General features: G+C 43.9%; 3 protein-coding genes across 13 annotated transcripts; 1 reads left to right on the plus strand and 2 right to left on the minus strand.

Annotated features, from left to right (window-relative positions):
• Positions 1-345: 345 nt before the first annotated feature.
• tutl (immunoglobulin superfamily member turtle) lies at positions 346-42,396 on the minus strand. 11 transcript variants are annotated; one of them, XM_017081649.4, is made up of 13 exons: positions 42,293-42,396; positions 40,569-40,863; positions 29,471-29,898; positions 24,820-24,941; positions 20,579-20,861; positions 19,255-19,496; positions 18,678-18,752; positions 16,459-16,729; positions 15,463-16,326; positions 15,046-15,129; positions 9,248-9,661; positions 5,429-5,543; positions 346-4,717 (listed from the first exon to the last, which is right to left on the minus strand). In XM_017081649.4, the coding sequence occupies exons 3-13, from the start codon at positions 29,835-29,837 to the stop codon at positions 2,956-2,958; spliced, it is 4,599 nt and encodes a 1,532-aa protein (XP_016937138.2). In that variant the 5' UTR covers positions 29,838-29,898; positions 40,569-40,863; positions 42,293-42,396; the 3' UTR covers positions 346-2,955. The 11 variants fall into 11 exon arrangements, 8 of the variants coding, with proteins under 8 accessions (XP_016937138.2, XP_016937146.2, XP_070855666.1 ...); XM_017081657.4 differs by lacking the exon at positions 42,293-42,396 and adding an exon at positions 41,197-41,348; XM_070999566.1 differs by lacking the exons at positions 15,046-15,129; positions 18,678-18,752 and adding exons at positions 5,191-5,261; positions 11,879-11,962 and having other exon boundaries at positions 4,546-4,717.
• A 3,803-nt stretch (positions 42,397-46,199) lies between these two features.
• Positions 46,200-48,338, plus strand: Art2 (Arginine methyltransferase 2). The gene is made up of 3 exons (XM_017074991.4): positions 46,200-46,980; positions 47,039-47,268; positions 47,701-48,338. The coding sequence occupies exons 1-3, from the start codon at positions 46,768-46,770 to the stop codon at positions 48,335-48,337; spliced, it is 1,080 nt and encodes a 359-aa protein (XP_016930480.2). The 5' UTR covers positions 46,200-46,767; the 3' UTR covers position 48,338.
• A 21,562-nt stretch (positions 48,339-69,900) lies between these two features.
• LOC108011570 (uncharacterized) lies at positions 69,901-70,769 on the minus strand. Its single transcript, XM_017076743.4, has 2 exons — positions 70,191-70,769; positions 69,901-70,133 (listed from the first exon to the last, which is right to left on the minus strand). The coding sequence occupies exons 1-2, from the start codon at positions 70,703-70,705 to the stop codon at positions 70,040-70,042; spliced, it is 609 nt and encodes a 202-aa protein (XP_016932232.2). The 5' UTR covers positions 70,706-70,769; the 3' UTR covers positions 69,901-70,039.
• Between the last annotated feature and the right edge of the window lie 30,214 nt (positions 70,770-100,983).

A 100,983-nucleotide genomic window follows, 5' to 3' on the forward strand; every position in this document is an offset into this window, starting at 1 on the left:
ATAATTAGGCGATCGCCAAAGTGTTGCAGATAGCATTTGGCCCCAAGAGTGAACTCTCCCAGCAATAAAAGATTAAGCCATGATTCCCATTTATGGGAATTCATTCATTGAAAAACTGTGTCAATCGTTCCTGCCAGTCGGATATATCCAGTGTGCATCCGCGAGTTATTTATACGGAATTTTTGTGAATTTCATTACCTTAATTGCCCCAATGCCAGGCAGTCATCTTCAGGTTGGCCACGGTGGCGTATGAGTGATATTTTGTGTGGAAGCAAAGGGGCATCAATTAAGGCCAACTTCCGGGATATTCCAGATGGAATGGGCAGTGAAAACACAGGTTTACGGTTTATTTGATCAATTTCAAGTTTTGTATTTTTATTTGTTTTTTGTTTGGTTTTTTGTTTGTTTGTTTTTTTTGCTTTGTTTTGTAAGTTTTATTTGTTTAAAAATTTTGTTCATTTTGCTAATTTCTCTTTATAATTGTGTGTCTGTATTAATTACAATATATTTCGTTCTAAACTGATTTATCCTTGTACGATTTATATATGCTGAATTGGAATTGCAGTGGGGAAAGTGGAAAGTGGAAAGTCTGGAAAGTGAAAGTGTGTTGGCGGGCAGGGGGAAGTGAGGCGAAAGTTGGTAAGTAATGTGTTCCGGGGAAATGTTGGCGAAATGGTCGTCGAAGTGGAAGGAGGTGCAAAAGAATATAGATTCCCTTTCTTATATTTCTTATTTTGTTTTCCTTTGATAGTTCCTATTTTTGTTCATTTCATTTGAGTCGAGTCGAGTTGAGTCGAAAAGTTAACTGGCGCACCTTGTCCAAAAATCAAAGTGGCAGACTAAAGCGTTAGATTTACTTAACTTAGATTTAATGTATTCCTCTTACTTAATGTACATGCCGTGTAATCCAGTATCTATATCCATATATACGTGCCGCATGTACATAATACACGCACTCGTACTCGTTCGTATAAATAATCATATATGTATCTATTTGCCTTAAAGTCCTGCGCCTAACGTCTCTCGGCTCCGTGGCTCAATTAAAATTCAATTTATGCTGTCATTTTGCAATTATTCGTTTGCGCTTTTCTCACTTCGTTCGCTTTCCGTTAATGCTCAGTTAATTAATTAATTTATTTCGTTCTAGTTAAACGTTTAATGTGTGTGTGTTCTCAGTGTGGGCGTGTTAGAGTGTGGGTGTCCTAGGCATTACAAAAATCAACTTATTTACTTGAATACCCTCAACATTTACAAAATACTTGCAACACAACTCGAGTTTTCCTCCCATCCCAGAACTTCTATGCTAGTTTATCATATCTCAATTTAAATACGACTTTCTCTGCGGCCTAAGAATGCAACAAGCGCGGAGCTGTAAGACCTACTCCTTGGGATAATCCCATCTGATCTGGATAGGTCTTAGAGGTCGCGCTTGAAGAACTTGAAGAACTGACAGACGGACAGACGGGCTCATATTGTTAGGGGGAAAATCAGAGGTCGGAAAAAGTGGGGCTTGCAAACAGATTCGTTTGCAGTTGAAGGCCAAAAGAAATGCTTGAGATCATTAGTCGGTTGATTCGTAGTTGATTTCTTGATTTGTTTCGCGCTCCAACCGTCCCCTGAATAGTGTTATCGTAATCGTTATTATCGGTATCGTTATCGTATTATGTTTGTATATGCTCTGTAATTTACACAAGTTATACACACTCGCGGTCTTCTCGCTTCTCTCGCTCTGGCAGTGTTTTGGCGTCAAGTTGTGTCAAACCATCATTCCGTACAATTTGATCTTTAGACATGTTTATCGTTTATCGTTAATTGTTAATCGTTAATCAATATCCGTTTATCGTTAACAATACTTAAAAAACAGAAACGCCTCGTCTCGTTAAACTAAGCTGCATCCGGGGAGCTGTCTTTACACAACTGACCTATAACCTAAGACCAAATACCATCGCCCTGGGGATCCCGGGAAACTATCATATGGGGGTCCTTCTTCTAGCTTTCTCACTGGGCTCTGATCTTAACCGGAAAGAATAGTCTCTTTGGGTTTCCTTTCCTTTCTTGGATTGATTCTTTGTGTTTTGCTTTTACTTTTGGGTTAATAAATATTTGTTCGAGTTAATTATCGTGTGTAGGTCAACAGTAAACATATATGCAGCAGTTATATTTCATTTCATTTAATTTTCGTTAAACTGTTTTGGTTTTTACTTCGATTTCTTTTTTTTGTTTTTTGCTTTGTAGGTTTCTTGTCGTTAAATAATTTAATTATGAAACAATTTCTCTATATGTGGTTTTAATTACTTTTAGCGCTTTTATTTTGAGTCGTCGCCTCTTCGTTCTCCACTTCTGCTCTCTAGTTGTTAACAACTAAATGCTTAACAGCTAGCATATTCCGTATTAATTTAGTTTAGTTGTAAGGTAACATAATTTAGGCTTACGCTTGTGGATTGTTAATTAATGTTTAATGCTCAATGTTTAACATATCTCGATCTGTGTTACGTTAAGTATCAATATCTAATACACTCGTAAATAATAGTTAATTGTAATTGTAATTTGTGTTTGCTTCATTTACTTGCGTTAAATGTCAATTTTACGTTTATCGATTTCTGTAATAATATGTTGCTATAATTGCTATAGTTGTTAAATATTATACTTAAACTTCTGGGGGCCCTCCCCCGAATATATGTACACAGCTTTCATCTCTTTTTAAATCTACTAATTGTTTCTGGCTTCTAAGTGTTTTGTTTTTGCTTTGCTTTTGCTTTTCTGGGTGTGAGTTTGCAGGGGGCCAAACTTTTAAAGTTCATCTCTGAATTGCGGGGGCCTGATCCAATATCATATCGCGTCTGATTGCTGTCCAACTTTGTCGGTCTATCTATCATCTGTGAATCTGGCTCTTTGTGGGAGTGGTTTTGGGCTGGCAAGTGGGTGTGGCGGGGCTCAATTAAATGCTTCATTGGCTCAGCAAACGCTCTCCATTTGCTGCATCGCTTGGCGTTTGCGGTAGGCATAGAACTCCTCCCTCATGGCCTGCAGTCTGACCTCCACGTTGTCGTAGCGGGGCAGGTGAATCGGTAGAGATCGTGGCTTCCTGCTGCCTCCCAGTCCTCCTCCCAGTCCCCCACTGTAGGGGGCATGGCTGTGCAGCAGACTCCCGCTCAGGGGACCCAGTGTGTGGTGGTGATAGGGATGCGTATCTATGTGCAGGTTGAGATCTTCGCGCAGCATGCTGGATGCACTGGGTGTGGGCGTGGCCGGATCGAACTCGTAGTGCCCATCCACACTGCCCACGTCCACGGGACAGGGGGCCTTCGGGAGGTTACTATCCGTGGCCGCGTTCAGTCTTGAGATCATCTCCAGCCAGTGGGCCATCGTATAGGGCGGCGTGGTGGCTCTGGGATACGAGTAGGAACCGTGCGGCGTCTGTCCCTGGGCCTGCTGACCTCCAAAGTAACCCGAATGCTTGGGTGGCGACGGAGGTGCTCTATAGGGCGGTAGTAACCTCCATTCACTGGTGCTCCCCGGGTGGTTTGAGGTGTTCTTCGAACCAAACCCACTCGAACTGGAGCGGGATTCTGGGGAGGCCTCCAGGCCCCCGGGATTCATGGAGTTGCGCAGGTTGAGATTCAGTTGGGGCAAAGGCGACAGCATCTCGTGCTGCTGCTGACGGCTGCTGAAGAGCCTGGAGTGATGACGTGGATACCAACGGGTTCTTGGGCGATAGCTGGCCTGCGATTGGTAGTAACTCCTCCACGAGGGAGGCGATGGCAGCTGGAGCGGCACGAAGTGATCCTCCAGGGGATGTTGTTTCTGCTGCTGCTGCCGACGAGTCTCCTCCTGAATGGTTCTCAACGAGGGCAGCTCCTGGGAGTAGTATCTATATCTACTGCTTAGGTTATGGGAAGATCTCTCAGCGGAATTCGGGGGATACACGGTGCTCAGGTCGCTGAAATGCGTGGGATAGGCTCCACTACCACCGCTGGTGAGCAAGAGTTGCTGATGATGGGGCTGCAATTGCTGGGGCGAACTGGAGAATATCCTGGAGATCCTCGAGGGGGTATAGAGCTGCTGCTGCTGCTGCTGGCTGAGACTGCCACTGATCGTGTTAATATGCAGAGGCCTACTTCTGTCCGCATTTCCATACAAATTATTGCTGCTCGTGTAGGGACGCAGGACATTCTGATAGCGGGCTCCACTCACCGCCTCATCGAAGTAGGACTGCGGATTGGGAACCGAAGCCTGCTTGCCCCCGATCTTCAGCAGGCCCTGGAGGAAGCCCCGGGCCGAATCCGCCGCCGACTGGAGACTCAGCTGACTGGAGGAGGCCACCAGGGGACGTCGCCAGGAAGCCCGAGCCGTGATGAAGTTCCGCCGCGACAGGAATCCCCCATCATCGCTGGAGGATTTCTGGGAGACGTTGCTGTTGCGCCGTTCAAAGAGCCCACCGCCACCATCCACCACATCCACATTGGCCGATTCCAGGGTTTGTTGCGAGTATCCCAGTTTCGAGACCCCCTCCACATCCAGCACAAAGCGTCCGTCGAGGCTTCGTTGGATGCGGCTTACGGAACGCCTCCTTCCTCCTCCGCCCTCCTCATCGCCATCCTCGAGGTTCGGAGAACTGTAGATGGAGTGGCAGTTGGTGCAGCGATCAGGTGGCCAGATCCAGTGGAGGATGGCAATGAGAATGGCGGTTAGACTTGATATTCGGGTTTGTTTGTACCTGTACGGGGGAGAAGAAGAAGTGTTAGTAAGGGCGGTATATAAAAGTTAAACAAATAATCAAAAACGCAATGAAAAGAAAAAAGATATTTGAAAATTGAAGGAAATAAATAGAAACGAGAAAGTTGGGCTTGCTCAAGAAGTTTCAAGTATCCAAAAACAATGCCAGAAAGTATGCTACGATAAACGATTTTTTCCTAAAGCATACTTTTAGACACCTTCTAAGCTGTTTCAAGCTTTTGTTGTTATTTTTATATAGCAACCAAGTTAAAAGAACATTGACTTTCCCAACCCTTCTTTCTTTCTCGTTATTTAAATATTTTCGAACGAGGAATTAAGGGAACCCCTTAATTAAGGGAACCCCTTAGTTCCCCTCATGCAAAACTAAACACAAGGGAATAACCAAGAAATCACTTAACTGAAGCCAACTCAACTAAAGAAAACTTTGATTAAGTTTGAGAAAAGTTTGCTTACGATTTTGATTATGACAGGATGGACCTGGAACTATAAAAACGCTTTCATAATCACGGTAATGTTCAGTATTGCTATGGAGCGAGAGTAGATCGGTGGAACGTGCATGGCGGATGCCAATCAGAGTGAAATGGGTAGACAGATAGATGACAAGATACAGATTCAGATAAGGTTTGCAGTTGGACGAATTTGGGGGAGAATTTAGAGTCAGATTAGAGATGCCACCTAAGGGGATACTCACTTTTTTAAAGGCACTTGACCAGAGGAAATTGAGCCCGTACTCCGATTGTGCAAATGATGATTATTGGCGGCAATGTTACGAGCGTCCGTTATCCTGCAAGCTACCATGTTGAACTCTGCAAACGTATAATTTCTAAAATTAATTTGGCGTGCAGCGTGAGCCGTCCTATCCGGTAAATAAAATACCCGTACACCGTACGTATAGCTACCAAGCACACACACTCTATATATACACACACGACGGTCACGGATATATGTCTATGCATATGCATATCTACTACGGTGCTCTCTACATATAGACGTATATAAATGCGATTACACTCTTTCGAAATTCTGCTTAAATCAGGGACAACCTGGCATAACGCGGCTGTTTGTTGATTTTGGTTGAGACCGGGTTGAAATTGAGGTCCTTGGCACAGAGAGAAAGGGGTTTTAAATGGTTGTCTTTGGGTTTTGGACTTAACATTGGAGAAATATCATTATTATACAACGGGATTTTGAAATCTTTTAAAAATCTGTCTAAAAGTAGGCAATGAAATATATCGGTTTTCCTCGTTGCACACTTTTAGACACCTTATTAAGGGATTTGAATTTTAATTAAGTTATATGACCATTAAAAATTGTATACAAATTAACTTAAATCGGAATCTTTCTCGCTGTGCACCTGCCCACGTTGATTATGCCAATTTGCATGCCAGCATCGCCAGATTACACACTAATGTTGTTTCAGTTGTCGTCGCTAATAAGTTTAGATTGTTTAAATTTTAGCAGTAACTAGGCTATTACTAAAGGACACTAAACAGTCGCCAGTTAGCAGATAACAGTTGCCATTTACCAGTTAGCAGTTAGATGACTACGACTAAACTATGTTGTTAGTTGGTTTCAGTTTTAGTTTCAGTTGATTGGGTTGCAATTACATGTTGGGGGCAGAAGGAGCAATGCCAATTAGTGATTCGGAGTTTGGGTAATTGAACGGCGGCTACGGGTTCGAGGAATAACAATGCCAACATAATCGAAACTTAATGCTCCTCCGGCCAGTTGACGGTTGTCGATGACAAACTATTTGGGGACACCCACATATATACGGCTATATGCGAAAACCTGCTATATACCATATAGCATATACACTCCGAGGTGCATATATACACAGCCGTGTGCTCTTCGCAGTATTTTATTTAGGATCTGGCTTCGAATGGTTGGAAAAAACAATGACACGTGAAATGGCTTTTAAATGGTCAAGTTACGAATTGTGCCAACGGAAAAGAGAGAGACTGAGAGATAAGAACTGAAGTTTAATGCAATCGAGAACCAAATATTGCTGATTATATGGGGATTATGGGGGATGCAAAAACACAAAAACTGAGGAGAAGCGACAAAAACTTGTGATTCACACACAAAAAACGAAAAGTGTCTGAGAAGTATTGTTTTTGTTTCGTTTGGCAGTGCTTGTGTGTTGGTTTTTGGGTAATTATGAAATCTGTGGAATGTGTGGGGTGCTTGAGATGTATATTCGGCAGTATCTGAGCGATCTGCCCGAGAAGAGAGGCACTGACAACTTGTGACCGACGGATTGCGGACTGTAAGTGGAATGCAGATGCTTAATCGATGGTTGTGGTGATGTCAGTGTTGGTTAGTTGGTTGTTGGTTCTTGATAGGTTGGTTCTGGTTGGTGGGGTGGTGGGAACTCGTCTGAAAATAACCTTTAGTTGTCAGTACTCAGGATCTGTGGCACACGACATCGACTTAAAATGATTGCAAAAACTTACCCTTGCTTGCATCGATGTTGGGGTTTTAGGGGGTCTTACTATAGCATTACTCATATTTTGCGTTGATCGGTCGCTCCGCCCTTTGACTGCCCAACTCGGACTTCAAAAGATATAATAGATATGGTGTAGGGTAAGGAAATACCCGTTTGAAGTCCACGAGGTTGGGCGGACAGGGGCGGAGGACCCCAGACATAACGAATCTATTGACGACGCGATCATTTTATGCTTTGGATTCGGTATTGGTCTTGTTTTCTAGATGCGAGTGCTCTATCGACATGGTTTGGGGGCCTCTTTTACCATCTTTGTGCGTGAATTGTTTACAAAAAACGTCTGCCCAGTATTGCGCTATATAAATGGTCATTCGCCATGTATATAGATATGGTTTCCTCTCTGCAAATATCTCTTCAAATACCTTTATCTGTCATGAACTCAGCCCTGGGCAGAAACAACGACGATTTGGCCAAGAACATGATTGTCAATGGTTCGGAGATAAAGGTATTTCTATCATCATCAGCGTTATCAGCTTGTCACATTTATATCATTAGCGGTTTTACGTTAATCTATCGTAATGTGCTTACCACAGCAAAAAAAAAAGTAGTTACGGAAAAAATGTAGAACAATGTGTTCGGTATTGAATATACGTACATATGTACATCATATTTCGCAAGTTAATGGGCTGCATTGATTTAAAAAATTCGCAATTTCCCTGCTCTTTGTTATTTTTTTTTCTGTGTCGTGTAAGTGTGTGGGGGAGGGGGGTCTCGGAAAGAATACATAAATAATTGATTTAAACAACGCAACATTAATTAATCCACTTAAAATACAGTTTAAAGCAAAAACCATAACAAAAGGCAGAGACAGAGGTTCGAAATGGTCGGTTTCGGTCCGGGTTTTGATTCGATTGCATTAAAGCCAGCGGGCGTCAAATAATGGATGTCCTGGAAGTCCTGGTTGGGGTTCTGGTATGGGTCCTCTGGCCCTGGCATTTCAATTTCCGCTCAACTTTGGCCGGGTTTTCATACTGCTTTCGAAAGGAGTTCCCCCGCAAATGGAGCTTAATCGATTGCTTAACTAAAGTGGCAACAACTAGTAATATGTTCATGCGTTGAATTCGAAAACAAACAGGCTGCAAAGCGCTATGAAGCCAGATTGAGTTTACACAAAAAAGATATATATGTAGGCCCAATGATACGAACAGAAGGCTTAAGTAATGGAATGCAAACAAAAACTGATAATTTCAGAGGTCTGATGGCCGATTTTCAACTTAGATCTTTGGGAGTCACTTTTGTCTACGGAAATGGATTGGGGTGGACCAGGGGCGGGGACGAGCAGGGGACAAGGGGGTTCTTAGGCCCAGAAAAGAAGAAATCAGAACTCAGGGCTAACGAAATCATGAACCAAAAAGAAGGATAACCAAATAAGGAAAAGCAAACCGAAATCCAATTAGTATGTAAATATATATACAGAGATTTTTCAGCAACTTTTGCCGAATTGTAACTCAATTTTACTTGCACAACTACAACGAAAAAGTACAAATCATACAAAATCTCAGACAGGCATAATTTATGGAGAATTTCATATCAAACGCCTCGACGGCTCAGAAATTTTGTAAAATATTTTACTTTCAGCAAACAGACAGTTTCAAATGCAAATTCCAATGTGCTGTTGTTGTCGAACAAACCAATATTTTAAGCTCGAATGCCAAAGGAGGAAAACTTGAACTCATAAAAGCACGGCAAGTAATGGTTATCGGTAATCAGTTCGAAGTTATCGATAATTGGGTGGCCTGCGCCGTCGGAAACTTGAAATGTATTTAATTAATAGTACGTTAGGTAGTTAGTTAGCTGGGGGTTAGTTATAATTACAATTATAATGGTTTTGGGTTCGCCAACAACAAGAACATCGTCATCGATTATTACGATTACTGTTTGTGATCGATCGTTATCGTTATCGGTACATCTATATCGTTAGCATTATCATTAGCATTAGCATTTTTAGTGATTGTCATCAAAAACCATTTCAAGTGTGTGTGTTAGCTTTAGCCTCAGTGTTACCTTTTTCCTGTTTTCGTCGTTTACGTTTATTGCAAATTTTTACGGCACAAACCGATAAAATGATCGCAACAATAAAAAACAGGATGCCCCCAACGACGCCGGCGGTAATCGCCTTGTGCTTGACACGTGCCGGCACAGGGAACTTCACCTCGTCGCTGGACTCGTAGGACTTCTCCGAGTTGGCCAGCACCCGGAAGTAGTAGGTCCTGCCGCCCACCAGGTTCTTCACCAGATACTGGGTCTCCTCCGGCCGGATTTGTCCCCGGTTGAGGGTCTTCCACTGGGCGTCCGTCCGGTACTTGATGGTGTAGAACTTGACGATGTGGGCCCGCTCCAGCGGCGACTGCCACGTGATGAGGAACCCGTTCGACACCTCCGTCACGGAAACGTTCCTCGGGGGTCCGGGCTTGGGACCTGTGTACATTTGGGGTGGGGGAGGGAAGGTAGAGCAAAAACGATCCATTAGTATGTACAGTGTACACGGAAAATGGGTAAAATGGGGTGGGAGCCCTGCTTTTTGTCCTGCCTTGTTTTCCAGTCAGCAATTTAAAGCCATTTCAATTGCCAACAACGTACAAAGGTGAAATCCGACATCGAAATATGCATACATTGAAAACATTTGAGGGGAGTTGTATTGTTAAGTATTATAAATAAATCATTAAATTCCTCTTCAGGGTCTCTTTGTTTATATCACTTAATGGGTTACAAACAGTCAACCTTCGTATTTAACCTTTTTATTTTTCCCCTTTCTAAAGCTAACTATTTTCAGTGTATGCTGCCTAAATCGCTTGCATTATTTATTTTGATTTATTTGCTTTTCATTTTATGCTTTGTTTATTTGCGCGAGGGATTTTCTACTTAGCCTCCCCCAATTTCTATAGAACAAATGGTCCTACTTTAAATTTGATTATATTTACCAATGAAAGGTTTTAACCATATATATCTAGCTATTTTAAATAAGAACTATGTATGTGCTATTTTCCAGTGTAAGCTTCGCCCTTATTTGCTTTAGATTTTACTTATTTCATTTTTTCGCAACGCTTAAAAGCTTTATGAAAATTCCATTTGGCTTTTTGCAACTCTTTGCAACCTTTTCCTTTTTTGCACCATGCATTTATTCATGACAACGAGTCCTGGCTGTGGGGGAATTGACAAAAACACATTTTAATTAGCATACACACATAAAACTTTCCATTTTCGTATTTCGTATATCGCATTTGAATACTTGGGGGCCCTCAAACTTCCTTCCGTTTGAGTTTGCAAATGGATGGGGCGGCGCAAAAAAATTACCAAAGGATTCTCCTGAGTGTATGGAAACGAATTATAGGCATAGATAACCTGAATTCTTGGTACGCTTGTCAGGACCTCCTGATTGGAGAACTCGTGCTCGTGCTCGATGCAATTAACTGCCGGTCTCCATGGGATATTCGGCATTCTGTATTCTGTATTCTGGAGGACTCGGCTTGTCGCACATGCAAATGCAAATTAAAACTGCTTGGAGAAATACACAATGTGTCATGTAAATGGGGCCCAATTCGTAGCTCCCAATGGCGCTTATGAAATTTTGAACAGCATAAAACGATGTATGGTCATGGTGCGGAGTTCGGATGAGCTGACGGTGCAAAAGCGGGGATATGGGGTTTACTTTTCGGAGTGGGAAATGGGGGTTCCCCACGTGCGGCAATAAGTGCAAGCCATTTATTATGACGATGGAGATGGCGCTAACGAAAAATGCCACGCTCATTATGTATGTATGTATGTTAATTAAAAATGCTTTTAAAGAGCCCTCGCGGGATTTGGAAAGCGCATACTCTCCGTACTCGCATATATCAAAAGTTGATTATGCGAATGGGGCAGAAATGAGCAGCGAACAGCGAGCAGTAGTAGCAACCCTTTAATTCTCGGAACGCATAAAAAATGTGCGCAGATTTGACATAACATAAACGAGACAAGTGACAAACATAAAAAGCAAAATGGCCCGGGAAAAGCGGCTGGGAAAAGCGGCCTAAATGAGATGGGTAGACACAGACGGACGGACTGTAAAAATGTCAAGGGTAGTAGGGTCGGCGGAAGGGTACAAAAAGGCACGAGGCACCGTCGCACGGTTAAATGTTATTTATGACTGCAGCACTGGGGATTCGGGCAGGGTTTTCGGGGCGGGTTCAGGGTGACCCGCAGTAAATCTGCAGTTTGCTTGCAGGAATTACTAGCTGTTTCACAAGACAGAGACATTACTTAAGCGCCACTTGCAAGTGGAAAAAAATATGAGGGAAAATAATACAAGGCAGGACTTATATAGGTTGTTCAGTTAAGTTGTAGGCGTTTAAATGTGTAAAAGTGTAAGCAGTATCCGCAATGGTATCTACTGGTGTACTTGTGCGGAAATAATAACAAGTAGTAATGTCAACTTGGTCGTAAAATAGTAAGATTTGTCTCAACAGTCGGTTTTAGGTCCCAGGTAATGGCAAAAAGTCCCTTTAATACTCAAGAATTCGCGAGAATTTAAAAGTCAACATTTTTCCCTTTTCAACTGAAGAATTCGCGTTTTACCGCCAACTTACAACTTTAACACATTTCAACTTAACTGAACACCCTAACATGGTATTATGTAGAGATGTTTGATACGAGTACCTTTGACTCTCAATTTAGGCGGCGAGTAAACTAGCTTGCCGTGCGAGTCGGTGTGAAAGTAAATGTCAAAATAGGCTAAGAGGTCTGCAAATAAATCAGAAACACAAGAGCACAAAACACAAAATTCAAATCAAATCAAGTCGAGTAAATAATTAAAACTAAAGTGTGCAAAGGGGGGAGGTGCATGTTTGGAAAATTGAAAGAAAGTGCAGTCCAAGTACCGAATAGTGTGCTAACTACGGGGTCACCGTTCTCAAAGGTCAGAGAGAGGAACTCAATCGCTCGCATCGAGTCCTCGATAAGTTTACCTTGATCGAATGCAAATTCTGCTGCCCCAAGAACTGGAAAACCCGCACGGCAACAAAGACCGAGCTGTAATTATGACAGTGAAATGCATTGAATATTCATAAGTGCACATGTGTGGGCTTTCGTTTATAATCAGCCTTGACACGCATTTAGATTTCACTCCTTCCTCTGGTGGGCATGCCAAGTGGTTGGATACTGGGTTGATCAGGCAGATTAGGCACTGGCCCAGAAATCAATGGTCTGAATGTGTCGGAAAGTGAAAATTTTATTTATCTTAAGTCCTTATAAAAACTATTTGGTTTGGTTTGACAGTGGAATCACTGGGGCTTAGATATGAATTTTAAAGGTTCCTAAAAGTATGCAGTGAAAAAATAAGTGTCGGTTTTTGGTTGAAGCTTTAGGACTTCCGAATAACAAATTATAATGTTGCATACTTTTAGGCACCCTTATAAATCTAAAAAAACCCCTGACTAATTCGGGGACTCTCGCTGTTATAAAACGTTTTCTATTCTTTGATAAATACTAATATTTACTATTTGTGTTTTTTTAATGGTGGTAACCCTATACCGTTATGAAAGCTATTGACTAAGGTCGGCTCTTCTTTGTCGTGACTTAGTTTAAGCTAACGTAAATGCTGAGTGTAGGGTAACCCCAGTTCGTTCCCCAGTTATTTAATTTCACGAATGTCAGGGCAGAAATGCTGCAAATGTTGAAGGAGCTCGCTGCCTGCTGCTCGCATTGTTATTATTAATTTTTAAGCGCTGCGCCGTATGGTTAAAACAGCAGGGAAAGCAGCACGCACCGCTCTGCACCACCCTGCACCACCCATTTCATTTCAGTGGGTGTCGGGTGGTTGGGTGGTTCAGTGTGAGCAAATGCCAGCGTCAGCGGGTCTACATGGCGGATGAAAATTGCTCGGCATAAACAAATGTGGCACGGACGTTCACACACACAGATGCAGAAGTGGGCGGTGGGTGGTGGGGCAGTGGCAAATGGTTTACCGTTGATGTTTTATGCAGGACTTAAAACAAAAAATGGAAATATTATAAGGAAAATAAAGCAGCGACCAAGGAGCACAAACGAAAATAAAAGCCAAAGGAAATACAATTTCTGCGAGGCGTTTGCTTTAGCTGCTGTTGTTGTTTTAGTTACTGTTCTTGTTCTTGTTGTTGCTGTTGTTGTTTTCTGGGCTGCTGAGGATGAAATGTGTCGGTGGGCGGTGGGCGGTGGGTGGTCTACAGTGGGTGGTGTCTGTGGGTGGATGGGCGGTAGATGGTTCTGGTGTTGGTAGGTGTTTCGTTACAAGCGCCAAAAAAGGTACACACGTACACGAAATCCAGGGTTGCATTACACAACACGGCGCACATTTGCCGCCAGAGTTGCCGCCTTTTTGTTTTTCGTCGTCCTTGTTGCTGTTTTTGTTGTTGTTATTTGATATTTTGTAGCGTTTTTCCTCATTTTTCGAAACCTACGCGTGCGCCAACACGTATACGCACTGTAATACACGCACACACACACACAGACTAAATTAAATACGCTAAATGGGGGAAAACATTTATTTGTGTGTGTGTTTTGACAGGGGTGGGGGTGGGGGTGGGGGTGTACATACACATACAAAACCAGAGAGTGGGGGAGGGGGGGGTTAACTACACAACAAAGGAGCAAAAGAGACAGAGAGCAGGGATAAAATTAACTATTATCGCAAAGCGGTTGGAAAAACACGCGGCAACGTCGACAAAGGCATTCAAATTGCCGCACCTACGGAAAAGTCGTGGGGGGCGGAAGGATCTAGACGGGGGCGTGGCAGGGGCGCCCTTGGTAAATGTGCCTCGGCATTTGGTAATATGGCTGTTTAAATTACGGAGTGAGCATGGGCGTTGTCATATCGACCGCATACACAACCTGCAAGACACGGCGGCCCAGTTGTAAAAACAGTTCAATTAATTTAAATAATTAAATGCGGGGCCCAAACTGTTTTAATTACGCACACACGCGAGCGGAGATCAGGATAGTCCTGTGTGCGTGAGAGCCACAAATGTAATATTCGCAGGACCAGAAGCCCCGGCACATGTGGCAAATTATGCCCCGTGGGAAACGGCGGGAATTTGGGGCGTGTTCTTTGGCAGCCAATAAATGGGTAGCCCTGTATAATTGGTTTGAATATTTAATTGTTGCTTTTTTCGAAGCTGGCCCCAAAAGCCGAAATGAATATTGAATTCATTGGGGAGAGGAGTGGGATATTGCTCTGCGGTCGCCGCAAGTGGGGAAAGTAAGGGGAAGTGCCCATCAGTCGGTTGGGAAATTGATTGAACTCTCCAAGATTTTGGTGAAATATTGAAAAACAAATGTGGGTATTTACAGTTTTGGTACGGGTAGCATTCAAGCCTCATGCATATTAGGGTTGGGAACGGAGAAACTATCATATTTATAAGGAGGGGAAATGGTTTCTACAAGCTCTAGCCTCATAAAAAAATCATAATCCTACATAATCACATCAGAACATAATTGTGGGCCAACTAGCTATCTAACTTTTCTTGTTGGATCTAGTTATTTAAAGAGAAGACAACAACAGGAGCTACACAATCATGCATTATAATATATATTTGATTTTGGTTTTCAAAAAAAAGGAACTCATTATTTTTTACCCCCTTTAAGGATTGTTTAATTTTGGTGTATATACATCACTCAGTGAAACGAATGCTGGCGCAACAACTATAATCCCTTGGAACCACTTTTAAACTAGAGGGATTTTATCCTTGTACGTCGGTGGCTGCGATTGCTGATCCGGTCATTTCCGATTCTTATATACAACTACGCATTCTAGGGATTTGTTTTTTATTTTGTTGGGTATTTTCTCTTACCAGCTTCGTCTGGCATTAGCTGAAAGAATGAGTCGGGCGGTTGTGTTGCAGCCTTGACATTACGTGGCGCTGCCGGAGCGTCTTCTATTGAACCCGAATTTTCCGTGGTTCCCAGGAAAAATTCGTGGTCGCGGTTTGGCATTTGACAGTTTGCATTTGATTGCGCGCATGATTAGTATGAGAAAGTTAGAGATCGAGTAGCGGTTTTGTTTTTCGATGAGGAGGTCGGTGAGGAAAAGAGAAGAAAACGAGAGAAAAACAAGAGCGTTATGTTAGAGCCAATCCAGATTCAGTTTGTGCAGTTTTCATGAGATTATGTGCAGGATATGCCGGGATATGCGACTGCAGCAAGAACCCAAAAACGGAAGGAGCAAAGCGAACGAAAGAGAGAGGTACGAAAGGATCCAGAGGACTTACCCAGGGTGCGCACGGTCATCACTTTGCTCATCATCCCGTCGCCGAGGACATTCCTGCCCACCACCTGGAACTCGTAGGTGGTTCCGGAGGCCAGACCATTGATGGTCACCTGTGTGCTGCCCGAGGGCGTTACGGAGATGGTCTGCCAGTCGTTGACCCCCGCCTCCCGGAACCAGATGGTATAGTCCTGCTTGTACTCCGATCCCCCGCTATATCCCGGCAGCCATTGCAGCGTTATCGAGGACTCGGTGGCCTTGCCGGTGATGTTGTAGGGGGCATGGGGCTGGGTGCCCTCGATCACGAGCTGGGTCACGGCCATCAGAGTGGCCACCTCGTTGGACACCACACACTGGTAGTAGCCGAAGTCCTCCCTCCGCAGGTTCTCTATGGTGATGTTGCCCCCCGAGATCTTAATGCGGTTGCGCTGCGACTCAGCCAGCTGCTCGCCCTCCTGGCGCTGCCACTTGATGGTGGGTCTCTCGGTGCCCTCCGCCTCCAGGGCATCGCAGTGCATCTCCACGCTGTCGCCCACCTTCCGCTGGTAGAGCGTCTCCGGCTCCACCGTGAAGGCGGGTGGCTTCCTGACCAGCACGTCCATGATCCCGGAGGCACCAGCCGTTCCCAACGCATTGTACGGCGTGCAGGAGTACTGGCCCTGGTGCTCCTCATTCACCCGCGTGAACAGCAGCGATCCGTTGGCCATCACCACGATGTCCTTCATCTGGTAGGGCTCCAGCAGGCGCTTGTCCTTCGTCCAGGTGACGTACTGCAGCTGGGGGCTCGACTTGATGTAGCACTGGACCACGCCGGCCAGCCGGAACGGCAGGTACTGCACCGTGGGCGTGAAGGTGACCTTGGCGGGATCTGGAAAGGAAGGGGCGGATATCGATAGATATATGTTAGATTAGTAGTTTAGAAAGTAGCTAACTCGTTTTTTCCAAACTAAATGAATACAATGATTGAATCTCATTTGTTAAACTATATTCCAATACTCACATTCGACGCTGAGGTAGGCGGAGGCGCTCTGCGGATCGCCGATGCCGTTGGTCACCTCGCAGAGGTACTGGCCCGAGTCGTCCGGCTTGATGGGGTTGATGATGAGCGAGCCGTCCTTGCGGATGGTGACCCGGGTCTCCAGGGAGGCCACCTCCCGCACGGGGGATCCCTCGCGGTACCAGCGCACCGTGACATTCCCGGGCATGGCCTTAGCCTCGCAGGAGAATATCACTTTTTCGCCCTCGTTCTTCGTTTGGTTGGTCGGGGGCACCTGTGTTTTTGGAATGCGAAAAGATACTTTCAGAACAGGTAGTTCCAAACACGGGTAACGAACTGCAAACTTATGATGGCTGACTGTTGACTGTTGACTAATTCAAATCATGAGAAAGAACCACCCCTGGTCGTCCGCTGCCTTTTGGAGCCTGGAGCTTGACAGCTAATTTTTGGCTGTCGCCGTCATCGATATCCTTTGTGTGCACTCGCTCCCGAGAAATAACATTTTGTGCTGTCACAGCTATGAAATGCTCCCCCCGAAACTGCCTGATATCCCCTCCTCTGCCATTGACAACTTGTCAGTCAAATGTCAGGAGCCAAACATTACGGACCGAACCCCTTTCGTCCTTTTCGTCCTTGCCGTAATTGCATGAGTGCATTCTGTGGAGCTTGGCTTATTTAATGGGCACATTTGCCGCCGCTTTGCCTTCGGGCAATTTGCTGGCAGACTGTTTCATTTGAATTTAGTTATGGCCAAAATTGATGTGGGTTGCTTTTGCTTTGGCCGCTACTGTTGCTGCTCGAAATGGCCTCGTAAATTGAATTGGCTCGATCTGGCTTCGATTTCCCTTGGGGTCATCCATAAAATGTCCACTTTGCCTGTGGCCAGATAAATGTTATTGCAATATTTATGCGCAGATTGCTGCAAAACGGTTGAGCAGTAATTGAAGCACGAGGTATGTGCAATTGCCCAGCCCACTGCTGCCTGCTTTTCTTGGCTGGCCTGAAAAGCCAGCAAAAGGTCAAAGTTCAAGCCAAGTTCCAAGACGCCAACCGCTTTGTGCATGCAAGGCGGAAAAGGAAAGCCCTAAGCCAGCAAGGATAGACCAAAAAGGCAATATTGCTTGTAAGATACAGTGAGGAAAATGGATCTTGCTTATGTAAATCACATTTTAAAAAGTCCAGAAAATCCAAGAAAAAGCACTTACTTGTATTTTCAATATTTCTTAAAACTTAACACAACTACCTATTCTTGGTTATTTCATAACTAAGTGAACTGAGTTGCTTTACCTTATATGAATCTATTATGATTATGGATTATATTCAGAGAAAAATTCAGAATAATGTTAGATAAACAATTAAACTATTTATTTTGAAATTATTATGAAGGCCAATCCAATATTTATTATATAATTATTTTATGACTATCACATTTTTCTCGCTGTGCAGGCTTAGTCGCACCCCCATCTGCCTGCCTCCCCTGCTGCAGTTGCAGTTGCTAACTGTAAATAACCGAAATGCAAATGCATTAGCGGGCGCGCACAAAAGTATGCTATACAGACGACGACGACGGCCATGTTCCACCCACACATGCACGAAGGTTTCCCGGAACGGGGTGGAAAGTGGGCTGTAAAGTGGGTGGGGGTGTTGGTGGGTCTGGGTGGGTGTGGGCCATGTGAGCATGCTTGTATGCAGGTTGTAAATAGGGGGATCTGCCTGAGACTAGGCGAATGACCATGTCAAGTGTACCGAGTGCTCCTCCTTCCGCTGGTTGTTCTGTTCAGTTTCTGTTTAGCTGTTTTATGGGGGGGAAGGTGGGGTACTAGGGGGTCTGCCCTTTCTGGCATGTAAATACGGGCCGGATGGAGGCCACACGGAGGCACAAAAAGTTTCACGCTTGTTACGGTTTTTTCCTCGTTTTTGGGGGCTGCTGCTTTCTCAACCCCGCTCTGAATCGAAATCGGAATCTGGAATCTGGACATGGTCTGGTCTGGTGAATTCTGAAGCCGCTTTACCGGCTGCTCTTCAAATCCTAAAGCCCAAAGTTCAGAGCCCAGAGCATTCAGAGTGATTGGGTCTGTTCTGTGAATGGGAATTTGGCGGTGGCCAGCTTTGGGCTCAGTTAATGGAAAAGCGTTGAACAGATTATGCAGTATGCGGAATGTAGAAATCCAGAATGCAAAATGCAAGGAGCGATTTTCATTTGAGTTCACTTCAGGACTTACACGTATGGTCAGCCTCTCATTGACGGCATTCGACTTGGACTTGGTGCGAGTGTGTTTGTCGGGCGCCGCCTTATCCTACGATTATTTTGGGGATTGGTTTTTGGGGGGATTCGTTTTGACGTGGGGGTAGAGAATAAAACTACACATTAGTACCTGCTGCGAGCCCTGGGTTATTGTCGCCAATGCTTTTCAACCCCCGCCCAAAACTCCCGAGTCAATCCTCTTCCCCTAGCTTGCTTCGGTTGTGTTTACTATCAGGGGTGTCACAGAAATCTCTGGTGAATTTCGGGACTGTTGGTTTGAAAAGTAACCGAAAACGTCGATGTCCCAGAATTTGAAAATCTATCATGAATTTGTCTGAAAGTATGCAACAAAATATTTTCCATTTTCACTGCATACTTTTGGACACTTTAATAAAAGATTTGAAATCTCTTGTTATTGCCTTATTAATTTAATTGGAATTTATAAATTTTTTAGAGACACTGAGCCTTTCCCGGCTGGACTTCAGTTAGGAAGAGACCTCTGGGACACCCCCTGTTTTATCTCAAAATTAAGTGATTTGTATTTAGGTTTTTACCATGATTACAGCGCCGCCCGCGATTATAACACGGGCCGTATGGGAGACTTGTCCCTCACCATTGCGTGCAATGCAAGTGTACTCTCCGATGTCCTCGTGCCGAATGGTGGAGATCCGCAGCTCGGTGCCGTCGTTGAAGATGCCCACCGTGGGCGAGGGATCGACGGGATTGGCATCCTTGTACCAGAGTATTTCCGGCGTGGGCGTGCCATCTGCCTGGCAATTGAGTATAATTGAATCACCTGCAAGGAAATGTGGTGCCATCGCCACAACGAAATGAGAATGAGAACGGGAGCGAGAGCGAGAGCGAGGAATTAATAAGGTAAGTGGTGGCAATTGTTACGCTTTTTGGTTTCAAGGAGGACGAGGAGGACCCACAAGCCGCCTCCTTCCGGCTCGGCTGTCCTTTGTCTATTGTCCTTCGTCCTGCCACCATTTGCGGCAGACAATGGAAACGGGCCGGCTCTTTGTTGCAGTTCCCTACTCGCCTCACTGGCCCCGTTGTCTTCGGCTTTCAGTTTACAGTATACAGTTTTCAGGACCAGAATCAGAATTGTTTGTCTGATTTATGCGCTGCAGCGCCATTTTCGCTCAACGCATTTCCGGCCCCTCGAAAAGCGCCCTTTGTTTCGCCGCCTGCCACTTGGACTTGTAAACATTTTAACTTTGATTAAGCGGCGGAAATTTGATTTGATACGATTGCGAGGGCATAAAGAGCTTATCGATTTTCGTGGGCCAACCTCTTACGCTTTTCGGAATCGGAAGATGACAAATGGGCGGCCATAACTCGTTTCAGAAGGATGGTGGCACTTTTTACGACTCCTGGGAGTACAAGTTCTCAAGGTGACAAACTCATTCGGGCGCTGCAACAAATGGCCGCCCATTTGACACACTCGAAAGTGGGCCAAAGGCGTGCGGGGGTCGCACTCCACTTAATTCTGCGAGATGACAGCCCCCAAATAAGTTGGCCAGCCGAATATGCGCTTATTTATGGCCTTGCTATTTATCAGGGCGCAAAGCGGCTGGTTTTGAGCACACGGCAGAGATGGTAGCCAAAATCGATATAACGACGTAATACCGATATTCAAATAGATCGAAATATCTACCATTTTTATTATATAATAATAAATAATACATTTGATATCGGAAAAAGTAATGGGTATATCAAATATATATATATATATTCATATATAACACTACAAATAACTCAGCATTTACTACAAACTTTTAAAATTTGTTCGATATTGCATCGATAAATTATGTTTCGATATATCGATAAAATCGATAATTAGTTTTTCCTCAGAACTACACAATTTGTACTCACCTAAATTAACGTATATAATATCCTCTGGCGTAACACTAAAGCGCGGCGGTGCATGTACGTCTAAGTGGAACCATGTACCGTTCTTATGCTGCTTGGGGTCCCGGTTGAGGAAGACGACCTTGCACTCGTACCATCCCTGGTCCGATTCGCGGATGTTGGTCAGGTTGAGCGAGGCGGAGCCGAAGGGCGAGTCCTGCGACACGCGGGACACGCGTCCCTTGTAGCCCTCCTCGATGTGCTCCGGATAGCTCTCATACCAGATGTAGATGGGCAGATCGGAGCCCTTGATAAAGGAGGACATAATCGCACATTAGTTTATCGATAGGTCAGCGGGCAAGGGATCAGGGTTGATTCTTGATTGGTCTGTCTGGAATGCGTTATATGCATGGAATATGTGCCATGGCATTTGTACATACGACAAACGAGAGTCTGGTTTCTGGTACGCTTCAACTGGAAACAGGTACACAGGTACATTTACAGGTACAGACAGTATTTAACCTAGGGTTATGATTCGGTTTATGAGTCGCGAGTTTTTTGGGGATATGTACACATACAGAAAATAGTGTGTGCTAGGCGCTAGTCACATGCAAACTTCTACAATACATTTAACGCTTAAGTCTACGGTGTGTGCGGCATGCAGGTGCAAATGGGGATTAAAGCTAATCGGAAATTCTCGAAAGTTTCCCGCTGAGACAACGCAAACAACTAACAACTGTCGCAAATAAATTGAGTTGCGACATAGCTACACATACACAAGGCTGCGGGGGACATAACTGCGTTTTCCGTCTGTGTAAAAGTAAAATCTACAAACAGTCAAAACAAAAACTCATCACGTTAACGTGGAGAAATTGCGCTGCCGCATGGTAAACATGCCAGCCAACAAACAAGCGCTCTCGCAGATACACAAACTACCAGATATATACACAGACATGGTCACACATTTTCACTGTCAACACGAACTCCCCAGATCCTGGGCTCACCACTTGCTCCTCCGTCCTTTTGCATGCTCATCAACAGCCGGAGGAAAAGCGGGTGGAAATGGGCATCCCCCAGCCCTATCCCCACCCCCATACACATAGTATTTTTGTTCTGTGCCAGGGACACGCTGGCAACAATAAATCATGTGAGTGTGGCACAGCAACTAAAACGAGTAAAACAACTAAAACGACGAGGGCCAAAGAGATACATTTGAAATTCTAGCTTGTGCAGATAAAAAATGTGCATGTGAAATATAAATTTCGAGGCAGGCAACAAAAATTGGGGTTAACCTGCACTCGCCCTCAAAAGCTCAACCCATCCATGTGCAGCCCGGGCCTTTGTTTATTTTATTCACAGGACCGCCTCCCCGAAACGCATTGAACCGAGTGCATTTTCGATTCGAATTCTCTCGCATGACCAACAGGACCTGGACCCGGCCAGGCATTAGCACCCTATCTCTCCAGAAAGTACTAAATGCCAGTGCCCATGGATGGCGGCGTAATTGCGTATACGTTAATAATTGGTAAGCAAATTGCTCATACGCCACGTTATCCCGGGCCGGGCTAATCGATTTATTTCCCTAATTAGACGGGGGAGATGGACGGAGATGGGCCCTGTGTATGTGTCGCTTATTAAAACTTATAGACGTTTTAATAATTTCCTCGGCTGACGTATGAGATAACTTGCCCTGGCAGCTCGGCCTAGTGAAAGGGGGGCGAAAAGGTCACAGGACACACAGGCAGACAGGCAGACAGCCAAGGACCCGGGCCAAAATTAATATTCGCACTCGCAGAAGCGTCATAAGTTGGCTTGGCAAACATTTTTCCGCTTAATTTATTCAGTAGCAATTAATTTAGATTGCAACTAAGGCAACGCCAGACCCCCGTCCTCCTGGGCTTTCGCTTTCTCTTTAAAGGGCAGGCAGAAAGTAGGCAGCCTTTAATGAAATTCTTTCGCATTTACGGGCCAGTAATGTATGTAATTACGGGGCCAAGGCAGGGGAAATGCGAGTGAGAGAAATACGAGCGCATAAATTAAAAGCTAAAGCCATGTTAATCCCTTTAATTCGGCCATTTACCGACGTTTCCCCCTGCGGTGTGCGTATTTTTATCGCGACAAAACATAAACATACTTTTTGCAGTGCTTATAACTTTTGTTTGGCATTAAAATTGCTTGTAAAACTTTTAAGTTGGCTCGAAAAAACAGGAGGCAGGAGACGTTATCTGCCCAGCACAACACACATATATGCGCATAACTTTGGCTGCATTTCGCTAAGCGAAGGACAGTCGTGACTTTGACGCCCACGACGCCTTCGTCCTTTTTATCCTGGCTGCCATCGCTGGCATTTCCCACTTTATTATCCCTGCGGTTTTCCTTGGTTTTTGCCATCGAGCTGCAGCACAGGGCTTCGGCCCCCAAGAAAGTTGGCTTAGGCGTGCTGGAAATTATGGAAAGTAAGCTGTTTGAGGTCGTGGTTCAGTTTGAAGTCGCTGAGCTGAGGTTGCCCACGTTAGTTGGCTTCATCAAACTTTGCGGCAGAGTATATACACAGCTAGAAAATATCAGTTTGATACTCACAAGTTTAAGCGAAATAAAAAAAATGTTTAATAATGTTAAATTGATAGTGAAAAACGTAATTTCTTAGGGAGTTTCATCAGAACGACTAAAGTTAAGGGCCAGGTTAAATAGTTTGCTACACACTAAACATGCTGAAGAGGCTGGGAAAATAATTGGATTACATTACAAAAACGCCAAATGAAAAAGATGAGTGGAGAAAAAGACGTGACTGGGTGACTGGGCGGTGCTCTATATGCAATGGGTGTTTCGTTGCGCCTTTGCTTATTTGATTGGAATTAAATTTGCTTATCCTACGGGAATGTGCAGTGGCAGTTGAAAATGCCAAAAATATGCCACTTGAGTTTGCCCTGCCATCAATCGATGGTCCGAGTGGCAGAGCTGAAAAGTTTGCGCAGCCATCCTCATGGAATTCCAAACGAATCTTTGCTCTGTTTATCTGCGGCTCAACTTTGCCAAACATTAGCATATTTCTGCCAACTCCGACTGCCACTATGGGTGGTTGGGTGGGTTTTGGGTGGCTTTCGGGTGGTTTTCGGGTGGTTTCGGGTGGTGCAGGCGGCATGAAAGAGTTTTCGAACACTCGCAACTAAAGTCTTGGCAATGTGACTAATTTGTTTTCAATATTTTTGCTCGACTATGAATGGTTGTGGCTAATTGTTTGGGATTTGCATGGTTGAGGATTAAACGGGAGTGGAAACTGTTTTCATTTTCATTTGGTTTTGCAGTGAGCAGTGAGCAGCTAAGCTAGATTTTTGTGTATGCTGTCGATTGCGAACGAATTTCGATTTGATTTGATTTGCAAATGGAATTTCATTTTCGATTTCTTTTATTGGTGGAATGTGAATTTTCGACTGCTTTCTTCTCTTTCGCTCTCTTTGGTCCGGGTGCTGTGAAGCCCGTTCCTTCAATTGACAAATAATTTGATTAATTTAATCTTTCGTGTTTTCGAATGCCGCAAAAATAATTCGATTCAAAGTGTCGAATATTGGGTGTGTTTCGTGTGTGTGTTGTGTGTTCTGTGTGGCTTGTCTTGTGAGCTGCGAACTTAAAGGAGGCGCAAAGAATCCGATCCCAAAACCGATCAGAAGCGGCCGCTGGAAGCCGAAAGCCTGCCTATTTCAAATGCTGTGTAGGCTGGTGATTTGGGGGCAGGTCGGGGTATCGGTATCGGGATAGTCCCCCGATTTCAGGCCGGAGGATATAGGTTGATGGCTGAATGAGAACCAAGGCGAACTGAAACCAAACTGAGGAAATCAAGTACTCAAATTACCAATGTGGAAACACATAAACACATACATCTCAAGCTATAACTTATGGTTATCTGTATCGCATGGACATCAATAAACAACACGGGCATTGGCAAAGTTCGGTTATCGGATCAACTGGTTTAGGTTTAAGTTAATTTGGTTGCTGCTTTGTAAGCTTTAAGGCACGGTTAATAAACTCAAAAGGTAATCGAACTCAGGCTGAGTAACTGATTTCAGGGGACAAGGCTCAATAAGATGGTATTGTACGTATTAGTTGAGAAAAAACACTGAATAGGTTGGTAGTTCTTTATTCGTTTACTGCGTGGTCTGTCTGTTCTGACTGACTGTTTCTTACTTTTTCTTGCTTTGTTTTTGCGTATCGGAACAACAATGTAAAAAAGAGAGTTTAGAGAAGAAATGTTAACTGTGATATCGTACCGTTTCGCTCACCTTCTTGTCCCACTGCAGGACATATGGCACGGGGTGGTCGTTGGGGAACTCCACATGGCAGTTGAAGATGACGCCCTCGCCGAGGATGGCCGTGATGTGCACGGCGTCTTCTGCAAAAAGGATGAGAGAAAGGATATCAGCTGTATACATGACTTGTTACACACCGGCCAACGGGAACTCCCACCGCAGCCAGGATTCCCCAACGTGATGCGCCCATAATACGGCCAATTCCGCAGCCGCAGTCCCGTCCTCGTTATTGCTTTCTATTTAGACGTGACATTCAGCACGATTTACGTGGCCCAGGACGAATGTCCAGCCCTCCCATCCCATCCTGCTCCATCCCAGTCCCGTCCGCTGACAGAAAGAATGGGAAAACCATCGTGCCAGGGGTTACTTTTAAATGGATTTGTTGATGGCTATGTCGGTCACATGTCAAGTGCTGGTCATTGACTGATGTTTTGGCCCCGCCATCCCTCCCAGGGGACCAATAGCTGACCCGGCATCCATTTTGGTTTGGAAATCAGTTATCCCATTGAAAGTCGGTGATTGTGAATGTGTGTGGTCCTGAAACTATGGCAGAATATGCAGAGGAATGCACTCGGGAACCACTTGGAAAAAAATTTGTGCTATAACCTAAATTGGCCAAAGCTATTCTATACTATAGATTATAAGGAGCGGAAATAAAAGTTAACTTTTATCTAACTTAACTGAGTGTTTGTTTGCAAAGGTTTTCACAACGGGTACCCAAAACTGAACTTCTAGATTTCATAACTTAAGTTATTGTACTCTGATTTTGAAGTCTGATACCTTCATGAGTTTGTGCTTGAATTCTCTAATATTCCAATTAAAATTTTTCATTGGGGAGAGGGTCAAAATTTTAACCCATTTTCATGTTCGATTTTTCCGTAATTCCAATGGCTGTCAATATGGGAGCCCAAAACTGAATCTCAAGATTTCATAATTTTGGTAACTGGATTCCGATTTAGAAGTGGCATACCTCTTTGAGTTTGTGGGGAAATTCTCTAAAAATCTACGTTAATATTATTCTCCAAAGAAAGGGTCAGAAATTTAACCCATTTTCATGTTCGATTTTTCCGTAATTCCAATGGATTTCAGTATGGACGCCCAAAATTGTACTTCAAGATTTCATAACTTTGGTAATTGAATACCGATTTTAATGTGTGATACCTCTACTAGTTCATGATTGAATTCCCTAATATTCTACATTCAAATTTTGTCCTTAAAAAATGGTCAAGATCTTAACCAATTTTCATGTTAGATTTTGTTTCGTGTTTCTGATGACTGATTTTTTTTTACTTAGATATGGACAGTAAGAAAATTATGATGCCGATAGTTCCTCTATCATCTTAGCTAAAAGGTACTGCCTTAAATTATAGTGATCCAAGCTGCCTAGATAGGGACAGTAGGAAATGGATGTGACTAGTCGTTTCAAGGTAAACAAAATCCAATGTATCTCCACTACTCTCAACTCGTAATCATTAGATCTATTTATTTAAAACATTATGCTGGAATGCAGGGCATGGTTTTTTTCTGTGCATGTTGGTTGACCTCTTGAATAAAAGTTATTGACCACACGCACACACAGAGTGAGAAATCAGAGGGACAGAGCTCTCTGGCTGACGAAAAGTTGCTTTCCAGCATTTCAACCGAATGTCCCTCCCTTGACAACTAGTCGTGACATTTCATTAGCGTTTGTCACCTGTCTGTGGCCAAGAGTGGGTGCCACGATGAGGACGAGGATGCCAGGATGGACTGCGGTGGGCACTTGACAGGCGCTGATTAGGCTCCTTGTTCCTGCCTTTGACGGACGCTTCATTTCTGTGCTGTGGCGACTGCCCCGAGGTGCGAATGTGCTGGGCATTATTTATGTATGCACCGCCCCCAAACTGGCACCCTTCACCGCCAGGGGGCGCTCCATGAGCTTTTCTGAGCCGTTGACATGGTCAACCAAGCTGAAAATTTCGTTTACAATTGGAGCAGAGCTCAAAGCTCGGCAAGCGGCAACGGAAATGCAAATGAATTGTCGGAAACAGCAGGACAACAACAGTAAACTGGAGACCAATCCAATAAGGGAGCATATCCTGTTACACACATGTGTGCGACTGTGCGAGTGTGTGTGTCTGTGGGGGGGTTGATGCTCTATGCCACTTGAAGATGGCGATGGAGCCTGTGCAGCTGCTGCCGAGAGCTCGGAATCTCTGGCCCTGGCATGATGACCCTAAACTTGTTAACAAACAACTTCTGACCTGTCTGCACATGCCACATCCCCCCTCCTCTACCATTGTATCCAGATCCAACTGTATCTGTGTTGGTAATAGGGTTAAGCAAACTACCAATGTCCGAAGGCAATTGTTCGGGCTGGCCAACCACTTTTGATTGGGGCGTTGTCCGGCAAAAAAAATCAACTTAATGCGTTTTGCATTAATTCCCGTTCCAGTTCTCACTGGAGATGGGAAAAGGCCTGTCAAGGACTTGGGCTCCGGCTACATGACGTCTTTGTTAACCTCCTCTCCATCAGACACTCGACCAGTCAGTCACTCAGTCATCCACTGACTCACTCGCTAGCTCGCTTTATGCACTCCTCGCTTGTTGACTTTGGCATTTGCATAAATTTATGTTAACTTGGCCGGCTTTGGCAGACTATTTGCATCGCCACTCAGCCTCCGCTGGCTGCTCCCGAAAAAAAATACAGAAAACAACATCAGGAGCGACACAAAAACAATGACGACAACGACTTTGATGGGGTTGGCAATGGTGATTATGCTGAGAAGCATGCACTGGGAGAAAGGAATCTACAATTGTGCTAACTTACATTGGAAAGGAAAAGCAATTACTCAGCTGTTCAGTCAATAGAAACCACTTTCTTAACCATCTAGGAAATTTTCTGAAAATAAATTTTTACTTATTGGACTAATATGGGATAGTACAGCCCTAAGAACCTTTTGAAATACCACACTACTTCCAAAATCACTTCAAATACTTCAAGATGTCTTGAACTACTTGCTTTGGCACTGTGCACACTATCCGAATGTTAAGCAAGTGTCATAAGATCATATATTCATACAGTATACAGTATAGTAAATTTCCTAAAGTGATGGCAACCTTTAGTATGTAGTATGTAAGTATGTTTCTTATGGTGATTAGACCCCAAGCAAATTCAAACTATGTAGTTGTAATATCTTAACTTTTTCTCTCGGTGCACAGTCAAGGCACTTGTTCGTCTATTGCCCTTTGATAATGTTGCAGACATGTCGCCGAGAGCCAAGTGAAGTACTCGAGGGTAGCAGGAAGTCAGGAAGTTGGGAAGCCAGGATGCCAAAGTACCCGCGTGTGTTTCGCCTCTGTCGCGCCTTTTGATGGCGTTAACATGCAAAAGTGGTTTCATTATTCCATTTAGAATGTCCTTCAGCCAAAGGCAGACGTTTTCGCTACTCAGGGCCCCTTCCACTTGCTAACCAACCTGCCACCCACCCACCGCCACTTGACACGAGTTCCTGGCTTGAGTTATTCAGCGAGGCGCACTTTGTTTTCATTGATTAAAGCCAAGTCGAGTTGCCTTCGAGGAACTTATTTCGGCATTCCCCATCTAGCCATCAGCCATCAGCCACGCCCCTTCCTCCGCATAGCCTTCAACTTGACGTTGACCTTTCGACCGTGCTGCAAAGTGGCCATTGCGCTGTCATGGCGAAGGAATCTCAAGCGGTTTTTCCAATTTTCGGCTAAATTAAATTGAATTAATTCACTCAACGAGCGAGGAACGAAGAACGCCACGGTACATTGAGCGGAGCCAGTGGCAACTTTTAATGTCCTTCAGAGGGACGGGGAAGACTACCCGGAAATAAGACGGAAAATGCGAGTGAAGGTCAGGTCATTGAATTTAGTGGCAGGCTGAAGTTCACGAAAGGTTCTTTGGTAGGCAGTTAACCTCACAACTTTCAAATGCATGAATTGAGTGAAATAGAGATGAATTAAATACCCCAAAAATATAATCAAACTACTGATAAATCAAAGTGGAGTTTTTATGGTAGGATTAGAGAACATCGAATTTAATTTGACTTAAAAATCTAAAAACAGAAACCGAATTTCCATTTCGAAAAATAAAACAAACTACTATACTAAAAAAGCCAAAAATTGTGCAAAATAAAATCTAAGCCTGCCTAAAACCTTTGAAATTCAGAACCATCGTTACCACTTCAACAAATTCGATCACACATTCCAAAAAATCACCATTTTCGGGGCCACCCATTGTAATCACCGAGAGATTCGCCGGGAACGAATAAATCAAAAGGCCTAAATAAAAGCTCTACTCTCTCTTTTTTGGCCAGCGGTTCACTCGGTGCTGCGCCCAACTGTCAACTAATTGCCAAATGTAATCAGCTTTGGCCGCACGTAAGCCGCTTATTGTGCGCCATTACATTTTCCCGAGCACAGGGCACCGAGCACCGAGTACTGAGTACTGAATAAAAATCAAGTTCCACACATGCGCTCTTTTCTGAGTTCAGCTGGCGAAAAGAGCAAAGAAACGGGCGCTTATCAAATTTTCAAAATGAAATTTTGGCCGCGAATAGTCGAGGCTTTCAGGCGATTTAATTAAGCAACTTGATTGCACTGCACTCACCTGGAATGTTGTGCGCCTGGGCATTTTTCGCTAGAAGGGCCAGCAACGAGACCAGTACGAGCTGGAGCACCTGTATCGTAGGCGTTGACCCTTGACCTTTCCAGAGGGGAATCCAGATGGAGCTGCCTTCTGCCCTTCGCCGGCTTCGTCTTCTCCTCGTCGTTTTCACTGTGAAAGCTGCCGTCTTCGCCGGCGATGCCGTCAGCGTTTTAGTAGCGGGAATCGTCGTTGGACTCCTGGAAGGGATCTCCAGGGACTGCTGATCCAGCTGCTGATCCTGCTCCTCCGATTGCTGGGTGCTGTTGTGCTGGGTGGTGCTCAATGCCCGACACCATCGATGAGACCCAAGGTCCGCGCACACGCCCATGCCTCTGTTCCCATAGTTCGACGTCGCCCTAACGTATCCTTCTCACCGGCAGTGGCGTCATCTGGAAAAAAGGAAGAAGGGGTACATTCTGTCAGAGCTATGCATCGGCATTGTTGCGAGTGAATTGCGGTAAATGTTGCCATCAATGAACGCCTTGCACCTGGCTGCACTTGATGAAGCTGTCACGTCCCTCAGCCGTCATCCATCACAGCCGTCAGTGTCAGACGTCAAGTGTCACCGGAGATCCTCCCCAGCCACCTCCAAAGCCACCGACTTCCATCCCCCATCCCCAGTGGTTAGACTACCTCCTGTGGGTCAACCCAGCCCATCTTCAAGTGCAGCTTGTCAAATATTTACTTGTTATTCAACCCAAAAACCTATGTTTGATCCCAAAAACTGTTTAAACTTTCAATGAACTTTTCTAATTTTCCTCTTAATGCGAGAAGTTTTTGGAAGGTTTAAGACAACTTTCGGTAATGATTTGAAACCAACTCTAGGAACTAGAATTTTTGCAAAAACATTTCATTTAACCACGAGATATTACAAAGTGTTGAAAGTTAATATAAGTCTAACTATTTCCACCACACACCCCTAACATATCTTGGTTGAACATCAAGGACACCGCTCCAAAAACCTTGTGCCATATTACAAAAAGTTATTTCCCCAGACAGGTAGACCTTATCGAGCATCTTGGACAACCTAAGCGCCGTTGACAAATTAATAAACAAAAGTTTTCCATTTCAACACTCCGTGGGCGCACACACACGTCCGTGAAATTAAGCAGCTAATATGTTGTAGCTACAACTGATAAGGACACCACTTAGCAGATTGAGATGGGGGTGCAGGCCCAGCCCCTGACAAAGGAGCGGCCTAGAAACTTGCGAGGCTCCTATACAAATAGAGCAAACTTTTCCCCCAATAAAACTTTGCGTTTTAATGTAAAACTCGTGTTGGGTGTCGAAGACTGGTGGCGAACGGGGAGGGGGATAGGCCTTTGTTTGATAGTTTTTCCACCCGGCACTTTATCTAAGGATCGTGATCGGGGCCCGTTTTGGGGACCGCTGCAGTTAATTGAAATGGCATCCGAGCGTGTTTTATGAGTCGCCCACAAAAGTATGCAGAATTCAAAAAAGGTGAGGGAAATTCCCCGTCATTCTCAGTCGAGTACCAAGCCAGAAATGTGTTTTTAATTAAATTATTTGGAATGCTTTAAGCGGAATTCGCTCAATTTGTACGAAATGAAACTCTCGGGGTCCCATCTTCCGGGATTTTTCTCCGCCATTACATGGCCACGTAAATATAAGCAGCTGCCGTAAAACTCCCCCTTTCACCCAGGGAAAACACAAAAAGCCACAGAAACACAGAAACAGCCACCCACACAGACATTTTAAATTGCAGGCAAAGCATTTTTGTAACGATTTTCATTCCTGGAAAGGAAAGCGGGGGATTCCGGGAGGAAGGAGGGTGAAAAGCCTTTGCTTTCCTTATTCAATGTTGTCACTGCAATTAAGTAACTCGAGCAAAGCTTCCCTCAGGATGTTTTTGTGTGTGTGGGGGGATGGATGGAAAGTTTCGTGGCTGACAGAGCTGTATAAACGTCATTAGTGCCATTTTAATGCATAACTTAATACATCCGGTGAGAACAGTGTAGTACACAGCATACACCCACACACACGCAGGGTCCTTGTGCGTTGAATTTAATCCTTTCTGGCATGACATGTAAAATTTTAATAACGTCAAGGTTTGTGGAGCGTTATTAAAACTTTTTGCGCTGCCAGCGCCATTATGACAAGTTTATTAAAACGAAATTTATTTATAGAGCGCACTCGAATCCCTCAGCGCTACTGGGCTCGTCCTGTGGCTCCTCGGAACTCCAACTGCTCCGCATCCTGCTGCTCCTCCTGCTCCTTCACAACCACATCAAAACTAAAAGCCAGGCAACAAGCAAGCAGCAAAAATCGCATTAAGTGTGCGGTGCCTGTTCGTCCTGCTCCCCAAAAAAAGAAAAAGGGAAAAGGATGCACGGCACAGTCACTGGCACAGCCGAAATAGAACAATAGCCGGAAAAATGATTTCCCTTATGGCTGAATTTTCATTACCGAAATGCCCGCCATGGCGTATGATTTCATTTGTAAATCAGCTCAAGTTGAGCTGTGGGGACAGCCGGCATACCAGCCATACCAAACAATGACAAATCAGCAAACGAATTGCATTTGCTGATATCCCAGGACCAAAAGGACGAAAAGGATGAGCTCGGTGACGAGGGGACAGGAGGACAGGGGGACAGCCCATCGTGCACTAAATCAGTTGATTGGTTCGCCCCGCCCCCATTTTTGTTTCGGCTGTTGTGCTGGCTGGTGTGCCATGAGACCCATAACTGAATTGTCGGCCACGTCGTTGTCATTAAAATGTGTGTGCGCCAGTTTGGGCCCTTTCCCACGGCCCAGCATTCGTCACGGGGCCCGCTGCACATTTCCATACACTCGGAAACGGATTTTCGATCTCACCCAAGCCAAAAATTGCGTAACAGATACGCAACTCAAATATTATGACGACTGGAATATTGAAGAGTAAGGAAAAGCATGTCCAACTTCCACATTAGTTCAAAACGTAACCTACCTACCTACATTATAATCATAGCTCATAAGAAAACAACTAGAAGTCGTATATCTTTATCAACTTAAGGGTATAATGACATAAGAAAAATCTCTACATACTGAAATCTCTGAATGTTTGATATCTCATAAGGTATCTTGTATACATTTTTTCGGCCAGTGTATGAGTCCCTGAGTCCTCGCACGGCGGCCATTTTATTTTCGGCCCGTGCGGTGGCAGCACTTTATGGCATCCGCTTCCGCCGCTGTTTGCTGGTGCTTTTTGGTTGGCTGCACACACGGCGCAGGATTCAGGATTCAGGATGCGGGATTCGGGACTCCGCCGTAAACACAGCCACCGCATCTCCGAAGCGGATCTTCCGTCCACGGACGACGGCTACTTGGCGCTCATTTGCATTACGTTCTGGGGATTGCTGATGATGGATGGGACGGAGATGGGATGGGAAAGGGGATGGGTCCAGGTTGGTAGCAGGCACTTTTAATTAAAAACCCTCGCTGGCCAACCGAAACTGGAAGCCGCAAATTATTTTCACTTGGCTCACACATGGCCAGCACCTCTAACCCCGGACTCAGCCACAGCCCCTTTGGTTTCAGAAACTAATTAAGCATGTTGTGCGCAACAACTTGGGAACAGAACAGAACAGAACAGGACGGGACGGGAACCAGACTACAGCTCATTGCACTCCAATAAAGGCGAGTGCCTACTCCCCGGACTTGGGTCTGAGGACTCCGAACTGCGGACCACGGACTACGGACTACGGACTTCTTCACGGACTTGTCGCTGCCACACCCCAAGACATTTCGACAGGCCCTCGAGTTTTCGTTTTTCGCCCCAAGTGTTGTGTATGTATCCTGCCCTGGGTGTGTGCCCTTTGGCGCAAAACAGCAAATTTTACAACTTTTGCACACTGTGCGGTGGAAACTGCCAAGAAAAGGGCCATTTCATATGCGAGTTTGGCACTCCTACAGGGAAAAAAATATTAGGAAGAATGGAAACAATCATACAAATACTAAAAAAAATATTAATTTTAAGCCCCTTATAATGGTGTCTAAAAGTATGCAACCATATAGTTTTAGCCCGGAATTCCACTTATAAAAAAACAAATTTAAAAAAAAATGTGTTAAGGTGTCTAAAAGTATGCAACAAAATATTTTAAAACTAGAAATTCGGGTACTGCATACTTTTAGACACGAATTTAAGAAATTTCAACAATTTTAATTCGCTGTGTAGGTTGCCAAGCTCCGACGAGTGTTTAGAATGTGTACCCCGCCCGTTTAACTGCTGTTGCTTCGTTTTTAGTATCACTCATACGCCGCGTAGTACGCCTTGAAACTTTAATGAAATGGAACGCCCCGTTGCTTGTTTGGCTTACATTTGGGGAATGAGCCCGTGCCCGTAGGCCATCCGTCCGTAAGCTTGTTAGCGAGGCAGAAAAACCCAGAGAGGCTCTATATCTAGGGCAAAACGACAGAACAATGGAACCAAACCAGTTGCAATTCCCGAGCAGCTTTCCATTGACAATCCCCGGCCATTTGGAGCAGACATTATGTGGGAGCCACTGCCATTCGATTATCCTGCCTTCTTTTTTTGCCAGGTATCCAGCATCCTTGGCCCTACTTTTCAGTGGCCAGCTAATTCCAGTTAGCGAGATAGGGCCATAAAAAGAACTGCTATCACTTAATCTAATGAGTTTTACCTTCCCACCGCGGGCAATTAGACCAAGAATAGCCATAAAAGTTTGAAACATAACAGCCGGCGCAGGCAAAGTCAATATATCATTAGGCACTTTGGCCCGGCTGCTAAATGATCTAAAAAAGAAGCAAAAATGCGCCCAAATAGACTGTGGCCAAGTTTTTGGGCAGTCTCGGTGGGCAGCATGCAAAATGCCCCGGCCATTGTACAATTTTAATTGCTCTAAAACGCTGTAATACAACACGAACCACAAATAAATAAAATTTGCTGACATCAACAGGATGTTTGTGGGTTCCTGCCAGCCCCTAAGAGGGGGCGGGATCCCGGACAGGACTGCCTGGGACGGGACAGACAGGACCTGGACAAAGGAGGAGGCCACTAATGGTCCCGGGCCTTTGAAATCTAATTTCAAACGACTCCGGCACACGATGAAAACGGGCAGGAAATGAGGCGACGTGTGTATCGTTTATACTTTTTAACATTTAGTTTTCACTTTCTTATCGCTGGCCCATTACGCAACAGATTTTCATTCACAGCAATCGGCCTTTGTAACCGCGATTCCGTAATGGATTGTTTCGCTCGTGAGGCTTACTTATTGGTCATTGTACTTGGTCATGTGACTCGGCACTTTTCCGCTCATTCGCTCTACAGTTTCCAGAAATTATCCAAGATGGGCGTGGCTCTTGGCGCGGCTGGGATGAAAACTTTGCGCTTTGAAGCAATTAAATTCTTAATAATATTTCGGAAAGTGCAGAAAACTTTGCGCTCTGTTTCTGTGGCAAAAAGAACCACCGCCGCCGTCCAACTTTTTCTTAGAAAAGATATTCGGCGGAGTAAAAGTGCAAAATTATTCTGGAAACTAAAAAGAGGGCGGGAGGTCAGCTGGGTGCAAAAGGAGGAGGGGCGCGGACAAAGGATGGCAAACTTTTATGCTTCATGCTTAATTGCGGCATTTCGATTAAGCAAAATTAATAATAAAAGTTTGTGTTATTATTTATGCAGTCGGAGAGAATGGACGAGTGGAATATCAAAGGCGCAAAGAACAGCGGCGGCGGAAGTGAAAATTTAGCAAACTTTTCCATCTTTTCGCCGTCTTCTTCTGTGCGCTGTCTTCTGGCCTCCCATAAATCCTGTAAAGTGTCTGAAAAAAGAACTTTTCCACCGCAATTCGACTAATAACTGCAGACATGCGTGCAGCAGAATTTTCTTTGACTTTGAGCCCCTCTGGAAACCTGATTACTGTCCCGGAATCTCCTCCACTTCTCCATCACTATTATGTAAAGTTTGTGTGTCTCATTTAACTTTTTAAAACTTGTTGAAACTAAAGCTCTCACACTAACTAAAGGGGACTTTAGTCTTCGGCTTCAGCTTCAGCTCCGGCTTCTCTGCTCGAGACTTTTCGGACCCACTGTGAAAGGAAGTTGGATGGGCTCCTCCTCCTCGACGATGTGCCAGTATATCAGACATCCTGCGCACAGCGAAACAGAACGGAATGAAGAAAAATAAATAAATGTAATGGCAACGCTAATGAACGGCCAACCCCCGTCGAATTTCCCGACTTTCCTCCGCTTTTCCGAGCCCCAAACAGGCGGACATGACCATAAACTTTGCTGCCGTTGCCTCGGCATAAAGTTGATTTCGAGTTCGAGTTCGGCGGAGAAAAAAAGCCAACGGGATTCGGGCAAAAAAGTTTAGCACTCGACGCCCCCGACTTGGCCAGAGGATCCCGGGATCCTGAATCCTGAATCCGGCCACCCTGTTTACGCACGTCTTTTGGTCGCTGCATCAAATGAAATGCTGCGAGTTGAATAGCACAAGATGGAGATGGAGACGAACAGGGGCGGCGGGGAGACGGGGGCAAATCATGACTGAAGTGCAAAACTTTTCCCATTATGCAATAAATAAATTTCCATGCTTTAAAGTGGCAATCGCAGGGGGGGAGGGGGTGGAGCTGCGATGTGGCAGCGACAAACGTAATTACGTATACGCCATGGAGCACGTCGTACACTCGATAGCTGGCTGGGCACCTTGTAATGGGCATATCAGCGCAGTTCAAACAGCTCCAAATTGAATAAGTAAACAACAACGCCCCGGAGCCAGAGGACCTCCATTCCTGGCCAGATGCAGATGTTTGTTTAGTACAGAGAGCGAAATCGGGGGACCCAAGGTCCAAATAAACGGTTATACAAGTTAATAATATTAAATATGGATAGGGGGAACCGATATTTATAGAACATTATTAGATACTGAAACTCTAGAAATTAAAAAATTCTAATATTTACATATATTATTTTTTAAAACAGAGTAAAATACATATTTTCTATCTAATGCTTTGGTAATTAAAAATAAAATAAATATTGTCAATTTAAAATCTTCATGTTTCCCAGGGAAAAGGAATATAATTACTTTGAAACACAAGATAAAAGAGGTTCTAAAATTTAAAACGCATTTAATTTAATTTATTTGGTTTTAATCAAAAGAACATGGAGGTACTCGAACGCAAATCGTATATCAAGCAGCACTCCCGAATACTTTAAATATAAAATGAGAAATTAGAGACGCTTCGTCCTTGGATATTTGCCTCTCTGGCTTTGGTAACACAAACCCTGGGTATTTGAATAAAATATTCAATTTCTTTGCACCGTGCAGGCCCTTATTTTTTAAAACTCAAACATTTTTCAGCCAGCTCAGGGCAACAAGAGCTCGGGACCTTGTCGGGATATTGATTTTCCGGGCTAAGCTGCGTCTTATGGCGAAGGACCCAGCGTTTTGACGAGTCCATTGAACTATTTGCCGCTGTGGCCTGAATGTCCTTATTAAAAGCAGGGCCTCCTGCTGCCGCCTGTCGATATCTGAAAACTAATAAAAAGGGTTCGTGCAGCGGCAACACTTTGGCAACTTTTTCGTTCGCCGGCCAAATTGATACTCGAGTATTGGTCAAAAGGAGCGGAGGGAAACAAGATTTCTGATTGCGCTTTAATGGGGCCTAATGGCCGGCGACAAGTGTGGCAAATTACTTTAATGGTCGCTACGAAATAATGAACACCCATTCCTGGTCCTGGGAAAAATATTTAGGGCTACAGTCCACAGCCTGTGGGTTTCTTCGAATCGGTTAACCACTTTATGACCGCCCAATTTCGCTACATTTTATTCAAATGCAGAACTTTAAGTTGCAGTATGGAAATATTTTAATTTCTCCGGCTTTGCACTTAAACTTTCAGCTTCTTTCCGCCTGGCAATTCCATTCCACAACCCCCGTTTTCTGGGCCAGAAGTTTGGCCCTAAGAAAACAAAAAGCAGCCCGCATAGTTATTAAAAGAGAAGTAACAACGAGACAAAAAAGGGGGAATGCAAGTTGTCTCTGCCAGAGTTTTTCTTCTTTTTATCTGGGAAGAGGGCTTCCCATATAGCAACCAGTACTTATTTTTTATCGCAGGCGAAAAAATGCAAACAATTTTCAACTTCAACTGCAAACTTGCTGCCTCTCAGCCATCTCGACTCCGGAATTTTTAGCCAGCAAGTTGAAAATGCATTCGTGCACGGAGCTGAGACCTTAAAGCGATTCGATCCGACTCGATTCGAGTCAGGTCGTGCTGACTTTTTGGAATATTCGGATATTTCATGCATTTAAATGGAAACGCAAATTCGCATTGTTTTTTCATCCCTTTCAATTTGAATTATTTTTTGCAGAGCCATCCAATTGCAGGAGAAATGCCACGACTCGAGTTGCACTGCCCAACCCGAAGAGCTGTAAAAATAAATCAACAACTGGGTCAATTTTAACGCTTCACTGCCAATGGAGTGTAAAAACCCAACAAAAACAGAAAAACAAGAGCCAAGAACAAAGCGTCACCAGGATGTGGGTGAGTGGTGCCGAGAGGTGCGATGAGTTTGAGTTCGAGTGGTGCACCTTCTGGCGAAGCCCTGCATGTGGTGCCACCACCTTTCCAAACCGAATCATACCATTCCCGCCCAACTCCACCTGAGCGTGATGTGTGGGAATGTTTGAGAGTTGGTTTCCCTGCACCGAAAAAAAGTAACTGTATTCTGCGAAATATCAACATCAATTTGATATTATCATATCCAAAGGCCTTCCAACAACCGTACCGTTAAAAAATGTTAAATTGATAATGAAAAAGGCAATTGTTTCATATGCATATAAAACTTTGCCCATTGTCCAATGATGTTGGTAATGCCTGATTGGTAGTATATATATCTCAAAATGCTATATTATATCTACACACCCACTTTTCTCTCTGTGATACTACCTGTCCTCTGCTGTTGCCATTGCCCCGTCGATCGTCGACTGCAAATTGCATGCTGTGTTTCCATCTGACGTCAATACAGGAACAAACGGCTGCTGCAGGAAATTCTGTGTATCTATCGCGGCAAAAGAAAAACAAGTTCGAGTCGGGCTCTCTTATACGACCAGAAGACCTGAAGACCTGAAGTCCAATGATGTACATAACCCGTATGTACAACTCAACTCCAAGTGTAAGCCGATCTCGAGACCCCAAGTCCCCTTAAGTTCCCCCATCCCCCGACCATCATGCCGAACCCAAACTTCTACGCCTTCATCTCGGACTTGTGTTTTGGGCTCGAGTTTCGCTCGGTCCCATTATGTGCGCCAGTTTTTTGGGCGCCAACTCTGGAGTTGTCCGATCGAGAGAGTGTGGAGTGTGTATACCCAAACACAAGCCGCTGATAAAGTTCTCAGGCCTCGCAGTCTCAGCTTTTGGGGTCCACTCTAGTTCACATTGTTGGATAATCTGACTCGGACCCCGAAGCTCAGAAATTCCAGCGAAGAAACGAAAACACGAAAACTCTAAGCAGACTCACTGACTGACTGACCACAGCTTCCGTTCCCCGCATCGCTTTTGTTTTGAATTAGGTGCTTTATTTTCGTACCGAATCGGGGGGTACACTTTCTTATAGGAAGTATTTGGGGAACCAAAGAAAAACTGAAGTTTGTTATTGATGAAAATAAAATGATACGCCGAATGATTGATAGAATTGAAAGCCGTAGGTTAGAATAAAACACCCTTATATTTATAGCACATTAATCCCTTAAAAAAAGGTAGATTTGTAAAATTTTAATCGGTTTAAATCATTATTTAAATATTAACATACAAAAGTATTAGCATTGAGCAGCATTTACAGGCATTGTTTATAGAAAACGAACCATCAAATGCTTAGATCATAAAAAAAGTATCTCTTTTCGAAATGTAAATTTGGTTATGGCTAGTAATACATCATTTATCCAAACATTTGGCTTGGTTCGAGGTGTGGATGCAATCTATACCGACCCGCAGAGTATCAAGATCTTCGATCCCCGAAGCGGTGGCCCCAATTTCATGTTTATGTTTACACATATTGCGCGTCAGTTTTCGACTGCATTCGTGTAAGAGCATAGTTATCGTTATCGCTATCGTTAAGCGAGGTCGTAACTCGTTTGAATAGGTTACGAAGTGACCTTAGTCGGCAGTCACGCAAGCACCCACTTACAGCCGTTACATGTAAATATCTCCCATGTACTACCATAATGGTAAATCGATCCGGCGATGATTGCTGGCATTTCAGGGACTTGAAGACGGACAGAAGCCCAAATATATATTTTTTGGGGCTGGGTAATCCTTTCTCCAACAGAGTGGGCGCACAACAACTGCTTCATTTATCAATATTAACAGCTTAGGGAGGGGAAATTCGAATAGACGATTGCCAAGAGGCGAGTGATGTGAAGTGAAGCGCAAAAACGCAGTTGGCAAACCATGGATCCGTATCCGGATCCCTCTATGGGAATTGCAATTTCCTGGCCCCCGAACCACTAATAACCCTTTGTCTTTATCTTTCGCTCTGTATCTGTCTCTGTATCTGTATCTGTATCTGTCTTTGTCGTCATCGGTTACACATGTTTGCTGCTTCGTTATTTCAAACTGCAGATGGTCAATCTGCCCTGAAAGTCTGAGGAAGATACAAAGCCGCAAAACCAATCAAACCCCTGCCGAACTGCAGTCCCTCGCAAAAGCGATCCCTCCAATTCCCTCCTAGCATTGGCCGCTTGTTTTCTGTTTTCAGTTTTCTGGCCCAGTTCAGTTCAGTTCAGTCTGGTTGTTTGTTTTTCCAGCGAGAGTGTTTTTTCTGGCCTTTCAGTTATTTCGTAATTGAATTGGGCCGTAATGCTCGCACTCGCACTTATTTACACTTGCCAGTGTAAATGAAAATTTCATAAATTTTAATTAAATTCTAGCCTGCGGACTTTGGAGTATTTGATTGTTCGGTTCGATGTGTGTGCAAATTGTGTTAGGTTTTCCCTCGTCAGCTGCAGTTGAGTGCTGTACTTGTTTTAGTTTTCCCCGAGGAGCAATAGTAATTTTAGCCCGTTCCGTTTCGGAATATCGATGTTTGCCCAGATGGGTGACTCACCTCACTTGCGCAATCATTATACGACGTGCCCAGATCCGATTCTATAGTTCTGTTCCGGGGGAAATCCAAGTCCTGGAGGGAGTCCTCAAATCCCCGGGTGACCAGCGGAATTGATTGCTCAAGTCGTAAAATCCGGGAGTTGTTTGTTGTTTGCCTTTCTTTTTCGGCGTTTATTGGGCGCGTTTTACACTTTGTTTACAGGATAATCGCATACTTTATGACACTTTCGACTTCGAGTACACTGGGCGTATGCGTTTTGACGAAGGAATTTGAAACCGTTGACTTTACCGTGGGGCTGCACAAAGGATTTTTATGTTATTCCTATTTGATTGAGGGAAATGGATGGATGGATGGGGCGAAATCATAAGACATAAGGCGTAAAATGAATGGCGAACGTATAAAAACACACAGACGCGGCTTTTATGCCTTTATGCACAACAAATAAAATCAATACGGCGTAAAAATGGGAATATTGTATGGGTATTTCGCCTTTGATGTGGTAATTGTCGCGTCTGGTCAACAACAAAAGGAGGTCCTTTGGCATTCATGATTTCACTGGCACACACACACACTCCGAAGCACGTGACTCATGGATATGGATGTGGATCGAAAGGGGGTTGCTTCTCACATTATATAATTGTCACTTGACGAGGAGCGGCTTTATAAGCATCCTTCTACTGTTTTTCCCTTTTTTGGGGGCTAAAATCACAGGTCGAATCGGAAAACGGAAACTGAAGCTCACAGCTGTGCGTCGCCGCCACACCAATTGCCACCTATTTTTGAAAACTCCGACTGACGGGTCTGTCGAACAGCGAGCTGGAAAATCGCGGCGGCTGCACAGGCCGAAAAACAGAAACAGAGAGAACCAGTTTTCCAAGGCAGCAGGGAAAAACTGCTCAACTGCTCAGCGGGAAAATAAGGGGTTTAATTTTTGGCAATTTTCAGAAAGGTAAGGTTAAGCTGGCCTTTAAAAATAACTACTAAAAAACGAATGAGTCCTAATTTTACAAAGATGTTTAGCAATACATTATTTTCATGTAAAGAATACTATCGATGATCTTTTTTTAGTTAAATAACGTATGGCAACTAAACATTATGAACTATTAAAATATTATTTTTAAAAAATCTGAATTTTTTTTTTATTTCCTCAATTAAAGGACACCTTTTTCCCCCTCTATAAGCAAACAGCTGATGCGTAACCTTTATCTTCTTGGCTAAAATTCCCCAATAACGGGAACTGCTCACTTGCGCAACTGTCCTGGCCCAAAAAACCCCCTCCTTGAGAACTTCCAGGCAGTACAAGTTTATAGAACCACTCTTATAACTCTCTGCCTCTCTCTTTGCGATCCTTTGGGAAACTGGAATTTTTCTTGCAGCGCTGTTTTTCTTTGCCTTTTCTGTTTTTTTCCCATTTTCAAGTTTTGCACCCGCGCGGGTGTGGTCCTGTTTTTCCGATTCTGAAAAGTGCCGAAAACGCGAGCGAATTTCCACTTTTACACACTCACACACACGCATACACGCACAAAAGGGAGAGCGTTTTCCCACCCCTTTTTCCGGGTGGTGATTTAGATTTTTGACGTTCCGCTTGATTGCCGCCCGCCTTTCGCTTTGTTTTTCTTTTTTCACTCATGATTTTCCATCAATTTTCGTATCCATAATTTGTACAATTTTCCTAGCCACACACACACTCTCGGGAAAAGAGGCTAGAGCGAGACAGCACTTACGGCCACAAAACGCTGCGATAGAAATGGGATTTTGAATTGCTTTGGATTGGATTGGAAATCGGTTTTCATCCGCGTTCACGTACGCCGTGGTGGAACAACAATTGAGTACTGAATCTGCGTCAGGAGTGCTCTATTTGCCACTCGAAAAGAGACGGCATTTGCTTTGCAGCCGCGGCGGAGAAAGAGAGGACTGCTCTGGAGAGAAAGAGAGAGCATGTGCGCAGCATATTCTCTTATATTCTCTGATGCTGTCCAAGTCGGTCTCGGGTTTACACTCGTCTTCGGCTAGGGTTCGGGCTTGGGTTCGGGCCGAGGGAGTAGCACAGTGTAGTGCCAGCGAACCTGTCCTAACCCTTTGACATGGCTTTCCGCCGACCACAGAGAACCCGAGAACTCAGGGGAGTGCACAGGAAGAAATAGACCAAACAGTAGTTCTACTTACCCAGTCCTGGAACTATTTCTAGGAATTAGCGCTAAGAACACCTTTATTTATAACCATCATAAGCTCTACATCAGCAATATTCGGAACTACAAAAGATTTTTTTTTTTTATTTGCAGAGTTATCCTTACCATAACCAAACATTTTTAAGAACCATTAGAAAATCTGCCTCAAAAATCAAATGGTCAAGGAAATTTAGGGTTAGGATTAGGAGTCACTTATAACTAGGCTTACACTTTGTATATGGCTTAACGAAAGTATTAAATTTGATATAGTTAAACAACCTATATCAACTTATGACCAACTCTATTTTTCTCCGTGTGGGAAGCCCTGTTCTTCTCGACTTCATTGAATAATTATCTCGAGTTTACCTGTTCTCGGCTGTCGGCGGGCCCTTCGATGTGACTGTGACCCAAAAACCAGTTTCTCCGCAAAACTCCCAACCCGTTTGGCGCTCAGAAAACGAGGAAAGCGCCTGCGCAGCCCGCTCAAAGGCCGAAAAAGTGAAGCCATGTGGAAATGTGTTAAGTGCCAAACACCCAAAACATTTCTGTTTGAGTGGCCATAGAACCGTAACTTCTGCCATGGGACAGATAATTGGATAATTTGAGCGAACCCCCCGCTTAAATGGCTTTTTAATTATGCCCAAGAATGCGGTACATCATCTCTGGTGATCTATGGTCGCTACCTGCACTCGGGATCTGTGCATCATGATGGTCCATTTGCATCGTCACTTTTGGCCAGTCATAAAGTTCCCACGGCTCGAAGGCGAGCCTGACCTACGTTGTAATGCTTTAATTAGCCAACATCTGCTGTTTGTGGCCGAGAAAACCCAGTTTCCCCAAAAAATTTCCCTTGCAGACGGAGAGGCCAACTTCGCTACTGGAAGGTGGAAGTCAAAGCGCCTGCGCCAAAATCTGCAAATAAGAGAGTCCTAGAGAGAGACGCCCTCAATATGCTGTATTACCACCCAGTCCAAAACCAACCACCTTACCACCCGCCCAACGACTTTGCCAAAATGTTTCGTTTTCGCTGAATTTCACTTGGTTCACAGGCGAGAATCCTTCGAAGGACCTCCTCCCGGTGCACTGGCACATTTACCTTATATATAGTATGTTGACTTAGGCACCCCTGATTTATGCATTATATTAGCGTTGATTTTTAGCTGCAATAAATCCGCAAATGCTCGGGGGCTACATGCCATAACATAAGTCCCTGCATGCCATCCCGTAATCATAATTCACTCGGCCCGTTAATAGGTGGATACGTATGGGATAATAGCGCCGGTCGCCCGCCCTCTTAAATGCAGTCCAAGTCACTAATTTCTGGCTTCAGACAGGTGAATGCCTCCCAGAGTGTTTTATTCGTCTGCAAGTCGACGCTTCACGGCTGTCAAGTGCGATTCCCTGAATGGCTGAGGGCCTCAGCCTTAGACTGCCATATGTTGCCCCGCAGTCGATTCTACCTGGAATCGAGCAGCTGTCACAACTCATTCGACTAATTGCCAATTTCATAATCACCCCGAATCCCGATTTGTTTGAGCTCAGCCAGGAAGTGTCGAGATTATCGTGTTTGAGTGGGACAACTCAGGGGCAGTTGGCAACTATTAATGACCGCACGTAGTGGGAGTCCGGTTCTGGTCCTCCAGAGAGTTACGGTGAATATGCTGGGAGTGGCCAAGAAAGGTGTGGTCTTAAGCAATGAAAAAGGACTGGATAAATAAAAAAGTAAATGGTTATTAAGCCGTACCCAATAATTATCATAAGAGGTATCTACTTATGATACTTTATTCCAAATTCACCTTGAACTATCTCACGTTTTCTTAAAATCGGATGATATCCTAAATGTTAAAAAATGGAGAATTATGTTATATAATATCTTGAATTGAACAATATATGAAGTAACAATATATGAAGTAGCAAGTGTTATCATATGGAATCCCCATTTTCTCTGGTTCTTTATTCCGATTTACATAAAATCTTAAAAAGAATGTTCACAATAATTATTATGAGAAGTAAAATAAGTAGTATTCCATATTTACAGCGTACTATCTTACCTTTTAATAAAATCGTATGATATTTTTAATGTTATGCCTTGGCATCCCCATTTTCTTGTGGTTCCTTCCACCCCCTGCATAAGCAAGGACATAGAGGGCCTTGAAATATTGCCCCTGATCCCAGTAGCAGCTCCCCAGTGGCTGGGCTCCCCTTGAATCTCATAATTTGCCCGGCTCGTGTCGCTGCAAGGTGTTCATGTGGCCATAAAAACAATAAAATATTTAACACAAATTTTAACTTAATGCTCGAGTCGTAAAAATGTATGAGTGTAAAAATGCTTACCTATGGGCTTGCCGGGGGCGGAAGGAGTGGTGGGGGTGGGTCCGTCCCAATGCCGCCTCATTAAACCAGAAATTACACAAAGGATAACGCGCAGCTTGACGGCGATGCCCGCAAAGTGTTTGTGTTTGTATTTGTCTCCTGTGTGTGTGTGTGTGTGCTTGATCCGCCCACTCACTGCCACCCACCACCCACCACCCCATCACCCTTTTGGCTCTCGGCGGCATACAAATAAAAAATTATCGCCCGAGTCCAGGACGAGAAAGTCCTGCGTTGCCATTATATTTTATTTTTACAATTTTTCGTCACTTTTGATGCCGACCAGAGGCTGGCTTTTATTTCTCTGCTTGCCAGCTTCCATATTCCTCACCCGATTTAGGTCCTTGCACGGAAAAAAATATACCACAGGTAGGGATAAATCTCACAGGTAAAAAAACAAGATATATTTTTAATAGGTGTACAATGTCAAAAACATATGTAAGCCATGGGCAACCAAAAAACAAGTGGTTTTAGCAACTAATTGGGATCACTTGAGGCGAAAACATTTCTTAGGGTAAACATATAATACGTAAAAAATATTTAAAAACTTATTTGGGTCTGGAAACTTATCTATTTTCCGAACTGAACTCTATAGAATATTCCCTTTTACATATCACTTGAAATACAATTTTCTTTCCCAGCACTCCAAAGTTCCACTGGGTTCCCTTCCTATACATCGTATCACACCATATTATATACATTTTTCTGACTGTGCACCCTTCCCCGGACCATCCTGCCTCATCATTGTCTTTTGACGCTGCGAGCGTTTATCGTTCGTCGGGGGAGTGGGTGTGTATAGTATCTTCGGCTTCCTGTTCGAGCTCGGGATGCTTCCTGCTTACTTCTACTTCTCTTATGTGTGTATTTTTTACCGACGCTGATTTTTATTCCTCTGCAGGATGTGATATTTCATTCAGGGCCGCTAACAGAGCAGCTAAATGCCGGTCCCCTGTCCGCAGTCCCCCGTCCCCTGTCCGCAGTCCCCTGGATATGAACCAGATAATAATTTCTCATCTTTATGATGTTTTCACGCTCTGCTGTGCCCTGCTTAAGTCAAGAATCCAGCGATTGTTGCTGCTGAAGGCGAAAAAAATAAGACACAAAAATACAGGGGGAATGGCAGGGCATCTTTCACTTTTCACTTTCTCGCTGCCATTCCCGTTCCCACAATCGAATTGGGAATGTCCGGAAGCAGTGTGGCCATAATTGCGAGCCCGACTAGACGAAGACATTGTTTTCTGGGGATTCGGAGATGGGATGGGTTGGATGGAATGACGACGTCTTCGGCGGAGTGAATGATATCCCTCGTCCGGCGGCTTCCTCCACCAAACTTGTTTGCTGCCCCAGCTCGTCATCGTGGTCCTTTGTCCCGCATCCGTGAAGCGGTGGTAGTAGGTCAGCGGAGCTGGCTGGGATGTAATAATGAAATTTATGTCTGCATAACGCTGATTTATGTACGCTAATGAGCTTTTTAATTAGTTAATGCACGTGCGGGGTGCGGCGGGCGGTAATTTAAGGAATTAATTATGAAAAACTAGCCAGGCCAAATAAGCCATTTTGCCTTTTCTCTCATAATCAAGTCAGATCTTAGACATCCATATACCTGTGGGATTTCCGTATTGAAATTTTGAGCATTTGCAAAGAATATCGTCTACAAAAACATGTTTAACAACTTGGAGCAGGAGGATTTGAAGTCCGATGCTGATCGCCATCTTGAGTTGGCCCTCAAGCGAATCGAGGAGCGCCGCCAGCAGGAGACAATGTATTTCAATATTTACAGCCGCATCGAGGTGCACGAGTGGCTGCTAAAGGATTCTGTGCGAGTGAAGGCATTTCGTGACGCTATCCTTTACAACGGGTCCTTCAAAAACAAGGTGGGTAGAGTGGTCATCGGTATAAAGAGCTCCTATAAGGTATCTTCCAAATCCAAAGACTGTCTTGGACGTGGGCTGCGGCATGGGCATCCTTTCGATTTTTGCCGCCAAGGCGGGGGCCAAAAAGGTCCTGGCTGTGGATGCGGCCAGCATCACGGACTATGCCCATCGTATAGTCCACGATAATGGATTCGGCAATGTTATAACTGTGATAAGGGGAAAAGTGGAGGACATTGAACTGCCCGCTGACATCGATAAGGTGGACATTATTGTATGCGATTGGATGGGGTGAGTTGAATATTCAACACTTGTATTATGAAAATCCAATCATAATAACCATCATATCAATATATATCATACTTATATTTTTATTTACTCCGATACCAACAATTTCAAGATTAAATAAAAATACACAAGGGATTTTATTTCACCATTAAATAATGTTAAGTGGATATTGAAATTTTGGTTTCTCTTGAACGTTTTCTTTTTTAAATTACCCTAATCCTAGAAAGCAAAATTTATTGATATACCCCAAAAAATGTTCGCGCTGAATCTGAGAAATTTGGAGTCAAAAAAACCCTTTTCATATTATATCATTTTTTACCGGTGTAATTTTTTTGTGCACCAAGCTCATGTCTAAATTGCCTTGGCTCCCTGAGTAATTTTCGCAGAGTTATTTCCACCACCGATAACCCTTAACCCAAAACCATTTCGCCACAGCTCCTGCCTGTTTTCCGAGAATATGCTGGACTCGCTGATTTTCGCGCGGGACAAGTGGCTGTCCGCCGGTGGGCACATCTTTCCGGACACGGCGCAGCTCTATGTGGCGGCCATCCAGGGGCAGGACCAGGATCTCGGCTTCTGGCACGACGTGCACGGCTTCGACCTGTCGGCCATCCGGCGCAGGTGCGAGTCCCTGGCGGTGGTGGAGCCCGTGACCGGCGGCCAAATGATGAGCCAGGTGTGCCTGGTCAAGTCGCTGGACCTCTACAAGGAGCAGCGCCAGTCCGCCGACTTTCGATCCTTCTACGAGCTGAAGGTCACTCGGGACGGCTGGGTGCACGCCCTGGTGGCCTACTTCGATGTGGGATTCAGCAAAACTCCGCAAGGGATCGCCTTCAGCACGTCGCCCTGTGCCCCGTGGACCCACTGGAACCAGACGGTCTTCTATCTGGAGACCCCGCTCCCCGTGAAGGCGGGGGAGCTAATCAAGGGCGTGTTCGGCATGAAAGCCAGCGAGGATAGTATCTTCGACCTGGAGGTCGACATCTATGTGGACTTCGAGGGCAGCCAGAAGTCGGTCACCAGCCAGCAAGCCTTCGTGTTCTCCAGCTCCCTGGCTGTGGATGGGGTCTAGGGAGCAGGAATACGCCATACAAAATATCATCCGATCACAATAAAATGAACGACCAGTAAAATAAAGCAAAAGCCAGCCACATTGCCTGTGTGCAGTATCTATATGATTTTATTGTATGAAGGCATACATAAAAACATCTCTATGCTAGCATTCAGTCGCAAACATGTGCAAAGGATTCAGATAAGGTCCTCGGCCTCAGCAACTTGGGCTCACCCTGAATCCAGAAAAATATCAAGTCAGCCTTTGAAATTATAATTACAATAATAGAAATAAAATGAAATATTACGGCACCTAAAAATATCTAGTCCACCTTAATAAAACAGTGCAGATTTGAATTCAATTAATAATGAGACTAAAAGTATCCAACAATATTTGTTGACCAACGGTAGGTCGTCGGACCCACGTTATTTTCCATTGCATACCTTTAGACACCTTACCATAATACCGTAACATCATAATTTAATCAAAAAAGGACCACTTGAGCATACAAAGTTGTAATTTAGTACGCAACATTCTAAAAGGGTATCCCAAAAGTTGGAAACACACCGACATCTAGCTTGTTTTCCATGCACACCTAGTGCACACAGTTTGGTAAATGGTGTAAATAAGTGCAGCGCCAGCATTTAATTATTTAAAACAATTTTCCGATGTGTGCAGCTTTGTGTGTGCGATGTGGGCGAATCTAGTGCACGTTGCTTTTAATTTATGCGCCATGTTTTTATTTTCATATATATGGTATGTATATTTTTTTTGTGCTGGCTACCGTTTTTCATTTTTTCACCGCTGCTTATTTATGCCGGTCAGTAGTTGGAGCCATAAACTAGCGCATTAAGCGAATGCATAATATTGTTTGCCATAACAGTTGACAAAATATTTCGGTTAAATATCGCAGGTCCTGTGGCGCGAAAAACGGGCTTTAAGTCCTGGCAAAGCGGGGCCGAAGCGAAGATTCACTCTGGATCACTCCGCGCGGACTTTTCAATCACATTATAAGCTGTTTGGCTTTTGCCTTTGCTTTGGCCCAGTTCCCCACATTTCTCTCGCAAATTGGCCCGCCGAGAAGGGCTCCTCCTGCGAACCTGCAAACCGTTGACGGTTATGCAAATGTTAGGTAAATGCGCATAATAATAATTTCAAATAAATTTAATGTTCTCCGCACACACACACTGGCAGGGCCAAAGTTTGCTTAGCACAAGGTATCCATCCGTGTCTGTGCGTCCTCGGCCTCGTCCTTGTGGGCGTAAGTGTGTGTGCCTGTGTGCGTGTGTGTTTGAAAATGGCGAACGAAACCGTTAGACATGCGGCGCCATCGCCAAAGCTTAACTGTGTGTGTGTGTGTGTGCGCGTGTGTGAGTGGGAGCCACTGTGCATGTGGGTTTGTTTGCATAATGTGCAACATTTTATGTTTTTATTACAGCCCAACGCCAGACAGTGACTGCTAGGCGTGTCTAATGGCTCTGTGGATACACTGAGAAAATATTAGACAGCTTTGTTTACACTGAGGTGTATACTGTTCGTGTATCGGCAGAGGGTCGGAAGAGAAAAGAAACATTTTTAACTGCCTTGGGAAAGCAACTCCTTGGACAACTCTTTGTACACCGAACTGTATACTGTTCGTATGGCGGCAGAAAGTCGGAAGCGGAAGAATCTTTTTAGCGGCTGTACAAAAGTAGGTAATGATTTTTAATAACGTTTTCTGAAAACTCCCTTTCTTCCAGTGCAGGAGCTTAGGCTTTTTGCCTCTTTACTTTTTGCTCTACCCCTTTTGGCTTTTGCCTTTCTACCTTTTACCTGGGCGCTGCAGAAATGATGTGCGGACTATTTGCGCCATAAATATAATAGTTCTAATTTCGTACTAATGCATAGTAATCCGAAAGCTCAGTCGACTCGGTTCGGGGTCACCAAAGGATGGGAGGGTGCTGGAGTGTTGATTTATCGCGGTGGCCAAGAAAAACAAGCCAACTGCAGGCTGGCAAACAAATCATTCGGGAAAGGATACAAAGGCGGAGGACAATGGTCCGTCAGGATGGCCAGGATCAGGATGCGAGCGCGGACTTGGAAGGCTGGATGGCTGGCTGGCGATGACAATTGGCAGCTCCAGCGGAGTGCAGACGCCGCTCCGATAAAATAATAAACGGGAGTGGGAAAACTGGAAAACTGGAGGACATGCAAAGCGGCTGCACGAAATTTACGACCGCTGGGCGGAAGTGGTAGAACCGGAAGCGGAAGCGGCAGTGCATTGACCACACATCCTACTCGCAGGACTCTCCCTCCATCTCTCTGTCTTTCCCTACGAACTGCCAAAAATTCCCAGCGACATTGAGCTTTTGCTGCCCTGATTTAGTGGCATATAATGAGCTGCATGCAGCATAAATCATGCAGCATTAACAGCTGCTTGGCCACATCAAATCCGAGTTAAGTTCTCCGCGCCGCCGCGGGCAGCGGAGTGGAAACCGGAAGTCGGTCCGTATCCGCATCCGCATCCGGAGCCGGCGGCGAAACAAAGCTCGAGCTTTGGGGGCCATAAAACAAATCGCTTTGGAATTGCAGTTTAAATATTTCTGCACAATTTTTCACTGGCCGTAGCTAGAAAGTAGCAGTCTCCCACACACACCAACTCAAATCCAAGCTCACATGTTGTGCAGCCCTTGCATTATTTAACTTTTGCCAGCAAAAGAGAGGAATGGATGATGCTGGAATAATTTGCAGTTTGCAAACCGAAAATTTATGACTTTGGCAGTTGATTTCTTAGCCGTTTGAGTGATTGCACTGGGAGTCCTTCGAAGTCCTTGGAGTCCTTGGTGCTCTGGTAACCACTGCTCCCATTCGTATCTTCTGTGTACTCTGCAATATCTTCGCTTTGTGCAAACGCATTCGGCAGGAAAATTGCTTCCTTTGGCTCTCAATGGATCTGGATCTGAATGTGTGACCCCTGACCTGGCCCAGCAGGTCCTTTTACGTATGCCAAATACTTCCGACCACTCTGCTGATGACTTCGATTTGCTTTGCACTTCTCGTGCCAATGTGTGCGAAATTAATTATACGAATTGCCATTTAAAGTAACTCGAGTGTTGAAAACTAATTAATTTGTTGGCTCGGCTACACAAAGTCTGCCAGGATTACAGTCGCCCTTGAAGTGGATACATCTGAAACTTCCACTTTAGCAACTCGCTTTTGGGGAAAGTAGGGTTGTGCGGCCTGGATAAATCATTCGCAGGAAATGCCTTAATAGATGACAAAGAAAACTTTCACTCCCCTTTGAAGTCGCCGCCGTGGAAAGGAGGCCCATCTTTACATGCTGCCACAAAAAATATATGCAGGCAGGCAGGCAGCCATGGCATTTAACGAGTTTCCCTTTGGTCCTGGCCCAGGACTCGTTGTGTGCTCCTGTTGTCGCTCGTAAATGCTCCGCAGAAGCCTTTGAATTGAACAATTTAAGGTCCTTTCTCGGCTCTGTGGCTGTGTGGCTGTGCGGCTGTATGGCTGTATGCCTGTTATGCGGTGGCCATTATAGCTGCCGCAGTGCCTTTCGAATGGGAAAGGTCCTTTGTTGTGTTATTTTTTAGCGCTCCGGGTTATGAAAACTAAAACATGCATACATACCATATAGAATATACTACATACTATACGGGGCAGCACTTTGCGGTAAACTACACACTTGGCACTTGACACCTGCAAAGGCAGCGTAGACAGTAGACACGACACGCATACGCCACGTTGTCCCCAAATTGCCCTAAAAGCGTAAAACAGCTAAAAACATCTAGTAGCGACAGCTCGCAGCGCCCAGGAAGTCTCAGATGCGTCTTCCCCCAGCTCCTGGTCCCCCTTTTGGACCCAGTTTTCCATTTTCCCGTGCCGTGGCCCATTGTTTATTAGCACTGCTGGCTTTTCCCTAACCAACCAGCCAGCCAAAGGCACAAAGCAAACAATTTCAGTGTGTTGTTTGTGGGCTGCTTCCATTGTGCCGCTGCTGTAAATACACGGAGAAAAATATAACCATATAGGATTTGATAAATATACAAATGTATCAAAATAGTAAAGGTGTGTAAAAGTATGCAGTGAAAATCAAAAAGTTGTCTAGCGGAATGGGTCTTAAAAAATATTGTTGCATACTCTTTGGCACTTTTAGAAGTGATTTCAATTCTTTAGTCAGTTTTTATAGTTATTTTAAATTAAAAGTTATTTTAAATTTAAATAGATTTTTTTCTATCAGTGTTCTTCTGCCGTGCTCCGAGCTCCATTCTGCATGCGGCTGTTGTCGCCTTTAGGTCACCGTGTCAGCTCCGCTGCAGCACCAGCAGAATAGAACAGAGCCAGAGCCTCGAGGCCCGGTCCTCTGGCCAAGCGGACGGCCTTAACCCGGCTATCCCACTCCCAGATCCACTCCCAGATCCCTGGCCTGACCTGACCTAACCTGACCCAGCAATCTGCAGCGCGATTCCTACTTGGGCATGGGCTCGCTCGTGTGCCTCAGATACTGTACTTTTTATTACGCCGCTGCTACTGCTGCGGATTTTGGTGCAACGAAAACGGGCAATTAAGGCAGTTGACAATTAATGTTGGGTGCCTTTTATTTTGCCTCTTTGCATGCGGCATTTTGTATTGAAGGGGTGTAAACCACTTTCCTCTGAAAATAAATAGTCAAAAAATAGATTCAAAATAAATATTTTGGTTTCTGAATGCCGTGTTCGGTTATTATTTATCATCTGTTAGAGAAAGTTAACATGAAGTAAGACAAATGCTTTTCAATGTGAAGAATATTTTAGTAACGACTTATTTGGCTTGCAACATAATATTAAGTAACCTAACTTACAAAAGTTAACTTGACATTGAGAAATCGGTCCTCTATAAAATACAAGCTTGACAGAAAATCCTTGGGAATTCAATTCAACTTATAAGTTCTCTAGTATTTCCTTTAATTGTCCAACTTCCTGACCTAATATACCTTCCTGTGAAAAGCAAAGCTCTGGAGTATGCCGGAAATGGCTTTCCACTTTTAATTGAAGTGAGAAACTCAGTTGGTCCTTGCTCCATACACCGTCTCCAATATGCAAACAATGTATTCATAACGAGCGTCCAAGCACAACAGGTCAACGCAAATAGTTAAGGTAAACACGCCAGGGGGACTCAAATATGTAGTTCAACAAAAAACTAAAATCAATATGCCAAGCTGGCGGCAATGGAGCAGCTCTAACTGTGGGGGGTAAAGCCCCATAGCCTCTATGTAAACCACCCACTGGCCATTTGTGGCATCTGGCCGTCCGATGTGCCTTTGTGGATTTTTTCCCCGATACTGCCGTTGGATACTTTCTTGCGGTGCGCCGTTAACTGATATGTCCATTGACATCCAGGATGACTGGGGCCCTTTGCCATTCACTTGACTCGGAAGGCCATAACTGAATCGCATCGTCAGTGGCTCCTCTTTTGCAGATTCTTCTACACTTAAAAAAATGTATATCCTTTGATTTTGGTAAACAAAAAGTCACAAATAATTATTGTGGGCTTATAAAAAGTTTGGAACTCCGATATATTGTTGCATACTTTTTGACAGCTTTTAAAAATTTCTTAATTTGTTTACATCATAAATAAAAACTCTAAAAATGACTATTTTTTTAAGAAATAAATAAAAAGTCCTTGAATTAAAATAAGTTCTACAGTACAATTATTTCTTAAAGACAGTGTTGTCTTCTTGAACAAGATTCATTTTTAGGAGTGTGGGCCACCTTAAGTCGGTCTACGTTATTGCCTTTGAGGAAAGCTGACAGTTCTTTAAGCCGCTTGACGGTGCGGTTTTTCAGGCAGTGCTACAATCGCATTAATGGCCGGGAAATCCATTGAGTTCATGGAATATTCCTGCGAACGTCTCTGGCAGTCACTTTGGTCCTTTGAATTGCAGACGAGCCGAGAACAGCGGTCGAAGTGTGCGAACTCACGGATCTAATCTTGATTTGGTGTGGCCAGTAGCCGGCCCCTTCTTTTGCATGACGTCCCTTCAGTTGTTTGACAATTTATGTTATTAGGACATATCAATACTGGGCTCCGTAGTCAAAGGATGTTTTTGCGGTTGCTGTGGTCCCCACTTCATAGAGCAGCGCACTCGTAATTTAATGAGTGGTTGAGTTTAATCCACTTACATGCTTTATTGTGGTCGTTTCAACATGACGAAATGGATGGATGGATGGATGGATGGATGGATTGTGGAATGGCTGGCTGTCTGGAATGCCCACCCCGACTGTCTGGATGCAATTGATTGCGTTGCGGTTCGCAAATCTAAAAACAAATGCCGTCACTACATTTGATCTTTTTGTGCAGGTTCATCGGTCGGGCATTAGAGCAGAATTATGCATTTGATTTGTGTAATTTTGTGGTAAATATATTTCTGCAACTATGCCAAACGCGGTCAATTTACGTAGCTGTTGGAGTTAATGAACTGTCGATGCTACGGCTAAATTGAAATTGCCATTTCCGATGGAAGGGAATGGGATCGAGGCCGCTGGCAGGCAATAAAGAGCAGTGAAAATTGGAAAATTCGAGGCCCCCGTATTTTGACAAAGACATAAAACCTGCGGCCAGAAAAGGGAGCATCTGGCGGAGGAGAACCACTTAAGAGCCACGCCGCCGAAGCCAAAAGCCGCAGGAAAATTAATTAAACTTTGCTTTGGCTGGCGGCGCCGCGAAGGAAATTACCCATAGGCTGCCACACCACCTACTTCACTTCTTACTCACTCCTTACTTACAGTAGTCGAGCAGCCGAAATGCATTTACCGCCTGGAACTCTGAAATGCAACACCCGCAAAGAGCAGATACACGGATACCAAAGTTCAGTATCAAGTTTACATTTTTACAAATTAGGTAAGACTGCCCAAAAAAGCAGTACATGAAATATTTGAGAATAGATCAATATTAGTACAACTAATATATTATTTGTAATATTATTTTCAAAGTAAAATTAAAAAAGAAACATGATAACAATCTTATTATTATGGTATTTTTTAATGGTACTTAATACCTGTCAATCAAATTAATCAAAAGTGGTGTTCAAATTTAAATTCTGATATTTCATCTACAGTATTATAAAACACAGTAAAATGTATATAAATATAAATAATATTTATCTCTCTGTAGACAGTCAGGAACGTTAATGAAGTTACGTGGCATCGTTGCGGCGGAGAGGAGAAGCAATATCTTGAGGAACGGGTCCTGGAGCGACAAGCACTTAGCAGAGGTTCGGCTGAAATACGAAACTATTTGGGCTCATCGAAGCTCATTTCTGGTTAGCCGTGGAAGGCGGCAGATAGCGCGAATATGTATATGCGGCAGCAAATTAAGCATTTCCAAGAGTGCGGTTCGGAGTGGCAAGGTATGCTATGGTACAAGATGCGGTACGCTCGGCACATCAATGTGTGCGTAACCCACATTTCGGGAGGAGGCGGAAAGGACTCTTTTTGTGGCTATAGCTGAAAAGTTTTGGAAAACTCTAGCTGCAAAAGTTTACGATGTGGGCTAGAGTTCACTTGGGAAAAAAGAGTAGTAAATATACTCATAGGCACACCTTGTATCCATTAAATTAAAGTTTTTGTTTTTAAGTTTCGGATTTTATACACTTAAACAAGTCGATTATTCCAAAGAACTTCCTGAATGGATTTCTTTATTGCAATTTCTCAAATTTCTCACTGGTGCACCTACGAATAATAAATTTATCTCTAGTACCTTCTAGTTTGAGTGCAAAGTATTTGTGTTCTCTGGATTTCTGCAGATAGTTCTGCGCGGCTGCTACAACCAGATATGCCCAAACATTGTGTCTGAGCCATTGTTGGGAGAGTTTCCTCAGCACATCAGTCACGTTTTAGAGGGAAATTTCGACTTTCGCGGAGCTGCCGAAGTTTAGCTATTAAAAAATCACGACTTACGGCTGCCAGACTTCCAGCTTTCATAATCCGCTTAAGTGTTGCAGGCCCGGCGGTGGTGAGGCTACGAGGTTGTGAGGTTCTCGCCTATGTTAATTGAGCAAACATCAAAGGATGCCCAAGTTTTGCTGGCGGCCCCCAAATTGAGATTCATGCCGACAGTGGTGCCGGGAATTTGCATAAGTTCGTTAGGCGTTTTCGAGGCCCCACAGCTGATTAGGAGGGTACCTGATTCTCGCAGAAACTTATGAATGTTTCAGTGCAATACAAAGTCTTGTTTTAAACCCCCTATGTGTGCATGTGAGGGGCATCCCCTTTGCCCGCATTTGCAAGTGTTTGCACTATCGAGCCAATAACTCATGTGTACGCTGCCGGCAAACCGAGGATTTTGCAAGGATCCAGACTCACAGACACAGACTCACTGGGAGAAAGCCGAACGTTGAAGTGACAGCGCCGCTTTCATGGCCCCAATATGGCAAAGTGCAAAAAAACTAACGCCCAGCAGTAAAGGAAATCGTTGGCATTAATCTCTCAATAAATCAATCGCCGGGGAATGGGGGCAAAGTGTCATTTGTGGGTGGTGGGTACCGGCATTTCTGAATAGTTGAGCATCGAGAGGGATCAGTAGTAATCGTTTTTTATACGTTATTCGGTTAATTGTACTGTATTCAAAACTTAAAGCTTGTTGCACTAGTAATACATAAAAAGAAAGTTGAAATTTTCGTTCCACAGTAAAGTCTATTTAAAAAGTGTCTTAAAGTATGCAACGTTATAATTGAGCCTTCGATTTCCCTCTTATTTTAATATTGCAGCCTACTTTTAAGTGCTATGCCAATATACTTACCCGAAATATGATACATTTTTGACTAGGGTACCCAGGCAGATCTGTTATTATAGGTTAACTAATAACGAATCATTGTACCTAAATGCTACAATAACTTATTATTAAAATTAAAGTCGGAATGGAAACAGCACAAGCAGAGCAGCCAGGACTTACAGAAAAGGTATTATTTTGAGCCCGAAGCACCTGAATTATTAACCGCAAAAAGGTTAATAAATACATACTTCATTGAAAATCCACGGGCAAGTATTTCCAGAGATGAAGCGCCTTTTTCCATGGCAACGATTTCTTGCGCGTTGCTCGTGCGGAGCGCCGAGAAGTATGCAATGCTTATTTTCATTTTTGATTATTCCGCCGCTGATTGCGCGAACGTCGCACTTGCCATTCGTCTTTGTCAGCAGCTGGGGAAAAAAGGATGTGGGGGAGGACCCTCCTCCTCCTCCTCCTGTCAGCAGTTGCTATCTGTGGGAAAAAGAAGAGCCAGAACGCCCCGGTGATGCCAACAAATTGCAAGGCGGGGCAGGTGGTGTCCTGGTCCTCGAAAACATATTGATCACAAAAGCTCGTGTCATAACGACAAGGGAATGCGGCCAGGTGCTGATTGCATTCGCATGCCAAAATCGAAGAGGAGCAGAGGCTCCGTTATGCTCCAGATACGCTCCAGATTCCAGCTGGTGACCCCGACCCGGGTTCATTTGTCACTGCAGCAGCAACGGCAGCAGTAGCAGCGGCGTCAGTTGCCCGGGAATCTTTAGATTCGGAATTACTTTCGCCCTGCGCCAGCGAGCCAACTTTCACAGCTCAACACTTTTTGCCAATGAAAGCCAAAAGGGGCAGGGAGAAAGCAGCAGCAGAATGTTTGCGGCCCAGATAAGCCAGCCAGCAAAAAATGGCAACTTTTAATTCAATTCCGGGCGCTGCTTTCTGGGCTTTCTGGGCATAGGCGAATAAAAATGCCTTTGTGCAAGTTTCCAATTGTGTTAGAGTGCGTTGGTGCTTGGTCTTCCTGCCCCACTTCCATTTCATTTCGTTTTTTTCGGTTGCCACAATTTGATACAAATAATTCTATTATGGAGTCCGAGCGTAAACCCACACGTATCTGCCAAGGAAGAGCCAAGACAGACACCAGAAGCGCAAAACTTAACGAAATTGAAATGGAAAATAAAAGGAAAATATCTCAGTTTCCTGCGAGAGAATAATTTGGCCTTCATAGGGCAGGTAAGAAAATACCCTTGCTGGGAAATATAACTCATATTTTGGAGGCCACAAAAAGTGGCAAAAGAAACGTGTACTTATCATAAAATAAATAATATTAAAATAAATATTTATGGTGGCTATTGGTTCTGTTCCAATTGAAATCAGGAAGTAAATGCATACTTCAAACTCTGATTTTCCATGATTTATGGAACCCCTGTTCTCCAGCAGGGTATCAACGAGAGGAAATCAAGCAATGAAATCAGCAAAGTTGCAGACAGTCAGCTGGGTTGGCCCCAGTGCAGAATGGCAACAAAGTAGCGCCAGCAACCAAACAATCAAACGAAATCATAAAGCAGGCGAGTGGGTGTACGAAAGATGAAGGACGAAGGACGAAGGTCCTTGCGAGGAACACCAAAACTGGACAAGTGTGGATGGCACAAGGATCAAAACGACGGACAATGGGAAACTGGGCAGCGTAGCCATGGAGTCGGGAAATCGCTGCGATTCTTTAAAGGACCTCCGCTGTTGTGCTGAATAATCAAAGAATCACTCCGGGCGTCCTTCGATTCCGCCCACGATTTACGATTGCCGCCGTAGTCCTAGTCCCTCGCACATTTATCAAAAACACTTTCACTTGGCGCAAATTCGCACATTTATCTTATGCAAGCCAGAAGAAACAGCGAACGAGAAGCAATTCTATTACAGCTGCTGGCATGGATTTCGAATTCCATGGCCCTGGCACACAAAGTGTCCACGGACACGGCAGCCGGACTCTTTTGGGCAGTTTGCCACTTGCACCCGTGGCACAGGATCCAAAGGACCACCACCCACTGAATATACTATTTCATTTGCATTTCGTATAAGTCACATGGCTACGTGACCCACATGCACAAGACTCCCGGCTCTCGGTTCGAGTTTTTGCCAATAACAGAGTACAAACGAGTTCAGACGAAGAAGGCTGCCCGGGATGGGTATGGGTATGGGGATGGAAAGTAGGGGAGTCTAGGAGTCTGGGAGTCTGGGAGCCTGGGGTCTTGGGCACGAGGGCTATTGTGCAAAGACAAGCACAAATTTGTATAAATTTTCAATAAATTACATCAAATCAAGCTGCAAGCACTTGAAAACTACCAGACACGTGTTACTGGAAGGGCCACATTTCGAGGGGCAGGCGACTCTGTGTGCGGAACGAGATTAGACTTACTTACCCGGCACCCTGCACCCTGAAAGAAAAAGTCTTGGGTGCGAAAAACATTTAAGATCCATCGAAGGAGTCCCAAGATATTTTTTTAAAAATTACTTAATAAATAAGATAACTTCTAAATTTTCTAAAGACTTATATTATTCTATTCCGTCATTGAAATTATATGCAAAGTATATGTCGTATGAGATCTATGATATTAAATTTAAAAAGTATAAAAAGGGTATTTAAAGGGGTACAATACATATTTTTATACATTACCATATAACGTAACACCATTAAGCTGTTTTAACTCGAAATCATTGAGTAACAGTTCAAAAGTCAGAAGGTTAGGACACAACACCCTGTACGATTTTTCGGTGTATTCACCACATCACATAACCCCACCCCAAAAGGTCACGCCCACCCACTCAGAAAGAAGTGGAGTGTATTAAAAATGTGCCAATGTGCACGGAGCGAAGCACTTTGGTTGCAAATTTGTTTGCCGGGCCTTCTTGGCAAGGGCAGAATTTGCGAGAACGTTATGCATATGAGCTGCCTGGATGGACTGGCAAAAAGGGTTGCTTTCGGCCATGTAAGAGGCGGGCGGAATAGCCGGCTTAGGCCTGTCCAACTCGATCGACAGATAGTGCACGTATCCATGTACCCACGTATCCTGGTCCTGGCATTGCCAATGCCATTGCTGTTGCTCCTTCGATTTGCAGTCGAGAACCCAGTCAATGTATCTCAATTGCCATGTGGCGGGGGCTCGGGATCTGGCTCTCATCTGGACTCGAAAGCCACGCCGTTTGACAAAGATTAATTCTAGTGTAGCACTCTCGAATGATGGCCTGCAGGAGGGGCTTCGTGGCGATACCCTCTCCACTTCCACTTCCACTTCCACATCCACTGAGCAGCTGACCCCTGACCCCTGACCCGCAGAAACACATCAGCTCCAGCCAACGACACACAGCCACACAAAGCGTAACGACAAAAACATCATCAGCAGTCAGGAGAAAAGCGAGTCGAGTCGAGTCAAAAAAAAGAAAAGGAAAAACGTCGAAAAAAGCAAGGGAAAACCGCTCAGTATCTGTGTGTGAAATTTGGCACTGAAACCGTGTTGCACTGGAAAAATTTAAATTAGACCGCCATAAAACGAAATGTACGGGTCATGTTGTATAAGAACTCGATATGGTGTTGCTAATGCTCGGGCTGGAATTTTAAAACGGCCTTCAAAGGAAGTGAAAAGCCATGGAATGTCGTCTTTGAAGCTATGTAAGTGTGTTCTCTTTGTTGTGTTTTATTCAAATGGAAAAAAGATTTTGAACAGGCTGTTGTGAATTTCGCAATGGTAGACAGTATAAAGCACTGAGAGTTGTTATATAAAGTATTTTAGAGCTCTAAGATTATTTTTTTAAAACTATAACAAAAAAGAATAGCTTAAATGAGGCTTTTTAAATTTTTACAAAATATTTATGATATGGTTTATTTCTTACACAGAAATCATGAAAGGTTACATAACATTGAAATTTTTCGGTATTTATAATGACTCTAAATATTCTGTAGCATACTTTTTATTATTAGAGGTTTAAAAAGTATCTTTTGTTACTTGTTAGGACTCTAAAGCCCACTTTAAGACACCCTTTTAATGATTTGACTTTCTCCCAACATGTATTTAATTATATAATTTTAATATTTTGCTCAGTGTGGTGTAGCGCTCTCCGGGTCCTGACAGCCATAACAATCTGCAGTTTTTTGCCGCTGATTCTTCGCACTGGCCTTCCGAAAGAGGGAGAGTGAAAAGGAGGACCGTGTGCGGTCGACATCAGCGAAAGACAAACTCAAAACTTATTTACACTGAGGCAGCCATACGGACACGTACACACACTCATATAGAGCTCCTTCCATTTACAATGCATTTTGGCATGACCGCAGCATAAAAATTTGTAAAGAGCCCCTCGACGAGGCTCCCAAAACCTGGAGCCCGAAAACCATCCTCCTTTACCTCCCAGAAAACAAAACTAGGAATAGTTGCTGGCCAGCAGGAGCAACAAAAGCAGCAGAGGCAAATGCGCAAAAAACGCAAAGGGGAAATGAATAAAAGGCCGGAAGCAATATGCATTTCCGCTGCCAGAAAAATGTAAGCACTTTCCACTTGCCAGCAGAACGAAAGGGGGAGGGGGTTGGAAAACAGTGTGAACTGGGAGCAGTGAAAAGTGCAACTGGAAAAACTCAACCGGCTGACTTGGCAGAAGCGGGAGAAACCAGGAGCTGCAGCCCCATGTTTATGAATGACTGTGTGTGCTGCTTTCCCTTTTGCTTTCTCCGCTTTTCCCTCCCTGGGCAAGGATTTTCCCAGCCACTCTCTAATATACTAAACCGGTAAATATAACCAAAAAACTGTTTTAAATTTTTGAATCCTCCGCTGCAAGGAGCGCCTGGCAATGTGTCAAGCATCCGAAAGGACCAGCAGACTACCAGTCTACACAGAAAAATATTGCTATGTGATATCTATAAGGAAATGGTGGTTAAGATATCAAAATTTCAATTTCATATGTCAAAGATATTAAAGGAGTAGAAAGTACCATAGAAATCACATTGGTTTTAAAATCACTTTCAAAGGTGCCTAAAAGTATACAACAAAATATTTTTAATACGCACTCTTTAGTATTTTCATGGTATATTATTGAAATTCAATTAAATTCTGATATTTTTAGAGAGCAACCGAAATAATTATTATCTTTTTTATGATTCCCATCCATCAAAACGCTATGAACTAGCATTTTTTATCCGTGCAGCAGAGCTCAAGCCATTTTCGGGTGGCTTTTAACTTTATTAAAATAGATGAAAGTGGGCAGAGCCGGCTGAGCTGGCTGGAGGAGCACTTTGCCAGAATTGTTAATACAAAAAGTGGGGGATCGGGATCTCGTGGAGACGGCGACGCCAGTGCAACAAAAGATTTACAGCGTCCACAATGGGAGCGAGCAAATGGTCGTTGTGTAGTGCAGTTGACACACAAATGAATCAATCGGAATTTGAGATTCCGATTCGGGCCGAAAGCGGGTCAAAATGCGGAGAAGGAACGCCCAAATTGAAAACTTGCTGAACGACTGGCTCCCCAGGCAAAGTCGTCGGTTTCGGCCTGCTCCACTTTCAGCGTCTCGAAATTGAATTATTAATTCTGAAATAATGCTCGAATAAAAGTCGATAAGCCAAGAAGTGAAATGGCAGCTAAGCTACACGAAATGGCGAGCACACAGGACTCCTTTCGGCTCCTTTCTCTCGAGGAGAAGGAGCCAAGCATCCTGGGCAAGGCGATACCTAAGAGCATGTCGATATTAGGCAAGATAAATTGAAAACGAATGGCGAAGTGGGTTGGTGGCTAGGGAGCTAGAGGAGTCAGTCGAAAATTGCCGCATAGAAATAAACATCAGCCAACATTTAACGCAGGATATAGACCACGGCTACGGTTACGGTTTCGGGTCCAAGTCGAAGTCAAAGTCGATGTCGATGGCGATGGCATTAAGTCAGTGGAAAGCAGTGGCGAAGCCATCGGGTGGATTGAATGAAGCGGAAACGGAAAGCAAGCTAATGAATGAAGCACAACGAACCAAATGAATGGCAGGGTCCCGAGTTTGAGTCTGGGTTTTGGGCTTGGGGCCACAGGACTACAGGACTACACGCTTCGCTGGATTCGGTGGAATGGCTTGCTGCGGTTTGGCTGCTCTCATAAAACGACCTTCACAGCTTATACACAAATGAATATTTGTATTTTGGCAACGACACCAACAACGAGCTGAAGACAATGGCAATTTTCGCCTTAGACTCTGGCAAGCCTACACTTCTCAAAAGATAAAACTTAATATTATAATAATAAAAAAATCTAAAATTATATTCTTTACAGAAATATATTGAATTGGCTATTTATTTTAACAATAATAAAATCTTAAAAATAAAATACACGTTTATATAATTTAAAACTTCTTGAGGTAGTAAATGAGGGGAATCGAGAAATTGCAATATTCAATATCAATTTAACACTTTTACGTAGACTCTATGATTTTTGGGTTCAGTTTTCTCCTGGTGTAAAATAACAGAAGGAATGAGGCTTTGGAGATGCTGGGCCGGCACACAATTGCCACGTTTTCCGGCTTTGTGCGGGTTTGTTTTTGACTGGACCGAGCCATCACCATCGAGCATCGACCATCTACCATCGAGCACCGCCTACCCACGTCACACTTCAGATAAGAGCCTTTGCATATTAGCCCCGCTTTTGGGGCCGAAACGAGACCAGTTGCCAGTTGGATACCCGACAGGATATCTGGCAGGATATCGTTCATTAGAGCACTAGAAGTTGGGCGGGCGAGGCAAATGAACTGTTACCGTTCCGTCGCCCCATCAGGATGCCGATTCATTTGTTTAACAACGCCGCCCCCTGAAAAGTGGCCCAGAGATCAAACACAAATCACTCGCTGAGTAATCGCCGCGACAGTAATGAAAATGACTTCCATTCCACTCAGACCTCGACCTCCGAAAGTTTTACATTTAACTTTGTAAGTTTGTTGTGGTTGCTGAACCAAACCCATGGCCATACCCCTCCGATTTTCCTACTAGAACAAATAACGGGCCCGGGGCAATTTTTTGATTTTTGGCTTCTGATTTTGTATGATTTTGGCCTTTGTGATGATGGGGGAACCAGGCAAATAAATTTCATTGGACTCCTCTGCGTAGGCCCAATTAAATTTCAGCCGGGCATGGGAGCTGAGAGAAAGTTTCCAGAGGAACTTTTGTGTAATGAAAACAAATTATGCTTAATAGAAAGTTGCTGGATTGGAAATGGTTTTCGGTTTGAATTTAGTTCACAATGAGGGATTGGCAGGCTTTGGGAGCGGATTAGCGAGGTTGCCGGCCCATAAAATTAAACAGAGCCTCTCATCATCTGCTGAGGGAAATTCCCTAATTTAAGAACTTCCTTCTGGAGTCTCAAGAATAAGAATTCTCCTGCTTCCTTATCGAGGGATCGCTGGTGGGACATTTGCCTTTATTGACTCCATATTTCTTTATTTTGCGACTGCGTTGCACTTTACGGCTGCCGGCGGGCAGAGCGGACGGGTTTTATACGATTTTCTTGTCATTCGGCCTGGTTTATGTCCTCCTCGCATGCACGCCAGTGCTTCCCATTTCCCGGCCGTACGTGTGTTTGCTTTATGGGGGAAAGCACAATCATGCATATTTCCCAGGCCTCCAATGTACATATTTTGGTCGAGTTTACGCACTTTATTAACATATACTCAGGCCAAAAGGACGATTTCGAGTCGTCGTCGTGCCAAGGATGTGGCACATAAAAAATGAATCTGCTGGTCGTGCGCTGCTCGGAATTTAATATAAAAGGCACAATGATAATATTATAAAATGCTTAAACAGAATATTGAAATGAGCTCAAGGAAACGATTCACTTTATTGCGAATTTCCCAGCTTACGAGAAGAGCGGGTTGGCAGATGAAGCTCCATTCAATCATGTTCGTCTGTCTTAAATTTATAGTACAATTGACTCATGAAGGTCAGTCTTAGAGACAAAGAGCCCCACTCAAGTTCCCCGAGACATTCTGATCCATCTCGTCAGATGAAGAGGCTTAAAGAGACTCAAAATACTAGCTGGACTTTAATTAACTGCAGGCGCCATAAAGAGAAGAAAATAAATTTTGCAGTTTAATTAAAATTTCAGAGGAAAGACCAAGATATCTGCCCAGTTGTTTGGCGCTGATCAAATGCACAAAGCAAACAAACCTTGGAGTAAACAACCAACAAGCATGGAGAAATAACTGGGCGATGGCATCGATGATTTTCTGCCGAACAGAGGGCCACGCAAAGTGTCAATAACAATTTACACTTGAGACGATATCTCAATATTGTTGCACGCCAGCAACAGGACAACAAAAGCAATCAAGCGGACGGGATGGTGGGATTTCGAGAGCAACAGGACAACGGGACAACAGGACACAATGCCGCTGAAGGATGGGGTGCGGGCTCAGCTAGTTTGTTTATTTAGCCGGCGACACGCAGCAGCACCCCCAAGTGACCAGGAACACCACGGAGTCATCTGTCGCCGGCCAGTCAGCTCCATGTCCACTTCGATCCTATCATTCTCAAGAAAGGCCTCGAAATCGAGGTAAACAACATGGTATCACCCACCAAACAGCAGAGATTAGCATCGGTAATATGAAAAAGAGGAAAACTTATCACAGATTTAAAACCCAAACTTTTGAGGGTAACCCTTATTCAAATCAGGTTCTGATTGGTCATGTATTTATTATATTCTGGGTCACCTTTTTGATTTCTTTTCTCTTTTTAGGTTATCAACAATTGCAACAATGCAATTTATTATATCATTATACAACACAAATTTAAGGGTGCGTCACTTTAAAAACGAGATGCGATAAGTCAAGATACAGGTTCTGGAAATGGAGTTCTTACTTCCTTTTCCTACGTTCTCAAATCAAATACTTACTCTTTCAAGCCATTTTGCTGTTTGATCTAATAATTAGTGTGTGGACAAAACAGCACTTCACTATAAAGATTTTATTTCTGCAACAATGATTACACTGTCTGAAAAAAGTACAGAGTTTCGGTAGAAGAGGAGACAACTTTTAAGGCAAGTCAAATAGGACTCGAAAGACAGTGCAACAAGATTTTAGCACTCAAGGGTGGGAACACGCCCCATATGAACTCGACTCGAGCAAATAGCGCGTTTCGCTGGGGATAAGGATGATTGTGGATTGTAAGTCCTGCTCAATGAGCAGTGCTCATTCGCTGGGCAAACACGATTCCTTTCATTCCTGCTAAGCTTTAAGTGGACACATACACGTTCGCCCAAAATAAACACGCCTTGAGTTAAGGGTACAGTGAGTCTCGGGGAGATTGAGCCATCCATCTGGTCATCCCAGGGCCAATGGCACTCCAGCGCCAAATGGAACAACCTCTCGAGGATCCTTTTCCGTCCAGCTCCTTGGGTATTTATGCCAATTAGCTCTTGTAAATGCTAATTAGGAGCCGGAGCAAGAGTCACAGTCGCAGCGCGGAGGACAGCTGATAAATTAGCCATGAATATTCAGCGGCCACGCGCAACGTTATTTTCCGCAAAATTAAATTATACATTTTTAAGTTGGCCCCGTCCAGACCAAAAAGAACGAGAGCCGAAAGGCCTAGCTTTTTCTACACTGAATGAAAAACTACTACTTTTATAAAAGAAAACTTAATTGCCCAGAAATCACTGGGAGTTTGAAATCACTTATAAAGGTGCCTCAAAGTATGCAATACAATATTTTCCGTTTGAAAGTCGATCGAACTGCATACTTTTAGGCACCCTTTTAAGTGTTTTATAAAGATTATTATAAATTGATTTTTAGTTGACAAGTAATACATATTAATAACTAAAAACTTTGCAGTAAGTGTATGCAGAGCCCCATCATAATTATCCACTCGAATATTTACCCTGTCGTCTTTGCTCCCGATTATGATGGCTTCCCGCTGGCCAAGCTGGCCAATCCTTTGGCAAATCATCGACGACGAGTGCATTTGCTCGGGTCAGAAGTTTGCTGGCTGGCAATGTTCCGGCAAATGTATTGCGCAAAACGGCGTGGAATTGCCTTTAAAAACGCATCAAATTATGCCGGAGGAGCAGCATCCACTCCGCGATGGAGGAGCTGCCCCTTCAAATTAGTGCACACAAAGCTCCGGCGGATGGGGAACTGGATGGCAAATGGCGAATGGGAAGTGGAAGTGGGTCTAGTTGGCTACTTGGCGTATTTACCAGGCGCTTAACCGACTTTCCGCACGCACGGGAGCGGGTCTGCCTGCTGGTGGTTGATGGTTGGGGGAAAAATATATATTGGCAGTGCTGCTGCGCCACTCCGCTGGCAAAAGTGCTCCACAATGGCACTCGTTCAGACAATGTTAAATGCGCGCTCGTTGCGAGCTGTCTGTCAACTTGGCTCAAGTGGTTCCCCAATCTCTGGCCAATAGCTCCTCCTCCGGCCATCGCCACTCGATCGATTCCCGCCTCTGACAGCGGCACAATGCGGATGCGGATGAGGAAGCGGAGTGCACTTGTCGCCATCATTGACATCAATGCATCGCAGCTGGCTTTTTAGCTGTCGCGCCCAATGAGGAGCAATAAGGGCCGAAGGGACCCGGGGGGAAAGGACCCAGGGACGAAGGACCAAGAGGGTGGTGTTGGCCAAACACTTTGGCATAATTTCCAGCGAATAACTAATGGGCGTGGCTCGCGCTTTGGGCACCCCTCCCTGCCATCGATAGCCTCTTAACCCAGCGCACTGTTCCAAAAAACCAGCATGAACAATGTCAAAATCAGAAAGACCTTACGTTATTTCGAGTTCTGTTTTATATTTAATTCACTCTAAAATATAAAGGACTGAAGCTTACACTAAGCGGTTGACTACAATCCAAAAATGTTCCAAAAGCTTTCCCAATCACAGGGTAAAGTTAACAGAACATATATATAAATTTAAGATCCATGTATCCATTTTAAATGAATATATCACTCAAACAAATTCTGAATGAAATTTTAATTCTTAATAATATTTTGATTATGAAGCCTCTGACTTACGAATTACCTGTCATTCAGCTTCCACAATTTTGTGTAAGATGCGATTCATCATATTGATTGATTTATGAACTTTACTCAAACACCTTTTATGTCAGACTATATTATTCATGTTTTGATTTTTGTAAAGATTTTATCTGAAAAAGATGTCTGTATCAAAGCTGAATGATTACGAGATCCTTCATATTAAAGGGAATTTATTGAGACAAGCCACATAATCGGATTTAATCTTCTTAGGGTAAGAAATACATTTTATTGAGGGCTTATCGGTTGAAACAAAAGAAAATGCGAAATTACCCAGTTGAATGCACTTTAACTCGAAAACAATTTCTCCGGCTTGCATACTTTGCTTTTTTCTCTCTGCAGGTGGCAGTCATGCCGTGTCATATTGAAAGCAGCTTTTACTGTCCGGACAGCAGGCTCAAAACCCTTTATGCAATCTGCATACAAGCGAACAGATTTCTTTGTGCGAGAATTGATTGCATATTACGTATACGTAATGCCGCAAAAGCGCCGCCATTTCTGCCATTTTCTGCCGGCACACGCACAGCAGCCTCATCAATAACTAAAGCCGACAGCTTCGCCTTCCATTCGAAATGAAGGTGAAAAGTGGGCGGGGCAGGGCCGAAGGCGTAGGAGGAGGCAGTGGGCGTGGCTGCCAAGTTGTTAGCACGCTCGACTGATATTATTTTTTGCTCCTTTATGAATTATTCGCAAACGCATTGATTCGCGCGCGGGCTGCCAGCCAAAGGCAACAAGGAAGCGAAGCGAAGCAAAGGCGTCCGCTGTGAAATTTTCATTTGGGTTTTATTTACGTTCAATCGGGTTTTCGCGAAATTAGTTAAGTTTAGCGTGAATTTTATTATGCCAGGTAGAGGGCCGAGGGTGGAGAGTAAAGCCTCGAGCGAGCAAACTTCTTAATTAAAAGATTTGCCCACTGATTGGGTATTTGGCCAAGGTAGCAGGAAAATGCGGGGCCACGTAGGAACGTATATTCAATTTGTTAAATGCATTCGAGTGCCATTGTCTGCGGCGATAATTGCCAGAGTTGGTTGTCCGGATGAACTGCGGTGAGCAGTTGGTGACCCCGACGAATCAAAGCCACATGACCTCCCACACTCCCCGGCCATAAATCTCATTTCATTTTTGCCCTGCCAGCGCAAATAAATTCATAGATATGAGTCGAATGACCCTAACTGACCATTCGACATTGCACTTTGTACGAATTTATTTACGGCAGTTGTTATTTTTACGAGAGCCTCTACAGAAAATAGCATGGCTCTGTGAAGCCCACACAAACTAGTGCCATTTCCGAATTTAATTTAGGGGCCCAGCCCTGGAATCTCTGTTTAAATCAATGTTGATGTTTGCCTTTGAGGCCATTTAATTGCGGAAGGCGGAATACCTGGTTCGTAAAGAGGGAGAATGCGCTGGAGCGAAGAAATTTCTTCATTGGGCAGCCTGTGCAATTTAAGGACTTAAATTCCATAACTCGATTACTCATCGATGCTTTAAATTTACGTTTAATTAAATTTCCTTCGAGTTTAAGTTATCAATAGTTGGAATATAACTCTGTGGGGTTCCTTTTAATAGGAGAAAAGCAAGTTGTGCAAAGGAATTTTGTTATTAGACGGTCAGGAAAATTAAAGACCTTAACGTACCTATACTACATTATTATTTATTGGAAAATCGGATTAGAAAGGATTTTGAAGATTATTATTATTATATCATTATATTGAAAATTAGAACTATTTATTCTTAGTTGGTAGTTTACATTACTATTAACCCAATCAATGGCAGATCAAAATGCAAGCTTCAAAAGTGCAAAATAATTTATTAGGTATCTTCTATGGATCCATTAAAATTCTCGCCAGAAACTCTTCGCAATATTTCCAATTTGATATACCGAAACGAGACATCTTGGGACATTATCAACAGGTCGCTTTCCATCCGTAATTTAGTTGCTTTTGATCCTCAGTTGGTTGAAGTTGAATTTGCTCATGTAGGTGGGACCGAGTTTGGGACTGGGCAATCGGCAGGGTCCCCGTTTGCTGTAATAAATTAATATGTACTATGGATCAAGGAAAGGACTTTCCGATCGTACTCACCAGGCGCTGTGAAATTGATCCAAGCTCTCGTTTGCTTCGCGTCTGCTTTGCTCGGATTTACTAAGGACCATGTCCTTCCTACGGCAATTGCAGTGATCCTTGAGCAAGGACCTGAGTTGTGTGCTCTGATGACCACCATGTCGCACAATCTCGGCCAACATTTTGGCCAGCAGCTCCTCCAGAACCTGTTCGGCACTGGGTCTACCAGCCAAATGAGGATTCACATAGTGCATCACCCGCTGGACTGTCCTTTCGTAATCCACAGGAAGCCCCGTATGCCGATCCATGCGAAATAGCTTGGGAATCCTCTTTTGTATCTTGGGTTTCGTCTGAACCACTGTCCTGCGCCAGATCCTCTGGTTCGGTGGCACGGAAGATGGTTTCGAGATGGGCTTGTTGGCCCTGAACCGAGTCTTTAAGAAACGCTGCTGCTGCGGATCAGTTTTGGGAACTTTCTTAGCGGAGACCTTTTCTTTGGCCATCGATTTGGCACGACCTCGCTTTGTTGAAAGCATAATTTTCCCGTTTTTGGAATAGTTTTTCAACGGACAAATTTTGTTTGGCTCTAAACGTTTGCTCTGTGCTTATAAATATTGAGAAAATCTACTCCAGGCCATCTAAATGTTAAATGAAAAGAAATTTTTAAAAAAGCAGTGGAAAATAAAATTGTTAAAATTAACTAATAAATACATTTTGAAATTACTAACGTTTTTAGTTCATTTATATTTGATTGAATGCTGTGATAAAACTCCTTTGCCTTTCAAAAGGAAATCATAAATTTTCTATTTAAAAATAAATTGTTGCATACTTTTAGACAGCTTTATTTAACAAAATATACTCAAGCTAAGTTTTTTTCTGTGTTTCACAGGTTTTATGTTTGCATGTTTCTGGCTGAGTACAATATTTATTGGAAGGACCTGCCGCTTGCGTCAGATGCAAATACTATTTAACTGGGAACATGATTACAATTGCCGTGCCAGATTTATGATTTCATTGCCCACACACACACGGCGGTTTCAGACTTGTTTTCAGACACAAGTTGTGAGCTGATGTGGCCACAGCCCAACTTAACTTTTGAAACAATGTCAAACGCAATAAACGTGTGAGTGTGGAGTGTTAAACCGCATTGTTTAAATGCAGCGCTGGCGAACAATGTAAATTGTACATGCGAGAGCACAGGAATTTAACATATAGTACATAAGTACGCAGATACGTATAAATTATACGAGATACGGGCGGTCGGCTCCCAAAGTTGACACACCCACCCGCCCACACAAACGCGTACAATAACAAATAGTGGCACACTCAGTTGGATTGCAAAGGACGCAGCAGAAATAGAACAAAAGCAATATAATTAATCATCGAAGAGCAGGCCAAGCAGAAACAGCATGCTGTTAAAGCAACAACACAGCAGAGCAGCAGGAGCAGAAACAGAAACAGCATCCCGGCGTCAGGATCGCATCTAGAATTAGGGACCTCCCTCGTGGCAAGCCTCGAAAATGACATTTGCGGAGCAAATATTGTTGCAACATTGCTAACAACATAATTCACATTAACGGCCTGCAGATACGACTGTGCAATGCTCTACGGCAAATGTCCTTTTGATTGGATTGATTACCTATACCATGGCTAGCGCCTAGCAACCCTCTTAAAATAAATAAGAAACATATATTTATTGTGGTCCTTCGAGCCGGATTACTTTTAAGGTTAAGTAACATCTATGTTCATATATAAATATATTTTATTTGATATGTTTTGATATACTTTTTTGCCATTAAGAACATTAGTCCATTTAAAATGAAAATGTAATGTTGGGGAAGCTTAAAAGTTGTTTAACAGACCATAGTGTTAACAAGAACTTCGTTGGGTAAGTAAAGTTTGTAAGTCCCCAGCGTCAACAAATCGATATGGCAAGCCCTAAAACAAATCCCCTGGCAGATCTTGTCCGAAATGAAGAGTACTAATGACACACACTTGCTTTTGGCACGGGGGCGTAGACCAGCAGGGCGTGGCACTCGGCAGCATTGTGTTTATGTTGCAGCTAGATGCACTGAGGGTATCTGCAACTGCCATTGCAACTGCAACACTGTGTGCAATCAATTATGCTGGATGGGTTATAGCCACCGATGCCAGACGCTCGCCCACAATGATGCAGTGTGCAGCTGTCAGGAGTCGGAAGCCCATCATCGATGGCAGGCGAACCATATAGAGATCCAATTCCATTCGACTTGGAGCACTCGGGGTATTATCCCAGGCTAAGTTCAATTAGGGACGTGGGTACGCAACGTGAAATTGAAAAGCATAAATGTCATTCTCTATTCCAAACGTCAAATTTGATTTTTTAAGGCAGCGAAGCCGAAGCAGACAAAGCGGGGAATTTCTATAGCCAAGGAAATGACTTCACACCTTCGCCCTCCGCAAAGTTAGAGAGAAAGAAATGGATCAAATATAGATTTATGTGTTTCATGTCAAAATAAATGGATTTTACATGTTGCCACAAAGCGTTCCCTGCTCGCTCCTGCTCGCCGACTGAATCCTTGCGTCACAGGACGTGAGGGCGCAGGACGCCAGGACGATGATGGCGACAAACAGCAGCAACAACAATGAAAATATAACGTGGCATTAAAATGTCATTTCATACTCATACAAACAAGCTCATATAACGCTCCCTTTTGTTGGAAGATGAAACGTCGGCGGGGAAGCGAAATATTAAGTTAATATGTTTGATTTGGGGGTGGGAACTCCTCTTTGATCCCTTGAAATTTAGCGAGGTGCAGACAGGATATTGGCAGCTGCTTGCAGCCACACAGGATATTAAAGCCATAAAGATGAAATATTTCAGCGCTCAGCATTCCCCGTCAGCAATCAGGTGCGATCCACAGCCCTCCCTCATCCCGACTGCGATTCCCAATCCGAAGCTAGACAAATTCCCCCAACAATGGGGATTATTCAAATTATTTCCCACTTCTCGAATCTGACAGCCCGTCACAGTCGTCACCTCGGCGGAGAAGTCGTCGTCCCTCGAAAGCCTGGCACGTCTATTTGTGTTTGCTCTCCCGATTCCCAAATCGTTGCCTATTTTCCGGCAGCCACCTCTCCAGCCCTCCCAGTGTGACACATGATGCCATGTCATATAATTTATCAGCGCATTTTTGGCATTCAACTCGCGTCCTGACATTGCCCTGAAAGGCCAAAAAAAGACTGCTCTCGCTGCCCTGCAGTGCCACCAAGTGGCACATGGCCTGCCCCAACTCAGTCAAATGCCAAAAACCATATATGAGAAAGTGCACAGGGAGTAACCAGAACTTATCTTCTGGTAGAATCCATTATTGTTTCGAAATTCCGTTCGATTACTGTCCTATATTGTAACTTTCCTAGTTTCGACAGCTACTGAAAACCTTGAAATTCCTATTTATTTACATGGTATGTGGTCCCTCGAGCCGGATTATTAAGAACTTTAACTCCATATACAAAGGAATGAAGCTCTACGATTCTTATCTTCCTCAGGTTATTTCCTATATGGTTCTTTAAGTCTATGATCCGACTCTTCACATTCTTCAATATATTTTGTGGAGATGCATCCCTATTTCTCCCAGTGCTGCAGCGCTATACCATGTTCGGATATGCCAGCTCCCTTGAGCTTTGTTTTCGTTTCTCCTCTTTTCTTTCCGTTCCTGCTTTTCATTTTGATAAATATGTGGGGGGCAGAAATCTATCATTTCGCGTGTCGCATAAATAAATACATCAAGAGGCACCACCCCCACGCACACCCTTCTTTCGGTTCAGAGGGCAAAGGGGAGCGGCACACAAACTGTTAATCAACGGAAAATGGGAAACCCCCTCCCCAACGCTTCTGCTGTTGTTGTTGTTGTTTTGACTGTGCTGGGGAGTTGGCAATTTGTTTAGTCGTTAAACTTTTTTAGCGTTTCGTTATTTAATGCAAATTGATGATAACGGGCGACGCGCTAATGAGTATACGAGTATGTACACCGGATGACGGGAAAACAGAAGCCGAAGGGTCGCATAACCCATTCTTTGGGAGGACCCTAAATAGAATGTACCAATTTACCAGCACAAGCGCAGCATAAATATCAAACATCCTCATACTCGTCGGTTGTATACAAATTTAATGAATGTTCCCGTTTTCGGTGGCCCATAAATAATCAACGAGCGTTCTAGGAACTCGGCACTGCGGAAAAACTGAGTGTCTTTTTTGGTAACCACGTGGAATTCTTTTTTTATTTTGTTAGAATTTCCGCAGCTCCTAAAATGACTCATCCTTTGACTTTGTACTTTCCATTTTCTCTCTCTGTGCTTTAAGCCATAAATAACACACACAATTGGCGCATTTGTGGTTGTTGTTTCGCCCTTTCTGGTGCGACACCTTTTATGTGACCGGGGAGCCTCAGTTTGTTAAATGAAATTCGTTAAAAGTCCTGCCAAAGGAGTGGAAAAGCCCCGGCAGCCAGCTGCTGGCATTGCCAAGAGCACTTTCCCTGCGTTTCGGCTTGGTTCGGTTACGTGTGCAGTCAATTCCACTCGGCTGCCCATTGAAAAGTTTTGCACTTCGCTGCACAAAGGACATGGAGGCGAAGGCGAACCTTTAGCATCACAGAGGGCAACATCAAGGCCACCGAAAAGGGTTGGTGGTGGGCCTTAATCGTAGTCCCCCCTGGTGTCGGGAAAAAACTAAACACTAAACATCATAATACAACTTTGACAAAACCCCCTCCTCCTCGAGCGATAATAATTTATGTGCCATGGTAAAAACATTGTTGCATAACTTCATTTCCATTTCCGGACTTTTTCCTGAAACTTTGGCGCTTATTGAACTCCCATGAAAATGCGTCACTGCAAGAACACGTAGGGACAATATGCATACACAGAAAAAATATCAATTTCCTTATGACAGACTAAGGAGTTTAATATTGAATAGTGTTAACTTGATATTGAAAATTTCAATTCAATCAACATGGTGGCTAAAATTATTATGTTTAAGAGTGACAAAGACATGTTAAAAGTAAATCTACCCTCTTTCTAACATGATTTTCTTGTCCCTGACATTTTCGGGCATACCAAAGTGAGGCAGCTCGTACCCCTACTAACTTTTTAAGGAATTCATACCCTTACAATTTTTTGTCTTAGTGCAGCGAACGGAATTACCATGCGTCGAGCAACTTTGTTGTGTCCTACAATATCTCGGAAAAGCTGAGGGACAGAATCCCAAGCGGGAGTGCCAGTCCATTTCCTTGACTACCGAAAACACTCGATAGCCAAGACCACGGCCATTACAACAGCCGATGATGTGGTGGGGGCTCTCAATTGGAGGGGGAGATGGGTAGCCGGGTAGCTGGGATGCTGGGAAGCTGGGGAAGATGACCACCGGACGGCGGTGATATGACCGCAAAACCAATACGAGTGCCAGGACGATTCGATTTAATGGAAAATCGACCGCAGAAACAGCAACAACTTAAGCGATTCAGAAATTGCAACACACGCTGCCCCGCCGAATCCCCTGATCCTTCCGTCCCGATTTTCCACATCTGACACACTTTTGGGACACTTACACACACTCGACGAGAATCTGGCCTCACGGGCCACGCAATTAGGGGGCTTAACCACTGGCCGACGGGCCTTGAACTGCGCTATATGCTATATGCTATCTGCTATCTGCAGCTGAAGTATGTGGGCGCGGCGCCCATCGACGATATATTGAAACTTGAAAGCATTAAGCGAGCGGCGGACCAGCGAAAACCAAAGCGAACCACGCGCAATTACGACGGAATCGGTATTGGTATGCAATGCGAGGGCAGGACAACTGATTTTAAAGGGATAACAATCCGAAAACCTTAACATACAGGACAGAGAATAAAACCACAAACTTTTCGAGGTACGTTAATTTAATACCGCAATACTATGGGACTAGTTATGAGCTATGGAGTAAGAATTTAAACAACAGAAATTGAACAAAGTATAAATCTTAAAGCAGAGTATGGGAGAATTCTATCACCATTCTTTCTTGATATTTCCCCTTTAAATAGGGGTACCATGAGTCAGTACGTACGCAGTATAAGTGCAGTTTTGGGTCACCTCCTTGAGAGCCAAAAATGTGACAATAAATACGCTAAAGCTGATTTTTAGGGCATTGAACTACATAAAGTTATGGCAGCTGAAAATGGTGATATTATGAGTTAAGTTTTGAGCAATACAAGTGTAGTTTGGGGTCACCTTTTTTCAAGGCAACAAAAAAACTTAGGAAAAGCTAGTAAGGAAGTGAGTAAAATGTTCTTTACTTAGAATTTGCTAATGGCAACCATATATTTCCGATCCACCCTCGCCATAAAACGCTCTGAGCTAGGCAGCTGTAATAAAGCCAGAGAAAACAAAACCGGATGGTAGGTCAGGGATGGGATTGGGACACAGTGTAGAGGGCTTGTCGCCGAAGCCATCGAAAACAGAAGTTCTGCGATTAAGCCAAACGAAAAGAGCACAAACACAAGTCCTCCACGAGTCGATGGTCCACTCTCCGTTGCTTTTGCTTTTGCTTCTGCTGTGCTGCTCGGCGGTTCCTGTTCCCATTCGAATTCCTATTCCTGCAAACCAATTCAAGTGTTCCGTGAAATGAGTCGAAAATTGACATTCGATTTGCAAGACCATTGCACATAGCACTGGCTGTCGCCAGTCTCGATTCTCGAGTCGCGAATCGCGAGGGTGGGCGATTGGGCGTGGTCGTGCAGCGATTAAAGCCCAGTTTTTGCGGTCAGGATCCGGCACGAACGGAGCCTTAAAGTCAGCAGAGCAGCTGGAAAGTATGCAATTAATTTTGCAATTGCATGTGAAGTGCACATAAAACGATGGCATTCGAATTCGCAGTAACATTCCATATGCACAGGGGAACAATTAAGCACCTGACCAGGCCCAGTTCTCGGTTCCACGAATCCGGCCTAGGTGCACGGAAAAGAATTAGAAATAATACCCAATGTAAGGGTTCGAAATCTGAAAAAAGTAAGTAAACTTTTTCACTTTATAAAGAAAGAAAATATAACATGTTATATCCGTTATATGTATGTATATTTTCCATTAATAACATAATAATATCCAAGTCTTTCGTCATTTTTCCCATATAAAAATATATTATAGCATACTTTTAGGTACCTTTTAGGCGATTTCAACATTTTATAGTTGTTAGAAAGAAAACCTTATCAAGACTTTTTCCTATCTGTATGCAATCGATGTGGGGACCACGGACCAGGGTAATTACCTTGCACTTGCCGTTGAACTCTCGTCTTCTCATTTGCATGGCGCACAAGAGAGCTGCATTCGTCACTTCTCAAATTAGATTCGAGGTGAATCATTGATACGGAGCAAAGCTGCTGCAGTGAAGTGAACTGCTGCTGGGCCTGTGTCTAAGTTGGCTTAAATTCCAAATGCTAAATGCTGGCAATTAAAGTGCGCCCAAAATGCAGCACTGCCTCGTTACGGGCCACAATTATTCAGATCTGCAGATTCCCCTGGATACTCCGATTCCCTGGTTCTCTGGTCTCCTAATGAGACTGCCGCAATGCTGCTGAGTCTGCTGTCGCCCGGCGCAGCTCATTAAATATTTAATTGCGAAATTAAAAGAATATGCCAGCGCAGCAGAAAACGTGCGACAGCCAGGAGGAGTCTCCTATCTTGTCACCCCGAATGTGCAGTTGCAGCTAAAAGTCGCAGACAACGGCAATTACTATCACAAATGCTTATTAAAATTGCTTTTACAAGTTGTTAATTTCATAATACCGGTTTTTATTGTGGGCAGGAGCGGCGGAATGCCAGGGGCACTTTGGCGCCAAGGCTCCAGCTCCATGCAAATTCCCACGACCCGACCTCGTCCACCTCATCAGCCTCATCCTTGACCTCGTGGAGAGGAGGCGCCTAGACCTGTAATACACTCATCCAAGTCCAGGTCCTTATTGATCGCTTGCGGTTGTGCACAATTTAGATCAAGGATACCGATAGGGCTTCGTGTTTATGCCAAAACCGTTTTGTCAATGCTGAAAACATTTATGCCAATTTGCGTTTTGGCGAGCTGACAACTCGACGGCGACGCCGACGACGACGCGACATCGGAAAAGTCGATAGCGAAAGTGGAAAGTGGAAAAATTACGCGGCTGAGGAGGCAAAGTCTTTCGGCTCTTTTGCGCCACCTCGTCATCGTCATCGTCGTTGCCGTAACGGCAAAATTACAAAATTAAATTATTTTCGGGCGAATTTATCAACACGGAGCGGAGGCACCCGGAACGCAGCTCCCGGAAATTGCTAAATATCTTTGTTACCAATTGAGTTTTTCGCCCCTCGCAAAGGAAGCAGCCCCTCGCCACCTCGCTGTTATGATTCCAATTTTAATGACATAATTATGCAATAAAATACCGGGCCTATCGGTGTTGATTTCGATCTCATGGTTAGGCAAGGAGTCGCTTTTCCGGTACATAGTTTGGTTGTCGAAATTCAGGATTAAATTTCAAGTGTCAAAAAGTGATTAATTGCTTTGTGTTAAAATTAATAAAATATATATATATTTGTTTCTTCATCAATATATATACAATAGATAAGTGGTTCACAAACATCATATAATAAATAAAATGAATTGACCTACTACCTTTACTGCACTTTTTTAATGATCTGAATATACATCATTGATTGTTTGAAGTCTGAGCTTTTTGACTCCTCATTTGAAATTCGTTACTCTAAGCCGCCAAGATGTGGTATCTCAAATTACGGCCGTAATCCAGATTTGGCTGTCCGCCATCGCCGTCGGCGGCATTAAATCAGAAACTTTGCGTATTAGATCAGGCCAAACACACAGACCGACCCGCATACGTTGCCCATCCGAAGGTGGCTCGAACTATACCAATTTATTTGCCACACTGATTGGCGTATTGTGCTCACTCCGGCCGCACACTTCCTTTCACGCTCTCACGTAGTCCCGTGTTCCGAGTTCCCAGTTCCCAGCTCCCAGTGCCCCATTCCTCATCCTCGTGCGCCCGAGTTAAGCTACAAACTAAGCCTCATTATACGACCTCCCATTCCCATTCCCACTCCCAATCCCAATCGCAGTACCGGTAAGACATAGACAAGCTGCGCAACTGATTGCTAAATAGACAGGCAGCCAATACACATCGATAAGGCCGAGATAACGGACAGATTGTCTTTGGGTGGGGTTTGGAATGGGAATGGGCCTGGGCCCATGGTATGGTAACGAAGACGCTGCCTGATTAATTAGGGCATTAATTTTGCTAAATTACTCCAATACATTAGGGAGATCGAAGCCATTTGTCAAAATTAACCTGAGGACCAATGTAAATGAATTCGCCGTGCACACTGCGCCGTAATGAAGTCCGGGGATATGCCAGAGATGCCCAAGACGACCGACCGACCGGAATCGAGCTGCCGAACTGGGCGTAGATTGCGCCAATGACAACGATTACGAAGGCGTATCAATGACTGATGAGGGCACGGCTGGAAGCCGAGCACGTGGTCTGTCCGCTGTCGTCTCGACGACTTCGAATGGTCCGCCCCGGAGAGAGGGCATCAATCTCCCTATCCCCACTCCCCTTAATTCACTACCCGCGACTCGGACTCTGCCCATCTGCATAATTCAAAGCACTGCATCCCAAGGCGTTTCCTAGATCCTAAGAAATTGCTCAGTTACACCGAGAGAAGCTGAAGTTATGTTTCCTTAAAGTAGAAGAACAACAATTACAAATGGAAGAACACACCCCAAGTACGACGAGCCCTAGCCAGCTTTTCCGAAACTCTCTCTTTAAACGGGGTCAAAAAATCAAGCCTACTGACCCTATCTGTCCAGTTTTTTCCTGAGTGTAGCACTTCTTCTCCCAGTTGGCCACTGCCTCAAATGTCAACGGCAGTCAAGATGCCAGCCGGCTGCGGATTGCTCCGTTGTCTATCTGTCGGCTAGTCAGTCTGTCAGTCACTCAGTCCCTCAGTCAGTCAGTGAGTCATTCAGCTATAACCAGGAACCCAGCTTGTTTTCAATCCCGGCGGATAAGTTAACAAAGCGCACAGACCACAGAGCTTTCTGGGCACACCGAACCCGGGGGACACGAATAGTGCGGAAGTGGAGAAGTGGAGTGTTCAGCTGGGTCTGCGGAAAGCGCGCATTCTTCCAGCTTTGCGCTAAGCCACTTTTGTGTGGTCCACGGACGCACCGAAGACGTCTCTAGGTCTCTGTCTCTGTCTATGTTCCTCGTCGCGCTGCCCATTCAGAACCCCACTGCATTAATGGGCATGGGCGACATTTCCCACTTACGATTGCAGGCATATTATGAAAAATGCACAATGTGCCATCAACACACGGAGCTTAGAGGGAGATGAAAGGAAAGGGGAATCCCAACGACGACTGTAACGACGTCATCAGTGCTCGAAACGCCCCCGTAGTCATCAGCTTAAAGTTTTCTAGACGAAGACGCAGAAGGATAAAGGGCACAGGACCCAGGTACGCTGCTTTACATTTTTATGTGTGTGTGTATTGTGGGTGCCAAAAGGACGGCGGTGGGTGTGAGCGGCGGCATTAATAATTGAAATATTCACTAACAGGAAGTTGAAGACGTTAATGGCGCCCAACGAGGGGCGTTCTCGCTGTACTATCTTCCCTCGCGCTTGATTGAGGTTTACTTTGCTGCTGCTCCTGATGCTAATGCATAAACCATGCACAGACATCAGCAGGCAGCTCACATCACATCGGTGTCGTCGTGGTCCGGGTTTTTAGTCTCAGTCCTCAGTCCTCGGGCTTCGGCTTCCACTTCTGCTGTGGTCTAGGCAACTTATTTTTAGCTCATTACGGGCAAACGACTGCGACGGACAGGGAACGCCTCTCGAGGAGTCGGAGCCCTTGTCCTTTCGGGTCTGCTTCCTGTTTGACGCCAGCCACCCGCTCGACCCACTGCGGCTTCATCTTGTGTTTTGAACTTGCCGTATTCCCAAAACGCTGGCATGCGTAATGAGCCGGGGCTCGGGTTGCCTCTTCGCTTTCTTCTTGTTTTGTAATTTCAAAATCATTTTGCCGCGCGCTCTAAAAACGAGAATGCGTGTTACACTGCTAAGAAGTACAGGAAGTTTAAGAAACTGAGTTTTTAAACAGCTTTTTAGACGAATACCAAAGGACCATATTTATTAAGTTTTTGAATAAAAAGATGTTTAGTGTCTTAAAGTACACGATAATTTATAAAACAAAGGAGGGTTGCTTTCCACAGCATACTTTTGGACACCCTTGGTTTTGAATCTTACAAGGTTGCTGTTAGTGTTCGTCCGAAAGAAGAAATGCCGCATATCAACAGAAATAGGTTTGCAAATTGGAATCGAACCAAGAAAGATTTTTCTTTATCCAATTTTTTGTTAGCTTTGAATTTTTGCTGTGTATTTAACTTGGGGCTACCGTTGTGGTCCTGTTTCTTCCCGCTCCTCCTGCAGGACACCCTTGCTTTTGTCGGTGCTCCCGACTCCCAACTCCCAGCTCCCTGTTCTGTTTCCGTTTTCTGTCCAGGGGCAAAGGCGTCGCTTGTTCCCGAATTCCCGTAGCAGTCATTTGCGTTTATTATCACAACGCGTTGACTTTCCCATTCCCCATCCTCCGGCTCCTCGGCACATCAACTTCAATATACCGACTCGAATCGGGCATAAAGTAAGGTTATTCGATTTCCTTCATGCGCGGGAGCTTTAAAGCAATCTGCTCTGGCTTTAACGTGCGCTCGAGTGGATGGGGTTATCGGGAGAAATGCGAACGGAAGGATGCGCCTGGCGCAAACTGTAACCGCAAAACGCCAAAAGGAAATAAATGTGCGACTTTGCAATGAAACAAGCATTTATGGTGCCATAAAACAAACCAAGCACGAATATTTCTAACTCATCTTAAAACAAATACATGCGAGAGCGCCAGTTTCTGTGTATCTGTCTGTTTGCTCTTATGTAAGAGCATCCTCGTCCTCGTCCTCGTCCTCGTCCTTCGTCCTTTTCGTCCTGGTCCTGGTCCGCATGTGTTTGATTACATGGCCAAAATTTTGTGTGTGTTTTGTGTTTGACTACGGCTTTTGGAGCCGGGAAAATAAGGTTGAGTTCTGAGAACTGAGAACTGAGGGTGGTTGGGCGTTGGGGGTGGGACAAAGTCAAGCATAAACTTGCTCAGATAAAGTTTGATTAGTGCGACAGACTAAAGCCTATCTGCCAGCGCCGCGGTTAACAGATACCTCCACCGAATGCGGTCGCCTGCTTTTCGCTCAGTGCACACAGATAGAAAAACAAGGTTATATCGAAAAATATTTGTTTATAGCAGGGTATACTTTAAAATGCCTTTTAAAAGGTGTCAAAAAGTGTGCAACAATATATTTTCAATCTTTAAAACTTGTACAGCATTCTTTTAGGCTGTCCTTGAATATAATTTCAAAAAATTACTCGTTTCTCGGGTAACCTCTATTAAATTCCCATTTCCAAAATAATCTTCAAGCTGAATATAATTAACTTTTTTGCTGTGCACGCACATACGGACCAGCATATGGGCACATGAAGACCTCGGCAAATTTGTGAAATTGTGATATAAAAAACCAGCCGGAGGCAGCGCGAAAAAAGAAGCTGCTGAACAGGATCTGAGCACACAAAAACCGCAAAATACAAAACGCAAAATTACTCCCACGGGACAGGGGGCGAAATGGTGGGGGCGTGGCCCCAACCAAATTACCGTCAGCTCGGTGGGAAATACTGAAATACCGAAAAGTACGAAATGACATGTCGCATTTTAAAGTTGCGTCAACGTCAACGTCAACCTCAGGCTTCGGGCTCCTGTAAGGGAATAAATAAACTGAAAAAGACTGAAGATGGGTGGTTAAATTGTTTTAGAGTGCTTTGTTGGTTTTTTGGCTGCCTCGTGCTGTTCTTTTGCGGTGTAATTTGAATATGCGAGCCTTAAAGTGAAAGCATTTGCATGCTGGATACACCCAGCTCTCCTCCTCGCCGACTGGCGCCTCCGTCCTCCTCTGACCACGAGACACATTTACGGGTAAACAGTGTTAATGAAGTCGCATTAATTTGAGTGCGTTATACAGGACAACGCGGAAGGACACGGCAGCACGGTCGGAACGCAACAAAGCCGTCACAGATGAAGCACAAGGAGCTGTGGGGACTGGCGAAGGAAGCGGATCCAGAAAGACCAACAGCAACTCCTTTGCACACTTACAGTCGGGAGAGGGTTCAGTGAAAAAAAAGGACGGACTTTCGAATAGTTTTTATATACCTAAGAATTTATCGAGATTATAATAAATATTATTCATACATATCCTTAAAAGTTCTTTGGAAACCGGCATTCCGAACAGAAATCTGTAGAGCTATTAATTCTCTTTAAAAGTGTCTATGCATTGCTGGATAAAAGGTGAATACTTTTCACAACCTTATTTTAAATACCTGGCATATACCGACATGACATTTACAAATCTATGAAACTTAAACAGTTACTATAAGAGGGGCTTTAAGATATGATACAACGTATTTATACCCGTTACTCGTAGAGTAAAAGGGTATACTAGATTCGTCGGAAAGTATGTAACAGGCAGAAGGAAGCGTTTCCGACCCCACAAAGTATATATATTCTTGATCAGGATCACTAGCCGAGTCGATCTAGCCATGTCCGTCTGTCCGTCTGTCCGTCTGTCCGTCTGTCTGTCCGTCCGGATGAACGCTGAGATCTCGGAAACTATGGGACCTAGGCTATTGAGATTTGGCGTGCAGATTTCTGAGCTTCTTACGCAGCGCAAGTTTGTTTCGGCACAGTGCCACGCCCTCTTTAACGCCCACAAACCGCGAAAACCTGTGACGCCCAAAATTTTCATGCTAGATACAAAATTTTAACTGAAATGTATTGGTCTCGTCGATACCTATCGATTGATCCAAAAAAAAATTTGCCACGCCCACTCTAACGCCCATAACGCTTAAATCTGTATACCGCCGGTAGGTGGCGCATTTTAATCTCGCTTTGCTGCTTGCATATCTCCATATAGCTGAGTAACGGGTATCTGATAGTCGAGGTACTCGACTAGAGCGTTCTTCCTTGTTTTAAATTGAAAATTCCCTGGATACTTTTTGAATATTTTTGTAAAACGATTATGAACTAGTCCTAGTTCATTGAAAGTGAGTGTAGGCACCATTTTCGCGCTGTGCACTTGACAGACTCACACGCGGCGGCCCAGGCGAAAACAATGGCAATACAAACATCGAGTAACAGGGAAAAATGGCCAAAACGGCACAAGGACGAGCCCGGCAAAGAGTTGCTGCTCCTTCGCCTCTAGGACTTGGTCCTGGATGAGAGGAGGAGCATCCAGCATCCAGCAACCAGCATCCAGCATGGGCATCAGCATCGTAAACCGGCGACGGCAACATGAAAATCTTGTCATATTTTTCTTGTTTACTGTCAACATCTTTGTACTTGAAGTCCCATTATGTTAATTATGATGAAGTAAACAGGACACAGTTGTTGTTTATTATAATTACCAGCAGTCGAGTCAGCAGACAGTCAGGACTGGAGTTGCAAAATGAATTTGTTGCACGTCCAGGGGCAGAGGAATTCCGAAAGGGTGGTGCCGGGATGGGCTGCCAAGTTAACTAATTCAATTAGCCAGGGTCCTGAAAACTCGCTGGCGGCTGGGAAATATTCGGAGCGATAATATTTGCCAACTTTCACGCATTAACAGTTGAGCATGGGTTTTTATTGGAAACTTTGTTTTTGCGCTGTGTGTGTCCTTTGTTTTGTGGTTATAATAGGAATTCCCGGCATACTTTGCTGCATTGTTTGCCACGAAAGGGAGGTTGTTCAATACAAACAAAAATAATCAATAGAAATTGTTATGCAAACAACCTTTTAGTCCTTTTGTATGCGAGTCTCCTTCGCTTATTTGCCCAGGAAAGTGATGGGATGTGATGTTTGGCCAGACAAAGCGCCGAAAGGAAGGGACTGCCAGGGAATGGAAACCGAAGGCATAGGACACGCATGAAAAGGGTTTCCAAGGAGTGGCAGAAGTACCCAACAAACCCGACCAGCCCACCCAAAACACCCACGCATCCTTTCGTCCTCTGCCAAATGCATTTTTAATAATGCAACGGACGCTGCGCTGTCAAAAAACAATGACATTAATTAGCCGCTCTTTGTGAGTGCTGGAACAAAAAGTAAATTTCTATGCAGCTGCTCTGGGTCCTTGGTCCTTGGTCCTTGGTCCTTCTCCCCCATTTTCTTGCTCTTGTCCTGGCTCCCGGCTCCCTGCTCCCTGCTCCTGGCTCCTGTTGTTGTCCATTTCTTTTATGTGCACCAACAGCGGAAAAATTCATTACACTTTTGCACATTGTGCGCGTTTTTGTATTCAGAACAAAAAGACGTGCCCAGGGAGCGCAGCGTGAAAAGTTATCTAAGAGTGTGGAAAATGGCCAGTGGGTGGGCTGTGGGTGCCGCCAAGTGGGGGGTGGGATGTGCTCTGGGGAGGTGCATATGCCTCCCCTTCGAGCCGTGAGATAATGAGTGATGCTTGTAGCGGAGGCTCCACGGGGCGTATACGTAACGCGGCAAGAGGGTGCCAATCAATCACACCTCCTGCGTGGCAGTCGACAGAAGGCAGCCTTCAATATACCTGGCTAAACTGCTGGAATTTCCATCGTTTTAAAATTTCAGAAGGGCAATATAAAGTCCTTTTACTGGTTATGCCCAAAAGTCAGCATAAAAAAGGGCGAACGTCATGGTTCGGAATAAATCAATCAATCAGCTGCATTTAAAAAATATTATTTCATACTTTTGGCCAGCTTAAAACACTTTATATCCCTATAAGTATACAATAAAATCATATCCTAACTTTCGGAATAAATCCATCGATTTTCAGCATCCAAAATATATTATTTCATTGTTGTATGCCTAAAAGTATGCATAAAAAAGAGAACGTAATTTTTCGGAGTAAGTCCATCGGCCCACTGCATCCAATATAAATTGTGACATTTTAGTTTCTGGCTTTTTTACACCAGGGTTTTCCTTTTAAGACCCTTCAATACTGAGTATCTTTTAGTCGGCTAAGCACCATCTCGGTATTATTTCTAGCTTGTTATTGTGCACTCCTCTCGAGAAGAAATGCCTGTCTGACCGCTCTGTTTTCCCTGCTGCGTTTCATGTGTTATTGCATTCTTCTGCTCAATGTGAGCAGCTCCTCTGACCCCTTGACCCCCCGAACCCGTAACCCGTAACCCCCTGGAAAACCCCCGCTGCCTTATACGTTCGACAAGTGGACCGGGCTCAATGCGAATGGCGACTAATGTCCAGCAGGCACGTTTTAAGCGCACAAAGCTGTAAAATATGTAGCAGACCGGCACGCCCACTCCCACACACACACACGTTCACAACGCCCACAGCAACAAAAGCAGGACACCCCCCACAAACACAAACACACAGACGCAAACACAGACACAAATGCATTTGGCACAGCGTGTGTACACACATTTGATAAAAGAAACAAAGCAAAAAATGAAAATAAACAAATCGCGCCATAAATTGCAACTTGGCAATTTTGAGAATGTAAACAGGAAATGTTTTCTTTCTTTCTCGCTAGATTTTTCATTATGCCTGCGATGTGAATAAAATGTCATTACCCAAATGAACGTGAGCTTAAAGAAGGATCTCGATGGAGCGAAGCACCTTAAAGTGGGCTGTACAGATAGAAAAACAGCTCGATATCGCAAGGGTTTTGAAATCACTTTAAAAGGGTACCTGAAAGTATGCAATAAAATATAACATCGTCTTTCGGAATATATTGTTGCATACTTTTAGACACCTTCAGCCAATTCGGCCTTATCACATAATATTTTGGTAGCTAATCTTTGTGCATTTTTTTCTCTTTTACCTTTTTTTTCCTGTGTCGAATTTTTATGCGTCGTACTAAGAAGTTTCCTTACAAATGTATTTCCCCCCGTGATGTTGCATTAATGGTTACTACCATGTATGCAATGTGCAGTTTCATACCGCCCCCTCTTGTAGCTTTTGTGACTGCAGCTTCAGTTTCACAGCAAGTTTACTTCAAGTTCCATAATTGCAGTTTGAGTGCTGCTCGGAGATCCCCCCCCCCCCTTTATTTTCCGAGGAGAGCTCATTGAGGAGCCCCATTTCGAGCAAAAAACATTCGCACAATGAACAGGCGCGCAATCGGGCTAATTTCTTTTTTAAAAAGTTTCGGCTTGACTTTGGGACTCGCTGGCAGAAAAGTTAATTTGTAGGCATCGCGACAAGGATTTGACGCATCAAGAACTTTGATTAAAAGCACACACACACGCTCGGCAATAGGATTTACACCTCCATGTGTGTGTGCTCGCCCGAATTGCCATATAAATTTGCACATAAAGTGTTCAACGGCTGGCATTCGTGGACGGCCGAGAGAGCTCCTTTGCCAGGGAAAAATATATAAAACAAATTTATAACAAAAACGTGATGTGGTTATTGATGGATGGCCTGGATGGTTGGTTGGCCGGAATTGTTTTGGCCGGGTCGGGTCAAAGGTAGCGCAGCGAGCGCGTTGAACACCTCTGAGGCCCCGCACACATGCAGAAAATAAAACACCAGCACTCGGAAAAATCTATAATCGAGGTATCGATTGAGACATTATTAAAAGTAAAGAATGGAATATTAATAAGCTGATAAATAATACTCACATACTTTTAAAAATATTGAAATTATGGATAATGATATTGAGCTATAATGATTGAAGCACTTGTTCATTTTATAATATATAATAGTATCCAAAAAAGTCACCTATTCATGATTTCTGTGATTACCCTAACAGATCGAATTTTTAAAGTTAGCTTGAAATCCCGATTTTTTGCCAGTGTTCCTCCCCAACTCATCAAAAGAGGCAACTGCCCGGGGGTCGCATGTGGATGCGGGCTTGTATCGAAAAAATAATCATTTTCCTTCGGCTGTCGTCTTTAATTATTTTGACAACCCGATGCCGGCGACCAGAAAACCAGCAACTGCAGGGACGTGTCGGATTCGTTTATTATGTGGGTTGGATTAAAAGCTCCAGGCAGCTCCAGCTCCAGCTCCCTGAACCAGACTAGATGGGGGGAATCACGTGCGTGGGTCCCCTTGTTTGGCCTGACCACCGCAATGGAGGCAGGATCGATACATAAGCAATCTGAACCGACCCCGGTCACGCAGCTCCTTTCAGGGGCCGTCCCGTTTCATTAAAAGTTCACATTTGTTTGGCCCGCCTGGCCTGCTTTGCTAATTACGCCACGGAACCGCATTAAGTGTCCAGTTCCGTTGTCATCCGCCATACGGAGCTCTGGATCCCGGCATCCCGAGGATGCAGCTGCCGCCGGTGGCAATTTTCTAGCCAGTCAGAGGGGAAGTCGAAAGTCCAGTGATGTCAGTTTTGCCGATTTCAATCTGCCCTATAAGGAGTATGCAAGACTTTCCAGGCTACAACAGAAAATAAAATATTCCCAATGAAAAGTTATTAAAGGTGCCTAAAAGTATGCAGTGGAAAACAGAGGAAGTGCGAAATATTGTAGTATACTTTTAGACACTTTTATAAGATCTTTAAAAACGCTAGAAAACTCAGTGATTACTTTCTTAAATCTTGGATTTGACATTAAAGCATTTTACTTATAGATAGTTTTTTTAAACATTAAATTACAGATTATTACAGTACACTTTTAGACATTTTTATATGTGATAATATGATAATAGCAACTGTATTTCGATTTCGTTTTTAGATAAATACAGATTACAAAAAAAATATTTGTATTTTTTTGCAATATAAAAACCATTTAAGTGCTTTAGAGTAGCTAGTTTTAGACGACTTTTGAACTACGCAGATGGCAACACTTGTGCAGGACCAAGGATCCTTCTTGCTCACATGCACATGTCACCCGGGGAAGGAGCCAAGGAGCATGGTTATTGTTGCCTCTGGCACTCACGGTGTTTGGTTAATGCGTCGTCTTCCTCCTCGCAAAACCCACTCCTCCGGCAAACGTTTTCTTTTCGCTTACTCGTTTTATTTTTATTGTATTTCGTTTGCGTTTGCCATTACCCGTAGAATGCCATCCGAGCAGCACCCATTTTCCCCCAGTCCTTTTCCATTTCCAATCACTGAGCAGCAACAATCGAACGCTCCCGGCTCTTGGCAGTCGACAGTCTGGATTCTGGATGTTGGATGCTGGATGGTGGATGCTGGAGATCCTGGAGCCAGAATTCTGGAGTCTGGAGCCGGAGGCACCGGGTCGGGAATCTGCAGTTGGCAGTTGCCAGTTGCCAGGCAAAATGCTTTTAACTTTTATGGCTCTAATGGAGTTTTATGCACCATCTCCACCGCCCCTCTTGTCCGGATGTGTGTGGATTCTTACGCGTTTTCAAGTCACCGAAACTGCACTTTAACCACGGCGCAGACTGCTGAATTTTCCCAGCCGCCTATTTGCATGTGTTATCTGCTTAATGCTGCGAGTGACCCGCAATTTGAAAATGCACTGGAACAAAATAGCATTTCATTTCTATATTTTATATCAATTACGAGCGAACCATAGGGGATTTGAAATCATTTAAAATTCTTCCTAAAATTATGCTTTATAAAACAAATAACGTCTAACATTGGTGTGTTGGAATCCAAATAAGAAATAGATCAATGAATAACAATGACATCATAAGACATTAAAATTCAATCTGGAAAATATTTTACATTTGTTGAGTTGTGTTTATATGAACTTATATTACTGATCTATAAAAATAAGCAAACGTAAAACTTATACTATAAATGGAGTACGCAAGTGAATATATACATCTTCCATCGGACTTAAAATATACCATAGCATACTGTTAGACACCTTTATAAATAATTTCAATATCATCAAAATTTAATTATTAATGTGATACAAAAAATAGTTAGAATACATTACGAACAGAAAACAAGTCAAATTAATGTTGTTTTATATTATAGGAATATAAACCATATTCAATTTAAATTATTTAGCCATTTTATCACTGTAGCAGGCACCGCAGTGGTCAGCCGGATGATCTGACCCGCGTTCCCCGATGTTCGACCATTTTGTCCGTGACTTATCGACGTAGCCACGCTCCGGTGCTCCCGCCCGCCCCCCTTTTGAGGGGGAATATGGGCGTGGCCGGGTCTACGGCCGGACTGTCGAAATTTTGAATTTTGATTGGCATCAGCGTGCAGCGGTGCAGTGTTCCGTGATTATCGCCCAGTTGAGTACAGTGTCCTCCGGACTTTCGGACTCCGCACTCCGCAAAATGTGGCAATTTGGTCATCAAAATTGCATAGTGCTCATGATGCTAATTGCAGGGCGGCCGTGTTTTGCTGACTAATTTTGTTGTTTGCCACGAACGTTGATATTCTGAAAAAGGACAACCTGGACGACCTGGGGAACAACTGGCAGCCAGGGGCGTGATTAGCCGATTGATTACCCCCTTCAATTTTGTTCTTAGCTGCATCATCCAGAATAATTCAAAATCTTTGGGGCTGCAAATTCAAAAGGTAATCCTATTTGGGATGTGTAAGGGAAATAAGCCCCTTTCTTTTGGTTTATGAAATCATTTCGATGACTGGCATTATTTATATCATTCAAGAAACATTTTCCCTCATTCTTAAAAAATCCCTTATTTCAGTTTGTACTGAACCCTATTTGCTACCCTCCCCCATAAACCAAAAAGTTAAGATCCAATTATTGTGGCATCATCCGAGAGGACCCGCGGAAAACTCCTTTTAACAAAGGGCCAACTAAAAGAAATCGTCGAAATCGCGAACGAATTCAAAATACCTAATTTTATTACGGGGCATCAGTGTGCTTTCAGCGAAAAATTTAATTTTCCAAATCACAAATTCTTTATTTGTTTCCACGAGCGGCCTTTCTCTTCTGGCACTGCTATTTCAGCAGGGCGAAGGACCCTTTTCTAAGGAGCCAGTGAGCCCAAGGAGCCACTCATGCCGGTTTTGCAGGGCCGTCCTTATTGAATTGCTGCAATTGGACTCCTCAATGTGCACATCTTCTCCTGGCCTGGATTCATCCGCTTTCGTCTGGTGTTTCTGTTTCTGGTGCTGGTGCTGGGAAAAAAACCGGGAAGAGCCAAAGAAAGCCATGAAAAATACTGTAAACCCGCTTTATTTTCACATTTTATAAATTTTTCCTTTTCGTTGCTCCGTATCTTTGCCTTGTTTGTGGTCTGCCCAGTTTTCTGCAGGGATCCTCTGGTGCATTCCACCGTTGAAAGGTAAAGAAGGTAGAAAACCAAAAAAAGGAAAAGGGGGTTCCCACTGACTGGAGCGAAAGGCACGCGATATATAGTAAACTCGCCCAGCAGCCGACAGCCAACGAAAGTAGATATATATATGGTATTTTTCGGGGCATCTCGGGGAAAATAGCACAAGCGGCAGAGCGGAAACGGAAAAGAAAAATATTGTTTCAATTCAATTGAAGCTAAAATTGCATGATTGCAACCAAACCAGACGAAAGAGGAACCGAACCGGATGCCAAGGAGATGGCGCAATGTGCCAGTTTCCAGTTCTAGACCCCCATTCTGCCCGTTTCCCCCTATTTTTCCACTCACATGAGCTACTCGAGTTTAAACAATAAACAGCAGAAAATACAAACGATGGGGACACTGGGTAACCCTTGTTCAAGGCTTGAAAGGATTCCCATCTTTGTTGGAAAATGTTTAAAGCGGATAAGGGTTATTGACATTGAGTCTTCGATAAATGCTGTTGCACTTTTGGCCAGGCAAGCTTAACATTTCCCTGTAATTAATGCAATTGTCTTCCAGCAGTTTTAGCTTGAATGGGGGACTTAAATTTAATTCGATTGGCACAAGCTCATCAATAAATTCTCAGACCTTCCGGGTCATACACAGAAAATTAATACGATATGCTAACCTAAGACAACAAGTAAGGACCCTATTGTACAAAATCAATATACCAAAATATAATGTTAAATGGTTTGAATAAAACCAATTCAGAGTTTACCCTTCAAGAACAAAGGCTCTTCAAAAATGCTTATATGTCTTTAGATACTATCTCACCACAAACTTATTTATTAATGTTTTTCTGTCTGTACAGTAATATCTGAAGCAGACTCCCAAGTAATCTGCTGCTTAGGAGGCCCTGTATCTTTATAAGCCGCTTAGGCCTGCGGGCTGTCGCCGGAATCGGAATCTGGAGTCGAAAGTCCAGAGTCCTGGGCAGAAAGTATTCCAGCTCCCTCGCCGAAGTCCTGCAAGTTTCCCTGACAGCAAGGTGCTGGCCTCGACGTCATTCCACGGATCTGGTCAACTCGACTGTGCTGCCATCTCATAAACTCTTCATGAACATTTAGAGGGGCGAAAGGAGCGGCGCATAATAATGTTTGCATAGCTTTTGGGTTTTATTACTCGGCTGTGTAAATGCCAGCACAGCACCGTCGTCCTGGTCGTTACACTTTGCTGCAGTGCCCTTGTCCCTACACTTTAGATAAAATCTGACTTGGAGGGATATAATCGTGATCTTATTGAGCTAGTCATCAAATAGATAATATTTTTCGGGAACAAATATCTTGGAAAAGTAAATATTATATTTAAATTTAAGTCTTAAAGGATTCCATGTATACTAGAATGCTGTATAACTACACATTTTTCATCTTTCATCTAGCTTTTGTTAGGAATAAGCTAGAGTACAAGGTGAATTGTAACGATTTACTCATGAAACATATACAATTTCCTGGAAAATAAAAATATTTAAAAATTCCACCCTATAAAAAGCATCCTAAATGACAATAAAATATATTTTTATCTGTGCATCGCTACCTCTCTTTGGCGCTTTCCCCGCCTTTCTCCCCGACTTCTGGCCGCGTGACAGCGACAAGCTATTCCTCTTCCGCCCTCTGAAGTCATTTACATGTTCCAGTCCGGGCTGCTTTACCATCTACCATCTTATCTGGGTGCTCGGTGGCTGTCTGGACGAGTTCTGGACGTCTTGGCCACTTTATGTTTTGCTTTTGTGCATTTTTGAGTTAATATGCTTAGCAGCACATTTTGTTGTCCCCGACGACATCGTCTTCTCGGCCAAGAAGGGGAGAAAAGTCGAGGGGGAGAAGGGTAGAGGGCAGAAGCAGAGTAGATAGGGACATTTCTCTGGGAGCTTATCTGCTCGTGCTTGTCGAAATTTTTTTGGGAACCAGCCCCAGCCCGACGACTTTCGCTTTAAGAACTCAAACATATTACCCTTGTACTCTTGCTTGTTCTTTGGGCCATTTTTCTTGGCCGCCTTTTGTTTTAGTTGGCTGCTTTGTTCTGCTTTGAAGTTTGCTGACTGGTCTTTAAGGACATTGGAAATTGCGGTCAGGACAATTAATTTCCGGTTGAAGAAACTTTGCTTCAGTTTTTTGGCAGCCACTCGATGCGAAGAACCCCTCCTTCCCGCCCGGCATTAGGTGGGCATTATTATTGAGCGTAAAGGCAAAGCCAAACTTTCGTCTTGCCCGACTCTAATCGTCCTTGTTCTAGTCCCCCCCTACCTTTTCTTATTTGCAAAATAAATTTATCCTATCATGGGGACCATGAAACTTTCGGCCAGAGTTGTGGATGAGATGAGGTTGGGGTTTGAAATCATCCGCCTCCTCGAGACCGCAAAACAACACTTATGCTTTCCACACCGACTGGCATAAGTTAAAAATCACTTACCTTCGTGACGGCCCACGATGCGTATGCTTAACAAAGTGCCATCAGGTTTTCAAGCACACAAGGGTTAACAACCATGCACTGGGAAACTTTATTTATTTTCGGATTTATGAAGAGAAAATCTTAGCAAACTCAGAGTACCAAATACTCTTCTTTAAAGGGTCACCAAAAACAGTTTGGTAAAATGTTTAATGGTTTTTAAATAGTATTTTCAAGTGGCTTTCTCTCCGTGTGCGTTTAAGTGTGTAAAAAGAAGTCACCCTTCCACATATTTAGCAGCCTAACGAACGCATTCACCAACACCACTGTTTACCATACAAAGACAGGACCCGAACTCGAACTCGACCCTACAGCTAGTGCCCGTGTCCGTGTCCGAGGATACGCCTCTATCAGGACTACGTAGGCTGCTCATTAAAATTTCAGCTCACGTGCACAATCTGCACTTAGAGGACCCTTCGAGGTTTGAATTTTTCACATTTTCGCCAAACTCTCGAGATGATTTCTTCTCTGGCCCGGTCGCCAGTGTTGCTGTTTCGCCTTCCGCCTCCTGGCCAGTACGCTGTCTACGGTGTCTACGGCTGAGAATGGAAAACTAGTCGTATACGTAATACGTATACGTGTTTTCCTCCTCCTAAGTGCTATGCCATGTTGTGCACGCATGTCTGTGTGTGTGCAGCCTCAAACAAACAAGCATTGTTAACGGTAAGGAAGTTATTTGCAGTGTCCCCGACACAATACGGCCGCAAATATGCTGGCTCTAATATGGGGAAATGGTACGGTACACTTAGAAGAAAATGTCCTGATTTCAGTTTAAAAATCGAAGATACTATCGCATGGTTTGTATGCTGCTCGAAGGACCAATAACTTCTTGAAAAGGGAAACAAGCTGTTTAAAACAGCCTGCTTTTAATTTTTCCCCGTGTACGGCGACACAAGGACGAAACAAAACAAATTTGGACTGTAAAAAAATGGATGTCCCTTCCTTTTGGATGCTGCCTTTGCAGCCGCAGGTGCCGCTCTTAGTTGGTGGGTGGGTTCCAACTTGACATGTCATCAAAAACACATTAAATGCGTTTTTTACGAGCTCGTTTATCCAAACTGTCGTCCACCTGTTAAGTTCAGCGAGGGGGTCGCAAAATGAGGAAACCGCCGTCAGGACTACGACCGGAAATTGCCGTTGCGTGGTAATTGAAAACTTTTTTTCTATTTTTTTGCTTCTGCTCTGTGAGCCTGGGCTGCCGGTCCGCTGCTGTTGGCAACAAAGTGACATTTCTGTAAATTAGTTATATAATTTTTGTGCTCGCCACAAACAACAGCGTCAGCACAAAAAGTTGCAGGAAATTTGACAAGCTTTTACTGTTCCTCCAGCGATACCGAATCGGATTTTGTGTAATGATTTATAATTGTTTCATTTGAGACTTCCAGATGCATTGCAATATATTTGTTGGTATATATATCAGTACATTCGTTAAAGGTGGAATATTATTTTCCCAAAAAGTCTGGTAAACCTAAAAACAAAAGAACTTATAATATTTTGATTTTATGTACATACATTACAATCCTTTAATAGTATTTTGTAGGCTTTTGAAATCTCTCAGCTTTTTAGTCAATAAAAAAAGAACGTACGCCTTCGGAACGAATCCAACGAACTTCCAGATTCGAAATAAATTGTTGCATACTTTTTGACACTTCCATAAGTGATTTCAAACCACCACTGATTTCCGTGGCACCATCATTTATAATCTTTCAGATAACATTCAGAGTTAATTTCATAGAATCAGTTGGTAACTTGGGTAAGCGGCATCACCTTCAGGGCCACAAGTCTAGCCATTAGTTCGTCCTTTCAACTTGGCTGGTTCAGAGGTAGACGACTCCTGGTCGCTGCCATCCTGTTTCCTTGCGGCTGCCACAAACTGCTGCTTAAACAGGAGTCGTGTCGCAGTCTGAGTCGACTTAATTAAGATAAATGTTCAACAGCAATTAACGTCTCAGATTTAAATAAACTTGTCGGCCATGTGTGGAGGCGACTCCATGTGTATGTGTTTGGGGACGCCAGGATGCCTCGCTGACACTCCAGTCATTAAAAGTGGCAGGAACTGGGGACAGGAAGCACTTCTCGGGATGTCAAAAAGGGAAACTACTGCAAATTAACCCCCTTTTCGCCACTTTGGTCCCTCCGTCTGACAATAGTTATTGTGTAAAAATTCACGCCTAGTTAGATCGAACCTGTCTCCTTGCGGATTCCTCCCTATTTTGGCCCAAAGTTGCGCAGTCGGAAACTTTGTCCTTTACGCTCCACATAGCCGCACTCATTAACTTTCCTAATTGAAACTATTAGCGAGTTGCGGGAGTGAGGCAGCCAGCTGGTTGGTCCCCGTCTCCCTCTATTTTTATTGTAATTTTGCATAACTTTAAAGTCAAATGCGATTAAGCCCAAGTTGCAGTCGAGGATTAGGTTATCGCTCAAATGTGTGCAATGGAATTATGTGTTGCATGACATGCTTGCTAAGTACACGACTAAGGGATCAGAGGTTGGAGGTCGGCGGTCGTTGGGGTCATGTGCAGTGCCAATGATAACTCGATTTGAGCCATGAGCAGTGGTGGGAATTCGTTTCCATCAAACCTCTACCAAGGTCTTTCTTAAGTTAAAGGTTGAGAAAAATCTTAAAATTACAAAAAGTCTAAAGCAATAAAATAATTTTATTAAATATCGAAATGCCCTTGAACAGAAGCAACTGTAGTGGTACCTAAAATTATGTAACGATATATTTTAAAAATATTTCACTGCATTGTTTTTGGCATATTTCTAAAAGGTTTTAAGCCTCTAGAAATTCTTACTTTCAATACATATTAAATCGGAAACCAGATCATAATTTATGAGAAATATGGGATCCATCTGTTCACTCTTCTAAAAAACACAGTTTTTTGCGTTTGGCCACGAGTGGCATGTAGAAGGCTTGCGGTGGACTTCCACTTCCACTTGTGCCTTCAACCTGGATCAAGGCTGCCCACGGAGAGCCAACTAATTAGTGCCATACAAAGTTGGCCCACACGAGGACGCAGCTGCTCGATGTTTAAGCCTCCGGCGTTTGCACAAAACTAAAACAATGCAGCGGGCCAAGGAGCTGGGCGAAACTTTGGGCAAATGTTTGCCTCACCAACTGTGGACATTATTCAGAAATGCATGAAATTGCTAAACTTGCACCGGAACGACACAATCCTCGGGGAGCAGCGGCCAATCGAAGTGGGATTCTCGGAAGCAGGAAACCGACACCTCCATCTCCACCTCCACCTCCATCTCCATGGCCCATATGGAAATCGATGGACGAAGGACAGCGCGCATAATTGCATGAATAATTCAGCGTGTATGGCAGTAAACAGCGACACGGTCGGCACGTATTACCCGTTCGCTTGACCGTCAATTGCCCATCAGAACGCCCCATTCCCACTCCCACCGCCCACTCCCATTGCCCACTCCCACTCCCCGATCCTGGCACCCTGTAAGTGCTGCAGGAGATGGGCCCAAAGTGCTAAAAATCAATGAGCCACTTGTCACGGACATCGGCGAGCCAGTTGACAACGTTCTGGGACAGGGCAATGAGCACGTGCGCGACATCGATTGGAGGTGCACTGGAAAAAATCGTTGATATTACAATTTATGTTTTTAAGTCCCTTTCAACCAGTTACAGCACAAGCATAAACATTATATTACCAGTATTATTATTTCAGATTTAATCCAAGAACTCTAATCCAAGAACTTTTTATGGAGTGATTAATGAACAGCAATAACTGATGATATAAAAATCTTAGATTGGAAACAACAATTTTCAAATAGTTCATACGTTGGAATAAAGAAAGGGTCTTCCGCTATTGTCCCTCTAATAAATAAAATGTGGAACTAATTATTTCCATGAAAAATGTAATTAGGGTTGGCTTAAACTTCTATGTAGTAAAACACTACACAGCAGTTGTAGGATTTGAACCCGGACCATTTCTAAGAAAAGAAGGTGTTCTATCTAACAGTTAGAATTATTATATAGTTACTTATGGTATATATTTTAGAAATAATTTATAATAAGAAATATTTTTTTCACTGTTCCGAAATTACCCTTGAGAAGGAGACTCCCCCCAAGTATCACGCAATTAATGACAGGACATATTCCCATAAACCTACAAGACCTCGGTGCGGTTTGTCTGTAGGTGTGCGAGGGCTGTACACAAGTAATTTGCAAATAAGTGAAGTCAACTTGTCAAAATCGAATTCCGCAAAACGTCCTTCCCCCCACCCTCCCCAACCAGCACAACATAAACACAGACAGAGGGCACAAGGGTCAGCAAGGGGGTATCGCTTGCTTGTTATCCTCCCGATCCATCCCCTTCCCCCGAAAACCCGATTCAATATGCAGAGCATGTTACGAGTTACGAAATGTACTGTCAAAACTGTCTCCGTCTGAACAAGCTCCTGGCTAACCCGAAACAAAGCTTCAGAGATGGGGCTTTTCAGGGGTAGAGGGTCGAGTGGGATTCCCTTATTTTATTTCGGTTTCGGACCCAAACCAAGCGGAACGTAAATTAGGAATGCGCTTTTAATGGTGGAGTTCCCAGAAGAAAGTTCCATTGTGCTATAAACCACATGAGAGAACTCTCTCTATCTGCACATCCATCTATCTGCCGGTACATCTATCTGCTCCCCATCCGTCCGATTTCATTTATGCAAAAGTAGCATTTTTTCGAAAGGATGTGGAAGGACCGGTCCCAAGGAGGAGGCAAATGGAAAGACCATAGAAGGCAGTTTACTGCCCGGACAGCTGGTCAAAATTAACAAGTTCCAGCGCATGTCCCTGGCTCCATTCTCCATTTCTCAGGCCCCCGTATTTGTGTATGTTTGGGAGCATAAGCAATTTGTTGCAAACTTTTCTGTTGCTGGCTTTGTTGTGCCTCTCTGATCCTCCCCTGCCTCAAAACTGGGTCGAGAGCATCCGCAGGACTCTGGTGCGTGTCCGAGTGGAGCTACACTTAGCCCACTTTTAGGTTCTTGATTAAATAATACAAATAATTGTTATTTTACCTGTAAAGCTGGGAAAGTGGTTTTCTAAAGTAAAGAACCCTATAATGAATTTCTTCTTTAGGATAAAATATGCAAAAATCTGGTATACTATTCTCGTAACTTTATAAAGAATCTTAGGTACAAATATGGAGGTTGTAGCGTTATTATTATGGTATCTTCGCAGATACCTTACTTAGCAATATTTTAGCAACAACGAACATAAAATTCTAACAAATGTATCTTAAGTTCCCATTTTATTCTCGAACCCTTACTCATTTTTTGGAAGTGGTGGGTATTCCAGGGGGCACATTCACTTCCGTGTTTTTGGGACCGTTTGCGATGCTGGCTTGGCAGAAAACTTTTAAAAGATCTTAAATTTCTGTTGTTTTGTAAAATTGATGAAGTAATTTGTTTGGTGATTGCACAAACTTTGCGTGTCAATATTTTTGAAAAACAGCAAAGTTGCCCAAACTTTGCACACACACAAACAGCTGGGTCCTCCGACCATTGGTAGTCCTGTGGGATTGGAGAAGGTGGGAGTGGACAAGGACACGCCCACTCAAGAGGACACAGGGGCGGGGAATGGGAGATGGACTGGTCAAAGTCGAGTCTGTCTGGCCAATAAGCCGTTTGCATTTTTAATGACTCGAAATTGTGCAAAGTGCCTCAACTCGGTCCGAAAAGGACTGCTTCCTTTCGCAGGATACACAGCACCAACAACAACCAGGGAGACAATTGAGAATATTTGATTTGTGTTATGCTTTTATCGCTCTCTCACCCTTGACCCCGCACATCTACACCCACATCCACATCCAATATCCTGACAATGTGAGTGAAGCTCTGACAACTTAAACGCGTCCAATTGAGGATTGGAAAACTTAATTTGCATGCCAGTGACCAGAGAACAATTCCCAGGCGCTTTCATTGTCGACCGATTGGATTCACTACCTCCTTTCTGTGCAATTGAGTTTAATTTATGGGAGACTAGCATTTGTATTTCTATATATTTAGGATTTAACATCTTGAAGGAGAGGTATTTTCTGATTAAAGCTAACAATTAAAAACAGAATTGAGTTGAAAGTGGCAATAGTTCTTGGCAGGAATGGTTTTGAACATTTGTAGGAAATATTTTGATGATTTTATCTGTCATGTTTTTAAGCTAGAATTATAATTTAATTAAAAGACTAGTCACTCAGAGCTTCGAAATGCGGAAAATAATTAAATTCGAATTAAAATAAATAGCAAGCGTACACATTAATTAGATGTGCAGCCTCGTCCTGGCGTCCTGGCGAGCTGTATACTGTGGTCTTGATCCTGCTCCATTCTGGTCTTTGTCTTTGGCCATGCCAATGTAAGCCAACAAAGCCAAAAATCCAAGTAGCTCCACCGGCACCTTGACAGAAAAACAAACTAATTTCCAACTTTGTGGTGCACCGAGCTGCTCCAGGGAACGGAGGCTGGGACGGGCGGCCACAGCTACTAGTTGAGCCACACAGCAAAAAAAGAGGTTGTCTTAACGATTTATCATACAACTGTTGGTTAGATAACAGCCTTAAATTTAGTTATTCATTTTATAAAAATAAAATGTATTAAAAATATGAAATATAAAAATAATTAGATTTAAATCCATTTGTATGAGAATTTGCCCTAGAAAACTTGAGTGCGTCAGCAGGGCGTCGAAAGAGCGTTGACAGAGAAAACTCCTAGGCCCGCGGGATACGCAAGTGATGACCACTGTTACAAACTGACCTTGCGTGTTTTCCTATAAAATGCAAATTTCCCTTAAAATATATTAATTTTATAGAATCGAAGCTATACTTACTTGAAGTCAAGTGTTTTTTCTCTGTGTGGCTACGGTTTTGGCCTGGCCATTGATGTCTGGTTAATCGCACAGCACACTGCATGTCACGGAGCAAAGGAGCAAGGAGCAGGGTGCAGGGAGCAGGGATCCAGGATGCAGGATGCATCTGGGGAATGGCGAGAAGGGGGCAAAAGTTCAGCTGGAAGAAAAATAGTTGTGGC

This window comes from Drosophila suzukii, chromosome 2L (genome assembly GCF_043229965.1).
Source record: "Drosophila suzukii chromosome 2L, CBGP_Dsuzu_IsoJpt1.0, whole genome shotgun sequence".
Classification (NCBI taxonomy): Eukaryota; Metazoa; Arthropoda; class Insecta; order Diptera; family Drosophilidae; genus Drosophila; species Drosophila suzukii.

Bases quoted from the DNA above. Each gene is read 5' to 3' on its own strand.
- Art2 (XM_017074991.4), top strand. From the start codon at position 46,768: ATGTTTAACAACTTGGAGCAGGAGGATTTGAAGTCCGATGCTGATCGC. The intron at 46,981-47,038 runs GTGGGTAGAGTG...CCAAATCCAAAG, and splicing joins ACGGGTCCTTCAAAAACAAG to ACTGTCTTGGACGTGGGCTG. The intron at 47,269-47,700 runs GTGAGTTGAATA...ATTTCGCCACAG, and splicing joins ATTGTATGCGATTGGATGGG to CTCCTGCCTGTTTTCCGAGA.
- LOC108011570 (XM_017076743.4), bottom strand. From the start codon at position 70,705: ATGCTTTCAACAAAGCGAGGTCGTGCCAAATCGATGGCCAAAGAAAAG. The intron at 70,134-70,190 runs GTGAGTACGATC...AATTTATTACAG, and splicing joins GATCAATTTCACAGCGCCTG to CAAACGGGGACCCTGCCGAT.
- tutl (XM_017081649.4), bottom strand. From the start codon at position 29,837: ATGGGCGTGTGCGCGGACCTTGGGTCTCATCGATGGTGTCGGGCATTG. The intron at 19,497-20,578 runs GTGAGTACAAAT...ATTTCCTTGCAG, and splicing joins TATTATATACGTTAATTTAG to GTGATTCAATTATACTCAAT. The intron at 4,718-5,428 runs GTGAGTATCCCC...TCCCCCGTACAG, and splicing joins GGTCAAGTGCCTTTAAAAAA to GTACAAACAAACCCGAATAT.